The sequence below is a fragment of the Primulina eburnea genome, chromosome 5 (assembly GCF_022965805.1).
Source record: "Primulina eburnea isolate SZY01 chromosome 5, ASM2296580v1, whole genome shotgun sequence".
NCBI classification, from domain to species: Eukaryota; Viridiplantae; Streptophyta; class Magnoliopsida; order Lamiales; family Gesneriaceae; genus Primulina; species Primulina eburnea.
This window is the reverse complement of record NC_133105.1, coordinates 5,089,004-5,194,643: the sequence shown is the minus strand read 5'-3', so window position 1 is coordinate 5,194,643 and position 105,640 is coordinate 5,089,004. Positions and strand designations below refer to the sequence as shown.

Genomic DNA, 105,640 nt, shown 5'->3' with positions numbered 1-105,640 from the left:
AAACATGCAGTAATCAAGTGTCCTCAATTATTTAACAGTTCACGATTGCATTACGTTCTATGGAATCCACTAGCTTTCATCCGGGTGAACTATTACTATCGACACGTACCCAATTCCGTATGTCTACTAAAATTGTAAGTCCGTGGTTTATACTATGCGATCCTATTGTTAATTAGTCTGTCGAAATCGTTAACAACATGCAATAATCAAAGGAAGATAGCTAGGCTTCGCTTGAAACAAGAAATAACAATAGCATAAACAAATCACTTGTAAAAATGTCAAGAAATAATGTTAAACAACGAGTATGGGTAGGATCCCCTCAAATCCCAACAAATTTATAGTTTAGCCAACCAAATTCATACTAAAAATCAACAATCTATGCAAGAGAATAAAATACTGAATAATAAAATACTAATATGACGATGAAAGATGGCTGCGACGCTTGGAATTCTCGAGTTCTTCGAAAGTCTTCCTTACTCCTAGCCTTCTCTCCCCGAAAAAATGATGAAAATATGATGTGTAAGTCTGAAAAACGGCGCCCAATCTCGTGTATTAGGTTAGTGGTCTTGGATAGAGTCCATGAAAATAGAAACAAATCTCGCAGAATCTTGCTGGGGTCGCGTAACTCGCTAGGGCGGTAGGTTTCGACCGCTGGGGCGAGTGACTCTCGAATAAAAACTTTGAGCCTTCTCTCTAGTCTCGCTGGGGCGGCCACTTTTGACCGCCCGAGCGAGAGATCTTCTGTTAAATTCTCTTGTCCAGGCTAGCAGTCTCGCTGGGGCGGTCAGTTTTAACCGCCCTAGCGAGAGGTCTTCTGTTCGATATCCTCGGTAAGACTAGAATGCTCGCTGGGGCGGTCAGTTTTGACCGCCCTAGCGAGGCTTCTTCGTTTTGTGCCCATTTTCTGCTATATTTGGTTCCATTCCTACAAAATACCAAAAAACACACGAAATCAGTCATATGCTAAATAATGCAAACAAAATGCAAGAATAAACCAGAACAAGCTAATATGATGTATGAATGCGACTCGAAACCAACACTAAAAACACGTAAAAACGAGTCCTATCAACCCCCTTATACTAACCTTTTGCTCGCCCTCGAGTAAAATAGGTTAAAGCACGAGATTCTAAACAGACAAAATAAATAAAAAAAAACGAAATAACCAACACCAGAAAAAGTTAATGGTGAGTTAACAATTTTATGTTCGTGCCTCAGTAAATTTTTTCACATCATAATCAAGTCATTTCACAAATAAATACTCTTTTTCATCTACAAATAAGTCTTGGCACTAATTCGAACGTGTGTGTGTCATGGTGGGTCTAGTCATTCGTACGTCAAATAGATCAATCGTCAAGTTATGCAAGTCACTCAATTAACACTTCAATACAAATATCACTAGCATGCATCCCCGTGTCCATTCATCACTAACCATCATTTTGAACTTTAGTCAATTTTTAAGTGCATAGAAGGGTGTCGAAAGGAAAGAAAATAAGCTCAAGTGGCGAAAAGTTGGGAGTACATCGATCATTTTCATTGTGCAATTGTCAAGACTGTGTGTCAGACTTCCTCGACTCCTTACATCTCCAACTTTTAGCCTAGGAATAGAATTTCATTCCTTTTATTTTCGGCTCCCCTCACCTTACATCTCCTTTTTTCACAAAGTTCTTTTTACAAGAACTTTGTTATTTCAACATTTTGATGCACAATTTTCACACATGTACTCCCTAGGCTAAGAATATATCTTTTTGGATTACAGCTGGTTAGGAGTACTGTATTTGAATTCAGGGTATTGATAAGGGGGCATATGTACGGTTCAAGGTCAGTCAAATGCTATCATGCACGATCTCAATTAGTGACTTATTTCCACGGGTTTTCATGCTAAATCAATTCATACGTGATGTCTTTCAAGTTAACCAACAAGAATTTCAAATTTCACCATTATTCCTACAAAATTCTAGGCCCCACACATATGTGCTCAAAAAGTTCAAAATTTGCACCAAAACTCATGTTTCAACAATCCAGAGTATCATTCATGCATTGACCCAATCAATATTTCTCAAAGCAGCATCATCATCGGCTCATAAATCATGTCAACTCACCATAAACGACTCACAATCTAACAACGAAAATACACCGACTTAAAAACCCAACTAACAAACTAAATAACTGAACAAACAAACAAAACAAACTACCCGACCCCCTCATACTAGAGTTGTGCAATGCCCTCATCGCACAAAACGAAACAGACACGAAAAACAATAACAACTTATGAATTCAAATGCAACAATAGAAAATGCAAAAGAAAAAGAAAGGGGAAACAGTGAACTCCCCTGATCAAAACTCCTCCTCCTCATCATGCTCAGGTGGTGGACTGCCCTCGTCAGCTGCAGGCGGCATAGGATACGTGTACTGGAAGTGGAAAGGTGGCGGGTATGCTGGAACAGGCGGCCGGCCGGAAGTGTCTAAGCCCAAGTGAGTCGAGATGCCCTGCACCAAGTACTCGATGTTCAGAGTGTGGGCTTGGTCGATGGCCTGATAATGAGTCTGGTAGGTGGCCCAAGCGCCCAACTCGTCGACTCGGTCTCGAATGGCACGGCGGCGTGGCTGCGGTGGTGGTGGATGTCCGACGACCGACGGTGGTGGAGCGGCTTGCACGTGACCGTAAAATACATCAGCGGGCAGCTCATCCCGTCTCTTCGCGTACTTGGAGGTATGCAGAGCCTCATCGATGGCTCTCAGTGGCGGTAGCCACTCATCATCGTGCGCGAAAATCACACCCGCGCGGGCACATAGCTCAGTCACGATAGTGGGGAAATAAAAGGCTAAATTGTTGCAATTGATACAGATAGTCAGCTGCCCGAATATGAGTTTGCCCACATCAATAGGCATCCCGGTATAGATCGCATAAAGAACCACCGCCCTATCCCGCTGTACATCACTCGTATGCCCTACCGGCATCAATCTCTTCGATAGAAAGGCATACCAAAGTGCCGCCTCCACCTTCAAAAATTTCTCAAGAAACACCGTATACGTTCCCGGCTGCTTCCACGTAGTGCCCGAATAACACAATGTGTGAATGATCAGATCGTAATCCGGATTCAGCACCCAAGCCTGGAATACCGAATCATCCACTGCCGGTAAACCCAACAAATCATTTATCGTTTTAGGATCATATGGGACTTGACGTCCCCTCACCCTAGCCTTATTTTCAGTCCCTTCCGGGGCGTTAGCGTAAAACTCACGTACAACCGGCACCACAGCCGCATTCGGTTGTGCTAAAAATTCGTCCACCCTCGTCCTGCAACCTGGAATCCTCAAAAATATTATCTAAAATCCACGAAGTACATCCCCTCTCAGGGATTGGTTTTCTATGGAGTTTAGCTTGCTCAAATCGCTCCCTAGCCCTATCATTCACAAATATAGAGGGGGTGGATCGAGAACTAGAGGCACCGCGGGTTACCTTCGAGCGTTTGGAAGCCATGGTAAGAGTAGAGTGCACAAGTAATATGAAGTCGCCGGAAAATTTGGAAGCTCGCCGGAACGTGAAGAGGCGGCGGCGTGGGTGGTGGTCGGAGAGTGTAGATTTGGCCGGGAAAATCGCGTCTTGGGCTTTGCAACAATGGAGATTCACAAATATACCTGTAAATTGGCAAGAAACCACGTCAATCGCTTCAGATCTGGAGTGGAGGGGCGAAAATTTGAGAGAAAAGTGTAGGTTTTGCGAGTGGGAGAAGAGAAAAGGGAGGGCGCAGCTTTTAAACATTCGCGACTCGCTAGGGCGGTCAAAAGTGTCCGCCCTAGCGAGAGTCTGTCTGCCCGAAAATTACGAGTGCTCGCTGGGGCGGACAAAAGTGTCCGCCCTAGCGGGAGAACCTCGGTTTTAAAAATTTTAAAAAGACGCGAGTGTTCGTTAGGGCGGTCAGTTTAGACCGCCCGAGCGAGACATCCTCGACTAAAATTATTTTGAAAAGTTGTAACACTCGCGGGGGCGGTCAAGTTTAACCGCCCTAGCGAGGGATTTTCGAGAAAAAATGTTTTTGAAAATTTCGATTCCTCGCTGGGGCGGACAAAAGTGTCCGCCCTAGCGATGCATGCTCGGCCAAAAATCCATTACAAATTACAACCTCTCGCTGGGGCGGTTAAAATGAACCGCCCCAGCGAGGTATTTTCGAAATCATTTTGAAAAAAATTTTAATGCAAATGCCATGCAATTATCTAAATGCAAATGATGCAATTAATTAACTAACGAAAAGAATAAAATAAGGAGTAGAAGTAGTTCTCAATTTATCGTCTAGAGCTCGACTTTTCACCCATGTCCTTAACGACTGTCTTGGAGCCGAGTGACTCCAATTTGTGGCTCAATCGTGCCACCAATATAGTGCTTTAATCTTTGGGCGTTCACAGTAAACGTCCCTTCCTTGCCGTCATGCAACACCACTGCACCTGATGGGAACACCTCGGCTATAACGAATGGTCCTGACCATCTTGACTTCAGCTTGCCCGGAAAGAGTCGTAAGCGAGAGTTGTATAACAACACCGCTTCACCCACTTTGAATTCTCTTCTTACAATGTGTTTATCATGGGCTCTTTTGGTGCGTTCCTTGTAAGATAGGGCAAGATCATACGCTGTACCTCGGAACTCATCCAACTGACTCAACTGCAACAGTCGTTTTTCACCTGCAAGAGCAAAATCAAAGTTCAGTGCCTTGGTCGCCCAATATGCTCTATGCTCTAATTCTACGGGTAGATGACATGCTTTACCAAAAAGTAACCTATATGGTGTAGTGCCTATAGGTGTTTTGAACGCAGTACGATAAGCCCACAAAGCATCATCTAACCGAATGGACCAGTCCTTTCGATTCACATTAACCGTCTTTTCTAAAATCCTCTTAATCTCTCGATTGGACACTTCAACTTGTCCACTAGTCTGAGGGTGGTATGGAGTGGAAACTTTGTGGGTGACACCATATTTGCCCATCAGTTTATCAAAAATTTTGTTGCAAAAATGGGTGCCACCATCACTTATGATTGCACGTGGTGTACCGAATCGATTAAAAATGTGTTTTTTCAAAAATTTTAACACCACTTGTGCATCATTCGTGGCACAAGCCTCCGCCTCCACCCATTTAGATACATACTCTACTGCCACCAAAATAAATTTCTTTGTAAAAGACGCAGGAAAAGGACCCATAAAATCAATCCCCCACACATCAAATATTTCACACTCAATAATGTTATTCAAAGGCATCTCATGACGGTTAGAAATATTACCTGTGTGTTGGCATCTATCACAATTGAGAACATACAAACGAGCATCCTTAAAAAGAGTTGGCCAATAGAAGCCACATTCGAGTACCTTAGATGCCGTCCGTATGGGTCCAAAGTGACCACCTACCTCACGGTCATGGCAGTGGTTCAGAATTTGACTGGTTTCCTCCTCCGCTACACATCTCCTTATCATGGCATCTGCACAGATTTTAAACAAAAACGGTTCCTCCCAAAAATAATATTTCACGTCAGAAAAGAATTTCTTTCTTTGGTGAAACGATAAATTTGGGGGAGGTGTGCCAGTGACAAGAAAATTTGCGAAATTGGCATACCAAGGGCACGCATTTACCTCAAACAATTGCTCATCAGGGAACCAGTCATCTATATCAGTGTTAAAGCCATTAATTCTAACATCCTCAAGCCTAGACAGATGATCAGCAACCACATTTTCTACACCCTTTTTATCTCGAATCTCGAGATCAAATTCTTGCAATAGTAAAATCCACCTAATTAACCTAGGTTTCGCATCTTTCTTAGCAAGCAAGTATTTTAGGGCAGAATGATCTGTATACACAATCACTTTAGACAGAACAAGGTATGAATGAAATTTCTCAAAAGCAAATACTATAGCAAGTAGTTCCTTTTCAGTAGTAGCATAATTCAATTGAGCATCATTTAAGGTCTTACTTGCATAGTAGATGGTATGAAATACCTTGTTCTTCCTTTGACCCAGCACCGCACCAACAGCTGTATCACTAGCATCGCACATTACCTCAAACGGTAACTCCCAATCAGGGGCAGTCAGCACAGGTGCTGTCACCAAGCTCTTCTTGAGTACTTCGAATGCCTGCAGACAAGTAGAATCAAAATTAAACTCAACATCTTTCATCAACAAAGAGGATAAAGGTTTAGCAATTTTAGAAAAATCCTTAATAAAACGCCTATAAAAACCCGCATGGCCTAGGAAACTTCGAACTCCCTTTATCGATGAAGGTGGTGGTAGATTTTTGATCACTTCCACCTTGGCCTTGTCGACCTCGATTCCATTCTCCGATACTTTGTGTCCTAACACAATCCCCTCTTGCACCATGAAGTGACATTTCTCCCAATTTAACACCAAATTGCTCTCTTCACATCTAATGAGCACCAAATTCAAATTTTTTAAACATTCATCAAATGAAGAGCCAAAAATAGAGAAATCATCCATAAAACTTCAAGAAAATTCTCAATCATGTCATGAAAAATAGCGGTCATGCATCTTTGAAATGTAGCAGGTGCATTGCATAGACCAAAGGGCATGCGCCTAAACGCAAAAGTACCATAAGGGCAAGTGAAAGTAGTTTTCTCTTGGTCCTCGGGTGCAATTGTGATTTGGTTGTATCCCGAATATCCATCCAAAAAACAGTAAAATTCATGACCGGCTAATCGTTCAATCATTTGATCAATAAATGGCAAGGGGAAGTGATCTTTACGGGTTGCATCATTTAATTTCCTATAATCCATGCACACACGCCAACCCGTAACGATTCTAGTGGGAATCAACTCATTTTTTTCATTGGTAATAACAGTAATCCCACCCTTTTTAGGCACACATTGTACAGGACTTACCCACGCACTATCAGAGATAGGATAGATAATACCTGCGTCCAGAAGTTTGATCGTTTCAGCTTTTACTACCTCTTGCATCTTTGGATTGAGTCTCCTTTGTGGTTGTGCTAGAGGTGAGTACTTATCTTCCATTAGGATTTTGTGCATGCAGATCGAATGACTTATCCCCTTGATGTCCGAAACTTTCCAAGCGAATGCTCCTCTATGCTCCTTAAGGACTCCCAAGAGCTTACTCTCCATATCGTCTGTCAAAGAAGAGGAAATAATAACAGGCAGTTTATTATTTTCTCCTAAATATACGTACTTGAGATGTGGAGGTAGTGGTTTGAGCTCCAAAGTGGGTGGCTCCTCTAGGCTTGACTTTTGAGGCACTAAATCTTTTCTATCCCCCAATTCCTCTAGTCGAAGCCTCACTTGCTTTCTCCAAGGTGGAATGGCATTCAAATGAGCTACCATCTCCATCCTTTCCTTGTCCAGCTCGTCCTCCTGTTTTTCAGTAGTGAGAGTAGCCTCCAATGGCTCTTGCAATCCATCCTGCACAAAATCACAAACAAGAGAATCTAAGACATCAACGCGAAAACAACTATCATCGTGCATTGTGTGCTTGAGAGTATTAAAGACATCAAAAATAATTTCTTCTTCTCCAACTCTCAGTCTCAATTTTCCCTCGTCAACATCGATCAGTGCTTTCCCTGTAGCCAGAAATGGTCTCCCTAGGATTAAAGGCATCTCCAAATCTTCCTCCATATCAAGTACTACAAAATCTGCAGGAAAAATAAACTTATCCACTTTCACCAAGACATCTTCGATAATCTCACGTGGATACTTGACAGATCTGTCAGCCAGCTGCAATGACATCCTAGTTGGCTTGGGTTCACCCAATCCCAGTCTCCTAAACACAGAATACGACATCAAATTAATACTCGCACCAAGATCACATAGAGCTTTATGAAAATTAATATCACCAATAATGCAAGGTATAGAGAAACTCCCTGGATCTTTTTGCTTAGGAGGCATCCTGTTTTGAACTAACGCGGAGCAATTTTCAGTCAAGTTCACAGTCATATGATCTTCTAGCTTCCGCTTGTTTGCTAAGATATCTTTCAAGAATTTTGCATAACTTGGCATATTCAGTAAAGCATCAGCAAAAGGAATGTTAATATGCAGTTTTTTGAATATCTCAAGAAATTTACCAAATTGTGCATCTAACTTAGCTTTTTTCAGTGCTGCAGGAAAAGGTGGGGGGATAACAATTTTACTCGGTGCAATAGGTGTAAAAGTAGAGTTAGAAGACTTACCTCCTTGCTGTTCCACCTCATCCTCACCTTGCTTGTTCTTTTCCTCCTTAGACTCAAGTGCCTTTCCACTGCGCAATTCCACAGCTTTCACATGCTCTCTCGGGTTAGTCTCCGTGTTGCTTGGCAAAGTTCCTTGCTCCCTATTAGCAATTAACTTAGCCAATTGTCCAATTTGATTCTCTAACCCTTTTATGGATGCATCCTGATTCTGAAATCTCGTCTCGGTTGCAGAAATAAATTTAGTCATCATTTGCTCTAAATTTGACTTCTCCTCCCTAGGCGGTTCTGGCTTGAATCCTTGGTGCATCCCATGTGGTGGCCCTCTTTGTTGGCGGTTTTGGTTGTTTTGACCTCCCCACGAAAAGTTTGGGTGATTCCTCCATCCCGGATTATAGGAGTTTGAATAAGGGTCATTTCTAGGACGGTTCTGGAATCCCACGTGTTTTGCTCCCTCAGGCACATAGAATGGATTGCCATCTTGGCAATCCTGCACGTCATGCTCACCTCCACACTTATCACAGAAAATCTCTTGCAGACGCATAACCGATCCACTCGCACTCATCCCATCAATCTTTCTGTTCAAAGCCTCCAACTGTGCTGACACCGCAGACAAATCAGTAACTTGATTAACCCCCGCACCTCGTTTCTGCCTATCAGAATGAGGATGATAGCTGCTAGCAGCCATCTCCTCCAATAATTCATATCCTTCCTCAGCCGTTTTTCTCAGCAAGTTACCACAGGCAGCAGCATCTATCATGGTACGGTTAGAAGTAAGCAGACCGTAGTAAAAAATTTGAACAACTAACCCAAGAGGTAGCTCATGGTGTGGACATCTCCTCAATAAATCCTTGTATCGCTCCCACGCCTCGTAAAGTGACTCAAGCTCATATTGAGCAAAAGTAGTAATGTCGGCTCTCAGCTTCATAGTCTTCGACGGAGGAAAGTACTTGGTCAGGAATGCCTTCGCCATATCCTCCCATGTAGTGATAGACCCTACAGGCAAACAGTTTAACCACGCCTTAGCTTTATCTCTTAGTGAAAATGGAAATAAACGCAAACGAACAGCATCATCAGACACAGCATTAAACTTAAAAGTATCGCAAATTTCAAGAAAATCAGCTATATGAGAATTAGGGTCGTCAAGTGCACTTCCCCCAAATTGAACAGTGTTTTGAATCATCTGAATGATAGCTGGCTTGATCTCAAACTGGTTAGCTCGGATGACTGGTCTCACGATGCTTGGACGTGCTCCCTCAAGAGACGGTTGTGCATAATCCATCATCGGAATGCGACGTGGTATCTCAACTTGTCTATTGTCACGCTGTTCCTCTCCACGTTCTTGCTCGTGTCTTTCCATCTGTTCTTTGAGTCTTTGTTGCTGTCTTCGTCTGCGGAAAGTTCTTTCGATTTCAGGGTCAAATTCAAGCTCCACGTCGAGTGATCTTCGCATGCACCACAAGAAAAATCTGCAACAGAATAGGAGTATCAACTAACAATAAAATAAATAATACTAAAGAATTTAAATGAAAAATAAAAAAATTGTGAATCAACAGTCCCCGGCAACGGCGCCAAAAACTTGATCGAGCAAAACTTGCACAGTGAATAGTCCCAAAATTTGTTTTATAAATGAAAGCTCGATTTAAAATATCGCAAGTGCACGATAGTCAAGTTATAATAAACGTACGTGAATACAAGTATCGATCCACAAGGACTGCGTTACACTATTCTTATTTTCACTTAAATTTCTCTAGCAACGATAGATGGAGTTGGTGATTAAACTAAAGTGAATTTAATACTAAAATGATTAAAATGCAAGAACAAATAATCAAGAAATCAATGATTAAATTGGATGAAAATCAAATGAGAAACGAATTTGTTGGGAATTATCAGTTCACCTACCACTCGTGTTCAGATAATTAGACTCGACTTTTACTCGTGCATTCGACGGAATTCCCTAGACTAATCAATATACTCTGTCGAGCTATATTAATACTAATCATAAACATGCAGTAATCAAGTGTCCTCAATTATTTAACAGTTCACGATTGCATTACGTTCTATGGAATCCACTAGCTTTCATCCGGGTGAACTATTACTATCGACACGTACCCAATTCCGTATGTCTACTAAAATTGTAAGTCCGTGGTTTATACTATGCGATCCTATTGTTAATTAGTCTGTCGAAATCGTTAACAACATGCAATAATCAAAGGAAGATAGCTAGGCTTCGCTTGAAACAAGAAATAACAATAGCATAAACAAATCACTTGTAAAAATGTCAAGAAATAATGTTAAACAACGAGTATGGGTAGGATCCCCTCAAATCCCAACAAATTTATAGTTTAGCCAACCAAATTCATACTAAAAATCAACAATCTATGCAAGAGAATAAAATACTGAATAATAAAATACTAAATATGACGATGAAAGATGGCTGCGACGCTTGGAATTCTCGAGTTCTTCGAAAGTCTTCCTTACTCCTAGCCTTCTCTCCCCGAAAAAATGATGAAAATATGATGTGTAAGTCTGAAAAACGGCGCCCAATCTCGTGTATTAGGTTAGTGGTCTTGGATAGAGTCCATGAAAATAGAAACAAATCTCGCAGAATCTTGCTGGGTCGCGTAACTCGCTAGGGCGGTAGGTTTCGACCGCTGGGGCGAGTGACTCTCGAATAAAAACTTTGAGCCTTCTCTCTAGTCTCGCTGGGGCGGCCACTTTTGACCGCCCGAGCGAGAGATCTTCTGTTAAATTCTCTTGTCCAGGCTAGCAGTCTCGCTGGGGCGGTCAGTTTTAACCGCCCTAGCGAGAGGTCTTCTGTTCGATATCCTCGGTAAGACTAGAATGCTCGCTGGGGCGGTCAGTTTTGACCGCCCTAGCGAGGCTTCTTCGTTTTTGTGCCCATTTTCTGCTATATTTGGTTCCATTCCTACAAAATACCACAAAACACACGAAATCAGTCATATGCTAAATAATGCAAACAAAATGCAAGAATAAACCAGAACAAGCTAATATGATGTATGAATGCGACTCGAAACCAACACTAAAAACACGTAAAAACGAGTCCTATCAAAAAGCTCGAGTTCGACTCATTAAAAGCTCGTTTATTTATCATGTTAATCAAGCCGGGCTCGAGCTTGGTTTATTAATAGCTCGTTTATCATATTTAACAAGCCTGACTTGAGCTCGGCTCGTTTTCGAGCTCGTAAAACATACAATTGAGATCGAATTTGAGCTTGATTCGAGCTTGTTAAAATTAAATATATCTATGAACTAATTTTATATTAGACATAAAAGTTTAACTTTTATTAGTACTAATATTTTTATTTGTCAACTCAACAAATGAGTCAAGCTCGAGCTTACGAGCCACCTAAACGAGCCGAGTTCGAGCTCGCGAGCTTATTAACGAACATGTTTGCGAGCTCACGAGTCAAATACGCTTAGGCTTGAGCTTGGTTTGATTAAGTTGTCGAGCTCAAAATCGAGCTTGAGCTTGGTTTGATATTATTAATAAACGAACTCAAACAAGCTTTTATCGAGCCGAGCTCCAAATAGCTCGCGAACAGTTTGGTTTGTTTACATCCCTATTTGTATCTACCCAGTATGACCCAGATTTAATTTTAACCAAATCCGACCGGAAGCCGTAATAGGGTCAATGGGCCGTTTACCCGTTGATTTGGTTCACGGTGCCGAATATGTAGCCGTGATCGGCCCGGCCCGTCTGTTCATTTAACAGGTTTTTTTAAATATCTTTTATTTAATTTGAAAAAAGATATGTAAACGTGGAACAATGGTTTGCCAATGGTACTCGTAAACCCAACTTTATTTTGTATCCTATCATTACTTCACAGTCAAAAACTTGTGTGAGATGGTTTCACGGATCATATTTGTGAGACAGATCTCTTATTTGAGTAATCCATGAAAAAGTATTACTTTTTATGCTAATAGTATTACTTTTTGTTGTGAATATAGGTAGGGTTGACTCGTCTCACAGACTAAGATCCGTGAGACGGTCTCACATAAGACCCACTCTACTTCACATATGTAAGAGTTGTAAAAACACTGTCGATCTTGATTTTTTAAAGATAACAAAACTTATTATATTTATAACATATTTACTCATAAAAAAATTCGTGTATAATTATTTATCGTATTTAATTACTTTTACTGTTGTTTTTGGTTGGTATAGTTGAAGCATTTTATATATTTTTCAAATACCAAAATATTTCATACAACGTATTTGAAAAAATAATTCACCCAAAGCATTCTTATTATTTTAATTTGTGTACATTTTTAAATACTTTTCTAAATGTTTAATAGTTTTTTAAAAAGATTAGTTGCAGTTATTTTGTTTGTTTTAAAATTAAACTCGATTTAATTTATCAGCGCTCGATTATTTTTTGAACATATAAAAAACGAGCTATTGTAGCTCTTTTAATCGCAAAATCTGTTAAAGAGTTTATTCTCCACTCTTCTAAACTATAACTCGATCAGGGCCGATCCTAACAATATTTGGGCCTGAGTATAACTTTTAAAAAGAGGTCTCCAAATCATAATGTATGTTCATATTTTTTTTAGTTCTATACCAATTTTTCAAATTAAATAAAAAAAAACTAAAGGAATAAAAATATCAAACATGTCCAAAATGATCACTAAAAAACAACCTACCTAACAGTTTTAGAGCTAAAAATACGAATCAAGTATGTATAATCAGTTGTTCAGTAATTTCTTTCTCAATCAATAACATAGCCAATCCATTCAATTTTTCTCGTGACATGGTTGATCGGAGAAAAGTTTTGATGAGCTTTATCTTTGAGAAACTTCGCTCTGCACTTGCTACTGTGGTCGGGACAGTCAACAATATTTTATAAGCAATATGAGCATTTGAAAGCCGGATAAACATTACATCCACCAAAATTTCAATCAAAAAGCGTAGATTATAGATACCACACAAAGCTCCGAAAGAAAGTAAAAAACTACAATAAAAAATTAGAAGCCCGAACAAAGCAAATACAAGAAAATAGACTTACAGCTCCTCACAGGTCTTTCAATCAAACATATAGACGATGCAACGACTGGAGTCGATTAAGGCTTGTCTGCAGATGAATATTAGAGAAGATTGGGGAATAAATCGATAAAAGGCTAAACAAGTTTCATTTAATAAATACTTGGTTTTGGGCTAATAACTAGTATTATATATAATAATTTTTTTAAAAAATTTTTGGACCTAAAAAAAGAGATGACCCTGAGTCATTAGATTCATTTGCCTCTTAATAAGCACGACCCTGAACTCGATTATAACATTACTGTTATATCAAAAGTTAAAAATTTCAACTTCTTAAAAAATCTTCCCACAACCATAAACCCACAAAATTTTTTTTTTTGTCACGCCCACCAATTAATACAAAATTCTATATTTTTTAATATGTTTATTTATAATTTTCGTTTATATCATATTTCGAATATATATTTTTATACTCATTTTAATTAATCTGTTAATAATAAATATTAGTTTTATTACATTAATCCATAATATATTTAAATTTAATAATTAAAACACAATTATTGTTTTTAATTATAAATTTACTTAATATGTAGCTAATTATTGTTTTTAATTATAATTTTACTTAATATGTAGCTTACAAAAAATAATTTGATCAAAATATGATTGAAAATTAATTAATTTAAATAAACTAAAAATGAAAAAACCGTAGGTGAATCTTAAAAAAAAAAACATTTCTTAAAAAATATGTTGAAAACAAAAGTAGGAAAAAAGTAAAAACACTTTTTTTTTGAGTTCCGGAAAAAAAAAAATGAAAAAGCGAAAGTAAGCATAGGACTCGCTTGCGAGGAAAAAATGTTTGAACTGGATGATGGTTCATTGTGTTGGCTTTTGAAAAGCTTGGGTTCATCGTGTTAGACTTTTGAAAATCCAACGTTTCAAGTTTTCAAAACCGAGCATTGCAAACACCCTATTTAAGAGCAATTAAAAAGTATTACTTTGGTCTTTTATGAGATGGTTAACTTGATTCATATTTATCATTAAAAATAATATTTTGACATAAAAAATAATATTTTTTCATAAATTTAGCCGAGTCGAAGATTCATCTCACAAAATTAAACAGAGACAGTCTCACTGAGTTTTATGTTATGTCAAAAATATTATTTTTTTACTATAAATATAAATCAGATCGGCATCTCTCATGTGTTTCACAAGAGGAGTATGTATCTTGTAAGACAGTCTCATGAATTTTTATCTGTGAGACGCGTCAGCCTACCAATATTCACAATAAAAAGTAATACTTTTAGCATAAAAAATAATAATTTTTCGTGGATGACCCAAATAAGATATCTGTATCACAAAATACGACCCGTGAAACCGTCTCACACAAGTTTTTGTCTCACAAGAGACATACTCATACATGAATACACACACACACACACACACACATATATATATATATATATATATATATATATATATATAATTCTAATATAATGCTCATTCACCATGTTTAATTCTGTGCATATTATTCACATAAATAATGTAACCTCATTTATTAAACGTTGAATTTGAATATATTTGATCAGACACAATAGAATACTATTATTCATTGCCGGCAAATAGGCGACACCGCGGTGACATTAACGAACAGTAAGATCACAGTTGAGTTGACTTCAATTTCAATTTTTCTTGTGCAAAATTAACGGAGGAAACGAAAGCAGACACGTCCAGAACCAGCGCCATGAATGCAACTCCGGAGTACAATAGCATCAGCGCCAGGAAAGCCAAATTACAATCAACGCTTGCAGCACTTCTCAATGATCCCGTACTCGCCGACGTCCTCGAAGAAGCCTACTTTGTCCGACGTGGACACTCTCATCAACTCGGAGATCGGCAGCGCCAAGCGGAGCTCTGTCCCTAAATTGGACGGCACTAATATAGGTATGCCGACTTTTGATTTTGGTCAAGTTGACATTCTGACAAAGACATATGGAGAATTGCTCTTTGTTGTTCTGTTTGGGTTTGAAGATGTAGCGGTTATGAATTCTCCCACTGTGAAAGGCTTGAAACTGGCGATTAAGAAAAAAGTGAATGATATGGAGGAATCAGGAATGGGTCATCCTCACATTTCTTGGTATATTTCAACTACCTTAGGAACCATCTTGAATGAATTCATGCCCCGCCATCACTCTGTTGATTTCTTAGAAATCCCGTAATTTATCAGTTTAGAAATTCAAAGATCATTCTTTGGATTGACAGGAAACATGTGGGGGCAAACTTTTGCCTTTTGCACCACAATGAAAAGTTACTTAACGACGATTCTGCACTCGAGGATTATGGCGTGAGGAACAATTCTCAGGTTTTTCATTTTTAATCTCACATATTTTTGGCTGAAACATATGATATTGTATATTGCAGCATTTATGTGTTTAAAAAAATAAAATTTGCACCATGATGTTTGCGGATGATAAAAGCTTCTTTCTGTTTTGATTTTAAGATTATGTAACATTATGCCAACACTTACTTACCTGTAGTATTCCCAAGTTAACGTGTTGAGATCTTAGCTCCTCTCATGTTGCGGACTTTTTCCGTAATCCGAACATGGGGTTGTTCGATAATACCTAAAGATACCTCAGCCAGTTTGTTGGTCACTTTTGTTAGAAAATTTCCTCTTGGTGAAAACCATCATCCAAAGTACAGGAACATTGATGTGGGATCACCAGGAAATGATCAACGGAAGCTTACCTGAATCTGTAGTAATTGATAATTCTTTGAAGTCATGTATTAGTCTTCTAAATTTACCGGTTTCTCTTCCAAATCTTGATATTTTCCATGGATAATCCTTTAGCTTGATTTATGTTCTCTCTCTGATGACACATATCAAAGGAGTTTGAACTTAAGCTTATTTGGTAGATTATGATATGATTATTCACGTATAAGCGTAACATTAGATCAACGATCCAATAGCTTCCTTGATACCAGGCTGATGTTCTCTATATTTTATATTAGGTGGCTGCCTCATCCTCTATCTAACAATAACTAATAGAAGGGTGTTTTGTGTGGCCATAACTGACGGCCCACCTCTTGCTCTGCCGAAAGGGACAAAAATATAGTTTCCCCCCAAAGTGGTAGCAAGAGGGGCCGAAGGGAAGATGCTGAGAATATTCTATCCTGGTTCCCAATCCCAATCTCTCCCCGGATAGATAACACTCCAATACGAGATAACAGCTTAGCCTATTCTCGAAACTAGGGGATATGTTTGGGGTTCGGCTTTTATATATCTATAGCACTCAGTGCCCTATGATCTTGTCAAGAACTTGAAGCACAAGCAAAATTCACTCTGTGAAAATGACCACTTCAAACACTAACGGTTCCTCTTCTCTTCTCTCCCAATCCGAACAACAAAAGCTCATAAAGAAACTGGACGTATTCAAGATTCAAGGCACAGACAAACGAAGACTCCCCATCCTCCGCATCGTAGGGAAACTCTTCCCTGGTAAAGTTTACAGTACAACACCCATCTTTGATTTTTACAAGATCTTGTTTTGTGTGTGTGTGTAATGATTTTGGGTGTTATTATTATACATAGGGAAGCTGGTTGGTGTGGAGGCGTTGAAGAAATTCTTGGAAGCTGAGATATTCCCCAGTTTGAAAGGAAGGCGATTCTCGGTTGTCTATGTGCACTCTGGAGTTAACAGAAGCGAAAATTCCCCTGGGATTTTGGCTATGAAATCCATGTTTGATGCTGTTCCTGCTGAGTTTGGGCAGAACGTGGAAGCTGTTTATTTCCTGCACCCGTCTCTTCAATGCCGCCTCTTTCTTGCCACTTTTGGCCGTATCCTCTTCTCTGGCGCAGCCGCCGCGGGGTAATTACCATGATTAGTCAGTTTCCACTTACAAATTCATGGGAAAAAAGCACTTTCATTTACAAGCATCGGGGTTTTGTTCTCTCTGTTTCATTTACTTATAGTTGATTTGATTATTAAAATTAACCATAATTTAGTTTCCAAGTTGTTGAATTGATGACAGGTTTTATGGTAAGATGAGATACGTGAAGACGTTGAATCTCTTGAGAAACAGCGTAAGATGGGACAAACTGGAGATGCCCGAATTTGTGTACGAATACGATGAAGAGAAGGAAGAAGAGTATTGTCCCAAGATGGATTTTGGGCTGGAGAGTGACCATCCCAGATTATCGACGTACAGGGCCCCCAGTTTGGACTGGACTATATCTACCTATTCCATGAGGTCCATCGCTTAGATATGATTTTGGGCCTAGTCTGAGCTTTTCTGTTTGGTGAGGCCCAGTTCGGCCGTGTGGTAATTAATGTAAATTCAATCACAATGCCGTTTTGTTTTCGCCTACATAGGATATGATCCTTGAAAATAATAATTAAAAGACATCATCACTCTTTGTTTTTTTAATTAAATAATACAAAAAAATTATTGCCAAAACATAAAAAAATGGAAAATTTAAAATTATAATAAAGTGGAAAATTAAACGAGGAGCAGAGGTCTCACTTTCCATTTTTTTCATTGCCTAAATCGGTAATTTTTAATTTTTAAAATCTATTTTTAAGAAAAAAACATTATTCTTAATTTATAAGCATAACAAATAGAATAAACTAAGAAGAATACTAATATTAATAACATGAATAATATAAAATAAGTTAATATAATAATATTGACAAAAATACAAAATTATATCCCAAATGTGATTCGTTTAGCATTGATGCGTGAAGTTTTTTTGGCTCGTAAACTATTGACTTATTTTGCATCCCTACTTCAATTATTTATTATGATATGTTAAAATGAGTTATCAAATCAAATACATAAAGTACGTGAATGCAAATTAACCAACAAATTGATCCCAAATCATGAACGATATTTCCCACGGTTTTAGCAAAAACAATGCATGATGACAGGAAATACGTACATCTTCCATTTAATTCTGTAATTAGTGGAATGTACAAAATTTTAGGCCTTTCAAAATACATGCACAGTCCATGAGTAACCCTTGTCGGGAATTGGGATTTGGGATGCTCAAAAACTAAGAGCGGTAAGCCTTTTTTTAGTTCAAAACTGCATTCATGAAATTGCCTTGTTTTTCACAAGTAACAACTCAATTATATTTGAGTATTTTAATGTTACCATCACTCTAAAGAAACGGTGACTCGAAGCTGCAATATAAACCCCATAACATAAACTATTCTATTATTTCCTCATTTCCTTGTGTAATTCTTGGGGTAGAACCGAAACATTATTCCTACAAATGAAAAGCCTTCACAAAACTCGACAGGCTTTTACATCGCCACCACAATTCAACATTACAAAGGAAAAAGAAAGAGAAAATTCGTGTATGCATCAATAAAATGGTCATTTTTTAACAGGGCCATTTGCTAAACGGAAATCTCTAACAGGCGGTACGGGGAATCAAAGAGATGAACTCAGATGAGTGAGACTTACTGCACCAGAAAGCACGGTTTTGTTTCGTTCTCTAACATTCACCTGATAAAGAACTCTGCAAATTTCACAAACATTTCCAGCTTTTATGGTACACAATCAAGGAAATAAATAATAGGAGATCAGGTTGTTGAAAAGAAAAGATTCGATAAAATGTTACCTCAAGCCATCAAGCCACATTTCTGTTATCAAAGTTTCGCCAGGATAGACGTGCAGAAGAAATTTTCCTGATATGTTCTTAATCATATTTTGATCACCTCGACAAATACATTTGATGATGGCTCTGACTGCGAACCCAAGAGAGCAAAGTCCATGCAATATTGGACGAGAGAATCTATAGGACACATTACATATAAAGGCATTAGAAAAAAGTGGAAGGGTCTTTCACAGTATCGAAGGAGTAAAAATCAAACACGAATTAATGCTTGCATGATTCTGTTTTATGCATTAATTTTGACTAAAATATTTCTCCGGCATCTAGCATTATCTATTTGGTTGTAAGAACCATCAAAGGTGTCCCTTACCATGATAAAGTTAAATATACATTAGCTAATGAACAGTCTCCTATATTTAAAATCCTACCAAAAAATTACCAGTCTCGAAAAAGTAGGAGATTTTTATGAACCCAGCTATATCTGGCACACACTTTTAGTTGTCCAAAGTCACGACCTTATACATGGCTTATTGAAATAATAGAAGGCATAAAAAATTTTGCCCAAGTCCTACTGTTCTTTTCTGGAGTCACAAGGCAGACCTGAAATTGCCTTTTCTCTTCCCAAATTCGAATAAATACCTGACGCAAATGTTCAAGAATACTAGAAAAGATTTCGAGGCTAAATCAAGATTTATCAGTTAGAAGACACACTACCCTGCAAGTTCTGCGACCATAGGATCTGAGTGCAATGGATTATAGTCACCAGATAGTCTGTAAAGCAAAGCCTGCATTGTGGAAGTACAGAATTAAAGAAAAAAGAAACTGTATGCTCTCAGAAGAAGTTAATTTCAATGAAGGACAGTCGAATTATGTACAGCTTAAACTATGTAACCTCATAAGTAATCAAGAAGATTAAGAATTAATAGCATTCCATGAAAAGTTAACTTTAGATGCAATTTTCGAGAAGGAAACTAAACAAGTAACAGTTCGAAATTCATTGGTTATCATAACATATAGTTGATATAAATTAGTCCCCTAGTACTATTACTTTTACATTTATGGAAGCCGGAAAGACAAGCGAAAAATATGGATTTTTTTTGTTTCATGTTATGCGAATTTAAAGCACGAGGAGAATGTGATTTTTGGATTGAAAAGGAGGAAATCATACTTAATTTCATGAAAAAGCAAAATAAAATACCTGTGATGGTTGTGTACATTCTTCAAATACAGCAAATGGTTTAGTTTTGGGAATTTGATAAGCCAAGTTCTGGCTGGACGGGTACTTGATGAAGGAGTAAGGTTGGGATGACTTAGAGAAGCCTCCAGCACCTCTTAGATAGATTGCCATCCTGTTGAGTGATATATGGACTTATATACTGAATGAAAGAAAAGAGAGAGCAAGAAAAAAGGAGACACGTCAATGACAGATCTATGAGTTCGCGTAGATGAGATTCATACCGATTCATGCATAGCAACTCGCTGGACTCCTTTTCATAACTCAAAATTTCCATCTCCAGGATTGCTGCCTTACCTACAAGAAAGAAAAAAAAAACCTTGCTTCATGAAAATCGCATCCATCCGCAAAAACTGAATTCCAACCAGCAAAATGCTATAACCTAACATTTAAGTATAGCTTAAGTTTCAGTAGTACACAAATCCTAATTTTATGACTTATATTAACAAATAGACGCCTATTTTACGACAGGATAGGAATGAAAAGGAAATTATTTATTTTTGTATTATCTGCATTTACTTTGAAAAAATTATTCTTGATCATACTACAGTCATAGACAATCAATACAAGTGACTTGCAATATCAGAAGCAGACCTTTATCATGCAACCCAGTAACAGACATCTTATTTAGTAGCTGCATCAACAAAATTCATCTCAAATTAATTAGCTTAGCAAATGAAAAAAACAAATTAACGGAGTTATGGAGAACCAAGATAACAATAGAAAGTTGAAAAACTTACACAGCCATGAGATGGGAGGGGTTTGTAAATTTCTATGTATTGTTGTCCATGCAAAAGAAGACGTTGATCAAATCTGAAGAACAAGCCAACCAAGACAGAAAAATTCACAACAAAGAATATTTCATACAAGTGCTTGTTTACATTTTCAATACTCAGACATGCTCAGAAAGCAATAGTACTCACTGTAAACCTGGTATTTGAGCTATCTGTGACTGAAGTCCGAAAGAAAATAGAGTCGAAAATGTTGGTAAAACCTATCGGGAGTACAAAAAGAATAAATCATCAATTTCTCATCTTAGCATTCATGACACAGTTTTATGTGGAGCTTCAGATGTTTTCCTTTCCAATATTTACAACTTATCTAATTTCTTCTTAACGACAGGTAAAGCCATTAGCATCAATGACACAGTTTTAGCCGACCAATTTACTGCATAAATATCATTGCTCTTTCAGGATTCAAATTTCAGATTCAGGCGGGTGTCGAGATCAACTTGTAACATACTTCAAATACGAGTGCAAGTTGAAACATAATTCCTCTCTTTTCTTAGTTCGAAAGAGATCAATTTATCATCAATATAAATTTACAATACCAAACTTTTGAATACCACCACTAAAAGTAAACAAACATAAAAAGACTGAACACTGAAAGTAAGTTGAAGAAAATCAGCAAATCGAAATATTTGGTTCAAGTTCATCCGTCCCAAATTAATACTTTACCTCAATGGCTTGCTGTCCATCTTGATGATAAACATATTTGAGTTCTTTATCATCCACAGCGTCTTTCGAACATGCCCCAACACCAAGTGCATATAGCGCAGCATCCCTTCAATTCAAAACTAACAATCAATTCACCTTACCGACGAATTAGGACAACGACAAAATCAACCCTATTGATCTTTTACACTTACCTTTCAGTATAAGTGAATGTAGTCTGAGGATCGCAATTCAGCGCAGCAACAAAAAGATTAATTAAATCAGAGCCACAGCAAAATTGGAACAAAATTTACGGGGATAAGTTAGGAACAATTACCTGGGGAAACTCGTGAGAAATGATGCGATAAGGATCGAACCCTGAATTTTCAGCCATGATGGAATTTCAGAGGTGGAATATGCAATGAAAGTCGAAACTTTATGCTAGAAATAGAAGACGAGGAAGGGGCAGAAAAAGTAATTACGGGTAAGTTATGGGCTAGATTGAAGATCAGTTCCATGGATAATGTTTGCTTCTTCCAGTCGCGTGTCCGTCTCATATTTTTGCTTCGTCAATGTAAGCGGCCGCCGACTTTTTTTAAAAATAAAATAAAATAAATGAGTAATGCTATTTATATAATCAAAATCAAATTTTATAATATTCGATGATATAAAAATCAATACAAAAATTTTATTTATCAAAATTTTATAATAAATTCAATACAAAATTTCATAATTTAATAACAAAATCTCATAATTTAATTATTGTAAATATCATTATACAATATTTTTGTTGTACTTTTTTATTTGTTATTTGCGACAACACAACTACTACCTTTTAGACGCGTATTAGATGAACTCTAGGAACGACAAATCATGTAAGTTAAGTTCGAAAAAAAATAGGAGAAATTGAATTCGTGAATATTTGATTTTATGATAATTTATTCCATCAACTCGAATACTATCGACTTTTTTTTAAAAAAAAACCTTAACTCCAAATATTACCAACTTATTTTTATTTTGTAATGACCTATAATTAATTTCTTATTTAGTTTAAAATATCGAAATTCTTATAAAAGTAACTTTTAAAAACAAGTGATAATAATTTAGTTATGAAATGACCTCTCCAAACTCCAAAAGCTCCTAGAATTTTGTTGACGTCTCTAAACTTACACGGACGAGGTTTTGTTATCGGTGTATTTAGTTATACTGCTTCCAAATTCTAAGGAAAGGATTGTTAATATTGGCTAGGGAGTGTTATTTTGTCTTTTGACGATAAACTATCATTATCGTACTCAATCATCCTTATCAAATGCGGCCTTAAATGATAATATTGCTCTTCTTTGTTCACCTTTATTTTTTTAAGAAAAACAAATCTTTGGAATTTAGTGCCTTTATTTAAAGAGTATCATTGAGAGTGGAGACGTGGGAATCTCATACAATTTTACCGACTGTTAAAGACACAAACGTACAACACTGCGAATTTCATAAAAATCTTGAATGCAAACTCACAATCTGTCATTATATAACATCATCCCTTGGCAAGCCAATGAACAAGAAGAATGTGACCTTGAAGTTGTGTGACCTTGAGTTGAGGTTATTAACATAAATTGTACAAATGTCATTTCCATAGCTTCAATTTTCAAGAAAATGCCTCTACTTCTTCTGTCTTCTATAATATCCATGTTGCAAATTAAACATCGGGCTGGAAATTTTTCGTTCTTTAAAATGGTATATGGACTAGGAATATATAGTAAGGGGGCGTGTGTGCCGGCCGCTAGCCCTGCCACAAAGAAGTGCATTCTTTGGGATCGGGTACTCGTCTCTCAACGACGTGGACGTGGTGTAGACTCTAAGATAAAACTGTTGCCCCAAGTACTGCCGAGCCCAGAACTCCGATCTCAGATTCCACATTCCGACATTGTCCAGTGCCACGTAAATGGCCGTCCACGAGTTAGGATATACCTGCAACAGCCCAAATTAACCAAGTTTAGGATATGTTTTTGTACCCGAATGGACCCCTTTAAAACAAAAAAACTGAAGAAAGAAATCTCAAATATAGTAATTCTAGAACTGCATAGAAATCCAGATGTTGGCTCTCTCGACTTCCTGAGTCCGCCTCCGAATTTTCTTCTTACCTGAATTGTGCAACGAGAGACTGCATCATGGAGATTGTACTGGTTCCTACTAGCTGAGCTCCATTTCCCTCCATCCATTCTGGTTGATTTTTAGATCAAATCAGTGTGACCATATATATATACTAAGACAGTCTCATAAAAAGAATGCGCGCATGTGTTCACTCAATATTAAGGCGCTCACCCTACTACAAAGAAGGAGTAGCCATTGAGGTGATAGCTCTGCAAGATATCTTCGTAGTTTTCAAAAACGATTTCAACGAATGATCGATAGTCTGTGTTCAACACAGACGTATCGAGATATATTCCTGCACCATTGGGTGCATCAGATATGCTCCCCACTCGATAAACTCCACTTATTTGGTAGTAGTCGGCCAGTTTTAGAGGAGTGTCAGCCGGCAGGAAGGACACACTGTTGAGTGCATATCTTTGCTTGCCATTCACCTGGCCTGCAGAGCTTGCAAGCCTGATGGTTCTCGCCAAAGGTATCATACCGTAATGATACGAGCCTTGTGGATTCGGTCTTGGTCCACTCGCTGTAAGATTAGTCCTGCAGAAACAATTATAAGATTTGAGTTTCATCCTTAAAAAAAGACATGTAATGTCCCAAATGCCACGACTTCTTTCCATGACAACATAAATTCACAAGTGCAAGGTTGCCTGTCAATAGACAATCTTGGCTAGCTTGTGATAAATGTTTGATAGGATCATATGATAATTAATGCTCGTGTTGTAGACTATATTTACAGGCATCCCCAAAAAATGAAACGAGATACACAACAACGTCCAGGGATAAAAGAAAAGTTTAGCATACCTGATGGTACGCGCCTGGTTAAGGGACCAATCGATCTCCGTGGTTGGTCCACCAGGTAATGGTCCAGAAGCAGGACTATTCGAGCTTGCGTATTGGAGAAATCCGGTTGTAACGAGGATAGGAGTGGTGAAACGTGACGAGGCGACTACGTAGTATGCCTGAGGTGGCTGATCAGCCGTGACGAGAACCGACATGCATTGTCCCACATGAATATCAAGGGAGGAGTAGCTAATTTGCATTGTGTGTGTTCCTTCTACCTCGACCACCTTCATCTCGTGTCCTTGAATCCGGAAATTGAGCGAGTTTTGCAACCCAACGTTGCATAACCTAAGACGGTATGTCTTCCCTGGGATGGTTAGAGGTTTATAATCGTTGTTAGATCAAGAAATACAAATAAATTTCACATTGTATTGTTAGTCATAAGTTCATGTACCCTCTTGAACAGTAAAATATGTGACATTTGGGCCACGGCCATTGATAAGAATTCCATCTGGAAAAGGTAGTTTTTTGCCCTTATCAAGAACTGCCTTCAATGCCTGTGCAAACGAATTGCAAAAGATGAAAATGCATACCATGATGGCATTTTTTGATACAAAAATAATCGATCATTAAACTTTCATATCGCAAGTAATCCCTTCAATTAACTGAAAAGTCCATCACCCCAATTTATAGGCCAATACACAATTAGTACAATCCCCCACAGCACCACTGACCAATCATTAATCAAAACAATTAATACTGCTGAGCACATGCACTACAAGTAGGACTTTTGACATAAAAAAAGGAATGGATCTACTTCGAATGTAAACAAACAAAAAATAATTAAAAATTATGATGAATCATGGCCAAAATGTAGCTGATTTTTCAAAAACTTGATTGATAGACTAGTTTATTATAGTTACCGTGTGATTGGCCTTGTACCAATCTCCGATGAGTAGAGTGTAATCATCTGCCGGAGGGTCGAAAGGAACGGGGATCAAAGGCCGGCTTACAATCCGAATGGCTCCGAATCCGCCGGCTGCCTTGTGAAATGCTAGAGATGGGAAGTAAAAGAAACTCCCGATTTGATCTTTCATTTGAAGAATGTATGTGAAGTTCTTTCCCGGAGGAATTGGGCAAGTTGTTCCATACACTCCATCTTGGAATGAATTCCTCCTATTTTGGATCCCATTCCTGAATTTTTTACAAAAAAAAATTCTTTTAGACAACGTGCAAAGTGATTTGTTAGGCGATAATGCAAATTTATGCTATAAGATTCAAAAGGATTTCGTCTGTACACTCCAGTTCTCAGACTAATTTTTACGGACGACTTGATTCATCGATTTGTTTGATCATCGCACAAAATTCGACAACGTTAATGTCCTATATTTTCCCTTCTCCAGGAATACACATTATACATTTCAATATACGGTAAAATATGATCGACAAACTCAGGTTAATAAATATTTTACCAAAACATCTAAGGATAAATCCAAAAAATTTGACTCATATTTCTCGCAATGCAAAAGCGATGTTTACGTAACAGAAGAGAAGGCTGTGGAGTTAAGTTGACAAACTTTTTGATGTAAAGTTCACTTCCCACCGCCACAAGTTTTTAATTTGGTTATCCTTCTCCCTTTATAATCTCCTATACGTTACAGGCACAATAAAATATTTTAATTTATTATATATATATATATAGCCCGTTGGCATATTATTAGAAGATTTACACAATTTTTTTATATATGTAAGATTTCAAAGTTTATTATTTTAACTTTGTTTATGCGTGTATCAAAGAAATTTACACTACAACTTGAATCATATCTTCGCTTATTGAATATATGGGAGGTTGATGTCTCATTCAATGACGATATAGTTGGTTTTGAAACAAGAAGTTCTCTAAAAACTCTACAGTATCAACTGGTTCAATTTTCAAAATTATTAAAGAAAAAAAGGAAAAAGAAATTATTAGAGAACAAGAAAGAAGGTTCATACCAGTGGATGAGAAAAGGCTCGTCTAAACCGTTGAACACATTGACAATTATATTATCATTGGTGACGCAGAAAATCTCAGGACCTGGGAATTTGTCATTGATCAATATAGCCTACACAAATCGAAATCCCGCGAAGAACACATAAACATCATGATGCAAACACTTGCAATAATCCAATGCGTATAAAGCAACATAAAGTGCGAACCTGTTGGGGGACGCCGAGGGGATAAATGGTGCCGTAAGTGACATTCCATGTGAAGAATCTGTAAGGGTTTTCTGCAGCAACAGTGGCGAAAACAAGAGACAAGAGAGCTAATCTCAGCTGCATTATTTTTCTTGGTTTCTGCAGAGATTTGTGATGCAGATAGTTGAAGAAGCAAATGGAAAGAAGAGTGTATTGTACGTAGGTGGTTTGTTACATGTTGGATTGGTGTTTAATATACAAATGAGGAAAGTTGAAGCTGGGATATGACATGTTGAACTAAAGTGCGGTCCACATACATGTGTAGCGACTTCGAATAAAAGTCAAGCGCGTGATGGAGATAAATTAAGAGTGTCCTAGCCAAGCTTTTACAAACTTGGGGGTAAATCGGATTTAATGAAAAAACGAGTAAACGATCATGCATTGCATCACATGAAAAAATACGTGTGCCTCGATCAAGTGTTGGGACGTCATCCCAATGCCAGTATAGAATTCTTGCATGAAAATGGACGTGGGAATTGACAAGTTTGGAGCGAGCAGATGCCGATAGAATTTGGATGTGATATCGTTGGGTCATTTGTTGTGGATGAGTGGGTTGTAGGTGTGCTGATATGAATTTTGTTAGGTTTTATTTGGACGGATGGATTTCAAAAATATATAGATTTTGATTGTATTTTATTGTTAACGATGGAATGAAAATGTAATTTTAAATCCATACTTTACTTATTCTGCATTAGTTACAGAGAGTAAAATGAATTTAAAATGTATATGTTATTTATTGAACTTGAAATTCATCATAATTAACATGAAACATGATATAAACATGCGTCGTGTGGATTTAAAGTTTAAGATCTTGTTTATCTAAAAATACAAAAATATATTTGAATACGTTTGAAATCAATCGATTTAAAATCCATGGATCTTAAGTTATTTGTGTAGAACTTGTACAATTTAAGACAGTGCTCTAAAAACAAAATGAAACAGTAGTTAATCAAGAGATCAAGAGAGAAGTTCAGAGTAAAATGATAATTTAATCAAAACATGGAAAAAAAAAGTTCAAAATTATGTTTGACCTTACTGTGCATTTAATTAATATGCAAAAAAGTGCCAGCTTTTAGTTTCAGAATTCAGTATCAATATTATAAACTTTTAATAATTTTTAATGAAATATTAAACTTTTAGATTGTTTTCAAACAATCTGAAAGTCTTCACCTGGAAAAATCTTGGAGTATTCATTCCGCCACCCCCATCATAAAATTCTACATTATTCTTGAATTGATTATGTTTCTATATAATTATTTTATAATCTATTTTGTCTGAGATAATTAAAATTATACGAAAAACTAAGTATATATTTTACACTTAAGCTTTAATTAAACATAACTAAGATTGTAATATTTCGTCTTTGTCACTGTACCAATAAATCTTTGGTGAGACTAATTTTTGGTATGAAATTCGAATTTGCACCTCCGTTTATTAACAATTTTCTTAACATTGAATTTCCTATTTATGTATTATTTTACAAAAGAATGTGTCCAAGGGGACAAAATGATATGTCTAATCTGGTGGAAGAATGACAAAGTTTTAGGGTATTTTTGGGGAAATAGATTTGAAGAAATCTATGCATTTTAATTATAATTTTATTGTTTATAATAAAATAATAGATCAAATAAATCTACACATTACTTATGTACACGTTAGTTATATAAAGTATATTTGTATTCCAAATGACATCATAGAGATAGCAACGAAGCAAGCAATTCCATTTTTTTTTTTGAATATTTTGGATGTCACTTCGAGCGTTCGAAGAGCGAAGGCTAAATTTAGGATTTTGACTTTTGATAAGCTACTCTCTAACTATCATCCACATGAGTAATTCTCTCCGCAGCTTAGATCATGTGAACTCTTTATATTTTAATGAAAATTGATATCATGTGTAGACGATCTAATGGTTAAAATTTCACTACATCGTTAGAGACCAACATACTAGTCTACGCTCTGCCAACATTCTGATCATGAGCAACAAACACTCCTGATGTATCGTAGAAATATCTCAAAAAATCGATGGATTCTGATTAGTGTATTTGAAGCCATTTTTCCCTCAAGTTAGTCGATCTCCTGATCTATTTTTATTCAATTCCCCAAAACTTATGTGCATCCTCTCTTCTTTTACAGAGTGATTTGTGGAAAGTAGTGGGAGGCTATTAGGTCAGAGGTAAAATGTTAATATAGAGGGAGGGAATAGAATTTGTTCAATGGATCGACCAGTTTGGGGAGAAAATTGGTTCCACGACAGTCATAACTTGTACACTCAAATCTTTGGTCAAATCAAATCTCTGCATCGAAATCAAATCATCCTATTCAAAACCACTACCATACATATCCGGTTGGACAAAACCTATGCTACACCTGATGATTTCACTTGGTGTAGCATCCAACTTTCATTGGGTGTTTGAGCTCCATGCCCAGTGAAAGGTTCAAATCCACCGGGGGGAAAGACTTTCCCATCCGGTCGCTAGTGTGTATTAAAAAGGAACATATCAAGGAAAGCGCCGCAATCCACTTGAATTTGTGCAAACGTGAATTTTTGGCAAAAATGTTCCCAATACCACTCCCAATCAATATCATAATTTTGTAAATTTGGGAGTGCATGTGCCGTGATTACAGATCCTTGAATGATGCAATAACTGCACTCCAACTATACCACTTTATCATTGTTATTTTTTAATAAAGTTTATATAAACACTTGATAATTTGGAAAGCAACCAAACAAGGCGCCAATCCAACAAACGCTCAAGCATTGCAATAAAACATAATAATGATAAACATCAAGAAACAAGAAGGTTTTGCTAATCTCGTCCAAGGGGAAGCAAATTCCACATTCGAAAACCTTTTTCCTAGTTGTTCTTGGATGGGAGCATTGTCGCCCAATCAAACTTCTTGACTACAAAGGAGAAACATGGCTCACAGCCAAATGAAACAAATAGCATCAAAACGAGATCGATCCATGACTTAGCCCATAATAGCCTAGGACACTGAATGCACAAGCAATACACAATAAAGAAAGCAATGACATGGAATGAATAGCTTCAACAAAGAACCGGCGTATATTAAACATATAAAATTCAATACTTTCATGACATTAAAAGCTGGAGATATTTCTTAAATGCACCTTAAGTTTATGAACAGTATATGCAAGAAAAGATACAAGATCGTCAGCATTTACTTTAATCAGCAGATTAATAAGTATTTGTTACTCAAGCTTCCCAAAACTATGCGCAAAATGCAAAATTGCCATAGTTCAAATGAACTTATTACCACAATTTCTAAGCCATCTCCGTTGAAGAAATCCCACAATCAAATTATCAAAAACCCAATCTCATTTTCTCTCAAAAGAAAAAAAAATCCAATCCCATTGCTATACCAAAGTTGTTAATTGAGCACCAATTTGACGAATAAACCGTGAAATTACAAACACGATTAAACCTGAAACCACAGCTGCAGCAATGACCTGCCCAAGCTCAATAAAATGTAATTCAGGGCTCAATTTCTCATCCAAGAAAGTCACGCATTTGAGTGAATAAGACAGTAGTACTAAAAAATTCATTATGAAAACTACATCAGTTACTTTCATCCCCGAACAGGAGGCGAAGCCTCGCGGCGAAAGCGCCGGTGGGCTCGAGCGCGGCTTCAGAGAGGAGGCTTTGCTTGATATGATTCATACGGGATTTGAGGCCCTTTTGTTCTTCTTCTAGAGAGGCGATATGCTCCGTGATTTCGTGAATGCGATACTTTTGGGTTACAGACTTGGCGCTTAGCAGAAGTATTCCTGTCATCACGAAGAATTGAATGAAGCTTTGCTTTCTCTCCATTGCGGACTTGAAAAACCCTAGGGTCTTCCTGCGCTCGCTTGGGTTTGGTCCACCGCCGCTGTCGGCCGCCGACGATGCCATGACTGAACTGGTACGAATCGACTCGTCTGTCGACTTGGGTAGGAAATTGGGGTGAACGGCGAAAATTGTGGGCCTCAATACTAAGACCAATTTGTAGAAGTACATTCAATCAGCCCAAATTAATTTGGACTAGTTTGATATTGAGCTTTGTAGCTTTTCTTTTATTTATTCATTTCCCCGAGGATCAGTGTCTTTTCAATATCTGCATATAACAAACGACGTATTTAGATTTTTTAGATGGTCTCACGAATTTTTAATCTATGCGATGGATCAACCCTATCGATATTCATAATAAAAAGTAATATTCTTAGCATAAAAAGTAATATTTTTCATTGATGACCCAAATAAGAGATCTATCTCACAAAATACGACATGTGAGACCGTCTCATACAAGCTATTGCTTTGGATGATTAATATTATTATTGCAAAATTAATAATCTAATATAGGTAGTAAAACTTGAAGTACATAATTGAAGATACATTTGTGTTTGGTAAAAAGTTGTTAGTATAATTTTGTAATTAAATTTATAATGAAATGGTATATGTTTGGTGGGGGATTATTAAATTTTTGTCATCACATTCTGTAATATCTTTTTATTTTTTAATTTGTCGTTTTATGCAGAGGGTGGAGTACATGAGCTGGAATGATTAATTTTATAATATTCTCTTAATTACAATTAAAAACAATCAAATGAATCATGTCTGTCTTATCCCCCGACTTAAGAAATACTGTCTGTTGGTTTTGTCTCCCGCATGAAGGTGGATTCAAGATTAATGATTGCATATTAGTACCATCATGTGACCGTACAGGTTCTAAAAACCTCAAAAAATTTGTTGTAATTAGTTTTTGTATTCTTTCCTATTCTTATGGTTTTCTCTGTTATTAGAAGTCAGTTGTGATTCTCCAAGTTTTGTGGTCTGTTACGTTTCTTATCCTTGTATACGTATGGTTTCACAATGAATGAATAATACATATTATTATTCACAAAATAAGTGTTCTTCTACGTTACATTGCCGTGAACAAATCCAACGCAAAATTGTGTCGTGATCTGGTTAGTTTATATTATATCAAGAACGTTATATTAAATTGTGTTGTGATTTGGGTATTACTTTCGGGCATAGAATCCGTGATCTTCGACTAGGGGTTACATTAATCATTGTATACACAAATTGTCAGTGACATTCGCGAGAAACAATGAAATAGTACCGATTGATATGATCATATCTTCTCGCATAAAATCACATGCTACAAGAATTTGTAGTTCTTCAACACCAAAGTTTGATCTTATACTACTTCACCGATCGGTAAGAATGTTGAGAAGTGTGACTCTACTTGTAAGCAATTGCCTAAACAATCTTTCTAATCCTGCCTCAATCCCTTCAAGGCAAGAATCGAGATTTTTTAATCTATGCATTATTTGTACATGATCAAGAACACTATCCCCACCATTTCCAATTCTTCCTTGCAGGGAATTTAGTGCGATATCCACACTGCCCACCTCACTAATCATGTTAAAATCTCTGCTAGAGCCCGCTGTTTTTGTGGTCATCAACTTTGCAACCAAATTCCAACCCCCATGCTTAGCCATTGGCCAAGACAAGAACATTAGGAGACACTTGAAAATGTCAATAGCGATCCCATTCACTTCTTCGAAAGCACTGACAAAGCTTCCTTCTCCATTCTTGTTCTCCAAATTCTTTAGTGTTTTTAGTGTCCTAGCAATATCTTTCTTCATTTTCTCTCTGCAACAAAAATATCTGGCTACATCTTGTTGGATGCTGGAGTTCTCCATGCCCTTTCGGCGCAGAGCTGACTGAAGGGATCTAACGTTTTCTTTGATCATTTGAACGAGCTCTTTTATAGTGTTGCAAGAATCCAGCAACTCGAACGATCCCATGATTGATTCATCCTGTTGCCGTAGATGGATAAGTGCATGTCGAGCAGCATGGAAACGTGTCAGTTCCTCAACAGAATTATACAAGTCTGCTAAGCCCAATATACCAGATTGAATGGCTTCTGAGGTAAAGTGAACATTTTTTGAAAAACAAGATTTGAGCTTTCTTGACTCGGATTCAAACTTCGTGGCATGAACCGGTTGTAGCCTCGATGGCAAGCTAATGGACCTAAAGGGAACTTGCACCGAAACCTCCATTTTTGAACTTAATTATTTCTTCTGGTTTGTTCCTGATCATCAGCTTGAAATTGCTTGTTTGTTTTGTGATTGTATATATATAGTGAGACAATCGCTCTACGTGGGATTTGCATTGCATGTGATTGCAATATGGGTACACTTAACCTTTTAAATGTAAATGTCTCATTTTCCAACATCAAATCTGCAATCATTGATGTGTTGGTGTGTAATGCATTGAATATTGATCATGGATTATATTATAATTCCTTGTTGTCTCCTTGCCCCCCGATCTTTAGTGGGATTCATTCAACCATGGTCTGACTGCATTTATTAATATTAATTATTCAAATATATCTATCTTCAGTACAATGTATACATGCTTCTTCACATAGGTAGTTCGATCGCAATACAGAATATAATGTCTATTGTAGTTAGCGGGAAGGTTGGAACTATAATATAATTAGCAATTAAAATAAGATAAATAAATAAAAAAACAGTAAACATAGCTATGGTCACTCATTTTTATAAGATTGAAATATATTTTGATCGATGTATTCACGTGAAGAGCTTTTTGTGGGCTTAAAATATATGTATTTTTCCCATTTGTACAATAATAAAATTTTCATTCATATTGAATTTGCACCTATTCGTAATCTATTAAGATTGATAAACGCAAGAATGGTTGGTTTCCTTTGGCATTTACTACACAAAGATTCAAATGTATGATTACCAATAAGGTTGGCATGGCAGATTTTGCTTGCAAAAGTCTTCGGTCACTATTCATGTATTGATAATAGTATATATTCAAGTAGCATTTGGGAGTTATTTAGAAAAATAACAACTCCCTCCAATTAATTCAACCTACCAATTTGAACGGGTCAGGTCGGGTCTCATGGGCAATCCGTTAATCCACTTTATTTTTCTTACAAATTAGAATACAGAATTGTGCGGTGGATGTTGCAATTAGCGCAGCACAACATCTGCATGAGCTATATATTTATTATTCTCGCCAAACAACCGTATAAAACAGGGGATTTTTAGGTGGGGGGGTGGGAATATGTGAATGTTGTGTTTACCATTACGATCCCGGAGAGCACATGTAGAATACATATTCGTTACACCCTCCAGCCGCAGGGGGAGAAAATCCACATTAACGCGGATCGTGTTTGGATTCTTTTTGTTTGTCTATGAGCAAACAAAGATGTTCAAAAGAGATTTTTTTTAAGAGAAAATACAAGGATTGTCGAGAGGAAAGAAAAGAATATCCATCTTTTATGTTGGCCTAAATTAGATTTTGGCCTTCTAATTGGTTAAAAAAATGCCTTAATCATTGCATTGATTTGTCTTCTTTTGCACTTTTAGAGTTCTTTCACCCCCCAAGTATTGGCTCGATGCGAATTTGTGTGGCTTATCCACTCCAAGATAGGTATTTAATCTCTATCGAATAAGAGGCATGGGTTTTAAGACAGCACAATCATGGTGCTTCAAGAAAAACAACCAACTCAGAAACCCAATCATGAGATTTCTTCTTTTTAGTACAACCAAAATATATCGAAGAAGTTAAGCAATGAAGTTTTCTAACTTGGTGAGTCTAATGATCAGATAAACACCCAAATGGTATGTCGATTAACTTTATTTGGATCTGCCATTATTCATGACAAACAGATCCACTACATTTGCTTGAGTTGTCCATTTGGTTTCTGCTAAAAGAAGATGATTTTAAGGCTAAACCAACCCCTCTATGACACTGTGAATCCACTTGACGCCCCCGTGAAATAGTTAACTGGCGATTCTTTGGATGTCTTAAACGATCCGTAGTGTCTCAAACGATACACTCCTGGACTGACATCTTGTGGCACTTGCCACTCAATCGTTGAGAGGCCATAGGGATAAGGACCGAAAAAGGGGCCGTCCCACTTGAAGTATAGGCTGAAATCGTCGTCATCATAAGCAGGCACCCATCGTCCCCCTTGAAGCATTTCAACCACGGCGAATGTCCCTTCTGTCAGCAAATCATACCTCGGATTTGCGCTCCAGAACGTCGCGTTTATCTTGTCTCCCTTTTCGAAAGAGTCCCCATTCACGTCCAGTTTTATATCTCCGAACTTTATCCCCGTTGGAGGAGCATCCCCGGATGGATCTTGCAGAAGACTAATTTGAACAGATGAGAGATCAGGAGGGATTAAACCGGTTCCATTGTTTTTATCTCCTTTCGCCATTGCATGTGCAAGGTTCTTAAATTCTTGGATATACGCTGCTAACGTGTAAGGGCCGTAGAGTGTCGATGCACCCTGCATAATCATTTGACAATAACACATCACATTTCGGTAGAAGGGTGCTTTTCAAATGGAATGCCTTTACATGAAGCATGTGGTCTTTTTGGATATTTCTTACCTCATACCTTTGCTGCTCATATTCTTCAGAAGTGGTTATATACTGAGAGTACGTGTTTGTTAGGCCTGCTACGACTACGTAGGTATCATTGCTAAATTCTCCATTTCCAGAACTTATCAGTGTTTCTTTCACTGCCTCCCTTAGTCTTCTTCCAGCCATTGTCGTAAATTCTGTGGATTTCCCCATTACAAGAAAGTTGATTCTTAGCTCCGGATTTCATTTGGTTTTACTGTTAAAAATTGAATAGTTTACAGACCTCCTGGTACGGATAGAATGATCAGTTGCCCCAACCTCAGCATTTGAATTGGCAGAATTGCTGGCTGCAAGATTATGAAAGTAAAATGAAATAAATGGCAGGAATTGAAGGCCATCTTTTCTTTGTGTACACACGTTTTCTTGGAAACAATGTGCTTCTTAAGGTAATCAAACTATGGTACCGCCCAAGCATAAGGCCGAAACATTTCTCCGGTGTCGAGCAGAACAGTCTTCGGTTTTTGACAGTCAATTTGATATTGGCTTGGTTCTTTGATGGTATCTCTCACCATCTTCCAGAACTCATTAATCTAGTGAATTCAAAAAATTCAGACAGAAACATGACGATAACAAAATCGCAAATATAGTGGATTATGAAAATGTACTTGCCTCGCTATCCCCTTGCTGAAAACCAAAAACGCCGGGTCCATCAGTAGTCCCTGCGGCAAAGCCAGGTCCGAGTGCAGCAGGGCAAGTTTTCACGACCTGGTTTCCATCTAACACAACTTCAATATTAGTGAAATTTAGGAACACCAATCTGTAATCGATCTTTCCATTGATTTCCTCTTTAGCAGCCGAAAATAAGTCCACAGCCTTTCGAAATTGCCTCTCCCCTATGATTTTAGTGCTCAAAATCTCATCAGGATATCTATAACAAAAATTTGTTCATAAATAAATCAAATATCTTAATTTGGATGTTCATATTAACTAAATTTAAACCAAGATAATTACCCTGGTCCGCGGCCTACACAAAGCTGATCGTTGCCGTGGCATGATGAGTGGTTGAAATCACAGGGCTTTCCACTGTCTAAGCAGAATGCTCCGAGCACATTCGGACTTACATCTCCAACATTTGATTGGCAAAACGCTCCTACAAACCGTGATCCATCCTGTTTCCTCACTTTCGAGCTTTGGCTAGTCGTTTTCTGGCACGATTGCCCCCCTGTCGCATTTATTCTTGAAGCTTCCTTCATCAATGCACCTTTTCCAGTTTCGTCATTTAGAAACCAACCATAGAATAACTCTATCATACGGATTCGACATTTCAAATTTTTTAACAATAAACTTACTTGAAACTCTTCCATTCCTCGAGGAAGAAACAGAGGAATTTTTACTCGTGGAAGTGAACCAATCTTCGAAAAACCGGGCAGCAGCTCCTTTGTTGTCGCCACTTACAAGCTTGTTGGCTCTGCTCATGGAAGTTCCATGTGTTGCAAACCAACTGAAAGCACCAATGCTTTTCCCACTGTTTTTATCAACAAATTTCAAAAGGGTCATTATTGTATCCACGTTTCTTGGATACTTAGCCCTTTCCTCAGGCGGGTTTAACAGATACGCGCTTGGACTCCTGTTTATTCCAGCATTTTCTACATCTCCTACAAGCCATAACTCACCCATTAATATAAAATCTTTTGTACATATGAAATATGGTAATTAAATGGTCGTTGCCTTTATTTAACCTGTGTCGATAAAAATGGAACCAGGCCTTAGATTTTCATGAGCTTGGACAATGCTAAGCTCGATTGCAGTAACAATGGCGTCGAAAGATTGTGGAACGAATCCGAGAGAAGTGACAGAGTATGTTATATACTGTAGATATCCCCCTGGACCAGCATGTGTGTGAGTTCCACTTATTGCAACGTTATTTTCGTTGTAAAGATTTCCATACCTTCAAATTACAACATTCACATTACATACCCAACAAAATATTATATATAAGCTAAAACTGAGTATGTGAACATCAATGGATATTATTGATGCAGCTGAAAATATTTTGTTGGGTTTTCGATTGTAAGGCAGCTGAAAATATCTTTACAAAATGCATCATTAATATCGATTATTGTACCTTGATTTTAGTCTCTCCATCACCTTAATAGTGACAAGTTGAGAAGCCATTCCTGCATCAAGATTAACAAAAGCAATCCTATTTCCCTGTGTATCTTCTTCGGCAACGATAAACGCTCGAGCCCTTAGTCGAAAATGTATGCCTCCGGTCACCTGTTCCATGTTAGCATATCCCATCATGTTTACTCCGGCTGCCGGACCGGTCATGTCATAACTCCCCAATCCTATGAAGTACTCTGCATGGGCTGCAACTAGCAATAAGGAGTAAACTAGGAACAAGCGTATGGAGATGAATGAATATCGAGGTCTGGAATGGCCATACATTTTGCCACTATTTCAACTATACATGCATCTTACCATGTAAAATCATGGAGAATTATATATATATATATACGCAAAAGGTTTAGTGTTTCTTGTCATGATTTTGAGGTGGAATTAGTGATATTCTTAGTTGGCACAAGAAAATATGCCTAGGATGCTCCGATAAGGAAGATTACTTTTGTCTCTTCTTGTGGTCAGAGTTGCAACTTCTCCGGCTGAGTTTTTCTTTCTTCTATCAATTATATATTTTTGTAGTTGAATAGAAATAATGAATTAATTTTTCAGGGAAAAAAAAAGAAATAATGAATTAATGAAATAATAGCAGTGAGAGGGGGAAAATATGGTGATTTTTTGTAGAATTTTTTTTAATGCATTAAATCAAAATATGTATCACAACATTGGAATTTGGGATTGAAATTGGTTTTATATATACCCAATTTTTTTTAGTTGTCCCACATCGTTTGGATAAAATACCTGGGAGTTGTATATATGATCTTAGATAATCCTCCACTTGAACTAACTTTTGGGGTTGAGTTAGGTCCAAATCTTAATCTTAACATTTTTAACTAACATTTTTATTGAAAAGAGTTGAAAATAAATTCTTGTAATTTCGATTTTCAGGTAAATGAAAAATTAATGATGAGTGTAAGCAGCTCGAATAAACTCGGGAACCAGAAAAGTCTGAGTCTCTCATCTGAAAATACGTATTAATTCATATGGCTCAAATATATAAATTTATTTATTTTTTAAAAAAAAATTCAAACTTCTAATTTTATGTTTTCCAAAATTTAGTTAATAAAAGTAGCAAGTAATTATTAAATGTAAAACCTAAATTATATATTCAGGTAAATATAGAAATTAGATTATATATTTTGGAGAATCGAAAAAATATTCTCCTCTTATTTTTTTTATAGTGTAAGCAAAAAAGAATTTTTTAAATTCATTCCATGCAGACCAAACTGGTGAATAAAATTGGATTATGATCGGATGTATCATTTATCCATATTAAAGTGTAACCTTGAAATATTTTGGACCTTCGTGGATTACTGTGAATGGCCTACTAGATTAGGATGGAGAATACATCAAGTTCAATATGTCACATTCAATAATAAATTGATGCAACTATTTCAAACTTTAAAATTTGACAAAAGCTCTCATAACAAAGTTTTATAGTTCAATTTTATAAGATTGATATTTATATCGAACTGACCTATGAAAAAATATTATTTTTTTTACGTCAAAGCATTACTTTTTGTTGTAGATATGGATCGGATCGACCCGTATCACGAATTTTTGAGGTGCAAGAACTGTATTTGCTGGGAAAACATTAAAAATAGTGGCGTTTGGACTGCTATATGATATAAAAGAATTGAGCTACAATGGTATCACCGCCTATAATTTTGATAAAACAACTAACGCTTGGTCTTCCAATTGGTATCAGAGACAAAGTAACGAGTTCGATTCTCATTGATTACAATGAATGTAATTATTGAGGAGAGATAGTTGAGAAGCAATAATTGTTCTTATGAGAGAGCGTTTGAACCATTACGCTTAGACGGCTATAAGATTTAAAATTTTTGATTTGTACGATTGTCATCAGTTATAACTTTTAGTAAAATGACAAGTATTCGGTCCTACACAAATATAAATGCATAAAACCTTCTCACAAATTACCCACTTTTGAAATTTTACCCCCATTCCCCATTATGTATATTCATTTCATTGCATGCAATAGTATTGACCTTCTCCTCTTATTTTATTTCTAGTGTATATAAAGAATTTTTTTCCTAAACGACTTTATTTCCCATTATAATTGTAGTGCTATTGCCTATTTTTCCTAGGTTATTTTTTCTTTGGTTAAAGGTCAAGGAAACCTTTAATTATGTAACGTATGAGAATTCCCTTCTTGCAACAGGGGCTTTGCCCAATCAATTAAGATCTGTGTGCTATAGCATTATGTCTTGTTTACTTTTTTTAATTTTTTTTAAAAAAAAAGTAAACAAGAGCGGTTGAGGTTTCATTATCCATCATTTTCAAAAACATGCGTCACATCCTCTTCGATAACAAAGTAGTAGCTTTATCGTTTTCACAAAAAATTAGTACTATAAACAATGTCACCATCAGCATTTCTCGAACTTATCTTGAATAATGTCATGACATTTGTAGATTTTAAGGAACTAACAACTTGTTTATCTTTTATACTTATTTCATTAGAATATTTTAGACGCACGGCACTCTTTCATATTCCATATTTGGTCATCTTTTATGAGTAGTCGACAAATGTAAAAGAAGAAAGCATATTCAATTTTAAAACCAAAATATATATATTTCATACATAAAAGCACTTTAATTTAAAAAATTCAATACATAGAAACTTCAAACCAAGATAAATACATCCCCCGGAGTGAATACAAATAAAGCAAAGAAATCAGAAGGCCAAACAACACACAATCATGAACACTTCAAATTACAAAATAATAAATATTGTATGATAAATATGTATTATTATAATATAAAGAAGAAAGCCACAAATAAAATAAAGGGGATTGGATCCTTAGTGGCATGCTTCCTCTCTTTTTTCCTTTTCCTTTTCTTCCTCACCCTTGGGGTGGTAGCCTGGAAGCTTCTCCTTGATCTTATCCAAGAAACCTTTCTTTTCCTTGCCCTCAGCCTCCGGCGCGGTGGAGTACTCGCCCACCTCCTCCTTCGGCGGATGCGGTGCCGGCACTTCCTCGGTCTTCTTTCCACCGGGTAGCTTCTCCTTGATTTTATCTAAGAATCCTTTCTTCTCCTCCGGCTCGGGGGTATGAATTTCATCGTACTTCTCGACTGGTACAGATGTTTCTTCACACTTGGTTTCTGCTGCTTCTTCTTTCTTGTCACCGGTTATTTTTTCCTTGACCTTATCTTTTAAGCCCTTCTTTTTCTTCTTCTTTTCACCTCCTTCCTCTACTTCTTCATCGCTAGACTGCATTTTAACCAAGAAAATGCCAAAATATTATCAAGAGGAGATTTAATCAATACATATCGTTTATGTTTTTGGTGTTGGGTCTGATCTTGCCTAGCTAATTGGTTCGATACTTGAAGCAACTAATGAAACCAAAATATTAAAGTATCTTTCATCCTGACATGCAAAACTGTTGGCCTCGAAAAACACAATTAAATCAACAATTTTTTATTCAAAAATCACGTATACGAATCTCATAATTAAACACTTACAGAACTGCTGGAGCTGCCGCTTCGGTGTAGCTTTTCCAGCAAGCTTTCGTGCTTCTTTTCCTCCTCCTTTGGCTCTTCAGAAACCTCAAGTTTAGGATCTTCATAAACATCAAATTTGGGCTCTTCCTTCCTCTCGTCACAAATCTGAACTTTGTCGTCAAATTCTGATGCAATCTTATCATCATCACACTTCTTCTCTGCCTCCTCATCCTTTTTCTTCCCGATAAAATCAAACAGCCCACGATCGGAGGCCTCCACCGGCTGATCAATTTCCTCAATCTTAACGGGGGTGGGAGCGTATGGCTCCTCGCTCTTCAGCTCATGATGTTGGTAATCAGCCATTCTTGAATCTCCTTAACTTAACAAAAAAAACCCAGAAAACAAAATCTAATACAGATGTATGATAATCGAGATCAGTATTGAGTATCTGTAAAAGTAGAAGCTTTGATTTCGAATGTATAAAGAGAAGCAGCTGGCGGGGTTTATATAGGAGAATTATGACGCGGAATTGACACGATTAAGATTTAATTTCGATAAATAATTTTTTTGTATTAATGTGTGGGCCCCAACTAAATCAACTGCTCCATCTTGACACGTAATTTTATTTTAAATTTTTGTTATTTAATAATACCAATATATATAATTAAGTATATGTAGCACGTACGAAAAGAAATTAAGCTTATCGAAAGATGCTAGATAATATAAATAAATAATTTAATAATAAAGTGATGACTCATCGTAGACTTGTCAATTTGACAATTACGTTATATGAGGTGTATTATTGGTTTAAAATAATGGCAAAAACTATTGTTAGACGATTTCACGGGTCATATTTGTGAGACGGATCACCTATTTGTATCATCCATGAAAAAATATTACTTTTTATGCTAAGAGTATTACTTTTTATTGTGAATATGGGTAGGATTGATCCGTTTCACAGATTAAGATCTGTGAAACGGTCTCAGATGAAACCCACTCTAAAATAATTTGAAGGTTATTGGATTCCATCCTCCTTTTTTTTTTTCTTTTTGACAAAACTTACCTTAATTTTTTGGTTACCATGTTTTTTTTTCCTTTTGGAAATAAAAAAAAATGTATGGTTAATGAACAATTAGCGCGTTTATCGTTGTGGATTTAGAGATGTTCGATTGAGTGGGTTTTATGTGAGACCGTATGCTAAAATAATATTTTTTCATGATAACTCAAATAAGAGATTTGTCTCACAAATACGACTCATGAGACCGTGTCCGTCTCACACAAGTTTTTGTATGTTGGATTTGGTGCAGAACATTTAAATCGATACGAACCAAATCATGTTATTTTGAATTTGATTGGATTGTCGAAATTGGACATATGGTGGAATTAAATCGATTCGAACCATTATTTTTGAAGCATATTGCACAGATGGAATTGGCTAATTCATAATTGAAGTTTATTCAGGAAAAAATTAAAATTACATTAAATTTAAAAAGAAAAAGAAAAAGAAAAAGAAAGAAGAAGGCCATTATATTCATAAAAGGCCAGCTGTGAGTGAGAGTAGCACATCAATTATGGGAAAGAAGAAAGGAGAAATATGGAGAAGACAGGCAAGAAGTCCACCATAGAAAGCAACAGCCAATCATATACGGCCACGTGAGAAAGGGCACGTTGTGGAGTTGTACAAGTTGTCGGCTAAATTAAGAAAAGGACAGAAGAGAGGCGGTGGCCCAAAGTTGAGATTCTCCACGTGGCACTATATTAGGGGCCAAGAAGATTCTGGAGATCTGAATAGAAGAATGGGGAATGGGGCCGTCTGGTGAAATGGGCGGTGGAAAAGCAGTAGACGCCGCATGTGGGAGCGGCGTAATGTGGGGCCTACATCAACGTGACCTGTCTAGCTACGATGGATCAAGTATAATTTCATTTTAATTTGAGCTCAACCTTTTGATTTGAATAATATCGTCAAATAATAATATTTCAGGTTAATTTCAAATTTATTTTTTGAATGACCAATCTATTTATGAATATTTTTAAAATTTTCATATTAATAATTTTTTGGCAAAATAGAGTCGAAAAATATTTTGTTTAAAAAAACGTTTAGGTTAATATTATTTTAAGGGTTAAAAATGAATCATGGTATTTTTGTCGATTAGTATAATAATAAGAGTAGATCTCTTGTGGGACGGTCTCACAAATCTTTATATGTGAGAGGGGTCAATTCTAATGATAATCACAATAAAAAATAGGCAAAAACTTGTGTGAGACGGTCTCACGAGTCATATTTTGTGAGACGGATCTCTTATTTGGGTCATACATGAAAAATATTACTTTTTATGCTAAGAGTATTACTTTTTATTGTGAATATCGATATATTTGACCCGTCTCAAAGATAAAGATTCGCGAGACCGTCTAACAAGAGACCTACTCTAAAAAATAATACTTTTTCATAAACGACTCAAATAAGATATCTCTCATAAAATACGACTCGTGAGACCGTCTCACACAAGTTTTTGCTTAATAACAAAATAAAAATAATATGATTAGTAAACTAGGAGATCAAACAACATTCCAGTTCACTTTCTTCGTGATTTTCGTACGATTTCTTCTTATATATGTTTTATTTTATTTTTAATAATTTTTAAAATGAATATATGTATGTCCACTTCTCGATTTAAATATCTAAACAGAATATATATATTTCTAAAATATAGTTCGATTTTGTATTAAACATATAACATAATTAGATTCTATTTATAAAATCATTTAATATATATTCCACAAGAAAAGGTGTGAATTTTCGATTGCCTTCTGAAAAGGGATTTTTTTATTGTTAAAGTTCAAATATTAAAACATATTATATTTCGTTTTAAACAAATTGGCTAGAATGAGTTCATTTATTTTAATTTTGTGTCAAGTTTCTAATAATATCTTTTATTAAATATATTCATGTTTTGAACAAAAATAATTATAGCGTTTTAAAAAAATTATAATGATATATATCACAATTAAACATATCATAATAAAATAAAATTATTTCAACATTAAAACATTATATATAAAATAAAAGTATGATAAAATATTTATCATTTAATATAAGAAAAAATATTATTATATTATTAATAATGCATATAACGGTGGGACGAGTTCACTTAAATTGGGATATGCTTGTCGACCCCGTAACCCATCTTGAACAAGGGAGTTTAATATGGGGTAGATTTTGTTTTTGTTTTTGTTTTTTTGTTTTTTTTTTTTTATGGGGTAGAGTTCATTGGCATCCCTGATTATAATTATACTATCACAGTAGATTTCAAATCTTTATGAAAAATTATAATTTTAGTCTGATATGTGTCTGTTTGCAAGTTTAGTACGCCCCAAATTAGCTTATCGTATATGTAGATTAAATATGAAACCCGCCGCCCAACCTCATTTGGTCCTACAAATCCGAAAAGAGAGCCTTTATCGTATATGTAGATTAAATATGAAAACCCATTTGAAAACGATGATATCAACAATTTAATAGAATACCTTAACAGATGTATTTATTATAGAGATTTATTAATTTTTTAAACATCTCATTTTTGTGGAGTTCATATATTTTTTTAGATTACAATAAAATTTTCATAAAATCTTGTAAATTTATTTTTGTAAACTTTTTTATAAACTTTGTGAATTTTACAATTTATTATTTTGATTTATTTAATGTATTTAAAGTAATAATTGAATATGAATAACGTTCATTTATTTAAAATATTAATCAATATAATTTTTTTTTACTTATTGACAAAATATAATAAATAAATTATTACTAAATTTGTTCATATTAAATTAATTCATTCAAATCAACTAAACATGTTTATTTAATTAATAATATATTTTTAAAATCAAAATTATAATAATTTCATTCATTTTAAGTAAAATTTTATATGAATTTTTAATATGAAAATAAAATAATGAATTAATTAATATATACATACATTGTATGTATGCAACTTAAATTTTATAGAGTATATAAAAATCTAGATTGAATATCGTTATATTTTAAACTCCACAAATGTCGATAAAAGTCTGACACCAATATACCTCCAAAACTCGTTCAACCAAATGCCCAAAATATCCTAATCATTGATGATATGCGGGCAGCAATATTTGAAAGAATGAATAAAATGGAGAATGAATGGAGAAATATTCTGCAACACATCAAGTTTTAAACAACTCCTTACACATAGATTTAGTGAACTTCCAAAGCACACAACTCATTTTGATTTTGTGCCATTTCATCACTGTGAAAAAGATGACTCGGGTGGCTCTTCTGCAGGCGGGGGAGCCGTACCAAAGTCGATATTTGGAAAGACTCCCGGAGGTCTCTCTCGAGGTTGGATGGACAGTAACTGTGTTGAATCACCCACAACATCAGCCCATCCATAATGTGGTTCGGCCCTTCGATTACAAGTTAAAACACGTCAGTTTGTGTACGAGGAAGCACAAGAGACATCAAGTATAGAAGATGGAAGAGTTAAATATGATAGGGAACAAGACATACTCGTAGTATGTTTCTTCATCTACAACTATATCCCAGCTTTCTCCGGTTGTACTTTTGCCATACTTGTGCACTTTGCTGTAAAATAAATTATATATTGTCAATTTCTATGTTCAGGAGTAATATTGCATCTTTGCTGCTGCAATTGATACAAAGGAGACAATGGAGGTGCAATTGGCTACGAGCGGAATTCTTGCAAGAAAGTTTCATTAGAAACATTTTCAAACAGAGAATTCTTGATAATCATCGTAAAGGAAGCTAATTTTACTAGCAGAGAAGATTGGTTGTGTACCACTTACCCGTTCCCAAAGTGCTCTTCTCCCCATGTCCTTGACCACCCTATAATTTGGACAGAAATCAATAAACAAGGAAAAAGAACATCACCGAAAAGTCCACTTGATCAAAAGTAAATCGATTTTTCTGGCATACTGAATCATGATTAGATTAATTCATTTAATGGAACTTTAAGAAAGGATTTGTACAATTAATTAATAATACATATGGGTATCAAAAACATGTTCTTAGTTTCAGGATGGTGAACATATGTGCAGAACCAGGGTTCGGATAATTAATACTCTGTTTTATTTGATTGCTCGATATGAATCACAAGATAATTGTGTTCATCTTTCCACATTTACGTAGCATCATGATCCATGAAACTAGCGAGTTACATATGACAAAAACTTGGGTAATTAAAGGGACTACACGGACTACACTCCAGCACACAAATGACCAAGCATATGTTTGTCTATTTGCCATACATATAAGAGTGGATCACGTACTTTCAGCACTAGGTGATACGTGCCATGTCTCTCCTTGACGTGAACCTATGCTGGCAAAAAATTTCTCTTCCCACTTGTCTCCCCATTTGGTTCCGAGTTCAGTCTCTGCCCACTTGTCAGTCCTGGAGATGAGACATCCCATGGTATACCGTTTCAATCCGATTTAAATTTTCATGCACTCCTACTCACAATAGACAATAGATGAACAGATGCTAAACCGATGAAGCCTAACAAGAGAGCTTTTCTTTCTTGAAAAATTATTCAGCAATGAGATTGTCGCATATAACAGTGCAACTGTAGACACCTATGAAGTTATCAAAACCTTGAATAATCCAAGGCAAATAGACGCCAGGCCAAAGGAAGGAAAAAGAAAAGGGTGGAGAAATACCATTTCAGGACTGATCCCCTTCCATCATAATGCTCCCCCCACTTCTCCCACCATGATTGTTCATTTAATCTACCATATTTTTGGGCACCTTTCTCAGTCCAGCCTTTGGCATCATACTTTTCCCACCTGCATAGGACAGTAATTAAATTTCATGTAGAATTGATCATCAAATGCAAATTAGTTAATGATATTACTAGAATTGGATATAACTTATCTCACCAATTTTCATACCATCCAGCATTTTCAGTCGCTGATTTCGCTTGTTTCTGTGCACTCCGTTCAATCCTAGCTAGATTACTGCAGTAAAATAAATTGGTATCTGTGAGGATGGTAAAAGTACATAGAGTCCGCAAAAATGTCTTCTTTTATAGTTTTTAAAATATGAATTTTGCATTGGTGAATTCAAAGTCAAACCTCCATTCATCTTGGTGAAGAACTTCTCGCCAGGTTTCCCACCAAGAGTCTCCTTCTCCATTTCTTCCTGATTTCTCAACACCTGTATCAGATCAACTGAAAATAAGCACTTCAAGATGGCATGAGATCCTGAGGGAAACAAACCTAACAAAGAATCTCTTTTTATTGAATAACCAAAACAATCCGTGTTCAGTTGAAAAAAGTTCATAAAGAACCGAGTGCCAATACCTAGCTCTTTGTATCCGGTCCAATCACTTTTCTCCCACCACTGTCAAGGAGATCAACAAATCCAATTAAATGCATCCACCTGGGATGATACTTAATAAGTTCATAAAAAAAGAGGCATATTTGCATGTGACTATCTTGCACCTGGTAATATTAGGAACTGACAAAGTTTTCAGTTACTTCGAAGTTCAAGAATACAACTCAGAAGTTAAACACATGAATTCATTCAAAAATTTCAGGAGACATTGAAACATAGAGTGTTCACATCAAGAAAAATTTTGAGAATGCTTAATAATTTAGTGGTTGTCATGTTCGCCCCAGAGGAACAACAGGGCTACCTGGTTAGGTGATTGAATAGTTGATATGCTTTATAACCAGTCTATTATACAGTCAAACTTCTGTTGTTTTCCAGGATAAAATATTTGAAACCACAGTTTTAACTGTTCCCCAAATCCAGTTAACAGGATAGCCAATAGCAAATATTGTTAAAAAACATTATACGAACGACAAATTGTGAAGATATGCTGAAAATTTGTGATTCTAACAAGCTCAGGGTTAATCATAGATTGATATGCAGTCAGATACAGTTGTGCTCTTCACCTTTCTTTTGTGAATTAGATACTTTTATAATGCATAACCTTAATATAATTTGGTCATTCTGAATCCCGAAAACTTTAGATTAGAATATTATGGTTTCAGCAGCACAAACTTGATTCTGGATAAGATTTTCAATTGTCAAATGGCATTATAACACCGCAAAGGAGTTTTCATGCGATGAAGTGTACAAATGTTCACCAATAAAAGCCACAAATCTTCAGACTGCGGAGAAGACCCATTTTCTGAGTAATACGGCTTTGTTTTGATTTGACTGGAATATAAAAACAAAATTCTGTAGAGAAAAACAAGAATACAGTGGAGCAATGTTCCATGGTTTAATTGACACAGAAAATTCACATAATCAAATAGCTTCACATGTTCAATGCATTAAAATAACATTTACAGCATTCATATACCGTTTCTTTCCATTCTGAGGTGCCATCATGGCTTTGACCTCCCATCCGTGTCCATCTACATCTGTAACCATTGTCTCCAAGATCTTCTCCACTTTCACGGAACCAAGTACTACCGTCTTCATTGGTTCCAGATTCATTGACATTTTCATTTAACAAACTTATACCCCAGTCTTTCTCATTTGCGATTCCAGTATCTACAGCAGAAAGAGTATTACTTACGATAAATGAAGCCAGTTCATAAAGAATCGAACACTGTAATCAAATATGCGTTGACAGTTGATCGAGATTCTTCGACACTTCCGATTTAACAGTTGTTATCGAAGCCAGAGCTAGAAATTACAAATGTTTTACCTCGTTTGGGGGGAGAATCTCGGGACTGAGGACCTGAATTTCTTGGCGTGCATCGGAAGAAGAACTTCTCTTGTTTTGAAACAAACCGAGATCTACAACATACCAAGATACATAACTTTTACTTCAAATAAACAAATACATCTATCCTTCATCACGTAATTGGAGAAGGAGGATGTTTAATTTACCCAACTGACAAAGATATACACTAATGCTATCATAGTTATTCTAATCTATGCTAATAACCATCATCATGATCAAATATGCGTGATTTTGCTGAACGATACTATAATTATTGTAACGCTCGGAAGAGAAACTGATATTTAATTTTCTAGTTATTGTCATATAATAGATAATCACCGGTTGGGCATCTCTCACGCATCCTACATTTCCAGAAATTTTAAATAAGCACGTCTATTCAGAGCCTATCTTATTCTTAGACATCCACTTGTTACTCTGAAGGAAAGAACATACCAAATGAATCAACGACCCAAATCATACAGTTTTCGACTTCTCAGACTACGAAAGACATCGCTAGTCTACGTAGAATTCATAAACGGCAATTCTCAGGTTGATCTCATTTGCCTAAAAGCCTCAAGCTATATTCTAACAAACAAGTCACATCAAATCAAATCGTAAACTGTCAGAATTAAATCAAAATCAAAGAAAATATTAAGCAGCCTTTTACGCCCAAAAATCCAAAACAATGAGAATCACAACTCTATGCAGAAAGAAAGATGAAACCTTTTTCTTGTCATTTATGCACTGAAAAAAGAAAAGGCCGAGTAAAAAAGGCTTACTGAGAAGAAGCAAAGGGCATGGCTGGGGCCATACCACGATAATTTGAGCTCTTATTCGGGTCAAACCGGCGGTCCTCGAACTTCTCCACGCTCTTACCCGACCCACTAACCCTCCGAATCTCCGAACAACAGCACTTTACAATTCCCTCCGCCAGAGACCTCCTCTTCTTCCCCCGCACCTCCAGAACCACTCCATTCTTACCATTGACGAGCGCCACGTCAGTTCTCCTCAATAGCCTCACGTTTAACGGCGTCGCAAACCCCCTTGCAGCCGCCATGCCCGCCTTTCAAAATTTTACATCAATGCCGTTAAGCAGCAACAAAATCTGGCTAGAGAAGGATCAATCCTCCTCGCTTCCGGCCAAAAAAAAGAGGGTTTATCAAATGCAAATTGTTTAACCTAGAAACACACACAATTCTTGAGAATTGGGTTTATAGGAAGAGAGATAGGCGGGGAAAGGAAGAGAAACGCAGGCATTGGTGCAGAGATAACCGGATAGAATCGGAGTGCTGCGTTTTCCTTGATCTGCGGTATCCTTATATATATTCCAACAGCAGCGGGGAGTGAATTGAATTGGCGTAGGGTTAAGTACGGAAATCGGATTGAATTTGGTCAGTAAAATGATAAATTAAATGAACGAATTGGTGGTGTTAGATCCGGCAACAGAGAGGGCTGCGAATACACGAGGGGGGCAGTGGGTCCCTTGAGCACCGCAATTGATAAGCCACCTGTCATAATTTCACTCGTTATTGTGACTTCGAGTTCTACTGGCTCGACCATTAACCGACTATAGAAAAGACGAAGGTCTCGTAAATCTTTGTTTATGATATTGATCCATTTTATCGATATTCACAATAAAATGTAATATTATTAGTATAAAAAATAATATTTTTTCATGGATGATGATCTGTCTCATAAAATACGATCCGTGAGACTGTCTCGTACAAGTTTTTTCTGAAAAAAAGATAGGTCCGACTCTACTCGTTCTCCGTTACTTAGCTATCGTTGCACACATTATGTGTGTGTAAATTAATATTATGGGTTAAGTTTATGTAATTTTATTTTTAAAGTATTTTTTTAGCGAGTTTAAATTAACGGATTGGTAAATACAAAATTTAAATGGATTTAAAAAAATAAGATTAAAGAATTATGATTTTGAAAGCTTTGTCTTTGAACAAAGAAAATGAATGTGTAATTTTTTTAGACTATATTTGTAATTTGATGTTAATGTCACATTGACGAACCAAATCGATTAGTACAATTGCATCAAGTTTAATATATAGTAATAGATATAATAAATAACAAAAATCATGTGTGTTTGTCTTATGAATCAATTTTATTATATATATATATATATATATATATATATATATATATATATATATATATATATGATCAATTTGATTCGTAAATTATTTATTATTTTTATTTTAAAAATATTATTTTTCGTTTTAAATATCGATTGATAAAAACTATTTCACATATATATGTCCATTAAACAGTTGTATAGAAAACCTAATGCTACTTGTACATGAATATGCGTGTATGAGTAGCTACTAGCATCCTATCATATGAAAAATCTAAAATAAATAAGATTTCATACAAATAAAGACTGATAAATTATCCAATTTTCAAAAGGCAAGGACATTTAACCTCATGTGTTAAAGAAAATTAACATATTTACATCATTTAAGTGATTTTATGCTTGATTTTCAAAAACATAAGATTTTAAATTAAATTAATATTAGGCAAGAAGCTTTTCGTTTTTTTGAATTTCTACAAATTTAATATATATAACATCAAGTGTAGTATAGTTTGTAGGAGGAGATCTGTACCGGATTTCAAGTTGTATGTCGTACCTTTGTTTTTTTCAAGTGGCAACTTTTTTACTAATGTGTTTCTGGTTTTGGGTTCCAACCATTTTACCAAAATAAGAGAATAAACTAACAATATTTTTGCAAGTCGTCCAATCCAAATAAAAGAATAAACTAACTCTATGAAAAACTTAAAAAATTATTATGAAATTTTTCTTTACAAAATTTTGCAAATTCATGAAAAAAAAACCTCAGAATTATAATTTTTAAACATTTACAAACACTACCTTAATATCACCCTCCAAATACGCTCACTTGACGACTGTTCGTGACGCAAGTGACGACGATCAAATTAACTGTGTATTGTCTACGTAGATCTGTTTACCAGCCAGGTGAGTTCATTTACGGACCAAGTGGACAACTACTAACCAGTCGGATCTCGAGTGTACAGTCTACGCGACTCATTTATTTTAACTGCATCAACCACAAGAATATTTCTTAGCGGGTTACCGGGAGCCAAGTGGGCTCTGGTGGGCCTCCGACAAGACGGGCTTTGGAATTAGATTCCAGATTTCTAGACACTTATTTGAGATAATGATAGCGGAGATCCTATGTCTTCCGTCTTAATCATTACTTGCATTCCACGTGTCAGAACCAAATAAAATGTTGGAAAGGAAAATGGATAAGATTAAAAGTCGTGTATGCTTACGTGCTCGCTCGGAGGATGAGTTCCTGGTGGAAAAGAGTGACACATGCTGATGACACGAGAATGACTAATCATTTAGAGGGAATTAGGATAAGCTTTACGCACACTATATATTTTTGCAAGTCGTCCAATCCAAATAACAAAATCTCCGACAACGCTGACAGTTTCTCTTGTTTTTACCTCTGGTCTTCGAGTGTGCTGACACCACAATTTGATCATAACCACGAAAATTATATGAGTTGCTCCTTAAAGTAACGTAATTAAAATGCTTGTCTATAAATGAAAGGACACATGCCCGAGGAGACGAGAATGACTCATCAATTACGTGGAATTAGGATAAGCTTTACGTCACTGTATATTTTTGCAAGTCGCCCGATCCATTTGGAGAAACAAAGAGACAAAATTTCCAATGATGCTAAACGGTTTCTCTAGGTTTTTCCTCTGGTCTTTTGACTGCTCTGGCCACAATTTGATCCTAGCCATGAAAAGTATATGAATTGCTCCTTGAAGTAACGTATTTAAAATGCTTGTCTAGAAATAAAAGGGAAAAGAAACAAAAAAAGATCGGACACTTTTGCATATCCCGAGCTTTCCGATCCAACCAAAACAAATTTCGCTAGTCCATAAAATCAATGGATAAAATCAATGGCTCCTCACTTTAATAAAATTCAAAACTTATCCAAACCACGTTTACAGTGTGAAGGGATAAGGAAAGAAAAATCAGCATACCATATGACAGATGGGACCGATGCGACACATTTCATGGTCGTCAATAATAGCAGAACTTCGCAAGAAACCTCGTTGAGATTAGATTTAACAAATGAATAGCTGATATGCGATACAAAAAGAAAATCAGCAACTGGATTACGTATGTCGCACCCACTAAATCGTTCACTTCATAGTTTAGGAAGATGAGGTTTGATGGATTCCACGACCACCTGCAAAGAGAGAACAAACTTACAGTAACCAACACTCCAGAAGAAACTCGTGAAAATTGTATAACCATAGCAAAAAAATCACACATATTAGTCGAAGTAGATATAGCGATGCGTCAAATAAGGGAAAAAAAACTTTGAGCGTATAACATAAATCTTAAATTTGGATAGGTAATCTAGGAAATCAGCAATCTTACCCTCCCATCATAAGACAGAGACGCAAATATCCAAGGTTCTCGAGAACTCCAAGCAAGACCTGAATTAAAATGAGCTGTTTATTAGATTCAGAACTAAAGCCAAAAGCAAATCAAGTTTGCAAAGTTACCATAGACGCTGTCTTCATAATCACTGTATGAATTGAGCAATGGATCTGTACTCCGCTTTGGCGGCCCCACCAAGCTGCCAGAAAATGACATTACCTATGACTTATGAGCAACACTAAGAACCGCTGTTATGGAAACAAGTCCTGGTAATTAAATGAACCACAGACCTATCTAATGTCAGCTCATCACTGCTTGGAGGAGAGGCAAACCACAGATTGACAGCCGAGTCAGTTCCAGCACTCTACAAAACCTTTGCATCATCAGTAAAACATCAGTATATAAAAAGAGAAACTCACATCTGATCTGGAACCCAATTTCATATGGAAAAATGGATTTGCTTAATCATATGATATGGTGATAAAAACTCCGTCAAAAGCATCTTCACAGGGGCAACGACTGTATAACATCCTGCGTGCATAAAGAGAGTGGGTGTGAAGGATTTGTAGACAATAAGGAGCAAGAAGGTACCAGAATTAGGCCTTGATACTCAGGGTTACATTTTACTGTCCAGGTCCTGTGAAAAAATTTCGAATATCACCATTAAAATCAATTATGAGAAAATAGCAAGTGATTAAACAATCTTATTCAAATGACAAAGGTACTGGTATACAATTAGTAAACAAATGCAAAAGAAAGAAAAGAAAATATATCATTTTTAAAGAACAAACAACTAAAAATAACTAAAATAAACAGAAGTAAAGGTATCCAAAGAAGATATATGTTTGAAACTCTCACATAAATGTTAAAAATATAAGCTAAACCAACATTTGATGCTGCAAAAATTTACCAGTGCGAATGTCCAGGGAGATCTGAAACTGGGAATTTCAGCTTCCTGAGGTCCCAAATATGTATGCCAGACTCATCTTCTGCAGTTACCTGTGAAATTAAAAGGGTCTTATGGGTTAAGAGATGGACAACGTGTATGTTCTTCAACTTGCCATATTGCAACACTTAAAAGTAGTCTAGAATGGGACTGCTTCATTCATCACCAAACCCTGATATTTCTACAACCAAACGATAATTTCTAGGCGTGGCCGGTGGCTCAAAAGACAGAATCGAAAAAACTATGATGGGAAGTGTGCTTCGAAAGAGAAAAACGTGAGCATGCCACACAAGACTGATTTGTCCAACAGCGAAGAGTTTAAATATTGCAATGTAGGTTCAAGTTTAGATGATTCTAAAAGTTGACTATTCCCTTTTTACCAAGAAAAACAAGATCATCTGAAGTAAAAGATCAGGTAAAATTTATTAGAAAATTCTCGCAGATGAAATGGTCAAATGAGATTTAAGGAAAAAGATGAGCAGTGGCAGTTTAATGTAATCTCATGAACATATTAGACATCGGTATACTATGCCCAAGGACCTACTTGAGACTAGGACAACCTTTTTTTTTTTTTTTTGATAGGAAACATAGGACAACCTATGGGTTTGAAATGCACTCGTGAAGTTTTCATGGTACTTACAAGCATGTACCTCTTTTTCATGTTGTAGTCTACATTGCGGACATGAGAATGCTCAATGGAATCCGTCTTCCTGCATGCACGAGAATCATAAATAATAGTCACAATCAAAATGTTTGTTTTCAAAATACGTTGTCAACTAATTAAACAGCTAATAAATTTACTATATCAATATTAGTAAGTGATAGCGGCAGGACTGAAATTTTACTTATACCATTCATGGCAAACTCGAATAAGCAGGAAGTACCAAAGTAGATTCTCATTGCAAATGACAAAACCGCAACAAGGCAAGAAAAAAGAGGGTTGTACTATGCATTACAGCACTGAATAAAACCAAACTGTAACTATACGCATAAAAGAATCATGAAACCAATTTAATAATCAAACAATCCACATACTGCATAACTTGAATATGAAGCTAAAATAGGTTCCCATTAATTTGTTTCTTAGAAATATGCAAAAAAGTTGAATCAAAGTTAACATACTTCATCGTCCTCAAATCCCACAGTTGTACCGATGATTCACTTGTCAATGAAACAGAATTGAAGTCATGAGGATCCCAGGCACCACCAGATAGATAATGAAGCATGCCCACAGATTCTTGTGATTGTACCTAGATTACACAATAGACAATGGATAAGAATTATCCAGAACATAAAGGGGTCATTAAGTGGTTCAAGATCCCTATTTCTGCGACCAAATGCATGTTGAAACACATCATGATGCAACATGGAAACAAATCGATGTTGATAAAGAACTTATGGTAACTCGTGACTAAATCTTCTGAACAAATCAAAATGGAGAACAAGTGATCAAATAAAACTAGCATCGCAATCTATTTGATTGCAAGAAGTGTAGCAATAATTGAACTTAAACCAAGGTAAACAGAAACTGAGATGAACGTATAAAGAATAAATTTAACTTTTTTGTGAGAAAAATAGTGGAGTGAAACCAAGGTAGGTCAATATAAAGATTGAATGAACGTTATAATTTTCAAAATTGAGAATGAAAAATTCAATAAAAATTATTGGCAACAATAATTCACATTTGCATCTCACATAGATATTCCATGCATTATAATAAGTGTACAAATCACATTTTATTATGAAGAGATAATGATTCTGAAAGAGTGAGAGTCATGAAAACAGTTGATTAAGAAAACTGAAAAATCCATTCCAACTCACATTTCATTATGAAAAGATAATGACTCTTAAAGAGAGAGCATTGCAAAACAGTAGACTAAACAAAATAACTCAGACCAAAGTATGCTTATAAAATCAAGTCCTGAGGATAATATTCATAAACAAGTTTTAAACACATTTCACCTAAGCATTCACAGCCATTATTTATCCAGAAGCATATAACCTGAAGGCATCAATTGTACAGATGACACAAAGCACGACTACAAATAGGAAAAATAAATAACCATTTTTGACAATTACGAAAAAGAAATTAAACCATCTTCATGTGAACCAATAAGCACAAAACATGACATACTGAGAGGAGATGATTCAAATCGTCATCATAGCACATTCTCGCTAGTTGCGGTGTAGGCTACATGGAGAGATGATTCAAATAAATTAATATTTCTTCGCTTTCTTTTGTTCACAAAACAAAACTAAGGAATCACCAACCAAATTGAATTTGCATAGGTCTTCATAAAATCATAAAATGGCCATACAATTGGGTCTAGAACCATAATTATATTGATATCTTTGCCTATAGCACCAATTCATTTTCAAAAGACGGAACTTTCTGCAGAGAATTTAAATCATGTTGCTCGAGAAACAGTGAAATCACTTCAGGCAGTATTTCAACCCTTGTCATTACCAATTCTTTCAACGAGGCTATTTTTCCCTTAGCAGCTTCAACTTTCATTGGGGAAGATGTGAGGAGGGGCCCAAATATAAGGGGGAAAGTCTAAAATAAGATTTTCCAACAACCTAGAAGGACCATACATAAAGTCAACCATTTTTCAAAAGTAGGGGCAGTGAAGTAAAAACACAATTGACTAAAAACAGTGCTAATTCCATAGTATGTTGTCTATAATAATCAATTATAAAGCATCTCTGTCAATTGTAATGATGAGTTATGCATACCTGAGCAGTCTTCTTCGAAATATCTAAGCTCCACAAGAAGAGATTCTCCTCATCAATACTAACCAACTTGTCATGCCTTCCAGTGGGCCACCAAAGTACACTGCAAATAGTAGCAATATCTTTCAGTATATAAAGTAGAATTGAATTGCTAGAGCAGAGGAATTCCAGCAAAATAAAGGATCCGTCTTGTCCAAATTACAGCGTGAGTCCAAAGAGCATCAAAGAGGAAAAGCTCAGGTTAATAATAAATTAAGTCCTAAGGATCTTCACAATCTATAAGTGTACTCAATGTTCAAAAAGGAAGACATTCTCATTTATGGTCCTTCCAATCAATCATGGGACATAGTCGTCAACTGCAGTATCTGTGATTCGAAATTAATAGGCCATGTAGAAACAGATTGCCAACCATGATGTTCTACCAAACCATGAAACTTAATCTAAAATTGTATCAATTGATGATGCAATTTGTGGATCAATACAGAGTGTAAAACCCATATCAACTTTCATTAGCTCACCAAAGTCAGCTACCACGAACCTAGAGTTTTTTTTCCCACAGTGATATTTTACACCAACTGAAGAAATTGAAAAGCAGGTATTAGCATCGGGAAGCTTCTAAAATCTGAAAAGTAAATATATCAGCAATTCGTGGGAAATATAACATTTTAGCTTTCTTTAGATAAGTTGCTTCATTATATGCAGGCATTTCAAGTACTCAACACAAACTTTCAATCACAAGAGTGTCATATTCACATTATATAAGGAGAAGAAATGAGAAATTAGGCAAAATGCTAATAATTGTTACAAATCCTGGACCAGCTCATCTATTGCTGATCCACAAAGAAAGATCACCTTCTAATCTTGCAAGTATGAGAATCCAGAGAAGCAATGCGTTCCAATTGAGGGGAACTCAGCTGGCCGTATAACTCAGGAATTTGCCAGACCACTGCCTCATATGTTTCCCCTTAAAAAACACAAAGCAAACATCAGCTAAACAGTAATCGAGATTAAACCATATGAAACAGTCTTGTACTTTTTTTTAAAGTGAATTCAGCTGTTAAAGAATCTATGTTTAAGAAACTGTTCGTGAACAATGTGATAGATTTAGTCAATATGACTTTCTCCTGCCTATGAAATAAAAGTTCACACAGTAAAAAAATAATGATAACACATAAACAAGAGCAAAGGAATCAGGTGGAGGTGAACAGCATAACATTAGGAATTGGGAAATATCCTATTTTTGTAACTAACTGTAACCAATTTCAAGATAAAAGGCAAAAACTAATCAAACTCTAGTAGCCTGCTAATTATATCAACATTCTACCATTTCTTAGCTTCTCGAGTCCAGTAAGTGTTTCAAATTAAGAGCTTAAATGCAGTTAAAACTAGGCTACATTAACAATTCAAGCTCAAATAAATTTATACGATGGGGATCCCAAAAACTTGCTTAATTTTTAGTCATAACCAGATTTTACAGAAAAAATCTAATAATTGCATAAGCTAGGATAATGAAGCTCTGTAATAATCTGAAAGTGAGTGTAAACAACTACCAGAAGAGAAAACAGTAGAAAATATGCGTTGATCGAAAGGACAGGATGCGAGATCCCATATTTCATTCGGATGCGAGAACAAACCCTCGCAGATCAATTCTGTGCCACCAGAAGAAAGCCTTATCAAATGTACCTGCAAATTCACAGATTATTTTGATCAACATCTTCCGAAATCCAAACTAAAACGGCGCTAACTGAGCTCGAGTAAAGATCAACACATACTTCGTTTTCTTCTTTAAGGCTAAGAGTTCCTGTTAAGAAACTGGTGTGATCTACATCTGCTTTCACATCGGAAATGCACCTCGCCTACAGAAATTAAAATTCCATCCAGGTTTCAAATCTTTTCACCAAGTTATGTTTAGTAGATTCAGGAGATCTAGAATTGACCTGATATTTGAGTCCATATCCAACGCCGGTTGATCCTCCTTGCATTGTACAGCAACTCCACGATTCAGGAAAAAATTGCCAAAATATACTTGAGCGATGTGTTGAACCTCATATACATATTCCTGAACTGTGGGCTACATCTGCAGTTGAAACATTGGATTGGGCTGATTGTTAAAATTTTCGAGAAGGCCCAATTTTGGATCTGGATCTTGGATCTTGGATCAGGATATATCTATACTATTATATTATTATATTATTATTTATTATATTAAGGACGAGCACATGATAGTAACTACCTAGGAGGACATCAAGTTTTTTTTTCCAATTTTACCCTTACATGATATTAATATTACACTTTTGTTTTTTGTTATTTTTTTTTTAAAATTTCAACACACACTTCTATTTATTTTTTTTATTTCAACAATTTAAATATCAATGAGTGGGTCTCATGTGAGACCGTCTCACGGATCATAATCTGTGAGACGGGTCAACCCTACTCATATTCATAATAAAAAGTAATACTCTTAGCATAAAAAGTAATACTTTTTCATGGGTGACCCAAATAAGAGATCTGTCTCACAAATATGACCCGTGAGACCGTCTCACACAAGTTTTTGCCAATATCAATTTAGTCACCCCATAAATTATCAAATTACATTTTAGTCCATTGATAATGATAAAAAAAATTGTACACACACATCGCATGTGCATAGTCACTAGTATTAACTGACGATGAATCCCAAATTCTTACAAAACAAAGAGATTTGAAATCATTGTCAAATCTTTTTTCTCGAATCCAAATCCAACTTTTGTTTGGGTAAATTCATTTTAGCTGGTTATTTTTTAATTATTATAATTGCTTTCATATATATCTCAATATGAAATGACAAAAATTTGTGTGAGACGGTCTCACGGGTCGTATTTGTGAGACGGATATCTTATTTGAGTCATCCATGAAAAATATTATTTTTTATGCTGATGGTATTACTTTTTAGGAAAAAACTTGTGTGAGACGGTCTTACGGGTCGTATTTGTGAGACGGATATCTTATTTGGGTAATCCATGAAAAAGTATTACTTTTTTATGCTAAAAGTATTATTTTTTTTTGTGAGTATCCTAGGGTTGATCCGTCTCACAGATTAAAATCCGTGAGACGGTCTCACATGAGACACACTCTACTTTTATTGTGAATATGAGTACGGTTGACCCGTCTCACAGATTGGGATCCGTAAGACGGTCTCACATGAGACCCACTCATATGAAATTATTTCAAATCATTCTTTAAAAAATACTTCTTGAAATCCAAAGCATCCGGTCCAAATGCAATGCAACGTATTTCAACTTAAAAAATTTAAGTGATTTTCAAATTTGGTTAATATAAAGTCAAAACAATTTCAATAATAATTGTGATATATTTTTTTAAAAAAACTCTCAAAATGGATTTCGTTTGAAATCCATACTCTATATTCTTCTTCAAATCAAATATCTTCATTCAAATTAAGTTCAATCTATCCAACACAATGTAAAATGTCAGAGTTCAGGCAAAAATGTTTGAGAGAGCTCTAAGAAGCGCTTCTTAGATTCTGGCTACATAAAAGTGCTTTTGAGTATATGTGAATGTTAACTTTAACTTCCGTAACATTTATCCAAAAAATAGAAGTAAGAGTATTATGTTTTTTCTTGCTTTTGCTTTTTTGTTTAAAGTTTAAAATTATAAGTTGACATTTGTATTGTTAAAATATTTTTCATATTATATTTATTTTTAAATAATCATTTTTATATAATTTGCATTTGCAATTTTCTTTTTTTTTACATATTTTTTGTGTTTATACAAATTCTGTCCTTTTTTATATATTTTTATTAATCTTATATATTTTTTCAAGGATATAGTTTTGGTTTAAATAAAAATTAATTTTGAAGCACTTATTTTCCAAAAATTCCACTCAAATTTTAGTTTGTATTAACTTTAGATTTTTATTTTCAAACGCTCGCTACTTTAGCTTCTCACCAACTTCAAAATAATTTCTAGAGTAATCAATTTAAAATAAGCAAAATCTCTCCAAAACTACCTCGGCGTGTGAAATTATAACGACGCTCTAGTTTCAAAATTCCCACTTAGTAGATGGAAGTTTTTTTAGTTTCATTTTCTCCATTAGAGTCAATCGCTTGTCATAACAGACCAGTGGTAGTAACTCACGTAGCCGAACAAAATATCACCTAATATGGGGTTCAGAGTGTGCTGATAAGGTTAATTAGACGTTTTGTTTTATTTTATTTTTTTGAAAATTATATTTATTAATAAGGTAAAAAATAATTATACAAATACACTGGACATTTCAAGAGATAGAATAACTCAAATATCAAACAATATATTTGTATAATTATTATTTGAGTGTTGTTCCAGGAGTTAGCAAATTTATTTTACGTTTATATGTGTAAAAATTACAGTCGGATGAAAAATGGCAGAGGCCCAAAACTTGTCAGTTCCTCTTTTGAATCTATCTTCTTTCCAAGCTCGAACCGAGACAAATCTCCATACATATTGGATACCAAGCCTGAACGACCACACAAATATTTAATTTATCTTTGGAGTTCGAAGGATCATTTTAAGAAATGAAAAACGAGGCAACCTCTATATAGAAAAGATACATCAACATATTTCAATTAGTAGAATACCTCAGGAAGATTTGAGGTGTGTTTTTTATACAAAAATAAACAGCAAGAAAATTTACACAATCCCCAGAGCCATCCATTTCCCTACCCTCCCTCAAGTTTTATGATACAACAATTATTTACACAATGTTGAAAGAAAAAAATCAGATTTATATACAGGTTTTGAATCGATATCTAAATAAATTTCCTCAAATTTGCTGCCAAGTTAATTGGCAAAGTAATGTTTCCGTGTTCTACTTTTGTATACACACTACGGATTTAAGAAAATATTGTCTGCTGTCCATGCAGCATGTTATTTACAGCCCTCCCGACTCTCAAGACCATGAGCGGACTAGTCACTTGAAGCAGCAGATTGATTGAACAGGAAAGCTTATATACACTGATGACTTTCAGCATTCAATCAGAAAGGAACTCCTCCAACTCAGGCTCTTCGGGTACTGTGTCATAGTCTGAGGAAGTTTCATTGCGGGGAAACTTGCCCAGCTGATTCATTTGATCATCTTCATCTTCAGGATCAGACCATTCTGGTTCATCATTAGGGTTTTGATCTTCGACTGCTACATTTGTGTCTTTCTTATGTTTTGGGATCGGATCCATGGTCTTTTTGGCTTCAGAGTCTTCACAAATGCAGGAAGATGGGTTTTCATGAAAAACACCCCTCCCGGGCCTCACCTTCGGCTCTCCCATGAAACCTCTCTGATACACACGAACTTTTGAGGCAAACTCTTCCCAGGTCATGTTATTTCGGTTCAAGAACAGTCTGTACAGCTTCTTAGCATTTGGACGAATTGTCGGTTTGTGTCCAAAATATCTCCTGAAAGCGAGAGCTATAAATGCATTAGAATTTGGCGATGAGAATAATTAAAAGTCACAGAAAAAAGTAGAAACAAAAAATCAGAGGGAAAGGAAAGCAAACCTTCGCCCTGCTAAAATTTTGGCCATGTTTCCGTTGTTATTTGTAACAAACACATCACTTTCATCGCAAACTATAAAATCAAGTGCAGCCATTCGAGAGGAATACTGAGAAAAAGGCTGCAACTCTTCCTTCTTTGCTATGGTATCTTTCGAATAGAAATTGGGGAAAAGAGCCTTTAAGGGGGCCAATGTCTCTTCCCCACCATATACTTCTCCAGACGCTACATAAATATGAGTATCTGTGTCATACCCAAGGGCTCTTAGCACAAGACCAACTTCCTCAGGAGTAAGGGGGCATTTCCCTTGCCGTCTCCCTCTCTCTGGATCACCAATCTGAAAATTAATCCATGATACTCAATTTTGATTCATGTTGCCTATTAAACTATTTCCAGAAAGTAGAAAGGTAGTTTGATCCTTTGTGCATTGAAAGGACACACAAAGCAAATGAGCCAGCAACTCAGTATATCAAAATACTCGCTGGAATTGTATAGAACATCAACAATTACATCCTTCAAGTTAAAATCTAACTAAACATATCTCAGTGAAAACTCTCCATTTATGTAAGTTGGTTCAAAACAGTCAACTCATAGACCAACCGCCACCAACTTCCCACCCCAAAAGAGAAGGAAAAAAACTACCTGGTTCTGGAAGGTAATTACCAACCAATTATTGTTATTCAACTGTGTCTCATTGTTTTGCCATCCTCATTAAGACTTACAAAAAAGGCAAGTAATCTTTCCAATGTTAAATGGTAGCATAGTAAACCCCTCTAAAATTAAAAAATGGGACCCATTTCGCACCTTTTCATTCAAATCTAAAACCAACCTAATGTCAAAATTGATTAAAGTTTTGGGGGAGAGGGGGCAAAATGCATATTCTAAGACTTTTTTGTAGTGAAAGATCTTACTTAAAATGCCAATGAAGATATCACCGTGCATTTTCACGTATTTTTTTTTATTTTATAACGCATAAAACCAGATCTACACAAACTGTTAATTCCTTCTGAGGTTGGTTTCCAGATTTAAATGAAACTTCCAAGTTGGTATATACTTCAAGGTTTATAGAGTAAAATGGCACATTTTGAGTTCAGGAATTAAACGGTAAACCCTCAATACTTTGAGGATGAGGGCGAAAAATATGTCATTAAAAAAATTAAACACGAAATGCTGAAATATGAAAACTTACATGTAAAGTTTTCCACCTCCGCCGTATTTTACCCAATTCCTTTCTTTCTTTGTCTCCTCCACCATAATAACATCCCGAGAATGCAAGCATATCAGGTTCAAACCTGTAAAAGAAAGCAAAACCTGCATAAAAAACAATCCTAACTTGCCATTTCAGAATAAATCGACTGGCTCTTCAAAAGCCAAAAGTAGATTAAATGAAAAGTACAAACACTAATGACATGCTTGGTAGGATGGAATGAGGTGGGAATGGACAATTTCATTCCATTTTTTTGTTTGTATAGCTTTTGGAATGTCATTCCAATGGTCTTACCATGTTGGTTGGCATTCCCATTTTCTCAACTTTATATATATATATCTCATTTTATTTTTGAAATATTTTTGGTATAAATATTTATAATAATAATTAATAAAATCAATAAAAAAATATAATTTTATTATAAATAAAATTATAAAAATAGTATTAAATTAATAGTAATTTTTAAATTACAATATATATAATAATTGAGTAGGTCTCTTGTGAGACGGTCTCACGAATCTTTATCAATGAGACGGGTCAATCTTACCGGTATTCACCATAAAAAAGTAATACTCTTAGCATAAAAAGTAATATTTTTTCATGGATGACTCAAATAACAGATCCGTCTCACAAAATACGACTCGTGAGACCGTTTCATACTAGTTTTTTCCATAATAATTATATTTAATAAATAAATAAAATAATAATAATAATTACCATTTAATAATAACATGGTAAAACAACGATAATAATAATTAAATATGATTAATAATTAATTCAACAATAATAACAACATATATTAATATAATCATAGATAATGATAGTAATAATATAATATTAATAATAATAATTAATATTTTGAGTAAAAATAATAAAACTATAATAATGATATACCAAATAAAATATTAATAATAATTATTTAATAAAAATTATAATAAAATAAATAATGATGATGATAAGTGATATGAAATAATATAGAATAATTATTATCTAACTATTTTTTATATAATATGATTTGATTATTAAAAATAATTGTATTCCATTCCATTTTTTCTTATGTCAATCATAGGAATTAATTGTATTCCATTCCAAAATTTATTCAATTCCTATCTTATTTCATTCAACCATACCAAACATGACCTGAATGCAAAAGTAGAAAACCCAAAAATCAAGAGGTATAATTGTAATTACAAAAAGATCAAGTGAGGTATCTAAAGAAATATATTATATTATAGGTAATCAAAATACCATGCTGATGAAAGATCTGAAAGGGAAGTAAAGGAATAAGTTCAAAATCGAAAAACCATTCACCCAAACATCATTTAGGCACCTTAAATGAAGAGCTACGTAGTGCTTGCTCCTCACTCTCATTCTCTGCACCAATTTAGCACCCATACCAAGAATGGGGTCTGTGAACTTCAGAGCATGATAGTTGACTCTGCACCTAAGCTTTTGTAGGTCCACATCCAACCTATTTGAAAGTCTATAGTCGAATTTGGTCAGCTGGACAGCCTGTAACAAAAATAATTCCATTAAATAATTTTCTGGGTAACAGCAAGCTAAATAGAAAAAAGTGGAGAATGGCATCATCGTTACTGGCTTGAGAAAACATGAGGCTAAACACAACCCAACAAGCAGCCACAATTTGTTTTCGAGTGTTTCAGTAAATCATTACATGCAGAACTAGGGCCAGTCAAAGTATGAAGAAATTGATCAAGTTATATAGGTCATATATTACATGTATCCTAAAAGCTATCACAAGACAACATTTAAAAAGGTAGGTGTTCATCTTGGCATGCTTGGCTGAATTGATACATGAACTCTAACCAAATCAAGAAAAACATATGCAAGACAAACTGCAAATTGCAACTAATAATATGATTCCACAGAGTAACAAATTCACTTTTATTGTCTCCATCTGTCGAAAGAAGTATACGATAGAGAAAAGGTATACAATGTAAGGATAACAATTTTCACGAGTCAACTCACATGTTTCTTTACAAGTACTGGTAATAAACGGTTAACATAGCAACGTTCATTGCATTTTCTTGGAACACGCATAGTATATGGATTCTGAACACGCTTTCTTCTGGGGAGCTCTTTTATGATTTTAACATCTTTTGCTAGATATGATATAAACCAATCAACGTTGAAGATATCTGAAAAGTTGCTGCATAAGAAAGTAACATTGAAAACCTAGAAGGAAGCAACAAAAGTGTAAGAGCTACTCAAATGCACTTTAAAGGAAATACCTATCGTCCTTCCAGAAAGACTTTTTGTCCAATTTTGGGACGACGAGGGTTGCGTTCAAGATGCGAGCAGCAACAACAGCATCAGTTATCTGCAAAGAATTCACAATAAGGACAAACTTCAGATCCTAAAGGCAAGTTCTAAATCCATCGTGCAAAGCTAATTAAGCTTTTACCACCATGCATGTCACCATCTTTCTCAACTGAACTTAATGTTTACGATTAGGACAGAGGAAACTGGCATAACATAAATTATGTTTTAAATTATTATTATATTATAAAACCGTAAGTTCAGAGAGAGAGAGAGAATGTGATTCATATTCTCTACGTCACAAAAAATTACATGTATTTCACAAATACCCAAGGGCAATTAACGATGACAAGATTATGATTAATACATCTTCCATAAAGTGTCAATAAAAACACACCAAGTCCTTGGTTCCAATTCAACACAATTCCTAATACTTCTCTTCCATTAATTGACACAAGTAAAGGGTGAAAATAATAACTCGTTCTTCAGAAAAGCTTGACCAATAATTACAAATAAAAATCCTTCACGATCCATGACAAAAAGAAAAACAAAAGTGAGAATTCATGCATTTAATACCCCAGTTCTTTGCTGGTTTAGACCACCACTTGTTGCAATTGCCAAGTATCGATTGGGTTTTGTAACAGCAGCTGCTTCTGTTAATTAAACCATGATATTTAAGCAATGTTCAGCAAATATAGCAACATGAAACGCAGGAACCAGAAACAAATTCTAAATCAAAAAATAACACCAACATATCAAAAGGAAGTCACATAAAATGAATATGCTGCACGAATTTACACACTTGCAAATTTGTTGCTGGCAGTGCTGCACCCATGGTAAAACTTCGCATTTTTAGAGCTCCAAAGATCACGATCATGCACTCCCACACTGTTCTACATTTCATTACCCAACACAAATCACATTCAGTATAAAAACTCTTGATCCCAGCCATATTCTAAAGCGCGCAAATAAAACCCTTACCAGGACACCAAACTCTGGCGTGGCTCTATTTCCATCGCCAATCTCAACATCCATCTAAAACAGCAAACAAATGACACCACCAATTCAACAACAGCATTATCTAATCAACAAAAACAATCCTTTTGGAAAAAAATATGGATACCATCGTGCGGCGGAGGTGATCATCGCCGGTAGGAGAGGGAGTGAGAAAAGAGAGGAAACCAAATAGGATTAGCAGAGCAGCGGAAATGGCACAGATGGCCGGGATCATGCGGCGGCGGAACTGGTGGCGCCGCCGAGGAATGGCCATGTATAACAACGGCCGGCGACCGGTAGGGGAACGGATAACAACCCAGAAAAAGGAGAGAAATGTTGTGGTTCAGGGGGGGAATGCAGGGAACGAAGTTGATTTTTTTAACTTCAAATTTGTGGTGGCAATGTTTGAATTATTTTACAAAAGAGAACAGAGGATTGGGGAAGCTGGAATGGTAATTCATTATTTACATCGACAATTGGGAATTCACAGGAAGCATCTCCAGTAAGATCTTCAGGATTTAACGAGATTCAATTCGAGTGATTTGCGCATAAATGAATGTTAGGGCTTTGTTTGGGATTGGATAGGACTTTGAAGATCAATCAAGTAATGAACCATATTCTTGTTTTTTCCCCTTTTTGATTTTTTGACTTCGACTTTTTTTTTTAATTTTTTGATGGGATATAAATTATATATATTTTGTCATTAGTAAGTCTATTATGAGACGATATCGCGAATCTTTATCTTGAGACGGATCAATCCTATCGATATTCACAATATAAAATAATATTTTTAGCGTAAAAAATAATAATTTTTCATGGATGGCCCAAATAAAAAATTTTTCTCACAACATACGACACGTAAAATTGTCTCACACGAGTTTTTATCTTTTACCTTTGGTGACAACAGGAATCTTTTACTTTTACTTTTTTTTGTCGGTTTTTTTGAAAAAAATAAAATTAAATAATTCAAAACTTATCTTATTTCGTGTCGGCAAAACATGCATTATTTTATTTTTTTAGGAAACATGCATTGTTTTTATATTCATTCAAGATTGATTTTATTTTTTGTGCATCGTTGAAGATTAAACTATTCAAATCCCAACCAAATGTTTTTAACACGATGTAGCCTAGCCTAGCAAGCAATAACATCTGGAGAAAAATTTACCTGATAATATCTTTACTATATTTAATTATATCATTTTATCTTTAATTATCTCATATATATGAGCTTAAATCACGTCTTATTATCAATGTTCTACAAAGAATTAGATGGTAAACGAGCTATCATCCATCGCTTAGTGTTTAGACGGCTGCTTAGACGGTTTTTTAATCTAAATATCTAATTCTTCTTGTTCATCTACATATTTTTTTAATAATTCATATTATATCATATTCAAACTCAAAATCAATTGCATATTACTTATTTTTATCCGATGCAAATTTATAGAAAAATCTGTCGAACAATTTTTCTTAAAAAATTAAAATTTAAATAAAATAAAAAATTTATATATATTAAATTAAGCGGCCTCCTAAGCAGTTCTAAAAATGGGGGACGTATCCTTCTAGAATACTGTTTATTATTAGTTTTTTTTATCTATAAATTAATCTCTCAAAAAATAATAAGTTCAAAAAAATGAACGTAATTGGGAGCAAAAAAAGTATTAAAATAAATAAATAATGAGTACAATTATATGTATATATATATATATATATATATATATATATATATATATATATTATATATATAACATATGTGTGGATCCTACGTAAAAGATACGTAAGACACATGCACTCGATGATTGACTATACGTCTGTACGTATGCATGTGTGGATTATATAATTATACCTTTATTCACGCTGCGTTCCAACATGGGCTACGAACTCTTCAACAACCGATCCCTTATTTAATTGCATGGTGGTATCGGTAAAAATTTGTGTGAGACGATCTTATGGATCGTATTTTGTGAGACAGATCTCTTATTTAGGTCATCTATGAAAAAATATTATTTTTAATGTTAAGAGTATTATTTTTTATTGTGAATTTTGGTATGATTGACTCGTCTCACATATAAAAATTCGTGATATCGTCTCACAAGAGACGTACTCTTTTATATTTGTAGATTAATTTAGGAGATTTGTTTAATATGAGAGAAGATAATTATTATCGATGATGGGTGGAAGGTTTGGAAATATTACATAATATTTTACTATTTTATATTTTTATTATAATGTAATTATTATCTCGAATTATTACTTACATATTTGGACGACAATAACTATACTCTATTGGGAGTGGATCTTCATATGAGGATCAATCTTATCGATATCTACAATAAAAAATAATATTTTTAACATAAAAAATAATATTTTTTTTATAGATGATCCCAATAACAGATACATCTCATAAATACGATCCGTGAGTCCATCTCATACAAATTTTTGCCGACGGTCAGATAAAACATACCGCACCTGGGGAGCGAGGGTTCACACCATAATACATGACATGAGATAACAAGTTGAGATATTTCGATTGAACGAGATGAGATCTGCGACAATCCCAATGGAGTTGTCACATCATCTTTAACGAAGATTTCACATGCCGGCCCGAGTCAAACAGATTTGCACCGAGTTTCAAGATACCAGTTGGAGTTTTATATTTTATCATATTGTCGTCGTCAAATATCGCTTCATGTATAAAAAAACACGTAGTAGATTTCGTGATTATTGAATTCGAAAATTTAGCTAAACGTAAACAAATAGCAAAGTTATAAATTTCAAATATTGTGGCTCATGGCTGTTGCTCGACATTGTTCAGTTTTACTACATGTTAAAAAGTAAAACTTCGTCTCAAAAATCACCAAAAAAAAAAAAAAATGAAGATGTTTCTCATTTGAAACTTTGATACTTCACCCTAGTAATGTCATCTAGCAAACAAACTGATGAAACCCAAGTCCGTATGAACATCAATGAGCCTTAAAATCCTCGTTGGACTTTTCCTCTCATTGGAGATATCTTGAGTCTGATCAAATGATAGAATGAATCAAGCTCTAAATACTCAGCGCAATCCAATCTCATTGGTCTCTTCCATGGATTGCAGATTTGCGTGCCGGATCGAGGAACTGTGGAGTGGGTTGATTTGCGTGGTTAGAACTGAAGTAAATATACAGATTCTAGCCGGGTCACATGTTTTTCTTGAGGTATACACTCATTGGTACATTAGCCACTCCATCTAAAAGCATTATCAGTCGAAAGCCTTTTTGCCCAGGGACTTTGACTTGGTAGCCAAGCTATTGGAAATGAAGAAATGGCACACCATCTCAAGTACAGTAAGGCAACAGCAAGATTTGTAGAATCTTTGAAAATCTCAATAATCTGTGACTCGGCCTCCAAGTCCTCCCTAAAAATTAGATCCTCATACTCAAGCCTGTTCTCTTCAAGAATATCATCCTCTAAAGATATCATTCTCAAACTTAAAACTTGTAATGCTTCCATGGCAGTGATACAGAAGCCTTTGTCTACATATGCAGAGAAAACATGAGTACAGGTTGATGGATCAGGTTGGATCTTCTCTTGATGCATTCTTTCAATGATGAACTCGATCACATCAAGTCGTCCCTGAATATTTCATTCACACATGGAACATACAGTCAGTAAAATATAAAATAAAAAGAAAATTTTCGAGCTAGCATGGTCTGAAATCCATGATGACGTCTGACTTATTCACTAGCAAGGTACAAGATATCCAACTCCAGCTCACAACTTACAGAACCCCTCAAAGCTCTACTTCCAACACTAAATATTTTGAGTTTTACAACTTGTGAATTCCTATGATATCTCAAACACTTCGTTACCTTATCACTTGCTCCATGAAGAATGGTGTTATACAACACTAGATCAGGTTGAATCCCGTCTGAGCTGCACTGTTCTAGTAATTTAATCACCTCATCGAAGCGATCAAATTTCAACAAGTTCTGAAAAAAATGATAATTTAATAAAATTTGTCATCTTACATAATTCTGTTGCTACTCAGAGACATGTGATGGTGGAACAATAGGAAAGTCTAGTAGAAGGATGCCAGATGTTGGATTACTGAATATAACTGCAAATTAACCGAATTGGTCATGAAGTGTCCATGACAGAATCTGTTGCTTAAAGGTGAGCCAGCACGTAGTTAAAAACAAAATATAAAAAAAGAGCTAAAACTAGAGTTACTGTCACTCTGAGAGGCCTGGATGTGTGATTGTTAAAATATTCCCAACTTTTAACAACAAGAAAACAGTAGTGGAAGACACCTACCTATCTACAGATTATTCCGGCAAAACAATGATCAGGAATTCTATTGAAACCGTTTTCCCAAATGTCCGAGCTCATTGGGGACATCAGAAACTAGTTTTATACTTAACCAAGTAAGCCAGAGATCAAGGAATATAATTCCTCAAACTAATATCGAAAACATACACCTATAAGTAGGCTGGGAGTTCGGCACAAAAAACACAACTCAAGACCAACTTCATAAAATATATAGGGTAGTCTTGAGCCTCTAACCTATAGCACAAATACCATGTTGAAACCACTTATTATGAAAGTCAAAATGTGTGGGAGGCACCACAGAGAATTGTTTTATATTTAAATCGATGTAGCGTCATATCATACTTAGAATCCACAAGTCTAATACTTTTGCAACAAAATGAACTTTTTTCCAAATCACAAAGTGATTTAAACTTAGCAAAAAGAATGGGAACCTAAGAGAATACCTTTATGAGAGCAGTATAAGTAACTGCATTTGGACAGAACCCACCACGGATCATCATAGAAACCATTCCGCAAGCCGATTTGTAACATCTTATATTACTACAGCAATCAATCATGATATCGTAAGTGGCTGCATCCACCGAGTATCCACATGAAATCATACTCCTGAATATCTCAATTGCAACACCACTCTTAACAGAACACAAATTTATCGTCAATTATATGTCATGTGAGAATGCATAACTAGTTTTAAAATAAGGTCAGCATATACTAAAAGCTACTTACTTCTTTAGCCTCAACAAGTCCATGCAAAACAGTGTTATAAATGGGTATCCCTACGTAAGTGCTTCCATGAGAAAACTTGTTTTCAGCAACATGTAAGTACTGAATAAGCTCCTTCATCATTCCCTCAGTTCCAAGGGCTTTCAGCTGCCAAAAACCAGGAAGGACTGAGGAGTAAATGGCATGCAAATTCCATTTGTGCAATTCAGATCAAAAGCTATCCTCTAGATTCCAATGCAATAGTTCACTTGATGAAATGTTTTTTTTTGCTCTGAGTTATTAATTCATAATTAAAAACTAAATGAACATGGTTAACCAAGAAAAGTGTTCAGAGCCATTCCTCACAGGACCATCAATATTTAAGATTTAAGAAACAGGTGAACTAGCAGGAGAATAGTGTGCAGGCAGTCAAATAAATGAATTCATCTATAAGTTTATCGGGTTATGCGTCTATTTTAAAAATCACATGCAAACTATCAACGAGGACAAAACTTGCACCCCTGTTTCAGATGTCAGGTTTGAAATAGATCTGAGTTAACTGCTACTGCTGTAGACTTACAAGGTTTTGCATTGATAGATGATTGTGCGGGATGCCATGCCTTATCATATCCATTTCAATGGCATATATTCTTTTAGCAACAGCAACTTGTGACAACATATTTCCGTCTTCATAAGGTGCATTGACGTTGCCAAATAATGAAAACAGCAGTTCGTAGGTCTTGATATCAGGCAGAATATTCAATCTTCTCATTTTAGCAATTACTTGAAGAGCACGTTCCGGTTGGTCCTACAACATTATTAAGAACATGCAGTATGAGGCATTCACATTTCATTTTAGTTAATTCCATGGCATATGCACCCAAACAATAAGCATAAGATCTCAATATGAATAAGCATAAGATGTAAATGAGATGCACCTGAAATATATATATAAGATATTAATGTGCATCTTGAGAAAAGTAATAAAAATGATTTCCGATAATCTCTCAAATGTCAGATTCAGCTCCCAAGATTCCTCAATATTCAAAAACATCCCAACTGATTATCAATGCTAATATGCAGGGAAAATGTGGAATAACTTCAACTAAACAGTGAATGAATCGTTTATAACTGATTCATATAAAGAGTTATTGCTTACTTACTAGAGTATCACATGCTTCAAGGAAAGCATTATAAGGATAAGTAGAAGGGCATTGTGACATTTGATTCAAAAACATCTCAGCCAAATCCAGTTCTAAACCCCTACTACAGCTTGTTGATATGGCTGCAAGAGTTGAATCATAAGGCCTCATATTTTTCTGTTGCATGACTTTTAGCTGCAAACAGATGAGCGATGCAGGGAATTATCATTATAAATTCAAAGAAAAGGGCCCTGGAAATATCTACAAAATGGAGGTCATATATTACCACTTCCATGCCATCACGAAAACCTTTCACAGAAATCAGAGCTCTTATGAAGCCATCATAGGTATTGCATGACAGTTCCAAGCCAAGACTTTGCATCTGTCAAAAGGACACCAAGAATTTATGTAATTTATATATTGTCGTTCATTTTGTTCCCTCGCACAGAACTCTTCTATTATTTTTGTTTCTCCCCAAGCATCAGGGTTATGATAGTCACATCTTGATCACTGCAACAACTTTTGTCTTAAGAAGTCAGTACCTCATACTACACAGTACACAGGGAATAGATCCATGATCAACAAATGGCTCAGGCAAACTCGTTACAAGATCTGAAACAGCCACAATCTGTTGTCTCATATTTCCATGTGTTTGGGAGTACATGCTAGTTCTTTCACCACTACCATCATCAAAACTTTCAGCGAAAAGAAATTTAAGAAATCACTCATTCGAGGAAATTAAAATCAGTACTAAAGTAGTTATCGGCATGCAGAAGTTAATAATTTCTTTCCTCCCACTTTCCTTCTTAGGAAACGCTTTACCGAATCAAGGATACAAAAGAGCCATAGATTAGAAATGACAAATTTGCCATACCTGTGACATCAATTTCTCAGCCAACATGAGATTTTGCATGCTAGCACAAGTTGCAATAATGTTATTGAAGGACCACCTCAACAACTTCTTAACTTGTTTAGAAATAGGCTTCTGCAAAACACTTGGTCCACCATCTCTGACTTCTTCACCATCCACGCCAATTTTAGCCCACCATTCAGTCTTACCGGAGTCCTCTTCCTCGCAATATTCAGCATCAGAAGGCGGAACAATATCATTATTATGGCTACGTCTACTCAAAATCAACTTGTCACAGATAGGCATAGGAATATCCAATCTCGAATTATACAACTTTCCTTCAGCAGTTTTAGTGATGACGGGATAATCCTGAAAAGCAACTGCAACCATTTGCTGTAAGGCTGCACAAGCAGATTCCAAATCTCTCAACCTTGTGAAGGTCCATATAAACCTTCGAAGGGTTAAAATGCTCAGAGAATAGAAGTTGACACACTCCTTCAAAAAAAATTTAACAGAGGAGATGTCCTCCTGCAAGACTGCAAGCTGAAAAATTATTCAGATCGGAGGGAGTTTTGTGCCAATTAACAAGTAAAATAATACTCCATGACATTATGCAGCATAACACAAGATTGAAACAACACAAAGAACAAGGGAAGACGAGCAAAAAAAGTAAGATGGGCAATATAGGAAAAAGAGGACCTAGCTAGCTGATAATTACACAAAACAGAAGGAAAAAACACAGTGCCATAGAAAATTCACTGGGACCCATAAATACCAAGCGAACAAGGTCATCCCAAGAAAAAGAAAAAATTACACGTGAATAACTTCATTTGAGACACCCCGGAAAACTCGGTAAAAACACCATGTTTGTGTTCAAAATCTATTGACAACACTGATTTCCCTGGTTAACATAAGCGTTTACCTATGATCAAACAGTGTATGCTGAACAAACACAATACACTCTTCAATTAAATGGAAAAAAACAAATTAAATTTGAAACAGTAACTCCTCAATGGACATTTCGTCATGTACAGTAACATTTTTTGGGGAATCTCAAACAACAATCATGTGTATAAAGGAACATTTGGCATACCTTGAGAAGAAGAGCATAAGTTATCTCATTTTTACCCAACCCTTGGCGCTCCATCAAACGCAAGCATTCATTAGCATAATTTAAGCTATGCGTTTGAACACAGGCCTTCAACAAATTGTTGTACATGGGTAGTGTTGCTTTTTCATCTGAATTCTCTTCTAGAAAGCTTACAACGTTTAATGCCTGATGAAAGTACCCCAAGAAGATCCATTTCAACGATGAAAATGATGAGATTATTTGCAGCAAATATGAATTTTGAATAGTAGGAGTTACAAGATGCCATGTAAAAACTAAATCGCTGGAATACGATAAGAAGACAGAATCAATTATAATCATGGTCAATTTACACCCTTTATGGAATTATTTTCATGATTTAATCCATCATACATTTCAAACATTGCAAGTGTACATATGTAAAAGTGATGATTGGACTTAATGATGATATATATACCTCTTTGGGCAAATTTCCTATGCATGTAACAAAAATTGCCGCATCACACTATATCTTCTCATTTTCACTTTAATTTTGCTTCAGTATACTTAAATTTTTAAACAAGGTATTCTTTAATTTGATTCATTCAGTTACTCCAAATTTTCATGATCAAAGTATGTTGATAGAGCATGTTTTACTTCCATGTACATGTTATGATAGCTTGATACCCACTCCATACCCTACTATGGTCTGAATGCAAATCGCACCATGTAAACAGATTGTTTCCAAAATTATTGAAGAAAACTTTTGACTTCAGGCTCAATGTTTATAAGTTCAATCAATGTTCGATTTGAGGGAGTATTAACGATTAAAGGTGTGAATTAAGATCACGGATATCAATGTTGTCCATTACAATTTTGAAGAATTATACGGTTTGCAACTAGTAAGCTTGATTGAAATTTCCCCCATCACATATTTAGGTATTTTGTAAGTTATTTTCTAGGTTCAAGTACCTAATCAATTGTCAAACTTAGAGGTACACACATGCGGGGAACAATATAATTATATGTCATGCAATACCAATGAGATAAACAATCCCTAAACACAGCATATCATATGAGCCAATGTGCAACCCAAGCATTGACATGAGATTAAAGACAGAATGTAGAGTATCTAATTACCTCTTCTAAATAACCACCGTTACAGAGAGCTCGAATGGTGAGAAAATAACATCTACCACTAAATTCAACATCCTTTTCCTCCATAAGTTTCCAAGTTTCCATCACAAACTGTAGAAAGCATAAGAATCTTCATTAATTAATATGTCCAATGACTGTAGCAATCCCCCTAGCCTAAAAACCAAAAACAATTTCAAAGATTACTCTGACATCAGGATTTGGTACTTAATCAAGTAATGTAATTGTGAAAAGTGACAAAGCACATCACAATCCAATATTCAGGAAGATATACACCAGAAACGGAATCTGGAGAAAGCCTACCAATGGGTCAGGATTTTTAGCACAGTATTCAAGTATTAAAATAAAATCCTGGGCTTGCAATGCATGGCTTCTACCCCCAAGCTCTGACAAGAGATGGGAAGCTCTATTTCTATCTCCTGAGTATAGCGCATCAACAATTTCCCCCTGTATTGGTCGAACTGATTCAGCATTCCGATATCCTTAAAAAACAATTACCTCGTCAGTAATTATTGTAATTATTTTATATAGTGAGAATTAAAATATACCCTATGCAAAATTAGAGCCAATGTTTTTTATGTTAGCGCAGGCACACACGGGAAAATACATGGGGTACATGCATCTTATGTTGTGCAAGTGACAGTTACTATTGGAAGCTCCAAGAGATCACAATGCTTCAATAAGGGAAGAAACATTAGTCCTCGCTTGATAATTATTTGCATCAAGTTAAGCGATAACCAGCAAGAAATGCTAACTCGTCCATAAAATAGTTCATAAGGTCTTCGTCAATCAAATTCCCTTCAACTTACTCGAGTAAGCTCCATATTATTCAGTTTTCGAAAATATATTTGTAGTGTATTTATATAATTAGAAGAATTTTCATTGAACAAGTCTTTTAGACAATGAGAACTTTTTCTTCAATAAATTTATGTCATGTTAGATGCTTCTGAAATATTATTACAGATTTCTACGAGTTTGCAATGTTATCTGATAGTGTTAGTTTCTACTCATTAATATAATTCTAGTTTATTCCCAAATAGTATCAGCTGCACATTTTTCACAGTGATAATCACGCACATATATTGATTCTTATTGATGAAAAATAAAAACCACAAGCAATACATGCATATCTAAAAAATTTAGAGCAAGGAACACTTGCCTTCAGAACTTCCATAAAATCTCCATGTCTCCATAAAGCCAACTCCATTCTTACGACCCTATCAAAAAAAATTCAAGTTCAGCATGACTCAACAATGAATACTCCACTCGAAGTGTTGGGATAACAAATTTCTAAAAATTCCACATAAAACAAAAAAACTAATAAGGATTCATATAATCCAACAATTTCATTAACAAATTTAAAATAGGCACCGATGAGAACTTTAAGTTTGCATTTTTATAATTGGAAGGGGTTGAACAGATTGACAAATTCAAACAAGTTTGAACTAAAGGGTTCCTCATACCAACTCAGAAACTTCCGTCCAAAACCAGTATTAAGTCAGTAACTCTAGTAGCAGCACCTTGTTTAACAAAATTTTCAAGCCTACGCAAGCAAAAGGTTAAATTAAAAGGGACCTACAATTTCAGGTGCTCTCAATCCCGACAACGAATTTGCTATTGATTTCCAAGGGACCCTCAACCTGTTTGATGAAAAAAGTTGATAACAATACAAAATAAAATGAAAAGACGCATACATACAAACGCGATGTACATTATTTGCAAGTGAATTTAAGTTTACTCACGGGAATCTCTGCATTATCTAGGGCTCCTCGTAGAATGAAAGCATTAGATTATCTCACACGACCACCTTTTTGTAATGTTCATTGGAAATTTCTCTGGGTGTTGAGTTTCTTGATGAACCAGAATACACCGATTCTGGCATTCCTCGAGCTAAGCGCGAACCAGAGGAACAAAAATGAAAGATAAAATCAGCGTCTGGAAAAAAAAATCAGAAAATAATTTCCAAGCTCAAAAAGGCACATGTCAACCACCAGGCTCGTTCATTCTCATTTCATTCCAGCCGATGGTTTCCTCCACAACCTCCTCTTTTGTCCACTATCTATTGATCTCAAAAATATCATAAATCTGAAAATCATAAAGAAAATAAGACGAAATTACTCCACAATCACCTCTTTCCTCCGGATAACAAAGAACAAACTAAAAAATCCCTCCAGAATCTACTATCGGCACCCCCGTCTAATAATTTTTTTTAAAAAATAATAATCATAAACTAACAAAGATCAGATAAACTTCGAACAACACGAGTAAGGAAAGAATGGGAGGAAATAATCGATGAACAAGAGTAAAGGGTAAACGAAGTCAAAAGAGTAGATTGCAACGAAGTGGATAGTCCATCCTCATTTTAATGGACTGGATTTTTTTTATGTTATCATTAAATGCTCTTTTATATGGGCTTTAAGTTTGCTTCAAAATAAATCTAGCCCAATATTTTATTAAAATAAGCACAGGTCCACATGACAAACATAAATAAATTTGTGATTGGATAAATTCTTTTGATTTTGAAAAGCAAAAATTTGTATGAGACATTCTTACGGATCGTATTATGTGAGACATATTTTTTATTTGAGTCTCACATGTCGTATTTTGTAAAATTTATCTCTTATTTGAGTCATCCATGAAAAAGTTACTTTTTATACTAAGAGTGTTACTTTTATGAATATCGATAAGGTTGACCCGTCTCACAAATAAAGATTCGTGAGACCGTCTCACGAGAGACTTATTCAAAAATATATTGAGTTCAGAATAGACTTGATAGATGTATTATTTGAAATTCATCATAATTAATATCGAAATTGCATTACTTTGTGTGAATTAGATCTCAAATTCATCAATCACTAATATGATTTAAACTATCCACATTTCTTTCATTCATATTTTCAACAACGGTAGAAAAATATATATGATGTGTATTTATAAACAAAACAAAAAGAAACTTGTGTTATTTCACAAAAGCATAATTGTCCAAAACACACAAAAAATAAAAAACTTTATATTAAAATAATATATCATATTAATTATCATATCTTTCATTTTATTATTGTGAGAACCTGAATTTCGAGCAGTACAACCAGTAACAAGAACAAACAGATTTCAGATTTCAACCGAAACACTTTTAGCAAATTACGGTAAGTGGGCTTATGTATAAATATCTTGAAATCAGTTTGTAATATCTGTTTTAAAGCATAGTTTCTGTATGTTTGATTTATGATATCTGTTTCGAAGCACTGAAACTCTCTAGTGAACTAATGGTAGGAATATATATTCTGAACATTTCTGAATTCTGATTCAGGTCTCACCTTAGAGGAGAGACATATAGGGACTGATATCAGTTTAGCCATTAAATTCACTAACGTGCTCAATGCTTACTAATTCTGATTTCTGTTCTGAAACTTCTGAATTCCGATTACTGTTCTGAAAATAAGAGTTCTCTGTATATTATCGTATTACTGTTTCTGTTGAAAACGATTTCGAAAACTGGGAGTTATTCCCACCCTCGCTTACTGAGTGACAATCATATCACTCACCCACCAAACTCATCTCAGATAAGAACGAGGAAGAGTTGATAGAAGAAGATGAACAACATAAGCTTTGGGGCTGGTGACGAAGATCGTTGTTCTTAGTTTTGATTTATGTTTTATATTCCTCTGCATCTGTTCAGACATTGTAATTTTAAGATTTTACATTTCCACTGTAAAACATTTGTCATTGAGTTGTAACAGACAATGATTATTATGAATAAAAGACCGGTTTCTGAAATTCTGTACTTCCGAGGCTTGTTGTTTTCGAATGTAAATTTGGGAGCAACGCCGGTGTCAATTAACCCCGTCCCGGGGCGTGACAATTATAACTCATCATTATTTTCTGATAACACCAACCCACCAATACTGAATAAAATAAACAAAATCACTTTTTTCTCCCAAATTCACACTTGGTATACATTGAATTTTTAAATAAATAATCTATTGTAACATTCCCCAAAAAAAAACTTTTGAGCATTTGCGAGGAATTGTACAAGGAACTGACTGGTTCTCTGCTGCTTTGACCTTCCGATCAACAAACTTGTGTTATAAGATACCATTCATTAGGTTCCGGCCCAGTTCGAATCGACCTGAAAATGACGACCCCAGCACAGATTTAGCAAAAACGAATAGGTATGATGTTGGGATGATCAAGTAAAGTTTGAGTTTGAAATGCATGTAAAAACTGACCTTAATGAAAGGTTAAACGGCGGGTATCATTGATTGCATGGCTGAGTTTTGCCAGATGATTAATGAATCAGCTATAAGTTAAGGGTAGACTTCATGTATTTGAGAGCGGATCTTAACATTGCTCTGGCTTTTCTATCTGGGGTACATCCAGAGAGAAGCATTTCCTCGAAAACTGCCGGTACCTAAACTCCAACATAGTTTCAGGAAAATTTTCATTATAGCTAATATCATCTCAAATCTGAAAGTTCATTCTTCTTCAAAAACGTGTCTGTACATATAAATAAGCACTTTGCTCACGAAAAACTTCTACAAAGGAGGCTTTTTTTTAAAGAGCTCTTGTCGGAAAAAGTAACGAACAAACTTTATGTTTGAATATACAATCGGTTAAAAAAAACGTTTTTATTTTCAGAAGAGAAGTTTGAGCAGAAATCAGAACCCTTTTCAGGTAAAAGCTAACCAACCATCAATTTCTTTCTTGAGGGAAAAAAAAACTAGGACAGCTTACACACTAAATTGCTAAATGATCTGTACTAGAAAGAGCAGTAAAAGTGAGGCTTACCCTTTCAAATTTCTCCACACGAATCAAGGCTTTCATGAGTGTGGTGTAAGTAACAACATCAGGCTTGAAATTCTGCAGTTTAAGGGAATCACATGGAAATTAAGCTGAACGTAAATGCACCAGAAGAGGTATAATAATATAAAACAGTTAGATATATTCATTCACATTATCTTTCATGAATTGCAACACAGAAAAGGCTTCGGCGTCCCGCCTGTCTTCGCCGAAAGCATTTATCAATGAATTAAGAGCTAATAGCCTGGGTTTCAGACCATCTCCTCTCATGACCCTGAACGCATTTACAGCTTGCTCAGATAATCCCTGTCAATATATAAAATAGACATGATTTCAATCAGAAAATCTACATTCATATGAAAAATAGTAAGATAACTTTCAAAAGGCGGATGGAGAATGTGGGGATTGCACCCCTTGAACTAATCTGGAGAAGATAAGACTCATCGTGTTGCAAAAAGCACACAAGAAAAAGATGGAAACAGGAATTACTGGATCTGTAAGCAGATACATATGATGTCACATTATTAGGCAAACGCATTCTTCCATTATACACATCAGGATAAAACCATTCAGTAAACACATTTCCAAAAAACACAGATTCAAATACATCAAAGACAAACAGAACATTACTATAGTAACTCCATCCGTAAGCAGCCTAGGAGATTAGGGATTTTTTTGAATCATGGATTAGTCTACCTCCATGTGTACAAGGGTTGACAATACATATGGTGTAAAGAATAAAAATTGAAGTTCAGGAAATACCCTCTGTGCATAGGCGTTGATGAGAGCATTATACATTGTGGAAGATGGTTTCAATCCAGCAGACTTCATAGCCTCTAAGCACTCAACTGCATCATTAAATCTACCAGACTGTCCATAAATATCAACTAGTGTAGTATATGTGACAACATTAGGCAATAGTCCCTGACCCTGCATCTTCCCCAACAATTCCTTCACATCATCCCACCTCTCCTGCACACCAAAAGAATTGATCATAATGTTATAAGTTGTGGTGCAAGGCGGACACCCATTTTCCTGCATTTCTTGAAACAATTGCTCCGCTTTATTATGATGCCCTTGCTTACAATGACAATCTATAAGCGTGTTCCATGTCACATTGTCCGGTTCAATACCCTCCACTTCCATCCTCTCAAACACCGCCTTCATATGCTCAAGGCAATTATACTTCCCAAAAGTATCAATCAACACATTATAGAACTGTCTATCGGGATTTACCCCACAATTTTTCATCTCCTTGAGCACTTGAAATGATCTTTGCCACTCTCCCCTATCCCTATAACTTGCCAATATTCTACAGAACACGTAAGAATTTGGCTTCACACCATTTTCTTCCATCTCTTTCAGCACAATTCGTGCACTCTCCCACCTACCGGCATTCCCATATGCATCAATCAACAAACTGTAAGTGTGTTCATCGGGTAAAACCCCATTCCTCTCCATCTCCGACACAACATACTCAGCATCCCTCAAAGATCCAACCTTAACATACCCTTTCAAAAGGGCATTATAAGCCCTCGTCCTGGGCTTTAGCCTACCCTCCTTCAATTCCTCGAAAACTACCTCTGCTTCCTCGATTCTCCCCGTGTTACCCAGCTCATTCACAACAGCTACTAGTGAGCTAGTTTTTGCACTCAACCCGTAACCCTGCATCACCCCTAAAAAATACAAACTTCTATCAATATCCCCAGCTTTAGCAAATCCAACAACTATATCATTTAACAATTGTCCATCCAAATCAATTCTATCAGTATCCATTTCTACACACAACTTCTCCAATATCCCAACGTCCACATTATTATTCCTCATCAAAGACTGAATAATCAAACTATAGTTAACAACATCAGATTGATAGCCGTCACGCCGCATTCTTTCCATCAAATTTAACGCTTTTTCAAGATCATCATTCCTCGCACACGCTCCAATAAGAGCATTATATGTTAATGGAGTCAAACTCTGACGCTGGGACAAAAGAAAAGCTTCGTAGAGTTTGTCATTCTTCCCCAAAGCGTGAATCAAGACAGAGTACAGAAGCTCATAAGAGAAACAAAGATTGTGCCTTTGTAGCCAAGTGACCAAAGAGTAAGCCGTGTAAATGGACGAAGGTGAGGAAGAAAGGTCTTTTATGAGCGAATGCCATAGAGGGGCGGGAACGGCCCGGTATGTCTGCACAAGGCGGAACTCCGCAAGGTCGAGCTGAGTTGGCGGTTCCGGTTCCGGCTGAGAGAGTTGAGCCGGGTCCTGGTTAGAGGAGAGAAAGTCGATGAGCGAGGTGAAGTCGTAGTAGCGGTTGGGGAGCAAAGCGATGTCGTACGGGTCATGCTCTTGTTCTTCGGTGATGGGGAGATTGAACTGTTGAGAGGTAGCGGAGAAGATAAGGTGGTGGCGCTGGCGGAAGAAGGGTGGTGGAGGAAGGAAGTGGCGAGTACGGGAGCGAAGGTAAAGCGGTGGCGTTGGAAGTAACAGCGTGTTCATTATGTCCTAACGCCACTGATGCCCATTCCATTTACGGTTTATCAAGCAGATATTATTTTTATTTTAAATTGTGCAAACAGAAAAAAGAAAAGAAAAATGTGGATATTTTTTAATTTCCTGAAGGAAAAATGTAAAAATTGATGTCAAAAACATAATATCTGCGGATATAACGTGGCAAAATTAGAAAAATACTCTAATTCGAGGGCGGCAATGCAAATATTCAGAATATTTTACTTCAAATTTAAAAAATAGCTGTTTCCTTTTCGATACATCTCTTCCAATTTTAAATTTTTGTATATATTTTTAGTAGAATTACTTCCTGAATTATATATTTTAAAAAACCGTGCATGATTTTCTTCTCGTGTTTTTCTAGACATTCAATTTAATTAAAAATATAAATATAAATAGGACACAAATGACCAAACGCAAGTCCGAATCAATTATCCAATCCACATTCCACAAGCTTATAACTCATCTCAATCATAAAATATAACAAATTTAAGGTTGTGTTTTTGCTAAACGTAAAATATGTATAAAAAATTTAAATATGAGTGCAAAGCATAAAATTATCTGTATCCAAGGTTGTGAGCTGTGCTATAGCACTGAATAAACTTTCGAGCTTATAAAAACTATATATCCGCGGTATGGTTAATATAGTATTTAAAATCTAATAACCCGTTATTCTAAAAATATAGTAATAACAATCTAATTACACTTAATAAAAACAAATCTAATTATTTAACGTGAAATTTATTAGAAATACAAATGGACGTGATTTAGCGATATTAAGACAGAAAAATTTACTCCCGATGTAGCGTGAACTTATGTTTGTCTCATATATCAACCAAATATTTATCATATCATAGATAATACATTACGATAAAAACTTGCATGAAACGGTCTCAGAGGTCATATTTTGTAAGACGGATCTCTTATTTGGATCATCCATGAAAAAATATTACTTTTTATGCTAAGAGTGTTATTTTTTATTGTGAATATCGGTAAGATTGACCAATCTCACAGATAAAGATTCGTGACACCGTCTCACAAGAGACCTACTCATACATCATATAGCTTACACCATCTTTTTATCCGAACATGGATGGTCATCGCAGTTCAAAATGTTCTCTATCGTAGATTTGACCGAAACCTTAGACCAATCGCAAAATATTAACCTAGTGTAATCTTGCATTCTTGCAGCAACTTTACAACTCGGCTCAGAAACAAGAATCAGCCATCACAAACTCCAATTGTCAAATCAATCAAACACATCGTACCACATTAACATAGTACACAAATCTGGTATCAATGAATGATTTCTGGGCTTATCAAAGGCAGGTTTCTGCTATTATTAGCAGCTGTTTTGAAGATCGTATGTACAGAAAAGGAATACACCAGTTCAACAAAATGTAAAATATACACGTGGAAAAAATACCCTCTCCCTTGCAAGTTATATAAAGAGATGAAAATCGAAAAATATAACTCTCGAATCTAACGATAGCTACATGATCAGAAAGAAATAGCTGAGACGATAGGACGGGTGCTCTTTGATATTCTTGAACAAAACATGAACATCAGGAGCACAGAAGACAATAAAAACAACCTGAAATATGTTCTGATTTCTTGCATCCCGAGGTCGAGCACCTCGAGCTTTTTCCCATATCTGCTTTTCCTCTGCATTAGATACCCATTCAGATAGTCGTCTATAGATACCCACTGGTCGAAACTAGAGGCAACTGCCTTAGACTGAAGTTCATCCATCTGTTGTACGCCTATGATGAACATCTTGAAGATTGCAGCGGACCAGTCGTTGAGAACTCTCTGGAAGTCGAACAATAGAAACATGTCGAGTGATTGTAGAGACTAAACGAAGTTTGTTTGGGGAATAGCAATGAAATTCAAATCTCAAAATAAGGAAAAAAAAGGTAATTTAAATCTGTGTTACGTACATTGAAGGAGGTGAGATCAATGGGATTGAACATTCTAAAACAGTCTTTTGATGAGGCTTTAAGATCTCCATAGATCTGCCAAAGGGGTTAGCACATAGGATATTAGGTAGCAAAACATGGTGGGAGTATATCACAGTTCACAATAAGGCATTCACACACCTCAAATGTAAAAGCCATGGGTACCCTGGCAATATCATACATATAATCTGTTGCCGTACCATGGGCCAGATACCTGTACATACATGACAAAGATTTCAATAGCAGAGGTAAAAATAGTAGATGGTATAAGTGAAAATATTTCACAAGATGGTTCTGCTCAGGTATTATACTGGACAATAGAGTTGGATTGGCATGCTCTGGAACAATTAAATTGCCAGAAGTAGGTGATTCTGCTGATCATGAATGCATTTGGCAAATCTAATTTGGCCGAGACAAGCAAGATTCCCATTAAGTCGTATTTGGAATAGAGTTGAGCAAATTACAGCACCCAGGAGTTTTACTCTGAATTTTTGTCATGGTGGTCTGACACCTTTAATGTAAATACACAATCCGTGGCCCTAGCTTCAATTATTCAGTAGATGAAATTTGTATGACACAGGGTAGCAGTTTTTGCATTAAAAAAATAGCTTGACATTAAACATGTCGTAAAGTTCAGGACAGAAGCGGATTATATAAATGACGCCAATAACTGATTTTGATTTATCTGATGAGCTATATCTAACCAAGAAAAGACAAGCATGATGCTTCTGAAAATCTTGCCCCTCTAACATGTGATCAATATTCAATTTAAAGAATCAAAGCAGAATGACTTTCAGGTCACTGTAGGATTCCACTGGATATGAGATAGGCATGGCAGCCAAGATGGTTTCAAAACGTTTTTCCACGCTTAGAAATAAACTTGCCCCATCTGAAAAGGCTAATAATAACTTTAAGAAACAAATGTAAGCTAAAATTGTTAATATCTTATAAATACCCGACAGAGCCTCCACCAGATCCAATTAAACAATGGTCCTTCAGGTGGTGATGATTCAACTCTTTAAGCAATGATTTCATAATCTGCGAGGGTATTCCATCTGGAGTTGTATTTTTGTGATCATAAGGCATGAACAAAGCCTAAACCACAGAAAAAATCCATAAACAAAATTGTTGACTCCGAGTATATACTAATTTCGAATGAGGCACAGAAGATATAGAACATTTTCACACTAGCCTTTATTCATTTGAACATCAATGAAAAACAAATTAAGGTCATATAAGACACATTAATTAGCAAACATAATGCCAAATCAATGATTGGCTGAAATGCATTAATTTTAGTAATGATCTAGGTTTAAATTAAAATGGTAAAGTTACAAAAGAATCTGAACGACAAAAAGGCGACAACCAATGGCTTATCTTCACGCAATTGAGTGCCCATTAACCCATGCACGTGGCTCAAGCAATTGGAAGAGAAACAGATATGGATACTATTGGAACTGCCAGGACTTACCTCCATACCAGAGTGCACATTAACCCATACATGTGGTTCAAATGTGAGAGCTAGTTTTCGCAAAATTTGTGTCTCGGGCTCGCTAAATGGAGCAGTCCCGGGATTTTCTTCATATGGATCATAATCCTGAGAATGAGAGAGAACTTAGCACATTGCAATCACAAAGAACATAAAAAACATTATTATGATAAATTTACCACAAACATATATGTTGATGAGTTAAGAAAAAGGGGAAAGGAAAAAAATATGCTCAGAAAGTACATCATATTTGACAGAGATAAACCCTGTTACTATAAGCATATCTTCTTCATGACGAAGAGACTATTCACATACCTTCTCCTTTTTCCCCCAATCCACACTCCAGTTCCTGTTGAGATCAACTCCTCTTCCTGGAAAAAGCTCAAATCACAAATTTTCACAAATGCACCGAAACTGATACGGAATTTTACAATAAATACAGTGAATCAGCAACTATACCATTCCTTCTCTCACAAAGCTCTCCATCTTCAACAAGTTTGCGGCCATTTACATTTTCCATCGGTACAACCTGCCAGATGTGTGCAGAAGCAATGCAAGAGAACATTAGATCTCAAAGTTTTTAGAAAAGAAGATACATCCTTGTCATTCTATAAAGAAACAAAAGACACCATTGAGCAATCCGATACAGCTTTAAAACTTTGAATAATCATTATGTAGGTGCTTGAAGTTTGAAAGTTGGAATACAAAATTATGTCCTTAATTAACTACATATGATGCACACAAATAGATAATGATAACCACCTTTATAACAAGCTTATCAAGAGTTTTATTTAATGTAACTCGGTCAACATTGGGTAAAAACTCCTCTTCACTGAGAATGGAAATGATCCTCAGCCCTAGCTCAGTAGTAATAAGCTCCCTAGCATGCTGTCCAAAACTCTGGAATACAAGGAATTATCTGTCAAGAACACCAGCAATAATCAATCTGAGAATTTTTAAACACTATTCCATCTCATGAGAACACCCGTATCACAACCGCATTTCAGCAAAGGTAAGAGATTATATATATCTATTGACATTTTTTCTTATTCCAAAAAAGAAGAAGAAGAAGCAAAAATAGATTTAAATACATGTTCCAATAAACACGAAGCTAAAAAAATTTGGTGCTTGAACACTTACGAGAAGGATTCTAAGCTTTCCCTTGTCATCACAACTTTTCTGATTACGGCAATAAGTAACTATAGTCATCTGTGTCTCATAGCCTTTATTCTTACTTGAAATTTTCTCAATCTGTTAAATAAAAGATCATTAAAAAGAGAGCTGTACCTTTCCTAAACATAAATTTGGACAAAAAAAAGAGCATGATACCCACTGAAAGCTTGTCAGGATGACGATAGACCAATGATTCTATTTCCTCCAATAAAGCTCCTCTGTAAAGAATTTAATTAGAAACTCCGCAAGTTTTTTTACTTTGAGACATCAGTACAATGCTAACATTGATGGCAATACATAGCAATAATACAGTGTAACATGTTCCCCGACAAGTTATACCGGCCAACTTGAGCTAAATAAAGGGAGATGATAAAGGGTAGACGAACTATCTAATCGGAAAATAGATTGAGGTTAACATAAACTCAGTACCTATATGAAAATATACATGATAATGTAACTTCAGGCAGCTTTATATGATATGCAATAAGAGAAAATTGGGAGACAATTTGCAAGTAATTAAATAACCAAATGACGAGAAAAGCAGATTGGATCCAGACTACTAGTAGACTGTCAAATCGACATTATCAAAACTCAAATTCCTTTCTAACATTGATTCTAACTCAACAAATGTCTCGTTAATCAACAAGAATCATTACAAAAATCTAGAACCGAAGGTATATATTAGGAACACGCAAAAGGGTATGCACAATTACCTCGTATGGTAGAGATCTCCATTGATGGGGGTGATTTCTGTGCTATTCGATCTTCCATAAGCAGCAATCGAGAAATGATTGGCACACAAAACAAATGACGCGAGAACCAGAAAAGGCGAAGGATTTGAAAAGGGATCGGAAAATCCCATTTAAATGTGTCGATTTAAGCGAAGAACACAAGAACTGTGCCGCCTTGTCATTTCATCGCTTAAAGATTTTTCAAGATTCCACTTGCGATTGTGCGGCAGTTGTTGGCGATTATATGAGACGAAGTCGTTGATTCAACCAAGGTACCCTGTTTTCTTCAGGATTTTCGTTTTTCCATTTTTTCTTTCTGCCGCTGTCGGGTGATGGATCGTACGGTTCACGGTTGAGACTTGATGATTAACTAATGACTTTTTTGTATCATTTGATTTGATTTCATTATTTTAAAAAAAAAAACTGTGTTGACTTTGTTACTATTTGGAATCGATTTTAACATTTTATTTTAAATTTGAAATTTTGAAACAAAATGAGTAACGAATCGGTTCTTTATTTTTGATGATTATAGAACTTGTTGTACATCATGTAAATGGCAGATAATCTGCAAATCACATCAGTCAGGTAAATCGAAGTAGACAAATTTTATGTGACAGACTCATCTGAAACAATATTTATAGAATAAACCGATCTTCCTACAATTGATCAAACATTCACTCTACTACACCAACTCGAACAAACAAGTCTTGTTTATTTTATTTGAAAGTAGATATCTTAGAAGACGATCTCAATAATTTATATTTGTGAGACGAGTCAACAAAATCCATAATTATCATGGGAATAAATTTTTTCATTAGTTGTGACATGTTGAATATCTGTTTCACAAAATTAACCTTGAGACCGTTTTACAAGAATTTTGTGTTTATTTGATGCAAAAAACCTGTGTGAGAGGTCTCACGAATTGTATTTTATGAGACAGATCACTTATTTGGGTCATCCATGAAAAATATTACTTTTTATGCTAAGAGTATTACTTTTTATTGTGAATACCGGTAAGAATGATCGTCTCACAGATAAAGAGTCGTGACACCATCTCACGAGAGACCTACTCTTAAGCATAGTTTGATACATGGGATAAGAGAGAGATTGATAAATAATCATCCTTAATCCCACGTTTGGTACCATTTTAAAAAGCCTATGATAATATCATAGGCCCTTGATAAATAATTTTTTAGTAGGATAAAATATCTCTTCTATTAGGTGCGATAATTTTAATATAATGATAAATACACTACAAATGTCCTTCCTTATTTTGGTGAGCTTTTTCATAGACTTGCATATTACATTCCATATTCTGGTTTTTTATATATGATATTATTGTCGACAAATGAATTTGGTTTGGTTGTTTGATATCTATTTATTTAAATTTTTTTAAATGTATTTAATTTTTTTTCATATATTATATAATATATAAAATTAGGTAAAATAAATAAATTATACAACACTGTCGGCGCATGAACATATAAGAAATATGATCTCAATCAACAACTTTGAAATTATAAAATATATTATGAAAAGGTTAATTTTGTCAGCGCAATCTAATAGATAAATGTAATCACTCTTATTAAAATCATACCAAACATTAAATATAATATCCTACATCTTATTTATCATTAACTTATCCTTATATTATATATCACATTTTATCCTATCATGTGTATCAAACTATGTCCTATTTGATTGTGTTCCACTAAGTGATAAATACAATTTTAATAATTTTGTTAGCCCGAACTAATAACATATTTAAATTTAATATCTTCAATTTGCTTTTTCATTATAATATTTTGAAGACAGCTATGAATTTGTGATTTTTATACAAGAAATCCAATTAAATTTGTTAATATTGTAAGTGCACAATCCGAAGATTGAGCAAAAGAAAAATAGTAATTTATAAATACAAAATCGAATCTTTTTCCTTAAATTCCAAATGTATTGAATATACTGCCAGCTCTGTTTCAAATAGATGCCATTATTCTTGCCCACAAGTCCCAACTCTGCTCTAAATTTAGCTAAATTAAAAATCTTTTCTCCACTCATTGTTCACCTAATTCCATTACGTGTTTGGACCCTTCGCATAAAACAACGTTGCCTCCATTTATTATTGTTCCAATGTTAGTTAAAAAAAGAATGTTCCATATATAATTTCATATGATTCGGATGGATGGGATTAGATGTGATAAAAAAAAATTTGTATGATTATTGAAATGTTTAAGTGGAATATGAAATAGTAATATAAATAATAATATTTTTTGATTGATTGATTAAATGTAACATAAATGTGGTGAATTACAATTTTATCTTTCTAATATAATTAATTAATTTAAATAAGATTTATGTATTAAGGATAATTATGTAATTTTATATGTAATGATTTGATTGGTGTGATAAAAAATATATAAATTAAGATCTGGATAAATTATTAATTCGACTAATTATTTGATTAGATTATATAAATTGAGTTAGTTCAATGAGTGAGTCTCATGTGAGACCGTCCCACGGGTCATAATCTGTGAGACGGGTCAACCCTACCCATATTCACAATAAAAATAATACTCTTAGCATAAAAAGTAATACTTTTTCATGGATGATCCAAATAAGAGATCCGTCTCACAAATACGACCTGTGAAACCGTCTCACACAAGTTTTTGCCTAGTTCAATTAACGCGTACTCAGACTTTTTACAATTAATTGCACGCACACATTTTGGATATCAGTTCCAAGTTATATAAATCTTGTCTTGTGTTTACATGCATGGGGGTATTACCATTAAATTATGGCAAAAATTTATATGAGACGATCTCACGGATCGTATTTTATGAGACGGGTCTCTTATTTGGGTCATGCATGAAAAAATTTTACTTTTTATTATAAGAATATTACTTTTATTGTGAATATCAGTATGATTGACTCGTCTCACAGATAAAGATTCATGATACTGTTTCACAAGAGACCTACTCATAAATCAAATATAGTAGAAATCGCGCGTGCACGCACAAACACAAACACAAACACACACACACACACACACACACACATATATATAGATATGAAAGTTTTAATTTATCATTTAAGATAACTAAAAAATTAAATATGAGACGAGATTTAATAAGATGATTTATTTTTTTTTTTTGCAATCATAAAATATGAAAAGAATATTTTACAAAATTAAATATGTATTAAAGTTAACATAAAAACTTGTATGAAACAGTTTTACGAGTCAATTTTATGAGACGAAATTCTGATTTAATTGGACTCATTAAAAAAAAAATTTGTTGTCGAAAATATTACTTTCTATTACTTGTATATACCGAGTAGGCTCGACTCACAGAGCTCTAGCTAGAGTTAAATGTGTGATGAGAGCAATTTTGAAATTGTGAAAATATTTCATCAAACATGGTTACTATTCGACCCTCTTGTTTTATTAGTAGTATAGATATTACAATTGGGAAAAACAAAATATAGTGTATCTAAATGAAATGTGTGAGATCACTGCAACAAAATCTCCAAAATGATCAATTTTTATGCTGATCCTTCCCAAATTTTAAAGGACTCCGATCAACCGAGCAGAAATCTCGGAACTTTTTATTACGTTCCAATGTATCCATTTCTTGTTTATCCAAAGTCATCCATGCTTCAATCCCAGAGCCACATCTTGTATCCATCAGAATAATAAGATTCATGAAAAAAGAACCACTTGAATCAATGCTACTAACCCAAACAGGCTTCCCCCACCCAAAATCGACATCATAGAATCCTAATTTGCGCCAACTCGTAAACCCATAATAATCAACATCTTTCGACCCGAATTCCTCAATCTCTTTTAAATACTTGTGCATTATGATAAACCCATCTTCGCCTCGAATTTTCTTGACGTAATCGCTATCGATCATTGATATAGAATTCCTTACACCATCCACCAAGCAAGAGAATCCAAGTTTTTTGTCATTATGATCGGATGTATGCTTTGCCATCCAGATCAAGTTCCCTAAAGAATTTTCCGACAAATTTGGAGAAGCCCTTTTGCGTAGGTTCACTACATGTGTTAGGAGAGAAGGTTTCTTGGTACCAGATCTCAATTCTTCAGAAGCCGCCATTGCATATTTCCAAATGAAACCTGAAACTGCCTCGACGCTGGTGGCACATTTCCCGTCTTCTCCGGCTGCCATTTCTTTGAGTGCTGTGATTGCTAACCGGTCGAAGGTAAATCTCTTGGTAATAAAGTGTCCTTTCTTGAATAGACAACCCCACATCGCCATTGATGCTTTTTTGAGCCGTGAATCATTAGCGGGGAAAAGAGAAGATGCCGAATTATCGGGATAGATATTCACAGACCTTTCTTTGGACGAACTTGCCGCGGCAACATCAGTCCAAGCTTTCAGGAACGTGCTTAAAGCAGTCCCATCAAGAATCCTGTGTGAAATGCATAATCCAATGGCGATTCCGCCGCATTCAAACACACTGGCCTGGATGTTCGTCACGTAAGATTCGTCACAGCTGAGAAAGTGGGAGATAGCTTTAATATCAGGGTTTTCGAGAAATTCGCACAAAGCGCGGTTGACCTTTGCTGTGGTGAAACAAGCCCCCCGATCATCACAATCAATGGAAATATCGTCACTGATCGCACCAGCTAGCGGGTAAAAACGGGCCAGGATTTCTGCCAGCGATTTCTTGAGCAAATCTATCCTTCCAAGAACTTTAAGATGAATTGCAGCATCTTGGTTTGGATAGAAGAATACAATAGGTGCATATGCAGCGGGAATCAACTGGTCTAGAAGGCATAATTTATAGTTTCTGAGGTGATTTGGTGTGGGAGAAGATGGTTTTATCATCTCTTTGGCGATGATTTCTACATCCATTATCACGGGAAAACATACAAATTGGTAGATTATATTGAATCAAATTGTTACTGACGAATATTGTCGTCGAGACTTGTTCTCTTATAGAAGATGCGTTCCGTGGAAATATGCTCTAAATCTTTGTCTTTTTTGCAAGGAATCTCCTGATGTAAAGTCATTTGACATGTTCAATGGATCGCATGCATGTCTCTATTACCTATGCAAGCCTATAAATAAATATATAATAGCGATAAATTATGTATTAATTATTAATTTATAAATTATAGATTGGACGTCTTAAATAATATATTATCAGTTGGCTCTCTTTCAAAAAAAAAAACAAAGGCAGAAAATTCGAATATATACCGTTGCGTAGTCTTGATTAATTAAGGCTTTGAAAAGTTAAATGATGAGATGCAATTTGTTCCGTGCTCATATGACATCAACGTGGCCACGCCCAATCTTTTATTTTATGAGTAGGTTTCGTGTGAGATAGTCTCACGAATCTTTATTTGTGAGACGAGTCAATCCTACCTATATTCACAATAAAAAGTAATATTCTTAGCATAAAAAGTTATATTTTTTCATGTATGACCCAAACAAGAGATCTATCTCACAAAATACGACCCGTGAGACCGTCTCATATAAGTTTTTATCTTATTTTTGTCTATACATTTATTATAAGTAGATGGTTGCTGGAAAATGGACATTTTGAAAAAATATGCTTTTGAAAAATATTGTCCCTCGAGTGTATTCAAATAAACTGAGAGGGATTAGTTTTTGTATGTATTAAAAAAAATGATCAAACGTTATGCAATCATACGCAAAGAAATTTTGGTCATGGCTTATGTAGGAATCAGACTTCATTTTAAACAAACTCATCTAGAGTTAATTATAAAACGTAAATAAAGTTACGTGACAATCAGAAGTAAACTTTTTTTACGTTACATTTGAATCGAATGATTTAGGTTTGTGGAATAATAATTCTAAAAAAGGACTTCAATGACATAGAACGTGAAATTTATTAAACCGATCAAATTAAATCACAGTTAAACATTTAAAACCTCTAATAAAATGAAATTATCCTAGAAAATCGATAGGTTTTTCATTATATATTTGAAATTCTTAGTTCCAAATCTATGGATCGAAACATAAATCCAACAAAGTTATGTTAAATCTTAGAAAAATTGTATATCCCCTAATATTCATATCTAATTCAAATTTAATTGGACTTTCGTCGGTGATAGTGTATATTATTATGGTCCAGAGCATTGGCCCAAGAAGTCATGGCCCATTTAGTGGACATGTATGCATAACAATACCATTTCTTGACTTAAATCAAGAAACACATATATTGCATAATTTCCTAAACCATTAACAACTACAATGCTCTATTTGGCATTGATATTTAATATGATACAATTTCAGTTTATATAAGTTTAGTTATATGTACAATGAGAGTTACGGACATGGTTATAAATTACTTTTGAAAATTGTCATAAATATACTTTAATTTCAAAATTATATATTTTGGTAATTCTTATAGGAGTATATAACAGTGTAACTCTTGTTATACATATAAGCAAAAACTTTTGTGACACGGTCTCACGAATTATATTTTGTGGGATAGATCTCTTATTTGGATCATCCATGAAAAAATATTAATTTTTATACTAAAAGTATTACTTTTTATTGTGAATATCGGTATGATTGATCCCGTCTCACAGATAAAGATTCGTGAAATCGTCTAACAAAAGATTATATATATATAGTCTCATTGTATCAATGGATTTTGAGCCAAAGATTTTTAATTCGTAATAATAAATGAATGGATTTGTTTGTTTAAATTCAAATAAATTTATCGCATAATCATTCAAAATTCTTTCTTTTTTTTTTAAAAAAAAAAAACAATTTTTACTTATAAAATTTGATTGAAAATGCAAATTTGGAAAGCACATACTCCATTTGACTGTGTTATGCGTAAACTTGGCTCCATTTCATCCACAAACGCCCCACGTCGAAGCCACCACTGATCGGCAATGTACGCAAATCTGTCCACACCAAATACAGCAAGAAATCCAAACGAAAAGATTCAGAACAATGTCAACAGCGTCATCTTCTTTGATCCCATGCATCAAACTACACAATTACACTTCGTACTCAGCGTCTTCTTCATCTCCCACCCTCAAATTCACCATTAGAAGCTCTCAAGCTGAGGGTCCAATAAGAAGACCAGTGGCTACTACACCTGTAAAGCCTGTGCCTCCGGCTTCTCCGACGCCGAGTGCTCCACCCAAGCCGGTGGGTGCGGCTGCTGGGGTTGACAGGAATGTGATTACCCTGGAGTTTCAGAGACAGAAGGCCAAAGAGCTTCAAGAATATTTCAAGCAGAAGAAGCTTGAGGATGATAATCAAGGTCCCTTCTTCGGTTTCATTGGCAAGAATGAGATCTCCAATGGCAGGTAATGATGGAGTTATTGGGAAACCCTTTTCGTACGTTTGTTTTAGATTTCGGTGGTGTTTGAAATTTTCTCGTATTGGATTGGTACTATTTGTGTCAATTTTTTTCCTTGGTGTATCGAATTCCGTGGATTGAAAAAGAAAAAGCCAATCTTTCATGCATATAATAGCATAAGGATACCAAACTAATCTGGAGTATGGACCACCCCTTTTCATTAGTTTCAGAGCTAAATGCAGCTTAGTTGTTGGCATGGCTTATGTAGGACAGTAGGAGTAAGATATACTGGAATGAGCCCAGCTCAACCGAACTCGATGAAGGAATCATGGGACGTGTACTATGTACACATCAGATATGTACTATGAATACTCCATGGTAGATGGATAAAAAAAGGAGAATGTAATGCTAATTTCACTCTTGCATTTTCTATGTTTCCCTCTTGGTTTGTCACCAATTTCACCCTTGACAACTCTCTGTTTCTCAATGCAAAGATGTCACCGTTCGAAGGTGAATCAATCACCTGGCTATATATCACATAAACTCCTCAATGAATGTGGCCAATCATTTTACATAGTGGTTCAAAATGAGATTTTACCAGACTGGGGTGTGTGCACACTAGGTGTTGTGAACAAATAAGTTTGAGTGGCTACAAAGCTTGAAGTGACTTTCCATCAATAGACTATATTTTTGGGCTGCACCCCCTCCCTCTTTTGTGCTTACTGCTTATTATTGATACTCTTGTTAAGAACCGAGTCTGTGAAACAGGCGAGCTGGACAAATGGCCACAATCGGGTCAGTGGTCCACTGTAGGCTGTGTTAAGATACGAGGTGAATAAAATATATGAAGTGTGGCTGCTGCGGGTGTTAGCCTCTCAGGGGGTTGACAATCCTATGATTGCTCTGTGGGTTTTACAAATAATTAAGAGTGATTCATAAGATGGACTCACCCTTTCAACTATGTCGCCTAATAATCTTTTGGTTCTATACTTCATTTCTAGGCTCATAATCTAACACGAGAGAGTTGTAACTACAAGCTAGTTTTTACCAGAAAATCCAATGATTTTTAGCCATGCGGGCAAGCTGGAATTATTTTTTACTCTGATCTGAAAATGATTAATGTGCCAAGTTGAACTGTAGTTACCTTTTCTTTTTCTTTAACTTCAATAAACTTAACAAAAAGAAAAGTTTTCGCTCTGATCTGGTCTAAGTTTACTTGAAAGCAAGACTAAGAATCAGATGTTGTTATGCCGTGTGTAATATTGTGATGTAGGTTAGCTGTTGTAATCTTGTTTCTTGACTTACTGGATGATGATGATGATATTGGGTTGTTTGAACAGATGGGCAATGTTTGGTTTTGCTGTGGGAATGTTAACAGAGTATGCAACTGGCTCAGACTTTGTGGATCAACTCAAAATCCTCCTCTCCAATTTCGGAATTCTTGATCTGGAATGAATTATAATTCTAATTTTCTTGAAATTTATTAGCTTTCTGTTTGAAATCATATGGTAATTTGTTTTTCCTGTTCTTGAATAATTGTGTCTTTGATCTCGGCCAAATTGGTACATGAAAAATACTTGGAGGTTGTCTGACTAAATTTGTTGAAACAACTCATAAATTTCTATTTCTTTTAAGCTGATTTATGAGTTTATAAGATGTATGATCTATTTTAAAAATATGTTATTAAAAATATGGCAAAAACTTATGTGAGACGGTCTCACTGGTCGTATTTGTGAGACAGATATCTTATTTGAGTCATCCATGAAAAAGTATTATTTTTTATGCTAAGAGTATTACTTTTTATTGTGAATATGGGTAGGATTGACTCGTCTCACAAATTAAGATCCGTGAGACGGTCTCACATGAGACACACTCTTACGATATTTGGATAAAATAAGATAAAGAAGTTACCAAAAGTGCACAACTTTATAAAATCGACGAACGTGATTATTTTTAACATTTACATATAGTATATAATTTTATATTTTTATTAATATTAATAATTAGTAATTAAATAATATAATTAGTATAATGGTAGAAATAATAAATATATATGTAATAATATTATTATTGGACAGTGATATGCTTCTTCACCTCGCTCATGGATTTGAGAAGAGTCGGCGATTCATCTTTCATTGAAGAAGGAAGAGCACTCGACGAATCAATTTTTATATTATATTATAAGAGGGTATGTTTGAGATATAATAAAATATATTAAATAAAATCTTAAAATATATTTTGTGAGTATCCAACTTTTATAAAACAACTTATAAAAAAAAATTTGATAGTTTATAAGTTATTTTTAAACAAAATTTAAAACTCGTAAGCTCTAAAAACAACTTGCTATTTTTGAGAGCGTATAAGTTCATCTCGAACAATTTAATCTGAAACATTTTTGACAACATAAAAATTATACACATAAATATTGGTATCTTATTTTATATGTTATAAAAATATTTATTTAATCATTATATAACGAGATTTTATGATATAAGATGATATTTTGACTTATTAAATTTTTATATTGAATTTGTATGTCTTGTACGTCACTCTAATTTTAACTACCAACTCTCAAAATTCTATACAAGAAATACTAAAAATGATCGTCCCAATAAACTGGCCTTACGTTTGCATGATTGATTTTCAAACGTGATTATATCCGTTGTTTTATGTGGTAAATTAATTTAATTTAAATGCATTTAATGTCCATTTTGAAAATCAAGCGGCGGCCCTCAGTATTTCTGATGATTATATTCAGCGGAAGAAGCTAAGTATAGGCCCAAATATGATCCTAAAACCGTAAATATTCTAAGCTGCCGCCCCCTGGTGCCGGCCAAGTTTTTGTCGGATCATTCCCTTATTCAAAATCTTGTCTTTTTACTTTCTCATTGCTTTTTTCTTTTTTAAATCATTGACAAAACACTTGTTATCTCCCCTTCTCCCATATGTCGTATTTCCCCGATTCCCTTGTTCTTGTAGAATTCTTGTTTTATTCAGTAGTAATGGTTCAAAAGCCAAGCACAACTGGTTGATCAAAGGACATTAGCAATATTGTTGCATTCGAAGTGTGTACTTTTTAAGAAAATGGGGAGTGCACATAGCACTAGGCCTTCAATGAAGTCTCATCCACCTAAGCTCGAGAAGTTGAAGATGGAAAATGGGTATGTAAAAGGAGGGTATGTAGCGGCGAGGAGGTCGACCGGGCAGAGGTTTTCAAGGCATGAGTCCGGCCGAGTTTTGAGGCCAGAGAACGGCAATGGAGCTGTGAACGGGAATGTATATTTTGGGGACAAAAGGGACGTTAAGGAAGGGAATACGAGGGGTGTCGATGAAGGGAAAAAGAGTAGTGGCAGTAACGGCGACGGGGGGAGTAATGGGAATGTTTCTAAGAGAATTGAGTTGAATAAGAAGGATGAAGGAGATGAGTTGGTTGATGGTTGGCCTAAGTGGCTGGCTTATAACATTCCAGCAGAAGTTTTGAAGAATATTGTTCCGAAAAGTGCTGATTCTTATGTCAAGATTGACAAGGTTTTTCTCCTTTCACTTACTTTTTAGTATTTTTGGAGTTCAAAATATGTAGCTGAGCATGATAATTTATAGAAAACGAGATCCTTGAAAACATGTGGCTTATTGATTGATTGATGGAGAATAGTTCCTCGATCAAGTAAGTTTCAAGAAGGCATTTGCGAAATATTTTATGTGAGGAAAATCGTGTAGGAGTGCAGTCAAAATGACTCTTTCTCGTTGCAGATGCATTTCGTGTGTATATTTTGTGTACAAGACTAATTTTTACAGTAGATGTGTCAAGAAATGTAAAACAAGGTCCGGGTGGCTGAGTTAAGTAATTATCCTAATAGTTCGAGCTAGGTTGCTGTTTTCAGTGCATGTATGAATACCATGCTTCTCCTGAGATGTTAGACTTATTTTCGGTGTTCAATACTAGCCAAATCCAATCTCCAGCTTTTTAATGATTGTTAGGTCTCATTGATGCCATACATTTTGATTTTTGCACGAGAATTGATTAAATGAACTTGGTTTTATCATGCAGGTAGGTCAGGGAACTTACAGCAATGTTTATAAAGCTAGAGATAAGGAATCTGGAAAGATTGTAGCCTTGAAGAAAGTTCGGTTCGACACATCAGAACCTGAGAGTGTGAAATTTATGGCACGGGAGATCATGATTTTACAGAAACTAGACCATCCCAATATTGTGAAGCTTGAAGGATTAGCCATCTCAAGAATGCAGTATAGCCTGTACTTGGTTTTTGATTGTATGCATTCTGACTTATCCAGAATCCTATCACGGCCAGAGGAGAGGCTCACAGAACCACAGGTTTAATTTATCGCTGCTGATGCTTTAATTTCTACGAGTGGGTTTGCTTGAATTATTTCAGATATTGATGTTATAATTTGATATTTTATGCAGATCAAGTGTTACATGCAACAACTACTTTCAGGCCTTCAGCATTGCCATGACCGGGGTGTACTGCACCGAGATATAAAGGGATCTAATTTACTCATTGACAGAAATGGGATGCTGAAAATTGCAGACTTGGGGCTTGCGTGTTTCTTCAACAGAGAAAAAAGGCGTCCTCTAACTAGTCGAGTTGTCACCCTCTGGTATCGAGCACCTGAATTGCTTCTAGGTTCCACGGATTATGGGGTAGGAATCGATCTGTGGAGTGCCGGTTGCCTCATGGCCGAGATGTTTGCTGGCAGGCCCATCTTACCCGGCAGAACAGAGGTAGTGCAGTAAATTGTATGTAAATAAGCATTTCTTTTTGGTTTTTAATGCCATGAGTTACATGACGCATGTTCAGGTTGAACAGCTGCATAGGATTTTCAAACTGTGTGGCACGCCTCCAGACGAGTTCTATAAACGGCTGAAGCTCTCCACCACTCTTAAACCTTCACAGTCGTACAAGTCCAGCCTTTGGGAAAATTTTAGGAACTTCCCATCTTCCTCCGTCGGCCTTTTGAGCATTCTTCTTGCTCTGGATCCTGCATATCGTGGAACTGCAGCTTCCGCTCTCCAGAACGAGGTTAGTGAGACAGAAATATATTAAGTACTAATCCTTTCTTGCAATGAGCTACCACGCTATAAAGAGTATTTTACCATGATTCTTGGGTCCTTGACAGCTTTTATTTATACACGATTCAAAGTGACATCAATTATAATTGCAGTTCTTTGTAACAAGTCCTCTAGCTTGTGAAGTGTCTGGTTTGCCTATAATACATGTCGAAGATGATGACCAAGCTTTGATAAATGAGAAGAGAAGGTAAGTTATTTATTATATCCACATCACTAGCTGGCATCATATCCCAGTTCTAAGTGCAGTGTTGGTATATTCTCTTGTATGCAGACACAGGACCAACAAAACTAGGCGTCGTTCTCAATCACAGAGAGAGCAAAGGAAAAAGGGTCTAGCATCTGAGGAACCTAAACAAGTTGCTGAAGGAGCTAAAGATGTAAGTTATTCGTGACTTCACAAGTTGGTTGCATTTGGGCTTCATACAAGTTATCCCCGATGCTAGAAGTGTCACTAAAATTTTAAAATCTTACATTAGCCAATCATGTTTTGATTGCAATATCATATCGATAATCTTCCCAATAATTCTTTCTCCATAATTTTTTTACAACTTGCGGGACTCTGAACAGTAGCTCTAGTGTCATGCATCGATCACTACACCGGATAAGCAACCGCACCGAACAACATGGATGATGATTACCCCGACAAATCCATATACTACAAGAGGCAAAATCTCTTGAATGTGGACTCAAGATCATTCTTTTGTTGAACTTTTTTGTTCACAATTTCACTCAATACAACTGATAAGGGGTGTAAAAGAACTCAATGGAGCTGAATATGAAAAAAAAAATGTAGATATAGTCGAGCTCGATTTCGACTTCGGAAATGTTAATATTTTTGCTCGAATTCGGTTCAAATCAATGTTGAGTTCGAATTTAGTTCAAAATAATTTGAGCTCGAGTTCGATTTTAAAAAAGTTCGAATACCTTTGGGTTTGGCTAAAATATGACAATTTCGAATACAATCAAATATTTTTCGAGTTGACTCGAAAAGCTCGCGAACCGGATCCATTGGTTTAAACCCCTAAGGTTGATCAAACCTTTTGACCATCCTTTTAATCAAGATCATTTTTCTGTTATACCTTTTTTACACAATATCAGTCACTACAAGTCTGCAACTGATCAAACATTTTGACAATCCTTATGTTCAGGAAATGCTGAAAAGTAGAGAGACATCAGTCTTTAGCACAGAGCCTGGAAGCAGCAAATCAAGCTCTTCCTCCACAAACACAAAGCCACCAGAAAATGGGGAGATCCCTGCTCTTTTATTTCCTTCCCATGTCGTTCCAAGAACAGAAGCTCATCCTAATGGTACAAGGAATATCAGGAACCGGCCCCCGTTACCCACAGATAGTAGACGTACAGTCAACTATATCTTGGATCATGATAGTTCCTACAGATTGGGCACGGTCCAAAGGTCTGCATCTACTAGGGATTTTCGAAGTTTGGAGAACAAAAACAGGCCTCATTGATATGCCCAGGAGCATGGAAACAGTTGTATTATTCTAGTTGCTAATTCTTTACTATCTATACTATATATATAGCTTTCGACATGATTAACAATGGCAACTTTCTGTTATATAATTGGATTAATCGCCAAACGGAAGTGTTGAGAGTTTGAAACAGTTCGTCTCATAACTTTGAAAGTGTATGCGATGCAAGTATACACGCGATTTTTGGCCTATTGCCGCAAAACTAAACTTTTTTTCTCTCTGAAAGATTCAATCGTAATTAATAACAAATCTAACAATACTGCTGCTATATATGTTGAAATTCAAAGTAGAGCAAGGGGTGGATAAATAAGTTATCGTGGCATTGATGTCGACTATTTGACTCGTGTTGATATTATATGTCGGATTAAGTATACGAGCTAATCTTTTAGACTTTTAGGTTTAGTTTTATCCTTGGCCGAATGGCCTATAATATATATATTACATCTAAATTTATCATGTATGATACTTTTGTCCCAAATCTTAAAAATGAAATATTTAAAATGAGTTTCTAATGGCCTACAATAGACTTCTATAGCAACTTGGGTTAATCATTTTCGTAAAGCGAGAACGGATACGAAAAATAGTTGCTATAGAGGCTCATTGTGCAATCACGTAATCGAGGACTCGGGCTCGGGGCGTGACATTCTAATCTTAAAACCTAAATATGACCGACCCATTAGCTACCGAATAACCTTGGATCAAACTTTAAGATAGTATTCAACAACCTTAAACATTATACAGTGATTAAATCTTACATGGAAATCAAACAGGAATAATAAGAGAGTCTATAGACAACGATATCAATTAAAACACAGATATTATTACACATTGCCAATTAACTGTGTCTAATATCATTGAATTTAGACTTGATCCACTTGAAACTTTCTAAAACAGATGTTTTGACTTTACCTTGCGTGGTGAACGTATTGTAGGAAGCAATCCTCTTCTTCCTCTTCATGTCTGGATCAGTTGATGTTGCAAAGGATTTTTCGTTATTCGCGGTCGGCCCGTTGAACGTGTACGTGTAATTGGATCGACCTGAAAACTCGAACTGGGATGTGTACTGGGGATAGGATCTGCTCTTCTCCATGATCTTCCAGTCTTTCACTCGATTCTTGGGAAGGGATGACTTGTATTTTCACATAGTTTATATCCGAATAAAGAGGGTTCAAAAGCCAAAAATTGCGTTACTTGTTTGACAACTTTTTCCTAAAGTATTCAACTTTTGCGTAGCATTTTTGTGCTTTTCGCCGCTCACGCTTGAAATCATGAATGCCCATTTCAAGTGATTATTGGTTGTGGGGATGTATGTCCACTACTTGCATATATATTACACACACATGACAATGCCTTTCATTGAATACTTTATTATCTTCCATTCAAAGACCCATAGAATATTTATTAAAAGAATTGGTCTCTTGTGAGACAATCTTACGAATTTTTATCAGTGAGATGGGTCAATCATACCAATATTCACAATAAAAAGTAATACTCTTAACATAAAAGTAATAATTTTTCATGAATTACTCAAAGAGACCCGTCTCACAAAATACGACATATGAGACCGTCTCACACAAGTTTTTGCACGATTAAAAATAAAGATTGATTTAAATTTTTGGTCACATTTGTAACATAGTTTTTAGTGAGGATGGAAACAATTAGGTCGTGATTTTTTACAAATCTAATACTTATTTTTCATACACCATTTATTTATATACATCTAATATATGTTTCGGTGCTGTTTAGAATGGAAAATTGATCTGATACAATATTATGGGATAGGGAGAAAGGTGGTCTGCAATAATCATATGAAAAATGGAAAATAAGATAATGATACCTGATTTATTCATTGTTACATGTTAAATTGTTAATAAATTATAAGAAGAATATAATCGGTGTGTTTGGTTTCATAGATTTCATAAAATCTGGTGAGCGTTTGGTATAATATAATTTTAAAATGAGATTGATATTTGGTGTGATTCCGGGGAATTTGATATAACTAAATGAAATCTTAAGAAAAATGAAATGATTTTATGAGAATTCATAAGATTTGAGTTATAAGAACAAAATAACTTATTTTTTTCTTTTCAAAACTAATAAAAATATCATTTTGTAAAAAACAATATATTTAATTCACATACAATATAAAAAACAAAATAACTCACGCCTTGGATCTTTTATCTTAATTTGAATCCTTTTACCTCTTCGATGCATGCTACTCTGCTCAAATTCTGACGTGGGTCGGTTCCTGAATTCTGTCTTTGTCATCTGTTGCTCTGTTCACTTGCACAGCATCAATGTTATGAAAAATGTGATGAAAATTATTCTTAAATAATGTTTGTTCTCTCACAAGGTTTTATGATGAAATTTGACATGCTAGTCCAACTCATGGAAACTGGATTTGACTGAGATGCATGAATGCTCACATGAACTTGTGTTGAGTCCAGAAGTGAAAGTTCATAGAACTTTTAAGCTTTTAGATGTAACTTTAATAATGAGAAACCTGATTGGTGTATATTTTCTAACTATCATCAGATTATTTTCCATAGCTTTGATTGTGCGAGTGAATGAGACAGCTACTTTTCCAAGACTCGTGTTAGTGAAGAGATTTCCCAGTGTGTGTGCCACTGCGAGAGGAAGAATAGCTGCAAGCTGCAATTGATTGGTGGATATAATATCATAATCAATCTCTGCTATCACTATGCTTAATGAGGAAAACGTAGAACATGTATTCTTGAATGGTTCATTAAAGTACCTGAGCACCACTGATTTTAGGTCGCTTGTAAATATTCAAGGTCCGCATCAAATTGATAGTTACAGTCCCAACAGCAAATTGAACGACAGAGACTATCACTGGGTAAGGATAAACTTTGAGAACCTGATATTTTTGAGCATTGGAATCACTGCCTGTCTTTTTACCTACTTTGAGCAGGTTAGTCCATCTCAGTTTGAATCTCATGTTGGTCGTGCCTCCCGCCAGAAACCGTATGTGGTTTCCGACTATTTTCCTATGCAATGTCAGCTTTCTGAATGAACATTTAGTTGTTTCCATTTAATTTGCATGTGCATCCTAGTTTTTCTGTAGCTCTATGTATGTATATCTACACTTCTAACGGGGTGTCCCTCCATGAATTCTCTGTCTCCATGTTGAAAGGGCACAAGTTATCTGCGGATGGTGGGAAACTTGTGCTTTCTGATGGGTGTGGTGTCCCAGGGCCATCCACGAAGGTGAAGTTAAGATTTATGATGTTGATTTTTCTTCACATTTACCTGAAGAATCACGCCTTTTCCTGTTATTTGAAAATTTCGCGAGTCATATTTTTCAAACATATATCTTTATATTTAC

The 105,640-nt window shown here is 35.4% G+C and overlaps 16 protein-coding genes, 1 non-coding gene and 1 pseudogene across 27 annotated transcripts; 5 read left to right on the top strand and 13 right to left on the bottom strand.

Annotated features, from left to right (window-relative positions):
- The first annotated feature begins 8,989 nt into the window (after positions 1–8,989).
- LOC140833224 (small nucleolar RNA R71) lies at positions 8,990–9,096 on the top strand. The gene has a single exon (XR_012118356.1). It is a non-coding gene; the product is annotated as a small nucleolar RNA R71 (small nucleolar RNA).
- A 5,700-nt stretch (positions 9,097–14,796) lies between these two features.
- LOC140832618 (U11/U12 small nuclear ribonucleoprotein 25 kDa protein-like) lies at positions 14,797–17,643 on the top strand (annotated as a pseudogene).
- On the top strand, positions 16,525–17,437 carry LOC140831903 (uncharacterized). The gene is made up of 3 exons (XM_073195615.1): positions 16,525–16,672; positions 16,766–17,042; positions 17,206–17,437. The coding sequence occupies exons 1-3, from the start codon at positions 16,525–16,527 to the stop codon at positions 17,435–17,437; spliced, it is 657 nt and encodes a 218-aa protein (XP_073051716.1).
- A 793-nt stretch (positions 17,644–18,436) lies between the features above and the next one.
- LOC140832617 (enoyl-CoA hydratase 2, peroxisomal-like) lies at positions 18,437–21,993 on the bottom strand. The gene is made up of 11 exons (XM_073196725.1): positions 21,798–21,993; positions 21,676–21,698; positions 21,485–21,590; positions 20,951–21,021; positions 20,768–20,840; positions 20,622–20,661; positions 20,252–20,324; positions 19,992–20,142; positions 19,508–19,578; positions 18,800–18,973; positions 18,437–18,697 (listed from the first exon to the last, which is right to left on the bottom strand). The coding sequence occupies exons 1-11, from the start codon at positions 21,852–21,854 to the stop codon at positions 18,610–18,612; spliced, it is 927 nt and encodes a 308-aa protein (XP_073052826.1). The 5' UTR covers positions 21,855–21,993; the 3' UTR covers positions 18,437–18,609.
- Positions 21,994–22,915: 922 nt separating this feature from the next.
- Positions 22,916–26,829, bottom strand: LOC140832614 (L-ascorbate oxidase homolog). Its single transcript, XM_073196723.1, has 8 exons — positions 26,585–26,829; positions 26,381–26,490; positions 25,309–25,579; positions 24,840–24,942; positions 24,407–24,752; positions 23,777–24,142; positions 23,596–23,674; positions 22,916–23,422 (listed from the first exon to the last, which is right to left on the bottom strand). Exons 1-8 carry the CDS (start codon positions 26,705–26,707, stop codon positions 23,198–23,200), a joined length of 1,623 nt encoding a protein of 540 aa, XP_073052824.1. The 5' UTR covers positions 26,708–26,829; the 3' UTR covers positions 22,916–23,197.
- Positions 26,830–30,106: 3,277 nt separating this feature from the next.
- Positions 30,107–30,671, bottom strand: LOC140831662 (uncharacterized). Its single transcript, XM_073195407.1, has one exon. It carries the CDS (start codon positions 30,637–30,639, stop codon positions 30,202–30,204), a length of 438 nt encoding a protein of 145 aa, XP_073051508.1. The 5' UTR covers positions 30,640–30,671; the 3' UTR covers positions 30,107–30,201.
- A 967-nt stretch (positions 30,672–31,638) lies between these two features.
- LOC140831902 (uncharacterized) lies at positions 31,639–32,687 on the bottom strand. Its single transcript, XM_073195614.1, has one exon. The coding sequence runs from the start codon at positions 32,685–32,687 to the stop codon at positions 31,830–31,832; it is 858 nt and encodes a 285-aa protein (XP_073051715.1). The 3' UTR covers positions 31,639–31,829.
- A 1,615-nt stretch (positions 32,688–34,302) lies between these two features.
- Positions 34,303–37,672, bottom strand: LOC140832615 (neutral ceramidase 2-like). Its single transcript, XM_073196724.1, has 9 exons — positions 37,159–37,672; positions 36,773–36,981; positions 36,383–36,688; positions 36,045–36,294; positions 35,703–35,961; positions 35,498–35,623; positions 35,317–35,380; positions 35,061–35,230; positions 34,303–34,957 (listed from the first exon to the last, which is right to left on the bottom strand). The coding sequence occupies exons 1-9, from the start codon at positions 37,479–37,481 to the stop codon at positions 34,406–34,408; spliced, it is 2,259 nt and encodes a 752-aa protein (XP_073052825.1). The 5' UTR covers positions 37,482–37,672; the 3' UTR covers positions 34,303–34,405.
- A 2,106-nt stretch (positions 37,673–39,778) lies between these two features.
- On the bottom strand, positions 39,779–41,170 carry LOC140832613 (uncharacterized). The gene is made up of 2 exons (XM_073196722.1): positions 40,698–41,170; positions 39,779–40,446 (listed from the first exon to the last, which is right to left on the bottom strand). Exons 1-2 carry the CDS (start codon positions 41,037–41,039, stop codon positions 40,033–40,035), a joined length of 756 nt encoding a protein of 251 aa, XP_073052823.1. The 5' UTR covers positions 41,040–41,170; the 3' UTR covers positions 39,779–40,032.
- A 3,559-nt stretch (positions 41,171–44,729) lies between these two features.
- On the bottom strand, positions 44,730–49,809 carry LOC140832612 (protein EARLY STARVATION 1, chloroplastic-like). Its single transcript, XM_073196721.1, has 11 exons — positions 49,184–49,809; positions 48,387–48,478; positions 48,036–48,229; positions 47,026–47,065; positions 46,798–46,879; positions 46,603–46,680; positions 46,384–46,509; positions 45,996–46,117; positions 45,513–45,552; positions 45,217–45,291; positions 44,730–45,113 (listed from the first exon to the last, which is right to left on the bottom strand). The coding sequence occupies exons 1-11, from the start codon at positions 49,459–49,461 to the stop codon at positions 44,954–44,956; spliced, it is 1,287 nt and encodes a 428-aa protein (XP_073052822.1). The 5' UTR covers positions 49,462–49,809; the 3' UTR covers positions 44,730–44,953.
- Positions 49,810–51,466: 1,657 nt separating this feature from the next.
- LOC140832611 (WD repeat-containing protein DWA2-like) lies at positions 51,467–58,611 on the bottom strand. 4 transcript variants are annotated; one of them, XR_012118140.1, is made up of 14 exons: positions 58,456–58,611; positions 58,291–58,374; positions 58,069–58,201; positions 57,371–57,482; positions 56,522–56,621; positions 54,908–55,035; positions 54,426–54,495; positions 53,750–53,838; positions 53,431–53,476; positions 53,130–53,203; positions 52,965–53,038; positions 52,837–52,895; positions 51,810–52,642; positions 51,467–51,730 (listed from the first exon to the last, which is right to left on the bottom strand). XR_012118140.1 is itself a non-coding variant. In XM_073196720.1 (13 exons), the coding sequence occupies exons 1-13, from the start codon at positions 58,498–58,500 to the stop codon at positions 52,601–52,603; spliced, it is 1,056 nt and encodes a 351-aa protein (XP_073052821.1). In that variant the 5' UTR covers positions 58,501–58,611; the 3' UTR covers positions 51,467–52,600. The 4 variants fall into 4 exon arrangements, 1 of the variants encoding a protein (XP_073052821.1); XR_012118141.1 differs by having other exon boundaries at positions 51,467–51,902; positions 52,030–52,642; XR_012118142.1 differs by having other exon boundaries at positions 51,467–51,810; positions 52,057–52,642.
- A 2,561-nt stretch (positions 58,612–61,172) lies between these two features.
- Positions 61,173–67,133, bottom strand: LOC140832610 (O-fucosyltransferase 16-like). Its single transcript, XM_073196719.1, has 10 exons — positions 66,650–67,133; positions 66,508–66,561; positions 66,329–66,419; positions 66,103–66,179; positions 65,499–65,587; positions 65,236–65,416; positions 64,577–64,758; positions 63,229–63,331; positions 62,045–62,376; positions 61,173–61,942 (listed from the first exon to the last, which is right to left on the bottom strand). The coding sequence occupies exons 1-10, from the start codon at positions 66,794–66,796 to the stop codon at positions 61,525–61,527; spliced, it is 1,674 nt and encodes a 557-aa protein (XP_073052820.1). The 5' UTR covers positions 66,797–67,133; the 3' UTR covers positions 61,173–61,524.
- Positions 67,134–69,639: 2,506 nt separating this feature from the next.
- On the bottom strand, positions 69,640–78,099 carry LOC140832609 (pentatricopeptide repeat-containing protein At1g76280-like). Of its 7 annotated transcripts, XM_073196714.1 has the most exons (16): positions 77,878–78,099; positions 77,740–77,807; positions 77,491–77,638; positions 77,328–77,388; positions 76,908–76,965; positions 76,052–76,230; positions 75,734–75,841; positions 74,621–74,803; positions 73,552–74,070; positions 72,964–73,059; positions 72,699–72,872; positions 72,116–72,343; positions 71,560–71,703; positions 71,277–71,465; positions 70,374–70,493; positions 69,640–70,137 (listed from the first exon to the last, which is right to left on the bottom strand). In XM_073196714.1, the coding sequence occupies exons 3-16, from the start codon at positions 77,502–77,504 to the stop codon at positions 69,739–69,741; spliced, it is 2,472 nt and encodes an 823-aa protein (XP_073052815.1). In that variant the 5' UTR covers positions 77,505–77,638; positions 77,740–77,807; positions 77,878–78,099; the 3' UTR covers positions 69,640–69,738. The 7 variants fall into 7 exon arrangements, with proteins under 7 accessions (XP_073052815.1, XP_073052813.1, XP_073052812.1 ...); XM_073196712.1 differs by having other exon boundaries at positions 77,740–78,099; XM_073196711.1 differs by having other exon boundaries at positions 77,491–77,807.
- A 1,530-nt stretch (positions 78,100–79,629) lies between these two features.
- Positions 79,630–83,077, bottom strand: LOC140832608 (uncharacterized). Its single transcript, XM_073196710.1, has 5 exons — positions 81,311–83,077; positions 80,702–80,854; positions 80,537–80,608; positions 79,978–80,159; positions 79,630–79,877 (listed from the first exon to the last, which is right to left on the bottom strand). The coding sequence occupies exons 1-4, from the start codon at positions 83,039–83,041 to the stop codon at positions 80,049–80,051; spliced, it is 2,067 nt and encodes a 688-aa protein (XP_073052811.1). The 5' UTR covers positions 83,042–83,077; the 3' UTR covers positions 79,630–79,877; positions 79,978–80,048.
- A 1,214-nt stretch (positions 83,078–84,291) lies between these two features.
- On the bottom strand, positions 84,292–88,778 carry LOC140832607 (uncharacterized). Of its 2 annotated transcripts, none has more exons than XM_073196707.1 (11): positions 88,384–88,778; positions 87,831–87,888; positions 87,638–87,748; positions 87,260–87,397; positions 86,957–87,026; positions 86,813–86,868; positions 86,480–86,605; positions 85,964–86,103; positions 85,150–85,222; positions 84,991–85,065; positions 84,292–84,862 (listed from the first exon to the last, which is right to left on the bottom strand). In XM_073196707.1, the coding sequence occupies exons 1-11, from the start codon at positions 88,530–88,532 to the stop codon at positions 84,551–84,553; spliced, it is 1,308 nt and encodes a 435-aa protein (XP_073052808.1). In that variant the 5' UTR covers positions 88,533–88,778; the 3' UTR covers positions 84,292–84,550. The 2 variants fall into 2 exon arrangements, with proteins under 2 accessions (XP_073052808.1, XP_073052809.1); XM_073196708.1 differs by having other exon boundaries at positions 87,827–87,888; positions 88,384–88,543.
- A 3,156-nt stretch (positions 88,779–91,934) lies between these two features.
- Positions 91,935–93,282, bottom strand: LOC140831901 (limonoid 7-O-acetyltransferse-like). The gene has a single exon (XM_073195613.1). The coding sequence runs from the start codon at positions 93,276–93,278 to the stop codon at positions 91,935–91,937; it is 1,344 nt and encodes a 447-aa protein (XP_073051714.1). The 5' UTR covers positions 93,279–93,282.
- A 1,939-nt stretch (positions 93,283–95,221) lies between these two features.
- Positions 95,222–97,301, top strand: LOC140831661 (light-harvesting complex-like protein OHP2, chloroplastic). The gene is made up of 2 exons (XM_073195406.1): positions 95,222–95,719; positions 97,053–97,301. The coding sequence occupies exons 1-2, from the start codon at positions 95,358–95,360 to the stop codon at positions 97,165–97,167; spliced, it is 477 nt and encodes a 158-aa protein (XP_073051507.1). The 5' UTR covers positions 95,222–95,357; the 3' UTR covers positions 97,168–97,301.
- A 1,172-nt stretch (positions 97,302–98,473) lies between these two features.
- LOC140832606 (probable serine/threonine-protein kinase At1g54610) lies at positions 98,474–103,131 on the top strand. The gene is made up of 7 exons (XM_073196706.1): positions 98,474–99,240; positions 99,761–100,045; positions 100,139–100,456; positions 100,533–100,754; positions 100,897–100,991; positions 101,076–101,181; positions 101,953–103,131. The coding sequence occupies exons 1-7, from the start codon at positions 98,797–98,799 to the stop codon at positions 102,271–102,273; spliced, it is 1,791 nt and encodes a 596-aa protein (XP_073052807.1). The 5' UTR covers positions 98,474–98,796; the 3' UTR covers positions 102,274–103,131.
- The last annotated feature ends 2,509 nt before the right edge of the window (positions 103,132–105,640 follow it).

Bases quoted from the DNA above. Each gene is read 5' to 3' on its own strand.
- LOC140832617 (XM_073196725.1), bottom strand. From the start codon at position 21,854: ATGGCTGAAAATTCAGGGTTCGATCCTTATCGCATCATTTCTCACGAG. The intron at 21,022-21,484 runs GTAAAGTATTAA...TACTCCCGATAG, and splicing joins ATGGACAGCAAGCCATTGAG to GTTTTACCAACATTTTCGAC. The intron at 18,698-18,799 runs GTAACATTTTAT...TGAAATTTGCAG, and splicing joins ATGTGGCTTGATGGCTTGAG to AGTTCTTTATCAGGTGAATG.
- LOC140832606 (XM_073196706.1), top strand. From the start codon at position 98,797: ATGGGGAGTGCACATAGCACTAGGCCTTCAATGAAGTCTCATCCACCT. The intron at 100,046-100,138 runs GTTTAATTTATC...TATTTTATGCAG, and splicing joins AGAGGCTCACAGAACCACAG to ATCAAGTGTTACATGCAACA. The intron at 100,457-100,532 runs GTAGTGCAGTAA...ACGCATGTTCAG, and splicing joins TCTTACCCGGCAGAACAGAG to GTTGAACAGCTGCATAGGAT.
- LOC140831901 (XM_073195613.1), bottom strand. From the start codon at position 93,278: ATGGATGTAGAAATCATCGCCAAAGAGATGATAAAACCATCTTCTCCC.
- LOC140832614 (XM_073196723.1), bottom strand. From the start codon at position 26,707: ATGCAGCTGAGATTAGCTCTCTTGTCTCTTGTTTTCGCCACTGTTGCT. The intron at 25,580-26,380 runs GTATGAACCTTC...TAAAAAATTCAG, and splicing joins GAGCCTTTTCTCATCCACTG to GAATGGGATCCAAAATAGGA. The intron at 23,423-23,595 runs GTAAGAAGAAAA...GGGCTGTTGCAG, and splicing joins TCTCTCGTTGCACAATTCAG to GTATATCCTAACTCGTGGAC.
- LOC140831662 (XM_073195407.1), bottom strand. From the start codon at position 30,639: ATGTACTTCTACAAATTGGTCTTAGTATTGAGGCCCACAATTTTCGCC.
- LOC140832613 (XM_073196722.1), bottom strand. From the start codon at position 41,039: ATGGCTGATTACCAACATCATGAGCTGAAGAGCGAGGAGCCATACGCT. The intron at 40,447-40,697 runs GTAAGTGTTTAA...GTTAAAATGCAG, and splicing joins GCGGCAGCTCCAGCAGTTCT to TCTAGCGATGAAGAAGTAGA.
- LOC140831661 (XM_073195406.1), top strand. From the start codon at position 95,358: ATGTCAACAGCGTCATCTTCTTTGATCCCATGCATCAAACTACACAAT. The intron at 95,720-97,052 runs GTAATGATGGAG...TTGTTTGAACAG, and splicing joins AATGAGATCTCCAATGGCAG to ATGGGCAATGTTTGGTTTTG.
- LOC140832615 (XM_073196724.1), bottom strand. From the start codon at position 37,481: ATGTATGGCCATTCCAGACCTCGATATTCATTCATCTCCATACGCTTG. The intron at 35,231-35,316 runs GTCTGTAAACTA...GGAAATCCACAG, and splicing joins CATTCTATCCGTACCAGGAG to AATTTACGACAATGGCTGGA. The intron at 34,958-35,060 runs GTAAGAAATATC...ATGATTATGCAG, and splicing joins ATGAGCAGCAAAGGTATGAG to GGTGCATCGACACTCTACGG.
- LOC140832612 (XM_073196721.1), bottom strand. From the start codon at position 49,461: ATGGCGGCTGCAAGGGGGTTTGCGACGCCGTTAAACGTGAGGCTATTG. The intron at 46,681-46,797 runs GTTTGACTTTGA...ATTTTACTGCAG, and splicing joins CTTCACCAAGATGAATGGAG to TAATCTAGCTAGGATTGAAC. The intron at 45,553-45,995 runs GTACGTGATCCA...TCCAAATTATAG, and splicing joins CGTATCACCTAGTGCTGAAA to GGTGGTCAAGGACATGGGGA.
- LOC140832611 (XM_073196720.1), bottom strand. From the start codon at position 58,500: ATGCAAGGAGGATCAACCGGCGTTGGATATGGACTCAAATATCAG. The intron at 55,036-56,521 runs GTATGCATAACT...TGTGTAATCTAG, and splicing joins TTTCGAAGAAGACTGCTCAG to GTACAATCACAAGAATCTGT. The intron at 53,477-53,749 runs GTAAATTTTTGC...ATTTTTTCACAG, and splicing joins CTCCCTGGACATTCGCACTG to GACCTGGACAGTAAAATGTA.
- LOC140832609 (XM_073196712.1), bottom strand. The intron at 73,060-73,551 runs GTATGGCAAATT...TCCTTTTGACAG, and splicing joins CTGAGAAATTGATGTCACAG to ATGCAAAGTCTTGGCTTGGA. The intron at 72,344-72,698 runs GTAAGTAAGCAA...ATAATGTTGTAG, and splicing joins TTGAAGCATGTGATACTCTA to GACCAACCGGAACGTGCTCT.
- LOC140831903 (XM_073195615.1), top strand. From the start codon at position 16,525: ATGACCACTTCAAACACTAACGGTTCCTCTTCTCTTCTCTCCCAATCC. The intron at 16,673-16,765 runs GTAAAGTTTACA...TATTATACATAG, and splicing joins CGTAGGGAAACTCTTCCCTG to GGAAGCTGGTTGGTGTGGAG. The intron at 17,043-17,205 runs GTAATTACCATG...AATTGATGACAG, and splicing joins TCTGGCGCAGCCGCCGCGGG to GTTTTATGGTAAGATGAGAT.
- LOC140832607 (XM_073196707.1), bottom strand. From the start codon at position 88,532: ATGGGATTTTCCGATCCCTTTTCAAATCCTTCGCCTTTTCTGGTTCTC. The intron at 87,889-88,383 runs GTAATTGTGCAT...AATTCTTTACAG, and splicing joins GGAGATCTCTACCATACGAG to AGGAGCTTTATTGGAGGAAA. The intron at 86,869-86,956 runs GTATAGTTGCTG...AGCTTTTTCCAG, and splicing joins GCTTTGTGAGAGAAGGAATG to GAAGAGGAGTTGATCTCAAC.
- LOC140831902 (XM_073195614.1), bottom strand. From the start codon at position 32,687: ATGGAGGTTTCGGTGCAAGTTCCCTTTAGGTCCATTAGCTTGCCATCG.
- LOC140832608 (XM_073196710.1), bottom strand. From the start codon at position 83,041: ATGAACACGCTGTTACTTCCAACGCCACCGCTTTACCTTCGCTCCCGT. The intron at 80,609-80,701 runs GTGAATGAATAT...CTTAAACTGCAG, and splicing joins TGCAATTCATGAAAGATAAT to AATTTCAAGCCTGATGTTGT. The intron at 80,160-80,536 runs GTAAGCCTCACT...GTTGGAGTTTAG, and splicing joins GTGTGGAGAAATTTGAAAGG to GTACCGGCAGTTTTCGAGGA.
- LOC140832610 (XM_073196719.1), bottom strand. From the start codon at position 66,796: ATGGCCATTCCTCGGCGGCGCCACCAGTTCCGCCGCCGCATGATCCCG. The intron at 65,588-66,102 runs GTATTAAATGCA...AATTCTTTGCAG, and splicing joins TAAACCAGCAAAGAACTGGG to ATAACTGATGCTGTTGTTGC. The intron at 64,759-65,235 runs GTGAGTTGACTC...TTTTTGTTACAG, and splicing joins CAGTACTTGTAAAGAAACAT to GCTGTCCAGCTGACCAAATT.